Here is a 112,605-nt window from a genome sequence, read left to right on the forward strand (position 1 = left end):
GACATGGTGATGGTAAACAAGTGTTGAAAGTTTCAAAGCTTTATCTTTAAAGACTTTGTCAAAATATGAACTGGTACGAAAAACTTAACCATGATTTCTAAGTAATAAGGGGCCATAATTCAGCCAAAATCCTTGATGGAGTTCTGTGCTCTTGCCTATAACTGGCCATGATGATAGTAAACAAGTGTTGAAAGTTTCAAAGCTTTATCTCAAAAGACTTTGTCAAAATGTGGACTTGTACGAAAAACTTAACCAAAGTGTGACGCCGACGCCGACGCCGACGCCGACGCCGTGGTGAGTAGGATAGCTCTACTTATTCTTCGAATAGTCGAGCTAAAAACCGTCAAGCGGATCTTCACTGCCTCGCATAAACCTCTCTGATGCATTCCGTTTGATACCCTTCAATCCAAAATGATGCCACTAGGACTAATAAAAGAAGTATGTTTTGCAATTTTTAGAACGCTGAGTGGTGGACGTTATGTAAACGTGTACCCAGGTTGCATTAGAACAACTACATAATGTAAATGTAACCTAGTTCTAAATAAAGCATTAACCTAACAGTGGGTCCCCTAAAAACCAAACCTCTACACCATAAGCTAATTTACATACAATTAAATAAATAATTGCAATTGTTTTAACCTTCATATATTTATTTTTGACAGAGTACTGGACATAAACCATCTCGAACTTCTTTTTACAATATGACATGTTGTATTTTTGCTAACTCCATTTATTTATATGAAGTGTTATGTATATTGTGTGGCTTTGTGTTAATATTTTCAAAGAGCACATATACATAGATTGTGCAAATAATGAGATGACAAACAGAAACGCTTTTATTCTTCGAAGGTTTAGCCCAAACTACGCACATGCCTTTCATCTATACTGACAAGAAATCAGGCAATAGTAACATGATAAATACAGACCAGACCTTTTATAGGTGAACTAAAATAATATTTCTATTAAATTCTTAGTGACTTAAAGACAATAAGCATTGAATAATCTGTATATAATTTGAGGGCCATTTCAGATAAAAATTACCCGAACAAAGGCATTTAGAGAGACTTTAAGAATGTAAAAACATAAGCAAACATGTATTAAATGTTTATTTGAATATACAGCATAGTATACTTGTGTGAATTAAAACGCAACATCTATAGATTTAACAGAACTTATTTGTCATATATTTGCATATTGAATAAAAGTGCCATGGAGATTATTTTCCTGCATTACAAGAAGCGTGTCCGCCGCCCGCAGTCGGGAAATTCGTGCTGACGAATATAGACTCCAGTCCATTTTAGAAATTAAGCAGGGTTAGGATTAAGGGCAGTTGGTATCGAGGTCAGCAACTCATAACTGTTAATGTTTGAAAAGGTACGCCGTGAAATTTAGTATACACATACAAAGAAAGGTGACAGCGGTTATGAGTCAAGTAGCAAAAATAGATGCAACCACATTGAATCAGATTCAATAAATAGCCATATATGAAGACTGAAATATTTACCATGTATGAGTGTTGCGTTTTAATTTACTTTAGCATACATCGTTATAAACAAGAAACACGTAAAGCTTTATAACAATATAACATTTTAACATAAATATAATTTGAAGGACCAACCAATTATAGAAATCAATAACAATATCGCAGATTTTTTAAAATAAATTATACATTGATAATGATAAAACAAATTTAAGCACTATTATTAAACAGCATGTATAATTCACTAAAAATATATACAGCGACCCTATTATCCGACTAAATACTATCTGTAATAAAATATAAACAATGCATACTCATTTTTTCAAACTCGGCAGTTTGGTATGCGACTTTTACAGGGCCTCCATAATAATGTATAAAAATTCTTTGTGTTTACATAATAGAGGGGTTGAGATTACAATAACCCATAATATACGTGCTGTCATAATGGCCCTACGTATTATCAAGAGGCCGGTATCAGAAACCATTACAAGGCCATTGTGTAGACAGGTATTCACTAGCAAATTCTATTACATGATTACTTTTTAAGTGCCAACATTGTAGAAATTACACGTTAAGAAATCAGACTGGGCAATGCGGGTAAAATCCTGAAGAATCCAGTATAGCCAGTATTGTCAATATTGCCTGCTAATTACCTACTAAACAATGTGAATACTTGTATAACAATGCATTGGCTGGAATGACCGTATCAGGGACTATTAATAAATAGACATACGTTTTATCATACCCGGTAATAAGCGCCAGTCTAAATTACTCGATTGGGCGATCTGCTCATCACTACCCTTAAACAGTTATTGTTTTATCATTTACATCTTATTGGTGTCAAAGTCAGTTATTATGACAATTCATTTATTTATTAAAATATATATGAGCCGTGCCATGAGAAAACCAACATAGTGGTTTGCGACCAGCATGGATCCAGACCAGCCTGCGCATCCGCGCAGTCTGGTCAGGATCCATGCTGTCCGCTTTTAAAAGCCTACTACAATTAGAGAAACCATGCTGGTCGCAAACCCACTATGTTGGTTTTCTCATGGCACGGCTCATATTATGTATCCCTCAACCTCTCTTTATAGTCCAAACAGTCGTCTGATATATATACTATTCTACACTCTAGTCTAAACATTTCTTTCTCAAACATGATCAACTTTAGAATCCTTCTCACGCAACATATTACTTTACCATAAACGTTCATTGTAGATATTATGTATTGTATTCACAAATGAACCGCGCCATGCGAAAACCAACGAAGTGGCTTTGTGACCTGCATGGATCCAGGCCAGTATGCGCATCCACTCAGTCTGGTCAGGATCCATACTGTTCGCTAACGGTTTTTCTAATTGCAATAGTCTTTGAAAGAGAACAGCATGGATCCTGACCCGAGTGCGTGGATGCGCAGGCTAGTCTGGATCCATGATGGTCGCAAGCCACTTTGTTGGTTTTCTCATGGCACGGCTCATTAATAAAAAATAAACATCTTTGCGGAACAAACATTACTACAACATTAATATTCTAATTTTATACGACCTATATTATAAAAATATCAAATCAATTAACAAAGTTATGAAAAATACATACACCAATAAAAAGAAAACACAAGCAATTGAATAACATTTTTCATTACATGGTATAAGAAAAGAACTTTTTACGGAGTAACATTTATAATTCCCCATAATACGCCAGTGTCGTCAAAAATGCGTTCATTATCTCTCACTTATATTTGGATAAAATAAACAATCCTTATTCCAATGACATTGGTAACTCCACGTTCAACATTTAATAACATTAAGTACATTACTGTTGGAATCATAATATCTATGTGTTTCGTAATATCATCATATCTGTTTGAATCTCAATATGTCCACTATAGTAGCATCTTGATTATTAGAAAAACATTATATGTATTGCGGCAATAATATTACATGTTTTAAAGTAACATCATACATTGCAGCAGTAATATTGCATGTTTTGGATTAACAGCATACATTTCAGCTGTAATATTGCATGTTTTGGAGTAACAGCATACATTTCAGCTGTAATATTGCATGTTTTGATGTAACAGCATACATTTCAGCTGTAATATTGCATGTTTTGATGTAACAGTATACATTGCGGCAGTAATATTGCATGTTTTGATGTAACATCATACATTGCGACAGTAATATTGCATGTTTTGGAGTAACAGCATACATTTTAGCTGTAATATTGCATGTTTTGATGTAACAGCATATATTTCAGCTGTAATATTGCATGTTTTGATGTAATAGCATACATTGCGGCTGTAATATTGCATGTTTTGGAGTAACATCATACATTTCAGCTGTAATATCGCATGTTTTGATGTAACAGCATACATTCCGGCAATAATATTGCATGTTTTGGTGTAACAGCATACATTGCGGCAATAATATTGCATGTTTTGGTGTAACAGTATACATTTCAGCTCTAATATCGCATGTTTTGATGTAACATCATACATTGCAACAGTAATATCACATGTTTTGAAGTAACATCATACATTGCGACAGTCGTATCACATGTTTTGAAGTAACATCATACATTGCGACAGTAGTATCACATGTTTTGAAGTAACATCATACATGTATCTATTAAACAGTTTAATCTATTGCATTCTCATATCGTTTGTAACAGTAACATTATATCTATCTATATCGGATTAAAATAACATTTATATTTAAATCTTTTGGAATGTCATTATATCTTTTGTAGCAATAACATTTATATCTGTTATATATATATTACAACAGTTACATTGTGTAATAAGCAGAACACTTACCAGTCAGATGCTTGAGTTAAGAGGGTTTATGTGTTTTATAACCTCGATTCTTGTAGTTCTTCACAAATATCAGTATTTAAGAAAACGTAGTTTACCCTGTTCATCCAACAAGTCCAGATCAAATAACATTTTGTTTTAGAACATTTCCTTTAACATTTGCGATACTAATGTGAACAGTCCCGATACATCAAGCGTAAGAACAATTAGAACCTTAAAGTTTGTGCCACAGTGCCACATGCGTACGACAATATAGTACACTGAGTATGTCTAAACTCAATTACGTGAAACAGACAACAAATATATAGAAACAATTACATTAGACTAGTTCCTAGACTATGATATATCTTTTTTACATTTTTATGATGAATATAGTGAACTGACCCAGTCTATATACTCTGTCCAATATCATAGTGATAATTTTAACATCATTCCTCTGTGAAAATCTCTAAAATAGACTGGCTTTTGTCTGTATGAAATTGAATTCGACATAAAGGGGCAAAAAGGTAGAAATTCATTCATTACAAGTCTAGTGGCTAGTCTACTATTACATATACACAAATAATAACAATATCTATACAATATTTCTATCACAGCGTCTTCATTCACAGCTTATTCTGTCTAAAATGAATTATGGTATATCTATGTGTGCCCTTTCTGCAAATGCCGGTCCCACTCGGATGTGAAAAAGGGAGGGATTTGCGTAGGGTTAGCACCCCTGCCACGTGAAACATAACGGCTACAGAAAACAACACCATAGACACACTATCTACAACGGATAATCGGATTCGACCCAGGGGAGAGCATAATGACGTGGCAAACTCAATCGTCGAAACTACTCTCTCCGCGGACAGTATCAACGACTTAGAAGACACAGGTGATGTACTAGACAGCTCAGATTGCCAGTGAGATGCGGACCCTTTACAACGAGCTAAAGACCATCTCTATGTCGAGGAAAGAGGCTAAGGCAGCTGCCCAAGACCGATAAAGATGGCGTCAAGTGGTGAAGGTCCTACCCTCCCACCCCCGTGGGTCAAAGGGGATTAAGTAAGTAGAAAGTAAGTGTGAGTGCCCTTTTTGGTGTGAAGACGAAAACAAATATACAGTAAATATCAAATACAAAAATTATATATCAATTTTTATACATAAATTATATCAATTTCTATACATAATTGATATCACAGCGTCTTCATTCAAGCTTATTCTACCTAGTAATATTCTACCTGATAATAAATTATGGCACAACAGTGAAAGACCTTCGTGACAGAAACTAAATACGTAAAACAATTGTAGTTAAATCTATATTGATAAAGAAACAAAGCAACAGTAAAGATAAAAAAATCAGCACGGAATGTGCGAATTCCTTGTTTTGTCTCAAAAATAAGCACAAGGTCTTATACATTTTATTTCACTGTGATATAGACCATATCTTTATTCACAACTGTGAGAAGTTTACTTAAGATCTACATTGTATAATTATGTAGTAACATTTCTATTCGCACGATTGTTAACAAAATGTTATTATCTGAGAGACGCCCAATATGAAAACTTGCGCAAGGAACAGTCTAGCAAAAATTTATATACCGAAGTTTCTAATTACATACTAAAATTTTGGAAATCAGGGTTAAACCGATTATAGTTTGTACTTAAAAAGGACCTGACCGTGAAGAAGTACCTGAAAATGAGCCGCGTCATGAGAAAACCAACATAGTGCCTTTGCGACCAGCATGGATCCAGACCAGCCTGCGCATCCACGCAGTCTGGTCAGGATCCATGCTGTTCGCTAACAGTTTCTCTTATTGCAATAGACTTTGAAGTGAACAGCATGGATCCTGATCAGATTGCGCGGAAGCGCAGGCTAGTCTGGATCCATGCTGGTCGCAAAGGCACTATGTTGATTTTCTAATGGCGCGGCTGAACTGGTGATTTGGGCACGTATTGTTGAGAACAGTGTCTACAAGATAGCCGAAATATTTAGATCAGAGAGTTCAAGATATCGCGTACGTGTCACATAAGGTGTCGAATCATCAGATCATGTAACATATTTTACCTAACCATCCTTACATTCCTATAGTTTGTCAATGATATAACATCAATAAATTCCTAACCTTTCATGGAAAGATTGTTTGGATTGTACTAATGCAAATGTACTAATTGACTGTTAACTACAGTTTGTATTGATATCTTAAATCGTCTTACAAAGAAAAGCAAGATGACTCCGTTCCTCTGTTTAATAAGGCTATAAACCAAGCACTCTGCAATATCCGTGAAATTTCGTTTCATCCTTAATCAATCTGGCATTATTCAACAGTAAATATTGTTCAAAGCATAAGTTACTTTCCGTAAAAATAGGAAAGCATCAAATTCGCACGAGGAAAGAAAGTTAATGCCGGTTATTATAAGGGTTCACTATTATAGTGACTCAAAAAGTGACATGCTTCAATCTAGGCAAGGTTATACTGGAGCATTTTATAGCTTCTTGGTTAACCTTTGCTCATATTATACAAGACAGACATCAGTAGATAGAAACAAATCACATTATGAACATTATCATTGTACATCGAAATATTTCTCCTTGCATTACTGCCTACTGTCGTGATATTTGGGGCCGTAGTTGATGCAGTCGTAGTGCTTCCGGTTGGTGTGGATGCAGACGTTCTCGATGAAGAAGTACTCACACTTGTGGTGCTCGTAGAGCTACTGGTAGATGTTGAAGTTGTACTTGTTGTACTGGTCGTTGAAGAACTGGTAGAAGAAGAGGTAGTGGTAGTTTGAGACCCGTACGTAAAGCTGTTGTAGTATTCTCCAAGGGTTGTTAGTGTTGAGGAGGTAGGTTCCAGAAGACTTATAGCAGAAGTTACAAATTCGTTATCTCCCGCCGTTGAGCGGTGCACAAACCATGCGTATCTAAGAAAACAAATATTCGTTAAACTAATTTGTACTCTACGTTTATCCTACAGTTAAAGCTGCTCGCCCTCAGTTTGGTCGAAAAAAATTAATTTCTCAAAAGCAACATTTTTATAACAAGAATATAAAATGAAAAGGTATAATCAACAAAATAAGCGAAAATCTACGTAGCGTTTTGAGAAAATGGCTGATGAAAACAAGTTTACGGATTCACAGCACTATATGGCTATACTGAAAAATAATAAACCGTTTGCAACGCTTTACTTTTTCCTACATAACCATATAGTGCGGTGAATCCGTAAACCCTTGTGCGGGCGAGCAGCTTTAAATATTATATCAGGGAGAGTGGGTTTTTCGTATTTATTTTGTCATATTGTAAAGTCATAGTATATTCTTGATACTTAGTAATTCTAATCAAATAAAGAGACTGCAGACAAGAAAAAAAAAGAAACTGCATATAAAGTATTGAAGCTATAAGATTTTGAGACTGCATATCAAAACAAGAGGGTCATGATGACCCTGGATCGCTCACCAGAGTAATTTGAGCTACATGTTTCAAATGTCAAACTGATGATTTTTAGAAATTTTTTGGAAGATTTTCCGATGTACAATCAAGTAACCCCTGGGGCGGGGCCAATTTTACCACGGGGGTCATGATTTGAATAAAGTTTGTAGAAGTCTACTAGGCAATGTTACATATCAAATATCTAAGATCTAGGCCTTCTAGTTTATTTTAAGCAAATTTATGAAGATTTCCCTATGTACAATCAAGTAACCCCTGGGGCTGGGTCAATTTGACCCTGGGGGTCATGATTTGAATAACTTTGTAGAGGTCCACTAGGCAATGCTACATGTCAAATATCTAAGCTCTAGGCCTTCTGGTTTATTTTTAGAAAATTTTGAAGATTTTTCTATGTAGAATCAAGTTACCCCATGGGGCGGGGCCAATTTGACCCCAGGGGTCATGATTTGACCAAATTTTGTAGAAGTCCACTAGGCAATGCCACATGTCAAATATCTAAGATCTAGGCCTTCCGGTTTATTTTTAGCAAATTTTTGAAGATTTTCCTATGTTAAATCAAGTGACCCCGGGGGTCATGATTTGAACAAATTTTGTAGAGGTCCACTAGGCAATGCTACATGTGAAATATCTAAGCTCTAGGCCTTCTGGTTTATTTTTAGAAAATTTTGAAGATTTTTCTATGTACAAACAGGTAACCCGATGGGGCGGGGTCAATTTTGACCCAAGGTCATGATTTGAACAAATTGTGTAAAGCAACTAGCATGTCCAATCTTGAGTAAGAGGTATATTTAAGACCTCGAGTTCTTGTTAATTTTCACAAATTTTTGAAAAATTTTACCTAGTTCAATAACAAGTGACAAACTGGGTTGTTCAACTTTACCTTAGTCATTTGCAAACTTTGAACAGTCCCGATACATCAACGTAAAAAATTAAACCTTATGGCCACAGTTATTTTAGAACAATTTAAAGATCACTAGTAATTCAAATCAATACTGTGAAGCAGAACAAATATTGAAACATCATATTAGATATTCTACTATATATATTTTTATACAATTTATGATGAAATAGTGAACTGACCAAAGTCTAATACTCGTCCATATCATGTGTATTTTAAACAGTATTCTCTGTGAAACTCAAGTAACGCTTGGGCGTAGGAATTGACCCAGGGGTCAGTAAATTCATTCATTAGTTTGTGGTAGTCTACTATCAATCATAATACATATCAAATATCTAGCTCTAGCGCCATCAGCTTATTTTTAAAATGTTTGAAGATTTTGCCTATTGCAAATGCAGTACCCCTGGGTAAAGGGGAATTTGCCGTAGGGTATGCAACCATGAGTGAGTAACTATCAATGCTACATGAAAACAACACATAGACACTTACTTTACAAGGATAAATATTGAAGGAAGCATAATGATGTCAAACTCAATGTGAACTCCTCTGGGGGACGTATCAAGATTAAAAACCAGGTCATGTTTGAACAGCTAATTTGCGTGAGTATCGGACCACTTACAACGATCTAACCTCTGCTTCTGTCGAGAAGAGTCTTAAGATTCCAGAAATAAAGGATGGCGTCAAGTGGGGTCACCTATTCCCCGTGGTAAAGATTTAACTAAAGTTGGTAGGGAGTGCTATTTGATGGAATCGAACATATACATAAATATCATACAATTAGCATTCATTTTTAACAAAATTTTCAATTTTTACTCTTATGTGTCCATTGCAAGCTTATTCTACATGAATAATATCATTCCTTGAATAATTTATGTACAAGTGAAACCTGGTACAAACTATCGAAGATTGTAGTAAATGTCTAATTGTTTAGAACAAAGCAAATTAAAGTAAAATAACGACGGAAGTAACGGATCTGTTTGTCCTAAAAATAGCACACTGACATTTTATTTCACTGGTGAGTAAAATATATGTATCACCTGTAAAGACTAGACTACATTCAAATTATTAGTAACATTCTATTACCAAATGTAACAAAAATTTTACTTTGAGAAACGTCAATATAAAACCTTGGCGCAAACAGTTATGCAAATTCCATGCATACGAATGTTTATTACAACACCGAAAATGACGTCAACGATTATATTTGTATAGAAAATGAACGTAAGAAACTCTGAAACCTCATGAAAAACGAATAGTGCCTATTTGTCGTAGATGTCAGAGTCACCGCGCATGTCCACGCAGTCTGGATGATGCCGCGTGACTGCTATGTTTTTTTTTGTTGTATGCTTTGGATTTGTGATTGTGATTGCGTGTAGCCATAGGGATCATTGTCAGGCACTTTTACGAATTCAATGCGGGCTCAGTACTGGCAATTGTCAGCATTTATCTACAGAAAAATATTTAGTCAGTAATCAAAATCCCACAGGTCCATAAGGAACAAAGGTCATGATAATTTTGACCAATCAATCGCTTACAATCCTTTTTGTTGTTGTATATAAATTCAACCTTTCATGAAAGATCTGTTTGTGTATAATGCAAATCCAATGACTGTAATAATGTGATTGATCTTAAAAATCGCCTACAAAGACAATATAGAGACTACGTTCGTCTTTAATAAGCAAATAAACAACATCTGAATATCGTAAATTTCTTTCAATTAATAATTGAGACTATTCAACAGTAAATAGTATAGCATAATTCTTCTAAAGAATAATAGCATCAATTCGCACAGAATAGAGAATTACATGCCAGGTTATTATAAGGGTACCATACATAAGGACAAAATAAGACCTTACAATCAGCAAGTTATACTGGAGCATTTTAATAGTACTAGGTTAACCTTAGCCAATATATACAAGACAACACAGACAGAAAATATCACATTAACATATACATATGGACATACGAAATATATCTCATTACTCAAGTACTGTGTGATATTGGCCGTAAGTTATATCAGTATGCTTCCTTTCGTGTGACAGATTTGAGAGACATTACTCACTACATGTATAGCTCTTAGCTACAGTAAGATAAGTGTACTTATTTACGGTCGGAAGAATGGAGTACAAAGTACATTTGAGACCTACTAAGACAGATATAGAACCAAATTAATTCAAAGTACAGAAGATTATAGAGACTTACAATCAGTACGACTAGAGCCACATACCAGGATAGTAAGAACACACATATTCGTAAATAATTACTCTACAGTTTATACCCTTTAGTCGATAAATAGACATTCTCAAAAGATTTGTAACCATATAAAGACGAATAATGCCTTAAAAACCAAAACAGAAATAGAGCAATTGAAATCTGTACAAAATAAGGATTCACAGCAATGGACTGAAAAAATTACAAAAACCATTGAAGCTTTACTTCAAGTACAAACATATGCGAACCTACACAACATCATAGAGACTTACTAAATACAGTTATAAACTTAGCATCACAGTTACAATCTCTAGATGATTTTGACACACCGAAATGACGACATGAACCTTACATCCGGGAAGAAATAGAGAAATGTAACTAAACAGAAAAGAGACTTTATCATATCAAGGGCAGGAAGGACCCCGTCAAAAGATATAGCGTACTTATTTTTTTCGTTGTAGTTAATGGAGTACATTCTACAAGAATTACGTTATAGGCAGCAGCTTTTCATCCACGACAAGATATATGAGCTTACATAAGTACAAAATACAGGTCCTACGACAAGGTACACGATATTTATGGAAACTTCATCAAATCGCCTCACAAGGATCAATTATGGTGTTCTCTGAAGATAAACCTATACATCCAAGTAACAGATATCGAGTTACATCAGATGACTATAGAACATAACAATGGCAAGACAATAGAGACCTACAGTAAGTACAAATATAGAGACCTTACATCAAGTACATATATAGAGACATTACATCAAGGACAGAAATAGAGACCTTACATCAAGTACAGATATAGAGACATTACATCAAGTACAGATATAGAGACATTACACCAAGTACAGAAATAGAGACCTTACATCAAGTACAGATATAGAGACATTACACCAAGGACAGAAATAGAGACCTTACATCAAGTACAGATATAGAGACCTTACATCAAGTACAGATATAGAGACCTTACATCAAGTACAGATATAGAGACCTTACATCAAGTACAGATATAGAGACATTACATCAAGTACAGATATAGAGACCTTACATCAAGTACAGATATAGAGACCTTACATCAAGTACAGATATAGAGACATTACATCAAGTACAGAAATAGAGACCTTACATCAAGTACAGATATAGAGACATTACAACAAGTACAGATATAGAGACCTTACACCAAGGACAGAAATAGAGACCTTACATCAAGTACAGATGTAGAGACTTTATATCAAGGACAGAAATAGAGACCTTACATCAAGTACAGATATAGAGACATTACATCAAGTACAGATATAGAGACCTTACATCAAGTACAGAAACTAAATATCAGTTATATCGAACAAATCAAGAGTTCATATATTGTTTAAAGAATAGACACTACAAAACATGCACATCAGATCCAGTTTGTAGACTGCACATAAAGTACAGAAAATGCATATAGAAAATTTACCTGATGATTTCATACTGTATATCAAATATAGAGGTACAGAGAAAGCACATCAAGTGTAGATACTGTTAGTATGGAGATTACACATTAAGTATAAAACGTGCATCAAATATACAGATTGCATAATTATCATGTGTAGAAACTGCACATAAAGCGTAGAGAATTCACGTCAAGTATACTCGTAGATACAACTGTAAATTGAATACCGAAACTAAAGATAATGCATGAAGAATGCACATAAAGCATAGAGACTGCTACCGAGTGTAGAGAATGTACATGAAGGAAAGATACTGTACATGAAATACAGAAACTTGACACAGAATGTGCAGACTGAACATTTAGTATAGAGACTTTACAAAAGAAATAAATGCTACTGCATACAAAATATAGTGACTGTATATAAAGTATAGAGACTGCACATCAAATATAAAAATTACATAATCAGTATAGAGGTCGTTCATAAAGTAAGGAGATAGAGATTACACATAATGCATTATGGTAATGATTGCACTTCAAGTATAGGGACTATACATAAAAGATATGTAGAGAATGAACGTAAAACATAGTAACGGCACATCAAGAATCGGACTGTTCATTGAATATAGAAACTACACATAAAATATTGTTAAGCTTACTTATGATAAATTTAAAGTTACACTTGTGTTTTTTCCACGTTGAATTTATTAAACTTGTTGAATGAAATAGCAAAAATGCTCGTCAGAGCCCCACATTTTACTATTTTATTCAGCTCGCTTAATAGATTCAATACGGAAAGACACTCATGTAATATCCTTTATATAAAGTAATTATGCAGTTTGCCAATCCAGATACACATCCTATAAGGAGACAGTACGTTTAGTGAACAGACTTCATATCAAGTACAGAGATGGAACAACACGTATGGAGATTGCTTATTAAGCATAGAAATTCACATTAAATATAAAGACTACTTAAGAGTAGCAGCAAAACAAGTACATTGCTTTACTTAACCCATACCCTGCTAAATTTCTATAATGAAAGTTTCATTTCATTTTTGAAAGATCCATTAACTGTTAAAAGGGGTGCTTACCATAAAGATACTGACTGTATGGCGAACAATAAAGATCATAATCAGTCTGCACGGCTATCGCAAAAGCAGAATAAATCGTGTCAAGCATGATAAGGGTTAACAATCCCCGAAAAGGTTCACATCAACTTTATATGAGTCGCGCCATGGGAAAACCAACATAGTGGGTTTGCAACCAGCATGGATCCAGACCAGCCTGCGCATCCGCACAATCCATGCTGTTCGCTAACAGTTTCTCTAATTGCAATAGGCTTTGAAAGCGAACAACATGGATCCTGACCAGACTGCGCGGATCTGCTCTGGATCCATGCTAGTCACAAACTCGCTATGTTGGTTTTCTCACGGCGCGGCTCAATTATATCTCAATAATAATACATATAACGATTTCGGTTTAGGTACTGTTTTAATTAAGGACGTTAGATGATAGTATTTCAACGAAATTAATCATTGAATGTACATTGTAATACACTCTGCAGTACTAACCTAAAAACATGATCTGCTTCTTCAAGTATCGGCAACACCGCCTCCATAAATGATTTCTGCTCATAAGGGTCAGTACTGTAGGGACAAGCAAACTCCGTCAGCCATATTTTCAACTGGAATTCGTCATAAAGTTCCTGGAGTAATCTTCCTACCTTAGGAGCTTTGCAGGTGTAAATGTGGGTTGCGATATAATCCACACGGCAAGTTTTTGGTTGTATTCCGTTAACTGTTTCATTTACGCAAAGGAGGCTGAAAAAATCTTGAAACCAGGCTATTTCTGTTTCGCCAATGCAATTAGTTTCTCCACCGCCGCACTGAGCAGCTGCGGGACTAACAATCTTTCTGTTGCCTGCATTTTGTTCCACAATTGGCCAAGCATCAACAGCCTGTTTTGGCGTTAAGTTGGCTTGTTTCCTGTGATTTGGCTCATTAAAAGCCAAATAAAAATCTTCTGAGTGGTCAGGTTCACGGACGCGCGGGTTCCAGTTAGGATTGTACCCCCAAATCATTGAAACATATTTGTCAACGACATCGCTGCCCAAAGAATTAATATCACAGCCGCTATTCGCTTCAATCTTATCAAAATTGGCTCCCCAGTCGTACCTGTGGAAACAACAATTGTTTATGGAGACAATGATTACATATTTACAATCTGGATTTTTAATATCAATGTAAATCTAATAAAAAAAATTAGAAATATTAAAACATATTTCGAATGAGATAATGAAAATATTAATAGGACATCTATTTTTCTGATGAAATAATAGTAATGGGCTATTCAAAACTTATGTTCTGCAAAACAATCGCTTGAAAAGCATGTTTTAAGGAAGTTCATATAACTATCACCTTATTTTAGACGTAAAATAATGGACTTTTAAAACAACCAAAACATTAGATACAACGTGAATTGACATTGATTATTATTAACCAACTCCGTATTCTATAAGTTCCTATTATCAGTCAAATATTTGAGCCGCGCAATGAGAGAATCAACATAGTGGGTTTGCGACCAGCATGGATCCAGACCAGCCTACGCATCCGCGCAGTTTGTTCAGGATCCATGCTGTTCGCTAACGGTTTATTTAACTGCAGTAGGCTTTAAAAGCGAACAGCATGGATCCGCGCAGTCTGGTCAGGATCCATGCTGGTCGCAAACCCACTGTGTTGATTTCCTCATGGTGCGGCTCATTTAAGGTTTAAGTATAAAAGGATACATCTTAAGGAGGTAGGTTACCTTGTTACCAGGGTAAATTCAAATTAGTTGAATCGCAGCATTTTTTTTTTTTGTATTCCGTGTAATTTAATGTTTTTACCTGTACAATTTCAATTTCGTTTTTCTCTGTCCCTTCAATTACATTTATATATATAAACCTATTTTCTTTTTGAAAGTTCGAAAGATGTTTTAAATCTCATAAAAGCTAAAACACAACTGATCTTAGAGCTTGCAATTACAAACAAGAAGTATCTTTAAAAAAGATACACGACCGCATTAGCCAATGTGCACTTTAAGCGACGAAACGTGCATACACTCTGCACTTTTACGATCGGGTATTTTTACAGCAAAAAAATACAGTTTTTAAAGTAAAATTTTCATGCTTTTTGATGTAGAACATATCTTACAGAACAAAATATTATTTCAATCATAATCTAGGAAACTTTGACAAAAAATAAGACTAAAAAGGAGGGACCGAAAAGTGGGGGAAGAAATAACCAATTTGAAATTGTCAAAGGATACCAAATGACCAAAGTGGGGACGAGTTGATTGAAGGACGAGTTGACTAGGGGACGAGCTGACTATGAATCATTTACGAGAGACCATTCCATATCAGAATGTTTGGAGTCGAACTCTGCCGCAGTTTCACTATCAAGTGAATTCTTGTAACTGATTATACTGTCTAACAATGCGGCTCAGAGTACCTGCACACTCCTTAAGAAAATACTATTTATTCTATGCGAAACCATGCGGAATTTTTTATCCACCAATCAAAATGTACAGTTTTAATCAGCTGTTAAATGGCCTTCATCCCAGATATTTACAAGAAGTAAAGATTAAATATTTTACACATGATCTCTGTTTGACCAAGACTTATATGTATAGTATACCTCTAAGGGTTACCCCTACACCAAAAAGCATTTGATATGTAGAATTCCCCGCTAAAAAATGTTATAAACTTTTGAGGACTGGATAGCAGTTTCAATACCTTTTTAGGGTGTTAGGGTAGTTTTGCACGTTCGGATATTTTTTTACATACAGAACTTGATTAAACCCTGATTTTTTTCAAACCTTCAAAATATACTTAGAACATTCGGCAAATAAAAAAGACATGGTTTCTTGAACGATTATTTGCTAGACTGATTTGAAAATTTTTGACCTCATACAAGTTTCCATAATGGGAGTGCAAGGGAAAATCACATTTTTGATAACATATCTGCGAATAAATTTTTTTCTGTAATATAGATTTTTAATAAACTTCTCAAACTCGTAAATTAACATATGGCCTGTAATATAGTGAAACAATGTACAAGTCCGTACGCTAGATTTTGAGATTTTTCCCAATGATTAAAGGAAGCCGCGCATTTCAAGCTATTTGAGTCCTTTTTTTCTGGAATTATTTAATGGGTCAGATGTTTTAATATCATACTTTAACTTTAGATAGATACTTACGTTGTCGTTGAAATAAATTTACACACAGGTTGCCATTAGTTTATATAGAGAATATTAGGTTACTGTCTGATAAATTTAAATTTATTAGGCGAGTTGAAGAAAATATATTAGGCAAGGCTGTGCCGAGCCTTATATTTTTTCGTAGACGAGCCTAATAAATTTAAATCTTTCAGATAGTATCTAATATTCTATTTAAATATCCTACCTGTTCAGAAAATAGGGAAAAAAGTAACTGGAAAGAGTAACAGCGTGCAGACCTGACGTCATATATGACGTTTGCAAGTGCAATTCTATTTGTGGATATAATTGAAAAATTGCAATAACTTTTTGTTTCTGGATAAAAACTTTTGATATTACCACTTATTTTCTTAGTAAAAACATTTTCAATACAATGATAAAGGTTTCTATGAAAAAATCGAAAAAAATGTGTTTTCAAAATTTCCGACTGAAGTGCTGTAAAAGTGAAAAATAGGAATAACATCTTTGTTTCTGGATAAATAGAGAATATTAGGTTACTGTCTGATAAATTTAAATTTATTAGGCGAGTTGAAGAAAATTTATTAGGCGAGGCTGTGCCGAGCCTTATATTTTTTCGTAGACGAGCCTAATAAATTTAAATTTTTCAGACAGTAATCTAATATTCTATTTATCCTACCTGTTCAGAAAATAGAGAAAAGTCGTTGAAAAGAGCGACAGCGTGCAGACTTGACGTCATATACGACGTTTGCATGTGCAATTCTATTTGTGGATAAAATTGAAAAATCGCAATAACTTTTTTGTTTCTGGATAAAAACCTTTGATATTACAACTTATTTTCTTAGTTAGAACATTTCCAATACAATGATAACGGTTTCTATGAAAAATTCAGAAAAAAGTTGTTTTCAAATTTTCCGACTGAAGTGCTGTAAAAATGAAAAATAGCAATAACATTTTTGTTTCTGGATAAAAACCTATAATTTGACCACTCATTTTCTAAGTTCAAGCATTTTCAATACAATGGTGACGGTTTCAATGCAAAATTTGATAAAATATGTGATTTCAAAAATTCCCGCAAAAGTGATATCTTGACACTGACTAGATAAAGCAAAGTTTATTAGGCAGGCCGATTTTATGCTATATCTTGTATGAGGGTAGGATAAAAACCTATAATTTGACCACTCATTTTCTAAGTTCAAGCATTTCCAATACAATGGTGGCAGTTTCAATGCAAAATTTTGATAAAATATGTGATTTCAAAAATTCCCGCAAAAGTGGTATCTTGACACTGACTAGATAAAGCAAAGTTTATTAGGCAGGCCGATTTTGTGCTATATCTTGTTTGAGGGTAGGATAAAAAATGATATTTAGTTCCGTACGCCGAATCTAGGGTTTATCTTACGTTTTCCGGATAAATGACGTTACGCCATTACTTACGGCCATTGCAAATGATCTTCTTTTAAATCTTATTAATTTAACGCAGTTCTTCAAAGAAGTCAATAACTGTAGTTACATACCACCAGTGCATGTTGTCCATAGCATCAAAATCATTACATAGAAAATTTCGTGGGCCAACGCCAATGCCTTTCTTTATGGAGCACTGCACGCCAGATAGTAGCAGGACAAGAAACAATAGCTGCGAAACCATTTCATCCATGACTAAAACTGAAAAATGTAGAAGTTCAGTAAGATAGTTGCATCCCGAAACACTGCTTAACTTAAAAGAAAATAAAAGTTTGAAGTGTCTAATATACTTTATCAAAATATATTCAAGCTCATAAATTAAGTGAGAGGCGGTTCGAATTGATAGTATTTTTTGCAAAATCCCTTGCCGACCTTCTTTAAGGACGAGAGAATGATGTATATTCGATCTTATCCGAAATCACGGTAGATGACCTGCATTTTACATTGGTATCAATAATATTTTACAGAGTTATTAAGACAACATTCCTGTTATAACACGCTTACACAAGAGCGCTTCTATGTTTGTTTTCTTCTTCTTTAGATTAAAGGCATATCAGAATTGAAAAAAAAATGAATAAAGAAAATCGTGTTTTACTTAAATTAATACACTCAAAATTGGTTAAAGGTCGCCAGAATTATCCATTCAAAATTATTCATCGGACATATAACCACTTTTTCGGGTATTAATAACGTTGAAGCACGAGTTTTCTATACAGTATTTCTTAGATAAAGGTTACAAACCCGAAAACATTCCGTGAACATAAGACCGTTCAAAGTTCAGTATTATATCATTTCAACAACATTATCTGTTTCATTCAGTCATCATAAAAACGTGTGCCGTCTTAAATAAAAAGCCACATTAAAATTTAAAATATCATTAATTTTCTTTAAAGTGTGAAGACTATTTTACTATGAAAGTAAAGCCACTCGCGGTTCAAATATCAAGTGCACGCATTTGTAAAACGACGAAACACTATTTATAGAAATTCATAACTTTATCTACTATTCCGTAAACAATACGTAAATGTTTATATCTAAATACGAATAATGTGTTAAATTTAAACATCCTGTTATATAACTCAACTCTACATATAATGACATGATATCCCCACCACCTCTCCCCTTCCCCCTCCGCCCCTCCAAAAAAAATGGTGACTAACTTATTGGCCCGAGAGACCGGATGCCTTACTCACTTACATTATCAATGTATTATTTATATTGCTATGCCCGTCACATTAATACACAATTTACTAACTTAATTACTAATAATAACTGTACTGGTATTCGAAATGCTATTTATAATACAATATATTTATTTGTTGATTTACGCTTAGTCATAGGGGAAAAAGCTGAATAAAAAATCAAAACAAACACATTACTGCGTATTTAGGGCGTACAAGGAGAATAAAATGTATGAAGAGTCAGAGGTATTCACCCATATAGAGGTATAGTAACGTAACACTGAGCTGTCTTATACACCCGAACTGAGGTATAGTAAGCTCTATAAATATATCAAACACTTTTTGCAGTACATGTTCAAATAATATAACGCATTTATTTTAGGGGGTTTCCGAAATTATATTTAATTTCATAATAAGTAAAACATTCAAACTAAATGTCAAACTTAACTTATGCAAAACAACTGAGACGCTTTAAATAAAATCAAAAAGAACTTAACTTAATTGATTAATTGGATGGTCCATTTCAGATTGTTCAACCCAGAACTCAGAAAAAAAGTTGTTTCTGAGAGATTGTCTACCCAATATACAGGCAGAGATTTTCTACCACATATTCAATGAAATTAAAATACAGAATGACTAATCCTTAACCTTTAGCCTGCTGGCGGCAAAGGATCCTGCCTTTGTGACCGGTGCAGACCAAAATCTATGTTTCCTCGCTATCACTTATTTAATGACATATATGAGCCGCGCCATGAGAAAACCAACATAGTGGGTTTGCGACCAGCATGGATCCAGACCAGCCTGCGCATCCGCGCAGTCTGGTCAGGATCCATGCTGTTCGCTTTCAAAGTCTATCGCTATTAAAGAAACTGTTAGCGAACAGCATGGATCCTGACCAGACTGCGCGGATGCGCAGGCTGGTCTGGATCCATGCTGGTCGCAAACCCACTATGTTGGTTTTCTTATGGCACGGCTCAATTATATTTTTAAACTATTTCATGAATTGTGTACTTCATATTACAGTGTCAACCGGCATTTTCCACTTAACCCTTACCTTGCTGAACACGACTGGTTTTGGCCTTTGCGACAAGTGTATTCTGATCATGATCTGCACTGTTCGCTATTCAGCCAGTATCTTTTTTGGTAAGCACCCCTTTTAACAGTTAATGATGCTATCCAAATTGGAAGACGGACAAGTTTATCATAGAAATTTAGCAGGGTAAGGATTAAAAGAATCATGATGTATAACATTATATTTATATGTTTTACTAGTAGTTGAAACTTATAGTACAGTGTTACTTACCGAATGTATTCCATGTAAGAGAATGCGTTTCGATCACTGGCTAACTTTTAACCATTATAATATACAATGGATGCACAGCATATCCAAATATCCATTCATCTGTCATTAATATTGACATATATCATAAATAATAGCAACGACTACAAATATTAGAAAAAAAATACGTATGGAAATTAAAAGTATCTTATGGTTTGTCTTCCATCCAAACGTTTGTTTATCCAAAAGTTAAGAATTTCACGTTGTTTTCGTTTTAATAAGTTTAACTAACCATGTGTATACAATACCTACATTTGTACTTCAGTAGCAAATGGATGTGTGTGTGTTTACAATTTAGTAATATGTCGTTATGAAAACCCTGTTAAACGTGATGATTTTCTGATAAAAATCAACGTAGTCAATATTTATCACTAATTTTTCTTTTTGAGAAATTAAGTTTGATCTTTTAAAAAGAAACATGAATCGAATATCAAACTCTTTTTAATTAGCTCCCAAATAACCTATTTTCAACTTGCAGTTTGTCCGTTGTTAATATGTTATTGGACTCTTTTCTTGTTGTTGTTAGATTTAGGACACATTTACATATTAAATTTTATTCTTTATATTTCCAAAATTAATTATTCATAAATGTCTGTGCCTTTCAATAACTTTTACTTTAAAATGCTGAGATGGTCTGATAGGCCTGACAGCGACATAAAATACTTTTTTTTGTGAAACACAGACGCTTTGATGTATTCTCTCAGTCTCATTTAAAAATGGAACATAGATCATTATGCTAAGTTATTTGACTAGGTAGGTTAACTTGTATTCTAATAAAATAATGATGATGAGGTTTCTGTCACTATTATTGAAATAAAGTTGATTAGGTTTCTGTCAATATTGTTGTAAATGATTAATGCAAAAACTTGAATAAAAGGAAAATGATTTTTTTTTTATTTTCAGTCATTTCACTTTTATTAAACGTCCAATATAAACAGATGAATTCTTCTTTTATTTCGCAAAGACTGGGAGTTAATTAAAAGAGATAATTAGGCATTTTCACGTGTGCTTGCACTTGAATATCCAGATAGGAAGTACAGCTAAAAATTTACACCACTACTCAACGTTATTATAGAAATCTGTGGAAGTGGCGGACTTCGGGTAATAAGTTGTTAACATATTTAGTATGCAATATTCAACTAAAATAAAAGGGCACATATTAATTCGAAAAACACATAAAAATAAATTATTGTATAAAATCATTTATGATTATGTTTAAAGAAAATGTAAATAAAAAATCACATAGTCAGATTACTCATTATTCTGCGTTTCCAAATGATCTTTTTACAGGTTTTATTAACTATCACAACAACAATCTTTAAAGACCTGCTCCAGTCCTACCTTTAACCTTAAATTGTCACTGAAAAAGCATGAAAATCCTGACTATGAACAGTGACGCCTGTCAAAATAGACTCAATTTTTATAAAATTCTATACAAAATACCAGCGGTTTTGCTAGCTAAAGTGTGGCGCGTGGCCGTTAGCTGTTAGCTACTGCAATCATGGGTTGCATACACACAATAGAATTTGAATAGCCGCGAAGCAGGGCTTTAAGCGCTGTGTGGCGACCGGTACTTAAAATCAGTGTTGTTATATTTTCTGGTCCTTTGGGATCATAAGTCCAGTTAATATCTATGTAATAGAATCCCGCATAAGCCGGTGCTAGGGGGCATGAGAGGTGCTGCACTTTCCATTACCTCTCATGAACAGACGCAATCAAACCGAGTCTGTTGTTATTTTGCTTGGTTGCATTATATTCTTCCAAAGGAACTTTTGATACTATTTATAGATTTAATTTTTCTTAAATGCATAGACACTTTAATGAATAAATAAACGTTTTGTTAATGACGCTTTTCAGTTTTCATATTATCCATAAAAATTACTTACAACGCAAAATGTGAAGTAGATTTATATGATCTTTACCTGACAGTGTAATCTGGGCAAAGGCTTATGATTTAATCAGATAAACAAAAGACTGTCTTTCGTACGAAATTTAATACAACGCATTATACATTAAGTGCTTCGTAAAATCACGATGTTCAGGAGAAGTTGCCAAAATATCACACAGTTTGATAAAAACAAAGTTTATAACTCCACTGAAAATTACTGAACCGGAACATGCCGACATTATGTTCCACCAGGTGGCGTCGGAGCAGTTGCGCAGACAAGGTAAATCGCGACAAATCATGGACCATAACTGAACATCACTAAATCAGAGCATGCAAATGATGTGCACAGTTAGGCTTGGCACTGATCTGTCCTGTAAGGTTTGGCGAAAATCCGGCCATAAGTACAAGAGGGCGGTCAAATCATCATTAAATCTGAGGGTCATTACTCCATTAAAATCATTAAAGTAGAACATGCACAACGAGATTTGGAAATGACAACTTTTGTGAAGTTTGGCGTAAATCTGCCAGGTAGTGCTGGAGGAAATGGATAGACACAATTCGAGACAGACAGAAATACTGACAGATAGGCAGCATTAAATTGAAATGTCTCCCCACACTATACGTGGGAGACATAATTACTTATCACAACAAAGAGACATGTAGTAGCCGTACTTGTACTCTGTGTCGTTATATGTTCTGGTTCTTTCAGATCTTGTATCCATTCAAACTTTCTGTATATCATAGCTGCTAGGGGCGCGGGGCGCGTTGCTGCGTCCTAAACTTCCAAATGATCGATTTTCCTATACTTTTTATAAGAAAGACCTGTCATTTAACTATAGCATAGAAAACGATATGTTCAAGCATCATTTCTTTTCTATTTGTAAGAAAACTGCTTGAAATGGACAATGATCTACATCACTACATTTTGATAGTTTACCAAAATCTTCGTAGAAAGAAAACAATATAATATAATACGATTTCCGTAAATGTACTCATGTAGACAAACCAAAGACGAAAAAATGCCTTAGGTCGTACAGATTATGTTATGTTTATGTGTATGTGAAAACCTGTCAAAAATGTTATCATAAACGTGCATTTGTACATTTCCATACAATTCATAAGCACATCAGTTTACCAGATCTGCTGTTATGTTGTACATATCATAACCATTTATATATAAATCTGGTATAATAATAGTTTACTTCATCAAACCGAGTTTGCTTCCAAATTATCCTGTCACAGAGTTTGGTTATATTTCACAAGAACTACAGTAACTTTAAACAGTAGCGGTCGTAAATTGTCCTTTAACCCCCCCCCCCCCCCCCCCCCACACACACCCTTCTCCCCTTAACATGGACTCAGTGTTATATGTTATAGTTTTGTTCTTAATGATTATAGATTCCGTCCAATTTCTGTAAGAAGAGTTTCATATTTCATTACCTCTGATGATCCATCAAATGAATCTTATGTTAGAATCTTTAGCATAATATTCTTGCTAGAAAATAACGTAATTGTTTCTCGTGTAAGTACAGAATATTCATATTTAAAATGTTATAAACCGTGTTATTAACTGAGACCGAAACAATGTTTTTTCTATGAATTTAAAGCTTAATGAAAACAAGTCAATAATTGATTAAAAAATAAAACGTAAGGGTAGATTTCCCGGAAGCACAGAGCACCCAAAACACAGCAAGAGAGCCATGCATCGTAAAGTAGACCTACAACAAAAAGAAACTATCAGGTAAAGGCTGCTTGTCAAATCATTATGTAAGTCATCTTCATTACTTTAAAGGAAAACATTTACATCAAACTTATTTTCAAATGTTTTATCCTAGTATATATCAGTTGTTAAATCAAAGTGTTAACTTATCCTCTTATGTTTTTTTTATAATCTGTTGTCATTATTTAAACCAAAACACATTGTTGACACAGATATAATAAGATTGTAATTGACATTTCCTGTTGACCAATATACAGATCATAAACATTATAACTACGGAAACTACAGTGAATCATAAATGCAGTATTTTCACGAGTGGCGTGGTAATATGTTTTTTTTCACAGCTGGTAGATATTTTTATCTTATATGTAAGAACATTTTTCTTATTTTAGAAAATAATATTTTCGGTATTTTTCACCGTGAACACCAGATGCAGTTTTTTCATTCGTGTAAAAATACCAGATATGTATTTCTCTCTAATATTTAATTCTCTCAAGGGGAGGGTGCGGTCATGACTGTTTGTTACAATAAGACTGTTATTACTGTCATTATTAATATTGTTATAATAATAATTATTATTCTTATGTTCAACGCCATTGAATATATTATTGTATAAAAATAGGCGTTTAATCAAATTATTCTGTTTCAGTAATATTCAAATAATTTATAGTTTTATATGACAATAAATACAAGACTAATTAATCGGTTACAGAAGTTATAGCAGCAACAAAACTACAAAATATAAAAGTTTAACGTGTTACCTAAAAAGGAAAATATGTTCAAGCTGTGTGTTCATCAAATAAATCGTTTTTAATTTTGTACTTCATCCTTGACTACTGAGTTAACGGCACTGGAACATTCACGCCTCCGTAGAAACAAAATTTAATGCCAAGTTTACATTTTGCCTTTGATAAAGTGTTTATTCGAATGGCTGTATCATTGTCATAAATGTATATTTGACCAATCAGAAAATTCGGCCACAAAGCGTTTAATTTTTAAACGAGGTACTGAGTCACTGCAAAAATATCAAAAGTAATTTAAAGTTTTTTTTATAATCTTACAAAATTTCATCTTTTGATTTACAATTCGTACAACCAAAGAAGTAAAAATACACAGAATGGCAACTGGCTGTAATCTCGCGTGATCTCGTGTCAGAGCGTGAATCGGCGTTATCTTAGTAAAGACAAACATCGGCGAGCACGGAGTTACAATTTGTACATTTAAAACTACATTTAAAATACATGTTAGCTTCTAAAACAACATTAGTTTAATGTGAAATAGTCTTAAGGCACAAAGTACACGTTTCTTGCCATCAAAAGAAGCGTGGTCATACGGTGATAATTATTTTACCGATGAATAATTGCTTTCGCATACAAAATGGCGCGTGGGGAAAGCGCCACTTCCGGTAAACGAGCTCTCATTCCGTTATCACGGGATGTTGGCGAGATTTGCTCTATATGCCTTTCAAGTTGCCGATCTATTTATTTTTATAGCTCTTTGGTACAACTGAGGCTTTTTATCAGTTAACCTTATGTCATGACCACTGGAATGTAGTGAAACCAAAGAAATTGAGCGTTGTTATTCCCTAATTTTGTTTCACGGGCGAAAAGATGGTAAAAACGTGAAAGATGATTATATGCTAATGATTCCCCTGATTCTATATGAAAATTTACTGTAAACCTGTAGTCCATTTTAGCTATGTTCATATATATTAAAAAGTCATTGGCCTCCCGATTTTTCAATAGTTTTATTGAGATTTTCAATGATTAACTGCTACTGTTTGCTTTTATATTGTAGATACTTGTTAATTTGTTGGTTCAGTTGTGTTATTTACTCGTAATATAGTTTCGTATTAAATTTCATTATCTGAAAGGCAATGTATTTCGACTGAATGGTTTTATTTTTTTATGCCCCCGAAAGTGGGCATATTAAAATCACACTTTCCGTCCGTCCGTGCGTGCGTGCGTCCGTGTAAATTCTTGTCCGGGCTGTAACTTTGCATTTTGAAATAACTTCGCATAAATGTTCACCATAATGAGACAACGTGTCATGCGCAAGACCTAGACCCCATACTCCAAGGTCAAGGACACACTTAGATGTCAAAGGTTAACAGGGTCTGTTTCGTGTCCGGTCCATAACTCTGCCATTCATGAAGGGATTTTAAAATAACTTGGCATAAATGTTTACCATAATGAGACAATGTGTTATGCACAAGACCCAGATCCCTAGCTCCAAGGTCAAGGTCACACTTAGAAGTCAAAGGTTAATAGGGTGTGTTTCATGTCCGGTTCATAACTCTGCCATTTATCAAGGGATTTTGAAATTACTTCGCATAAAGGTTCACCATAATGAGACGACGTGTCATGCGCAAGATCCAGAATCCTAGCTCTAAGGTCAAGGTCATACTTGGAGGTTAAAGTTTAACAGGGTCTGTTTCTTGTCCGGTCCATAACTCTGCCATCGATGAAGGGATTTTAAAATTACTTGGCATAAATATTCCCTACATTGAGATGACATGTCATGTCGAGAACCACAAATTGCTACATATTTTTCATAACCTACCCATATCAATATCAAAAGGCTATAGCCTGAACCTCTTTAAAAAGTTAACACTTTTCTTCTAAAATATTTTCATTACAGATAGTCCTGATTTATATCTGAGAAAATAAATATGTGTGTTCAGTTCTTTCTCGTAACGCCTATTGCTATTTTACGCAGTCCACATCTCTTACAGAGGAAATCAGGCAGGACTTCCGGATTACGTTACATGCAAAAATATACAGGCCATTTCCAAAATAGCTCGAGAATACATGTATGTCGAGAACACATGACGTTGGGAACTTTTTTATTTATCTGGTCACAAAATGATTTATACCTAAACTATTCTGGCATATGACAACTGTAGCATTCTTGGGCACGCTTCGGGGGCATTTGTCGCTAATAGTGACAGCTCTTGTAAAATACATGTACTATATATGTAATACATTGCTGAGACTTAATAAAGACTTAAGCTAGCTAATAGATATTGTGTATTTGAGGAAATGTTTGTTAAACCAAAATTGTAGAACATACTTATATTAATTGAGGACAAAATGTACAATCAGTAACGGATGGTTGTTTGACATTTTTATATATCATTTAAAACCATTTGATAGCAAAAAGTGCATTATAACAAAATTTGTGACACTAATAATAATAATAGTAGATAAGAAAATAATTAGAAATTTATTATGAAGCTAAATTGCGTTAATGATGTATGCAACGTAAAGACCACGAAGGTCTGCATGTGCTGTCAAAATGTTATAGACATCCATATAAATGAAAGAATTTAGTGATACATTTATCAATAGATTTGTTATAAAATAAAGTAATTTAGAATTTTAAAAAAGTCCTGTCTTAAGAAATGTAACGTACCGACCGAATACTTTGACGTTTTTATTCAATTAAATAAACACAATGTCTCACCATGCCATACTTATGTACAAAATAACTTATTCTAATAGATTTCAATTTACGTTCAAATTTCAATGAGAATGCATAACAAATATCAACAATATAATATGACTGCAGGAGACCATTTTATTGTTATTGTGATTTAACGCATAAAATGATTATTTGAAAAGCAAGGAATAAATATACTTTTTTTTCTACGTGTTTAATTAGGTGTAATTGACGTATCAAATACTTGACAAATATAAATTCATTTAAACACACAACAAATGAAACTCGTTTCTTTTCTTTCCATTTTTTTTATGGAAAGCGAAATATTTATGGCTGAAAAGAAAATCTACATGTCTGAAAAGCCATTTACAACTTTTCTGTTTATGTATATTTATCATCAAGTGTTTTACTTAGCTGCAATTTTGTCTGCTATCGTGATGTCATTATGGTTACGTGCAGGTTACTTTTATGATATTTTTAAATCTCTGATGCCGTCGTTCATTAATTAATGTCGTATCCTTGTACATTCTAATACATACCATATATAGCTCGATAAAATATGTACATAGTCATTCGGATTGAATTATAGGAGACAGTCGCTAATACAATGTCAATACAACGTACGTAAAACGCTAATCTTTAAACAATTGTTATAGAGATCTTGAAATAAGATATTATGTATACAAATTATATATGATAAAGAACCGCTAACGCACAAATTATATTTATTCCTTAAAAACAAGTATCACCGTCTTAGGTTAAAATGAATGTGTAAATATTTGCGTATTCTTGGGTACACTATATAGCATGATTCATATTAAAATAATTGCTTTCTCTTAAATAAAAGTCAAAAATCTATAAAACTATTCACTCTTGTTGATATAGTACAATTTCTAACATACAATGCTAAAATATATGGTATGCTCAATTAAAGTGGTGTATATATTACCTTTATTTTAGTGATAAATTAAACATATTGACCATTCTAGTGAGGCGCAAATTTACGCATTTCATAACCGCACGGCCGCACCCTACCCTTTGACGTGGCTTTTAATTTACAAGGTATCATTATGTAAACTGATAATGTTATTTATGTTATAGAATACTGCATACAATCAGCATGATATGCGAGGCGTTGCAAGAAAAGTGTAACTTTTATAGGCAGTGTAGAAAGTATCTAATAATACATACAAACACTTACTGTAGGAGAGAGATGATTTATTTTATTAAAGTGTAAGTTTCCTGTTTTAGATGGAGATGTAGCATAAGACTCTTAAAGTGACTAACCCAAACATTTTTGGTGAAAAATATTTTCTCACAAAAATCTATAAAAAAAACAATGAGCACTCTGAAAATGACTAGTAGTACAAACTTATTGACATAAGAGTTTTGCAAAATATTCTTATAAATAACAAAAATAGTGTGCAGAAGGTAGTAAACCGTTGCAACTCTTTTGAAATAATGCAGAAAATTTACAGTTTTCTTGCATTTTTACCAATATGTAATTTTTATTTTCACCCACTTTATCATTTTTCATTTTCATATATACATGCTATGCTAAACTTGGTGGAAATGAACAAGTTGAAAAATTTCACACAAACTGTGGAGAGTAGCTTTAAGATTTGCTAGTGCTTGAAGTCATGACGAATATTTCAATGGATATCAATGGACATTTAATTGCAATTAAGACACTTTACTTTCGTTAATTTATGGAGATTTTACTGACAATCTTCGTAACATTCTAGGAAGGTCAATGGTGACAGTTTTTTCTGTAACGTTGACAACATAAATTACGCATAGTGTCATTTCGATTAGAAACATAAAGAAATGTGACTGGTTTACGATCGAAGACAATTACCAATTTTCAATATATATATAGTACCCATTTGCCGAACTGCGCATTTTAGGATGAAACGAGCTACTATATATCCCGTTTGGTATCATGGTTCTCTTTGTATACCTAGGGGTAGGGTATAACATTCCTTTTTGGTCTTGTGCCAGATATTAAGCAAAAAAAAAAGTGTTTGTAAATCTATATTAAGAGTAAGCCTAAAAAAAACAAACATTTATACAAATTTAGCTGTCAACATTATCATAACTTCATAGTGATTATTTTTACTTTGGTTTATTTTGCAATTTTAAAGGCAACTGCCTTTGTGCGTGATAAAGAATGAAACATATTTTGCTGGAATATTCTGGTAGATATTGATGACTATTTGATATTTTTGAGGCGCTTTGTAACAAATACAGCATATCTGCAAGTTCAACAAATTTAGAATAAAATTAGGATTGCAATCTTTAGATTACCATATTCCTTCTTTCTGTGCCAAAAGTTTTATTGTACACGGTCAAATAAAAAATAGCAGAAAATTAGTTATGTACAGAAAGCATTCCGGAATGAACAATCATTCATTTACATTAATTGTGAATATGGGTTCATTTTGTAATATGCCTAATGTATGAAACATAATACTAAAAAAAAGTTAAAAAATCATCGCTTTTTTGTTCATAAATGGGAAGGGGACTTAACAAGGCGGTAAAAAGTCTCAAAGTCAGTAAAAATGTCATACCTTAGCTAGGAGCTAGTTTACGTCTGGAATAACTCCTTCTTTTATTTTGATTTGTAAACTTATGATTTCATTTTATCACGATATATATCACGTCCCGAAATTTTCACATACAGTCCTTACAATACACAATGTCTCTAATTGTTTGAAATAAACAACATTTTGTCTTCAAGTCAATTTCACGCTTGCAAGGCCTTGTTACTTACCATATTCACTGAGGAAAAATAAAATGATTAAAAAATGTTAATTTTACACAACATGCCAATGTCACATTGAAATACTATGAATTTGTGAATTTTAAAAATCACGAATCAATATGATACCTATTTCAATTTAAATTATATCAGATCCACTTCAAAATATTTATGTTCCAATCTGTTAAGTTGCAGCATTAAAACACAGTCTTTATGATAAAAGTAATTACATCACATTTAGCATAAATTGAATTTATTCCTGTTTGTATACATAAAACGTAAGTTGAAATATGTGTAGCAAATTAAACAATGCTATTAGTAAATCCTATTTTGGCTAAGTTTCTTCATGCTTGACTTATCTTAAAAATGTAAATTAGTAAATATTGGCTCCAAATCTGACGAACGCAGAAACGCCTTTTTTCATATCATGTTGCTACCGTTTTTATCCTGGTGTAAGTTCTTGTAAGAATTCTACCAAAATAAGTCTTTTCAGATGATAGTACATAATAATATAATATTGACAATGCTATTCGGGTTCGTTTTATATCGAAGAATCTTTTTTCACATCTTTGAAAACATAACCATATTGATACTTTACGCTGTTCAAGCTTACTGATGTATACATTTAAATTCACTGCGTTTTTATAATGTAGAATGTTTAAAACCATAGAAACTGAGGAACAGAATTAAAGTTAGTCAAACCAAAGTATGATAAACTGGATTTATAAGTTGCCCAGTTTCAGGGTATATAGGATTGCGCTTTTCTATCCACACTGTCGCGTCAACATGGTTATATTTCTATACATTCAGTAACTCAACCACCCATTAAAAGATATTTATATTACTTGGTACAAATATTCCCCATAAAAAGGCGACGTGTCAGCACCAAGACCCCTAGCTCAAGGTCAAGGTCTGACCTTATGGTCAAATATCAACATCAGGTCTGTAACAACTATCCATCAATGTTGATCCAAGTGTTCCTGGTAAGGAATAATTGTGCGTAACCTCTGGCTTGAAGGTCAGTGTAACGTTGGAGGTAAAATATCTTCGGTTACTTTCCTTGTCCAGTCTGTTTCTTATTTGAACATGCATGATGTTGGAAACACTGCATAAATAGTTCCCCAACAAGCTTATGTGTAATATGGATCCCATCAGAAATGGATATTATCTTCAGAATTACTTTCCAGTAAAATATCATTAAGTATTTCATAACATTTATTTTCTTATTTCACCAATAATTTAAAAATGAACTACAATCATATGTCAAACCCAATTAACAACTGTCTAATTTAGATATGCACATTTTATTTAACATTATACATATAAAGCATATAAAGCGCAATACTCTACATCCCTCATTGACAAATATCAGATCATTAGGTTATGCTGCGATGAAGACAATTATTTACCTTTCAGTAGTATGAGACTTTGTACTGCATAGTAAATACTTCTTTTGTTTGTTTGAATATAATTCTACATAGAGAAAAGTCGGAAGAGGAAGGAAAAGCTCAACGAAATCAAATAATTTCAAGAGATAGTTATCGTATTGCAAACGTTAACGCAAAGTTGTTACAACCAAAAAAAAGTAGTATTTTTCTGTCCTTTATTACCATGAATATATGGAAATTTTGATTAAAGTTTTATATTTGACGTAAGCTGATTATGTACGGCTAAAATCCTAAATCATTTCTATTCTGTCTATGTTGGTCGTTTTCATCAGCGTAGTAGATTCAAAACAGTTGTTTAGATGAAATCACGTAACTGTTGCCAAGCGAATCCTTTCTTTCCTTTATATATATGAAATAAGTATGTAAATGTTTATCTACCTTTTATTAATATCATCACTTTCATACCAACAATAGCAATAATGACAAAAAAATTAAATAGAAATTTTAAATAAACGTTACCTTGTAATATTATGTCACTCAATCCAAACGGCCGCTCATCGCACAACTGCAGTTTATTATTTCAAAAATGCTCGAAATAATGACGAGTTTATTTCAATTTATGTACCAAACTAGATCTACACATGTCAAAATGATTAGGGAATGCATTAAATTACGAACCAATAGAAAACGGGGACATGTTACGATGAATAATTTATAAATTGTCGCAATTATATGATGTTTCTGCATACTAAAAAATAAATGATAAAATGTCGACTAAAGAACAAAGTAGGAATCCTTCGAGAGTTGTTTAAAAGAATTTCTCCTAAAATTTATTTCCATCATGACTGGTCGTCCTGACACAGACGGCGTAACATAAGTCACAAAATTACTTAAACCCATTCTACTAGCGTTCTTACAGATTAATTATATATCATAACAGTGGCATTTATCAAATTGTCGAGAAGTTTTTGGAATCGGTGTTGTTATTTCTTCTGAATCAAGTCCATTCAGTGTAACTTTATTATTGAGTCTGCTTAAACCGGTACAAAGGGATTTGAAAAGTACTGTACTTTTCATTACTTCGCTTGCATGAACATATAATAAAAACAGAATCTGATTAATTTGGGATGCGTTCCGATTATACGTTTTAACTGAACATCATAACACCACACACTTTAAATGGACAATTTCTGTTGAAATGCACATATCTATAACAACGTGACACTTTTAAACATATGTGGTGTTCTATCGAACGAATGCTGCGTCTTAAGGAAACAATAGATTTCAAAGGAGGTGGAAAACACTCGCAAATCAAACACTCTTGAAGTAAAGAATTTATAAATGAATATAGTGCTGCAGAAAAAAGTCTCGTTAATTAGGTTAAAAGGTCTCCCCGTACATTCAATCAGAGCTGTTATATTTGATCTTCTCAGATCGTTCAGCACGACTTTCATGTCGTGTTGTTGGTACAGTTTAGTTTCTCAGCTTGAACATTTCAGCCAGGGTGGTTCCAATCATATGGGAAAATTAGACCCATCGCGAAAATCGCCACAAAAGCCGATAATAAGTTTGGCCAGGTAAATCTGCTGTCGAGACTGTTCGGTAGTTTTCGGTCTGCTCCGTATTTTAAGCCGATGTCTAACAAGTAATCCCTTCTTCGCCAATGTACCGTTACACAATATTGCCAAGTCTAATTTAATTGATTGCAAATAAATTGGAACTGATCGGAACCTAAATGGTATTTGGTGGATTAATCAGAATACCTTTATAACGGTATTCTCAACAAACACATTATCATAAAACCGAAAAATCACTTTGCAAAAATAAATTTCTACAATTTTATAATCAGATGGAAGCTCGCTTTTATAATACTTTGTTGGTTGATCATGATTATGAAATAAAGGTTTTAAATAGTTTTTTTGTGTAATCAAATAACTGCACAATTATTTTTATGTCGTGAATTATTTTAAAGTCAGATATCGAACAAGCAATTAGTGTCGAGCCAGCTCGAAAATCGTGCTTCAAATTTTGAAAATCAAAGTCAAATTTTCAATCTGAATATTGAGCAGGTATTGAATTAAGAGCCAGTTTAAAGTTTTCTTTGAAATGCCGATTGACTAGAAATTCATGCTAGCTCAAAATATTTAGTTTAGTTTAAACTTATTTGTTTTAGCTCGATTGTGATGAAAGTTTCAAGCTTATTGTAACCACTCTCGAGTTAACTTCCTGGACAAACCAGTACTGATGTCATATGAGAAGTCATTATCGTGACTCCAATGGGGCTCGAACCCACGACCCCTGGGTTGAACGGCCGACACATTATCCACTAGACCACTACTCCCCTCAAAATATTTGAATTTCGATCTTCCTGCATTTTAAATTCTGCCTCAAAATTCGATGGTTTCTTTTGATTTGAATTTCTTTTTTTCCGAGATGGTGCCAAATTCAATCTAAGCAAAATTCAACGTCATCCTTTCGAAAATTTGAATTTCGATATTCTACTTCTAACTTGCCCAAAATATGCCGCCTCAAATTTCAACGTTTGAAACTTTTAACGGTCTTTTTTCTTCTTACACTCTCGAAATTTAATTCAAGCTCGAAATCAGTTCCTTAAGATTTCCATTTTCAACAGTCTCGATGCTAAATGCTGGCTCGAATAAAACACTGAACATTTCAGTTTCGAGTTTCGAGCAAGATCCAAATTCAATGCAAACTCGAAATTATTCTTTTTGAAATTTTAAATTTCGATTCTCAAGCTGTTTAAATTTGACTATTGGCTGTAATCAAAATCATATTATGGAGCGTCCACTAATTTATAAATCCGTACACGTGTGCAGTTTAGCGGGTGAGACGAAATCAGTCTTTACTTAAGGAGCTTAAATTCCGTAAGAATTGACGGAAATATACGAGAATGGTCGAGTCTTTCCGGTAACAACAAAAAACCTATACTCATCTGCAAAATGCTTAAAAAGACCATTTTATTCTTCAACTAGAAAACTGAAGTTAATATGAAACAATAGGTAAATGAATATAGATTACTACGTCGTTTGCAATGGTCTTCAAGGGCAAATAAGAATATATTTATTCTTTGTTAAACAGAAGAAATTTCAGCAAAATATCCATATTTTACTATATATCTAATTGTAGATAGACAGACATAAAGTATATGCAAAAAAGACCATTTTCTGTTTAATCGATTTTGAAAATAAAATATTCATAAGAAAGACAATTTATTGAATATTATCACATCGTTTGCAAAGCTAAAATACCTATAATACTTTTCCCATAAATTTGAATAAAGTAAAGGGCTCCTTCTTTGCGCTATATAAAATATTTTCACTCGTGCGAAAAATCGACGCCATATGACTCCCGCTTTCATAGCTTTTGGTATTGTATAATCACCCCTTGGATATAGTGCTTGCTTTTTAATTTTGTCTTTTGGCAGTTCCAGTGATATGCAGGCTCCATAACTTTAGATCCCCTTTCTAAATTACAGTTTGTTTAGTTTTGATCATTGTTTTCTCGTTTAGGGCAAACTCATTATTTTAACCGGGGGCCATACGCCGCTTTTCATGGAATTACATGCAAGTGTATCATTGAAGGTTTCATGTGCACTGCCGTATGAACACATCTGCGGATGTCTTTAATTTATTTTTGTACTTGCAGCATGTGTAAATGTTGAGTTCTGCTCAACCCGGGGCTAGAGGGCGTGGACGGTAGCATGCGTTTCCACTACCGTCTATGAACAGGCTCAATCAAACCAAGCCTGCAACATTTTCGATTTTGAGAGTTTCCACTTTTTCTATTTTATGTTAAACGTCAGTCATTAAATTAATAAGAATCTTGATATTAAACGAAAAATTAGCCACCAATAAAACATTTATAAAATCATTTATAATAAAAACAGGCTTTTAAAAAGAAAGATGAAATGAAATTATTGAAATTATCAATAAATAAAACTCTATTTCAGTAAAGAGAGCCATGGTTTCATAGTTTATATGAAATATATCTTTTCTGTATCATCTAGTTAAGTGTGAATTAAATGGAATTCTTTAAATTAAATTAAATCAAATTTTAGCATTAAAAACGATTAATGCATTTTCTTTTTTTCTTCTTAAGTGAACTTATTATTAGTGAATTTGTACAAGGTAATTATATTTACTTATTTACAACATATGAAATATATATGACAGTACTTAAATACGATCAATCACTTGTCATTTTATTTGACATATAAATGGAAATTTGAACCTTTGTTAACAAATCAATTGGATTTTGAATATGGAGTTTTTGGCATAAAAATGCCTTTGTCCGTCAAATTCAAAATTCCTTACTTTGAAATCAATAAAATAGACTAAGAAGCTCCATGTATATATAAATATAAGGCAATAAAACACCAATCGGATCTTTTGCTTATCGAACCATTAAATTAAGTCTTAAGTAGCCATACTAACTGATAAGCAAATCATGCGTTTCTTTTCAGTCATAAAAAATATTGGTCTCCTGCCGCTACAATTTTATACATTATGAATGAATATTTTCTACAGATCAAACTACCAGACAAAACAGGCAGCTCACTACTTGACCATCCGACTTAGTACAATAAAACTGATAAGAGAGAGTTTCAAATAAGCTTTCAGCTTCCTACTCAATCCTGTATGCTTTATATATATATATATATATACATGTTGTAAATGAATTGTGATTAATAAACTATTGTTTAAACCAAGACTGATAAGTACTTGACCGTTCGACAGACAATGCATACACCAATGTTTAATGACTTCATTGTCGTCTTGATAGTATTATATCCGGATTTATGCTAGTTTTTTTGTTTGTTCTTTGACACGGTTATGTGTCATCTATATGTGTACATGCCTAGGAAAATACTTCACACAAGTAAGTGCACATTTCACCAAGAACATGTATGGTACATCTTCAAATATTTTGTTTTCTAATTTGTAAATACAATTCTGATAATCTGAGACCTGAAGCATTTATTTTAAACACAACATTCTGTCGTTAGAAAACTTAGCTACATTTAATTGTTAAAAATGCAGTGTTAGGAAGAGCACAATATACTTCAGGGATGCAATCACTGAACGTTAAACAATGCCGTTGAATCTTTTTAAGATTATCAGCATATAATATTATAGATTCGGGTTCAGCTAAATAAATCTAATTTTGAAACCTTATTGATGGCTTGCTCATTTTTACCCTTTGATCTTTGTTAACAAACAGACCATGGGACAACTAAAGTCAAACGCCACAAAGTAAATACAGTAAAAATCCAAAATAATCTACTTGATGATCAGATTATTGTATTATTCAAAAATGTGTTACGTAATATGCTCTTTTGATTAGTTTTTACTAATTTATTTTAGCTCGATTGTGACGAAAGCTTCAAGCTTTTCTGAACCAATCTCGAGTCCGCTTCCTGAAAAAACGAGTACTAGTGTCAAATGAAAGGGTGTGGTCGTGACCCAAGTGGGGCTTGAACCCACGATCCCTGGATTTAGCGGCCGATTTATGTATAATTTATCAATCGGTTTGATATTCGACTGATTGCATTTGCTATGGTGAAAAGTATAAAAATTCACGGAAAATAAATTCTATTACACTGCAACAGAGCATGGTTACATATAAATTCGTTTAATATTTTTACATAAAATTCCATTCAAAGCAGTATTATATGCGCAGGAAAGTTCCTATGGTATGTTTTATTGAAAAAAAAATATAAGTGAATTTTGCAAACTTAAACCAACCACTGGCCCTTTCATCTAAATCTGAAACGTTTGAGGTAGACGCAGTTTGTTAGTGACAAGCGGAAATAATTAAAAATGTATTACAGAACAAATGACGGTTAGCACATCTCCCTACATCAAACCACTTTATGCGCAATTTTTACCATGCTCAAACAGCAAATATGGTTATTGGGGAATTTTATAATGCATCTATTTTGGCCCATATTTAGTAAATTACATAATTTGCATGGCGATAAGAAACGCACTTAATTTATTAATACCAGACGATATGAAATTGTGCAGACATTTATAAGTGCTTGGCTCAGACTTATTTGCACCGATTGCTATACAGTCAATCAGATAATAATATGTTTTAGTCAGATGCACTAAATACATTTGATTATACTTTGAGTTTAATTTATACAGATATGCATTATTAACTGTGTGCGCATACATGGACGAACGAAAATAAAAGCACGTGAATAGAGGTTGTAATGCGATTCAGATTGAAAAAGAGTTAAAGCAGCATGCCTCCAGATTTGGCTAAAAGATAATATTTCTTTCAAATTGAAGTTTTGGTCATATTATGAACATTAGAATATGAATTTTTTGTTTCTAAAAATCTTAAAAATTCCAAATCGAGAAAAAAAGATGACCGCATCAGGAATCGAATCCCGGACCGCCGCGGCAATAAAGACATTTTCCCGTCGTCGTAGCCAATAGCGCTATAGCTGAAGTAGTGAATAATGACTTCAAAATATAGACATTTATAATCGAGACAGTTTACCTGGAGTAAAAGCGTGACAAAGGCTTTTCTATTTTCATCGTAAAAAGTAGAAAAACAGCAAATTCTCATGTGTTTCCGTAACAAAAAGTTTGTCAGTAATTAAGTTTTAAAGCCTTCTTATGAAATATACCATTTATTTCAAGATATCTAAAAATAATTTTTTTTGTTGTCGAACGATCTGGAGGCATGCCGGCTTTAAAGATATAATACATTCATATTTGCGTAGTTATACAGAACTTGTTTTTGTTGTATAATTCGTCTTCTCCGTGCGCAATTTTCGTCAGCATGACGAAAATAAAAACGTTGAAAATTCTGGAGAAGATTTGGATTCTACACCTAATTACGGTGATAAGGAATTCGCACAAGTGCTAAAACGTTTGGAAACTCGTTTCGATTGTCTGCAGTTAGACACTGATAACCGATTTCAGCGCTTACACGAGGCTAATCAACCGCCATTTAAAAGTAGTTCGTTTCCGGTGTGATCTATTACATCAACAGGTCCTGGAGCTATTCCTAAACAACCCTCTCTCAGCATATCATTTGAGTCATACAAGGCCCGTAAATCTCCTAGTCCTGACTTGGTGAACTATCCTGCTGAACTGTCGTCAATAGCCAACAGGTAACTACTTAAAGATCAGAGGGATACAGGTTTCAGATTTAGAGGACCGGGAGGTTTTCGGGGCAATGGAAAGGGTCGCCAGAGTTATGATTATTTCAATTCGTATTAACCATGAGGCATAAACTCACAAAAATATCATAATTTGGAAAAATCACCGCTAACCATGAAGTTTTAAAGTGGATAAGTGAAGGTGTAGTGAATCTGTTTCTTCATTCTATTTTGAAAATTATTTCATCTCAACGGAAATCAAAACTTAATTATTAGATGGCAAAATTGTAAAATGTGATTCAAAGCCTAGAGGGGTTTCAGAAAAAGCAGGCAAATTTCGGTTGGTAACAGAATTGAGTTTTTTAAATTCGAAATGCCATACAAAAAAATCAAGAATGAGGATTTCATGGTCACTGCAGGTCTTAAAAATGGATTTTTCCATCCTGTACATGTCGACAATCAGGATTATTTAGGTTTTAAAATTCGGCAGTGAATATTATAAATGACATTACCGTTCGGACATTCATGTAGCCCTTTATTCTTTGCACGAACTTTTCGTCCTATAATTGACTATTTACGTTCATTGAATATTCGAGTAATAGTCGTTCATGTAGATGATTTCATAGTGCTTGCTCCCAAAGACCTGATAGAAAACACAAAAACATTGTTTCGAGTACGCTAGAATCGTTAGAATTCACCATTAACTATAAAAAAAAATCATCACTTGAACCGCCACGGAAGAAAGAGTACCTTGGTTACATTATTGACAATTCTAATAATAGAACAGTTATTTCTATCGTTGGCCAAAATAAAATTAAATAGGGATACAATACTTTCCAGTACCTTCGTTAACATAAAACAAACATGCATAAGTGAGGGAAAGTTATCAAGCATTTTATATCTCTTATTTATGGTTTCTGACTATGCAAATAGCAATTGATATTTCTAAATTCCATTTTGTTACTTTCAATAATCGCTTATATGTCCTGTAGTACCGAAACCTGCTTTTAGTACGTGAAATTGAAAGTATAGTATATCTTCACGTCAAACATGTCTAGATTGAACAATCAATACAATTTGACCGCAATTTGTATGTTTTCGTTTAATTATGAAGTATTAATTATTTTTTCACAGAAGCGCTAATCGTATCCGTCTCTCGGTTTCTTACGGCCCGACGCCATGACATCCTGAAATAGATGTCTGCTCAGGATCCAACGTTCACTGTGCTTTTTTATATTATTGCTAGTGTCGTGGACGGCGGCTAGTGTTTTCGTAATATTTCCCATATCGAAATCTTTGAATGCCAATTTTAACTATTTCAATATTGAAAACAACATTATTTGACCACTTACATGCAGAACACATTTTTTTCTGCAACGAAATTTTATTGTTCTGTGGCAAGTAGCTTGAATTTTCAGTACTATTGTGTGTCAGGTTGATGATACTTCAAACTATTAACTTTAAATGTAAACCCAGCATTTAAGGTCATTTTTTTAAAAATAAAAATGGCTGCTAATATGTTGATGTAATTTCAGCTCTGCATACACAGTAAGTTAGGCATAACGGAAATTCCTCATAGATATAAAGTGAACATAGAACGTCTTTGAAAAGTAAAACGTGAAAGCGAATGTTACGCTATAAAGCATTAACGTTTCAAAACTCATGTTTGGAGTATCGTCGACACAATTTAAGTTATGTGCGATTTTAAAGCTTTCGATGGTGAATATATTGATTATAATGTGCATGGCTGTCTTTTATTTTTGCTATGAACATAAAATATGATGTTAAATCCTATTTTCAATATTTTTTTCTCAAATATTTGCCACATATTTGAATACTGACTATCATAGTTGAAAATATTATCGAATCCATAGTTTATAATTCCTCCCTTCATGGTTATAATTGTATAAGGTAATGTACGATATTGAAAGCAGTGCTTTTCTAATAATATAATAATGCGTATTATTACATACTCGTTTCTATTCCCCGTTAAGTTACACTGGTACCGGAAACGTCAATATTTTTCCATAACACTGACGCCTGAATTTCATATCGGGTGCGTGACGTAATTCAGTGTGTATTGTTGCACTATTTATTTCTGTTAAGTTCAATTTTGTCAATCCTATTCAGGCTGTTGAACATATATATGGTATTTACATAATATTTATACGGGTAGATGAGTATGTAATAAAAAGGTTATTATCTTTGCATCGGGAAATATGCATTCGTTCTTCAGAGGTACAAAGCTAATAACCTATAAATATCTAAATGGACTGCTGCTTTATGTGTTTTTAACATGAAATTATAAACCTTATGGAGCTTTAATTGCTTTATTGACTGACTCAAATCGCTTTTTAAGGTGAGACCAGTTAACTCTTTGATACACAAAATAACAAGAAAAATAATTGTTTATCTATAATCATAATTATATCTTCTTTCGTCAATAAAAAAAATAACGTAGAAAATGTAATATGAAATAACATATTACTATATTAGCTCGTGCTTTCGCTTATCCAAAAGTTTCATTTCTCTAAATACACGAAATACTAACCAGTTTATTTCAACTTATACATCCAAAGATAATAGGTAAAGAAGATATCTCGGAAGCACAGAGCACCACAAACACAACCTCAGAGCCATGCATTTGCAAAGTTGGCCCGCAACAAAAAGAAGCTGTAACGGAAAAATATTACAGACAGGTTGCTTCAAAAATCCAACAAGTACATTTTAATTTTATGCAAAATATAGGTAGAGAGGGAGGAAGGGGTAAGGGGTAGAAAGGGGGTGGGGGAGGGGGTTGAAAGGGAAAGTAGAACAAGGATGAATATACAAAGGGAATGCTATGTTCCTTTATCATAGTTACACTACAACGTAAATCACAAAAGCGCACATTCATGTACCAAAGATAAACACACACAACCACACCCAACTAACTGAGATAGACAGACAAGTAAAATATAACATCACTGTAGGACACCGCCCAAGAAACACAGACGCACAAGCACACAAACGCACACATATAAGCAGGAAAAAACAACAATCGGGCACCGCCTTAGGATTCCGGAAACAAACTATTTACAGTTTCAACAATCCAAACGACTCTTTAAAGTATTTATTTCATAACTAAGAGGAAACTAGGACATGTTATGCTGCATAATTATAACATTTCGGAACCTTATTTAAGTTCTGCCAGTTCTGCCAGTTAAGACATAGAAGATAAAGTCAAATCAAGTTTAATGTAACACCTGTATCCTGAAAAAAGAATGTGAAAGTCCTGAGAGGCACTTAAATTAGTTTTTAAAGTTACAGTTGGGCAGTGTTAATGTAAGTGACGTCATTTAGCTACGGTAAAACGGCGTCAGCCTTTGATCTGTAGTATCTGTACCATATTCCTTTCCTAAATCAAATTAGCCTTAAAAAGAAATGTACAATTATGTGAATACTTATTGTTCAAAGCATACAATTTTACATACATTTTGATACCAGACAGTTTTTATTAGCTTTTGATGACATTGAAAGTGAAGTGATATATTGATATGTACTGTGGAGGTCAAGGTTTAAGTTCCAAAATGGAACATTTGGTTTCAAAGGAAACGTTATGGACGTATTTATCAGTTAAATGTCAAATTCTTTTAACTGTCTATAATAGATATTTACACGTACATGTATTTGTAAATTAGATAATATATTTTACAGGACTATTCCTACATTTGTTTTCGTAACTATGCAAAACGGTAGAGTAGGTGTGATGCGATGTGCTTAGGTCCACTTTAAAATAACAATATCCGAATGTTGACAAAAGTTACATAACGGCAAAGGCAAGGTCAGGTAGGGATTTGGAAAGAAAACCATGTTATTTCTTATATATTCAAATGTTTATTCTAACACGATCCGCAGCAATTGCTATATAAACATATAGCGAAATCGCCTATACATGAATCTACGATAAAATATGATTGGCTGTTACATTTCACCCCCTTATGATTGTAACATAAGAGATTCTACTTCAGTTCTATTACATACGAATTATTTCAGGGCCAAACGGTTGAAAACAGCATTTCAAAAACATAAATATAAAAAAAAGTCATACTGACCTATGTGTAGGTCCGTAAAACACGCTCTGATCTGTACGAGCGAATTCAATTAGCTTAATTATGATTCAGCGGTGACGTCATAAATGTATGACATAAAGTATGACGTCATAATGTTGTGACGTCATATAAAAGTTAATCTCGTCACACGTAATACAGGGTCAACTCGCTTATTTTGATGATTCTGTTCATAATTAGTTTGCGAGCTGTTAGATTACTAAATTACAAATATATATACGTTCCATAAGCTATGCAACACTTTCTAACCATAGGGGGTAAATTGTAACAGCATATGACCCGAATGACGTATTACGCTGAAAATGTAGTACGTACTGTAAATTGCGAATTATTTGCATTGTTAGAATCGAAATAATAAATATGTTCCAATAATTTTATCAATTAATAAAACATGGGCAGTCGTTTGGATGCGAATAATTAAATCACTCGTGCTGCGCACTCGTGATTTAATTATTACGCATCCAAACTCCTGCCCATATTTTATTAACTGATAAAATATAGGAACAGATTTATTATTTCTTAAATAAAACATGCCTTTCAAATGGTCGAACAAAATATATGACATCATTAGTATAAAAATAAAATAAATACTTCAGAATAAGAGATGTTTTTGAGAAAAGCGCATGCCTCCCACAACTGCTTTGTTTCTCAGGATGGATCCAATCATGGCCTAGATGATTGGCTCCTATCAGTAATTCAAGGGCCATAATTCAAAAGTGCTTGGACGGATTTGGCTAGATATCGAACTTGGCCGAGATCCTATGGTCAAACACATTTTGTTTATGTTTTGTGAAGATCGGATGAGAAATGTTCAACTTAGAGTGCGGACAAGGTTTGTGACTGACAGACAGACAGACACACACACACACACACATACACAGACTGGAGTAAATCAATGTGTGGTGGGAGATATAATAATCTTTTTTCTAGTCAATGCTGAGCGATTTAGGATTTGTTTGATATAAAATTAAAATAATACATGTCCGTCTAGAAATGTAAGTACGTTGCGATTTGTTCTAAAAAAATTCCTATACAATTTATGTCAATAAAATGTACACTAAGATATATCTATTAACTTACCCTTTACCCGGGCAGTAAATAATATTTTGATACCAACTGGGTATACTTAAAAATATTTCAATAATCAAACAATACTTATTTTATATCACATTAAAGAAACATAATGATTTGTTTATGCTATTTACATTTCATCTCTTAACAGAAATACATTTGCTTAAATACATCTATTTTCCTGTCGATTGCATCGACATATCTGTTTATGTTTTAAAACTTCAAAGACTGTAACCGAGTGATATACGTCACAGTGAATGTCAGTAATATCGTAGATTATTTTTAAATGTATTTTAAATGATACCAATAAAACACGTGAATAAAAGGTATACATTTGTATTATAATATGAAAATAAAAAGAACACTGAGAAATCAAATTTGTTTGATGACTAAAGTTTTCTTAACATTGTTATTGTATTTATATAACGTTTAATGACTTGAAGCTTCGAAAAAATGTATTTTTGTACACAAAAGACCATTCCGTGTGATTTTATAATTCCTTTTAAACAGTTTCTCAAATGTAGCTTTAAACGAATTCCTCTGCTGAACTTTAGGTTTCAAAAAGCGCTAAAAGGTTTAAATGATAGCAATTTGAATGTTGACGCATGTAAAGTTATTGTTAATTTATTCTTTACAATAATTGTATATCGAAAACTTGAATATTTACTACATACGGACATGATTCGTTAGGTTAGAATGCATAATTTTTAATTACGGCATCGAATTTCATTTTTATAATTTTTCAAATAATTCGTTGTATTTGAATCAATGGGGTCTGGCAGCGATCCTGTTGCAGCCCGCTCGCTTAGCTCCGTGGGGCGAGCACTGATATGTGGATCGTGGGATGTCGTAAAATCGATCCTGTTCGTGACGATTTTACAAACGACATTGTTTCAGAATGTATAATGAATAATAAAAGAAGTAGAAAAGAGGATTATGAATCTCTCAAACCCTAGGCTTGCTCAAACTTTTACCTACCGCAATCAACAATCACGGCGGTTTAATCACACATTAAATTCAGTAATGGATCAAAAATATTTTTCGCCATGATCAAGAAAAGCAATCATTCGATCACTAATCGCTTGTATTTTACTGACACAAAAAGTTCGGAACATACTTCAATAAGAGCTTTCAACAGGTGTATCATAGATGTTTTTAATACATATTTTAACAGTGAGCAGTCACTGCATCTGGAAGATAAAGGTAGAAAATTAAAGATCAAAGTGATAATAGAATAGTCCGGATACCCGTATAATTATCAGCAGTTCGAATTCATGGATAAATGACTACCAGACACTGTCTGAACAGTAGTTTTAACATCCATGGATGGATTAATGACGACCAGATACCTTCTGAATAGTGATCATGACATTTATAATCCATACAAGCTTCAAAATAAAAGGGAATTTGTTGACAGAATTTGTTACGTCAACTTTACTTTTGACGTGTGTTTATAATCAGCAAATTATCAGTTTTTCCACTTAGCGACAAGATATATTTCATTTTCATTTTAACTAAGATGAAGTTCAAAGTTAAGAGGGTTCTTCGGATTTTCGAGCGTTTTCTAATCAAAACTATGAAACGTTAATTTGGATATCATTTTGACAAACACTAAATGTAATTTGTTCAGATCAGAAATTTTGAAGACTTAAATTAAAAACACTTCTAAAACGCCCCAGTGGTGTTTTTGCCACTGACCGTCCCAAGGCGGTGCCCCACTGTATTCCTTTATTTGTTCGTTTTATCCTCGCGTGCTTACTTTGTATGTTGGTTGTGTGCACATTTGCGTGCTGTGAGTTTCGTTTCTAGGAGGTTGCGTTTTTTGATAAACGTTGCATTCCCTGTTTAATAGTTATCCTTGTTTAATTTTACTGCGGGGATGTAGTTTATAAACTTCGGACAATGAAACATAGGGCTTAATTTAAACACATATTTGTAAAAAGCGTTAAAATGTTTATTAAAAGAGGATACAATGCAAAAATCGTTAAGCACTGTGCATGTTTGGTGAGTGACCCCTCAAAGTTAGTCGATTTCAGACATGTTGTTGGGTACATTAGTGCATTTATACATTAGATTGGCCTTATTTATATGTTTTACTTCATGTACTCTAGTATTTTGTCACTGATATTTGGGGAGATATTTTAGTTACACTGTCTTGTCTACCTTGCTGAAAATAGGGTTAGTGCGGGGTTGACAGGCCCTAAACGCGTTTAAACTCCCAGTTTCCTTTATAAATGTTACTGACCATTTCAAGGCGGTGCCCCTATCTTCAACTTGTTGTTTGTTGGTCTCTATTTAACGATTACTTGTGATAAAATCTTTTACATGACTTGTTGTTCCTTCTCAAGGGAATGAACACTTATGGTGAACATGTCACACTTGAATGAGCAGTTAATGGATACAATGGTATCATCAAAGGCACCCGAATTCCAGTCGGGCGCCGCCATCTTGGACACATGCATATTCATTACAAATAGCCTCTTTGCGTCTTTGTGTTTTCGCATCTTTAAGTCAATATTTAGTGAAATACAACTACGTAATAACAGACCTACAAAAAACAATAATATAGTTTAAATCATATAACTCCTAAATCTAACATCATACATGGCATAATGTAGAATCGGGAATAATAAAATGAATATGCATTATCTAAAATTAGACTCCCGCCCAAAAATATCGTCTGCTATTCTTCTTCTTGGTTGCATTCTTTGCTTCCAAAGGATCTATTTACAGATTTTATTTTATATTGACGTTAAGTATCACCATCAAAACATACTGTACTTATAAAGTAATTCGAGTTTTGTTCGAGTTTTGCACGCTATGCACCGTCACCGTATTACAACATTTCAATTACTTCCCTTGTTTTTATCCAGAACTGTATAATGCATTTTTTTCACTTTACTGAGCTATAAAATGTTTCGAACTTTGTAATTTCATGCGTTTTGATAAGTTGTTTTGTAAGATTAAAGCTGTGAACTATTGTACGCATTTTTCAAACCCATCAGATTGTTAGTGCCGACTTATATATAACCCCTTTTTCTTCTAGCGTGAATTATGGTCCCAGACGGCCATATTTTGTTCTGGAGCTGGAAGTATTAATCGTGCGATGCAATTAACGGCGTTTGGCAGCACTTTGCTATGTGAAACATTAAATATTTACAAACATACGGCCAAATTCCGATCTGTGTCACTAGGGAAGGTTTCGACAGTGGATTCCCGAAATTTGATCGAATGATGGTCTTTATTATTTATTGTCCGCTGATAATATTTAGGTAGAATCGCTTATCTAAAGGTGTTTATTGTGCATATGTTACCTGTTGAGAAGGGAAGATTTAATAATATTCCCAGAGAATTAAGATATTGTCGTCTCTTGGAATCTTTTAGGTGATGAATTTCACTATCTTTTTAATTGTAGTTAGGCTATTTGTCTAATGCAAGAAAGAAGTATATTGACAAGTTTTATTTTGAACATCCAAATGCTGTAAGAATAGTAATTGTAAAGACACACTGTTGAAATTGTCAATATTTTGTAAAAAGATCATGTTAGCCGGTAAATGATCTACATTCTAATTGTTTTGCCGGACTGTGTTGAGTTTTCCATCTTTTAGTTGGGCAGGGTTTGTTTTTATGCTTTGGGAAGGGACGTGATGTCTGTTGTAAATTTTGATAGGTCAGCTTGGAAGAGGATGGAATACTCAACATTTTCTGGTCAAAATATTGGATGTCTTATCCTCAATATTATAAAAACTTTAATAGTTGTCTTGCCATCTGATATATGCTACATTGTGTTATTTGTCATGCATGTCACATGCCCTTATGGCCCTGAATAATATCAATAAACTTGAAACTTGAAGCATGTGAAATAACTTTAAATATTTCTAAATAGATAAGAATGCACGTTAACTAACAAAACACATTTTTCATAATTGTTTTTTAAACATCTGTAACAGGATGCTAAAAACAGATCCCTTAAAAGAATATTTAATATGCGCTAGAAGGAACATTTTGTTAAGCTAAATAATCTCATCCTTACTGATGAAAATAACTTTTACTTGCTCTTCATTATTAGCCATTTCTTAAACATACGAATCACGTGTATGTATTTCGCCATCAGAACTTTTCGCAGTGACAAACCTGGATTGAATATAAAACAATCTTGCATGTCCAAAGCGATTGCTTGTATCTGTCATAAATGAGTTTTAATGTTGTTTCCTTCATGGGTCAGTTGTTAACGCTGTCAGTCTATATATTAACCTCTATTTACATCAGATGCAAGGCAGTCCTGCACGGCCTTTCTGTCGCTACACAATCAGGACAAAACTTATTTTGGAACAGCATCAATGTAAGATTTTAAAATAAACTAATCTTAAATGCAACTTTGATACGGAATTCCGTACCAGAGTTTACTCTACGTATCTAAACAGACAATGACGATTAACGTTACCACTCTCTTGTCAAATCTTAGCAAAGGTCATTCACCAAGTCCAGGGATAGGAACCACAATATTTAGACTGCTGGGCTTTGTTAAGTATTTATTGTTCTGAACAAATATGTTTTACCGTTTCTGAAAAATTTAAGTTGACCACATTAAAAATATCGTTAAATTACCTTGAGGTTTCATTTAAAGCTTCAATAATGTCAAGTGGGGTCTCATTCGACCATGAAACACAGGTGGCTGACAGACGTATTTAATTAACCATTGCATCAAAGGCTTAGTTTTTGTATCATCCAGTGCATGTTCAAAGAAAGCTAATTATGCTACACACATTTTTAGATTTTTGTGAACATTTTGCAACATTGGAAAAAAGTAACAAAATCTTAATAATGAACGTACGAAAAAGGAAAAGATACGATTTTCAATCATGATTTTAATTTGAGACAAGTTTATAATTATCTGCTTAATTTTACGGTTGGTAGACGGCAATTAATGATAACAACACGGCCTCACAGGTTTGAAAATTTAGTCAACAATATTTGATTATGTAAAATGATAATTAATCAAAATATTGCACACATTTAGTCTGATATTCATATTTTTTACATGAAAGTTGTAGCGGTGGTAAAAATTGGAGGAAAGTATTTAAAACACATTGTTGTAAACAATAAACGTTTTAGTTAGAGGGATGCTGCATTGTAGAAAATTGTTAAAATTCCCTCTCTTACCTGTGATATAGACAGAGTAACAACATACGAGAACTATGCATTTATCAATTATTTAGATTTTCTAGTACGTGTAAAACTTTTAATAACCTTTTGATTGTAATTTAAAGACATTCTGAGGAAATGCATATTTAAACACTTCTTTTATAGGGATGTGTTTGACAGCTGCACATGATTTTTGAACGAATCTTACAGAACATATGGGATATTATTATTTACAGTTGTTATCACATTGTAAACTTAAATTTCAAGCAATAAAGTTTAGATCTGACAATTTTGTAACATTGTTTCAGTAATGTTACAGTGGGCAAATTACTTGACTAATATGTTCTTGGATTCTATACCCGTTCCTTACATAAAACATTAATTGATATTCAAACTACAAAATCAGCATGAGGTTTTATCATTTAATGTTTCCTTAGATGAAAGGGAACAAAAAGTCTCACATTTATACCTGCACGGAAGTAGTTAACATTTAGAATTTTCCTCCTTTCCTTCTGCTTGTTCATTTTTATTAAATTTTATAGAAAGGATAGAAAGCAAGCAAGCAATATAAGATCCGAATGAATCCGTTCATGACAAGGTAAATTATTTGTAACATCCCCTACGTCTACACTAACTCCAAGCGCCGATTTTATGTGAATTTTTTAATCCATACTGTGTGAAATATTTGATCCCAAAAAAATAATCAAATAACCAGCACGTAACCCGTACTTGGACTCTGTGTCAGTATTTCTTCTTATTTGGAAACCTAAAGTCCTCTCAACATATAGGCTTCTCAACATATAATTTTTGCTTCGTTTGTTTCTAGAACGTGAGAGGTGTCATATCTCTCCTAAACATATTCAATCAAATAGACTTCCCGTAGTCTTTTTTTGTACTTGTAGCATGTGTAAATGTTGAGTTCTGCTAAACCCGGCTTCAGAGACTGTCGTTAATGAACAGGCTGCTCAATCAAACCGAGCCTACAACATTTCCATTTTTCTCGTGTTACGACCTGTGGAGTTTCCACTTTTTCTATTTTATTATCAAAGCGCGGCATTGTTTGTGCCGTCTGACGGCCATAAAAGGTATCCCGTACATTCAACCAGGCTTGTTATATTTCGATCTTTTCAGATCGTTCGGCCCGACTTTGATTATGTCGTGTTATTGATAGTGTTTAGTTTGTCAGCTTGAACATTTCGGCCTGGGTTAGAGGGCGTGGACGGTAGCGTGCATTTCCACTACCGTCCATGAACAGGCTCAATCAAACCAAGCCTTCAACATTTTCATTTCTGCACAGTTAAGCGGCCTATGGAGTATCCACTTATATTCTATTTGATTGTGTTTTATTCCCCCAAGAGAATTTTTTATAGACAATTGTGTATGGCTTCTATGTACATAAGTAGAAAAAATGACTTGTACATACATTAGTCAGAGGGACATTACTTCCATGAAATATTGCTCTGTCAACGTTGATTATGAAGAGGTATGAATACAAATAATGCGGTGACCAGAGAAAAACTACCTTAAATAACAAACCAAGGGTCCGTTAAAAATATTAAGTGGCACAGTCATGGAATAGAGGTTCCATTTTAAAATACCAGCAATTACAATATGACGTGTATGATAGCTTTGTCGCTTATTTAATTTAGTCTGGTAAATAAATGTGATATTTGTTTTAGACCCGGTATTGGATTGTATAGTAAATGTTTAATGGTATTCTGTTAGGGAATATGTTGTTATTGAAGAATCTGAATGATGCCCGGCTGGCATCATTGAGCATTTTGAGAAATTCAAGATGGCGTCCAAGATGGCCGCCAAAATCAGAAAAAAATGTATCAGTGGTGCAAGAAATAACTTACCAATTGCTATTTGCTGATTGACTTTACTTTAAATGTTTCAAACATATTTATATATCTTTATTTATTGAATTAGTCAATCTGAGATGCCATCTAGGACGGCTGGAATTCAAAATGGCGGCTAAAATGGCCACCACAATTGCCTTTTTGGCGTATTGTATTAACAAATCAAGTATGGTAATCAAATTTGTTGATGTTAGTGTTGCAATATGTAATAATTATTTAGTTGAAATATAATTTTATTCATTTGATTATTTAACTGATCCAAAATGGCTTCCAAGATGGCCACCAAACTTTAAAGACGTTGGAAACAATGCTGAATATTGGTCTTTCATCATTGGTCTGTTAGTTTATATAAAGTCAATCATCAAAAACATTTTAAACACAAGTTTTAAATTATTTTGCTTATTTTACAAAGAATATGGTATGGATTATGTACAATATGGCTGCTATTATTAAGTAACATGAAAAGTAAAATCAAAAAGCGTGTTTGTATTCATAAAGGTATGTTAAAATGCGCATTGAAATGAAAATGCCAGAATGATTATGTGAATTTCTTTTCACTTAACTGCTTAACGCACGTTCTTTGGATCCGCATTGACATGTACAAAACATCGTATATGGAAGTCGAGCCTGATTACAGCTGCACCATTATGTTAAACACGGGTTGTCACTCGAGCACCAGCATTTTATTATCTTCAGTACTTCCCGTGGTGCCAAAGCTTCACTGGGTGCTACTGATACAGGAACCAGTGTCTTCATTACATCATTCCTATGCCAAAAATATTCACATGGGTCCATATTTGATGTGAAGAGCATGCTTCCATGTACAGGCGTGTAAATGTTTTATTTTTTCAACAAATGCTTCTTTTGTTTGTGCCATTGAAGCCAGTACTGGCAGAGTTTTGCTTGACTTGCCAACTTTGGCTGCCCATAGCCTTTTTCGCGTTACGGACATGTCGTTTGAAGTTTACTGGCCATAAGAGGCTGATACAAACCTTTTTGATTCAATTATTATAATGTTATTGATGTCAGCTGTTATATCACCCAAGGATTGTAAGGGATAACCAGCTTGCAACATCTTGATCACCTTTGATTTGTCAGTGCCATAGTAGCCTGCCACAGTGTCACACCCAGAGTCAGCATGGACCGCCAGTAAATCTCACGCAATTCCATAATGTTTCTGTGCCGTGTCTGTTGTATGTCAATAACAACTCTTTCTCTCACAGGAGATCCCATAATCAAAAGTATAGGTATTTCTAACACCACATAATAGCGATTTAAAAGATATTATATTTTTTATAGGGAATACTTATGTATCTATTATATTACATAAGATAATGAAAAAATATATCAGTTTGTCAAGAAAATTTGATTTTAAACTTATCTGAATAAAAGGCTCTTCGTGGGCATAAGTATAATACAAATAAAAAATGCATTTTTGAAATACAATAAACACCATTCAATAAATATTTACTATACAGAAATATATATTAAACACCTAAAAAAAATTTAGATATACGTATAATACATATAATTATGATGTTACAATCCAATGTCATGAATTTGATGTTGTATCGGCTCACTGGGGACATGGCTGTCCGACTTAAGAATGTGTAACTAGGTGTAACTAAAACCAAACAACGACTGATATGATACATTTGCTCAGAGCTATGCAACGATTCATACTTCCATCAGCTCTGTATAAACACTCATAAGTTGACTGTCACTGGCGAAGGAGATGTTCCATCTCAAATGCACGAGGAAATTGTTATTGATCAAGTTGATTTGAAAACTGAAAATGAAGAAGAAGATATAATATTGATTCAACAAATGTTTGACGCTGTTCACAAAGAATACACTGGTGTTGCAAAACTATCAGATGGCACAGATGTGTTTGTACTGTTGGTATACTATTATGTGGTATTAGAACTACTTGTGATTATGGGATCTCCTGTGAGAGAAAGAGTTGTTATTGACATACAACAGACACGGCACAGAAACATTATGGAATTGCGCGAGATTCACTGGCGGTCCATGCTGACTCTGGGTGTGACACTGTGGCAGGCTACTATGGCATTGACAAATCAAAGGTGATCAAGATGTTGCAAGCTGGTTATCTCTTAAAATCCTTGGGTGATATAACAACTAACATCAATGACATTATAACGATTGAATCAAAAAGGTTTGTATCAGCCTCTTATGGCCAGCAAACTTCAAACGGCATGTCTGTAACACGACAAATGCTATGGGCAGCCAAAGTTGGCAAGTCCAACAAAACCCTGCCAGTACTGACTTCGTTGGCACCTAAAAAAGAAGCATTTGTTGAAAACATAAAACATGCGCATTTACAGGCCTGTCATGGAATCATGCTCTTCATGCAGGCACACCAAATATGGACCCATGTGAATATGGTTGACCTAGGAAAAAGGTAATGAAGACACTGGTTCCTGTATCAGTAGCACCCACTGTAGCTTTGACACCATACGAAGTACTGAAGATAATAAAATGCTGGTGCTCGAGTGACAATCCATGTTAAACAAAATGGTGCAGCTATAATCAGGCTCGACTTCCATATACGATGTTTTGTACATTTCGACAGGACAATGCTGATCAATGCAACAATGAACTTGCGTTAGTTGGTTATGTATGGTGGCTGATTTCTGCCATTTCTCGTTTTCGCCCCGCGACCCCGCCGAGCGAAAATACGAGAATTTAAAAGTTAAAATGGCGGGGGCACGGGGCGAAAACTCGCTATTAAGCGGGGGCGCGGAGCGAAAACACGATAATTAGCGGGGTCGCGGGGCGAGAGTTAGTAACTGGTATGTCGGGGGCGCGTGGCGAAAACACGATAATTAGCGCTGCTTAAACGTCGAGTTTTCGCACCGCGCCCCCGACATTCCAGTTACTAAATCTCGCCCCTCGACCCCGCTAATTATCGTGTTTTCGCTCCGCGCCCCTGCTAAATAGCGAGTTTTTGCCCCGCGACCCCGCCGAGCGAAAACACGAAAATTAACAAGATAAAATGGCGGGAGCGCGGGGCGAAAACTCGCTATTTAGCGGGGGGGCAAAGCGAAAACACGATAATTAGCGGGGCGCAGGGCAAGATTTAGTAACTGGAATGTCGGGGCGCGGTACGAAAACTCGACGTTTTAAGCAGCGCTAATTATCATGTTTTCGTCTCGCACCCCCGACATACCAGTTACTAAATCTCGCCCCGCGACCCCGCTAAACAGCGAATTTTCGCTCCGCGCCCACGCTTAATAGCGAGTTTTCGCCCTGCGCCCCCGCCATTTTAACTTGTTAATTCTCGTATTTTCGCTCGGCGGGGTCGCGGGGCGAAAACGCGAAATGGCAGAAATCAGCCACCATTGTTATGTAAAAAGAACTTCACATAATTATTCTGGCATTTCATTTCAATGCACATTTTAACATGGCTTTATGAATACAAACACGATGTTTGATTTTACATTTAATGTTACTTAATAAGCCATATTGTACAACGTATTCTTTGTGAAATAAGCAAATATAAATAAAAACATGTATTTAGAATTTTCTTGATGATTGATTTTATATATACTAACAGACCAATGAAATAAGATCAATATTTCAGCATTGTTACCAACTTCTTTCAAATTTGGCGGCCATCTTGGAAGCCATTTAGGATCAGCTAAATAGTCAAATGATTAAAGTTGTTATTTCATTTAAATAGCTATTACATATTACAACACTTATATCAACAAATATGATTACCAACTCGGTAAGTTAATACAATACGACAAAAAGGCAATTGTGGCGGCCTTTTTAGCCGCCATTTTGAATTCCAGCCGACCTAGATGGCATCTCAGATAGACTAAATCAATAGATAAAGATATATAAATATGTTTAAAATATTTAAAGAACAATCAATCAGTAAATAGCAATTTGTAAGTTATTTCTTGCACCATCGATATATTTTTTCTGATTTTGGTGGCCATTTTGGACGCCATCTTGAATTTCTCAAAATGCTCAATGATGCCAGCTGGGCATCATTCAGATTCTTCAATAACAACATATTCCCTAACAGAATACCATTAAACATTTACTATACAATCCAATGCCAGGTCATTTTTAGGATTGACATGACTAATTTAAATACATATTATTCATAACCTTAAAGACTGAATTAGCTGAAAATTCGTGATACACTTATTAGAGACTTGCAGTAAACATTTTTAATTATTAAACTATATAGGCCACTTTTCAAGGAATATGTCTTATTCTGACAGCACTAAACATAATGATATATTTATTAACGTATTCGTGGTAACCTAGATATACCGGGAGTAAATCTGTAATTAATCTATGACGAATAGTTACTGTTTTTATTTTTTATCTTTGTCTAATTTCATATACCTATCCCGCGTGTCAGTAAATGGGAATTGAACAGTCTATAGATAATGCTTCTTTATGTATTCATTGTGTTATTTGCCAATGATGTCGTCTGGTGAACTTAACCTAGAAAATGGTTAATATTGCTATTGTAAGTGATTCTGTGCAAGCTAATACTTTATAAAATTCAATATAAATTTTAGCTGTGGTTGAACCTTAAAACGTTTGGCGTATATTAGAACCGATTTTGTCAAATGATATTTATTTGTTATATTACAATATTAAAATTTTATCACGACTAATTATATTCGACATATCAAAGAAAAATTGTGGCACTTTATTAAAAAATCAAATTTGTTTTTTCACATTAAAGTTTTTGGCATAACGAACAAATAAGCTGTTGCATGTTCATTATACTTGGTCGATCGAAAAGAGAGGTTACATTAAATTCAATGCATGATTTATCCAGCTCTTTGAAAAACGACTTATTTTATTCGTTCTTGTCCAGAACATGAAACCTTGGAGGATAAAGAATATCTTCATTTAAAAATAGTCATAACCGCATAAAATATACAAAATGTACAGACTTTTTAATATTTTCCACATAAATTCCATGAAAAATGGTATACTTGTAAACTGATTTCTACATGTGTAAGTTGTGCTTAATCATGAACATATTTGCGTCACAGTTACTATCACCTGTCGTTAAACAGAAAGATAATACATTCTTAATACTACAGTTTATTTTTAAATATCAGCCATCAAAGACGAAAACAAAAACTGGTTCGGCAAGTAGAAAGAAAACAAGAAAAAATCAAAATTTCTACACATTTTAGCGTGTCTCCTGTTAGCGTGTCTCCTACCACGTTAAGTATGGTGGTTGGGACCACACATTGAATTTTAATCTATATCAAACGGCATGATTATATGTAATTTATAAGGTGGTAAAAACTTTAATCGATTTCAAAACAATTTGAACAGACTTCGATACGTGATTGGTTTAGACTTCTTTAACTATTTGTTCGCCGACATGTGGTAAAATATCAAACTCAATTAAAATTTGTTTTTTAGAGTATGGAACATTTAACAAGCAATATTAATTTTGTTATGACTTTCATGCTTTATAATGAAATTCGCTGGTTTGTAAATACTCGGTATTTATGTGCATTTGTGTGACTTTTAAAACTTTTATTACGGTCGTAAAATAAATAATGGTATCATATAAATTTAACCGGTTATTGTTGAAATTTTAATTTATTTTAAACAAGATGTTATTCTTAGCGTGTAAGAATTTTCATAAATGATTATTTAGAATTAACTTTATTTAATTTATTTTGAAATAATAATCTTTTTAATCAAGTTTAAAGTTTTAGAGTTAAAAACACTTTTCATTCATAACATAATTCAACACATCAAATGGGTTGAAACTAACACCGGGGACTCTCATCTTCAGTAACAATAATTGCTTAGAAAATATAATACGAACTTTTATATTACCTAGTTATCTTTTTATGTTTTTCAATTACAAATACGGCTTTATCCAAAAGCTGCTGTACTTTGCATTTAATTTAAAAATGTCCGAAATAAAATGTGTTTCCTTAACATAACCCCTGAACTACGGACAGTTTCAACAATTCAAATTATTAATTTTGAAAGCAGTTGGAAACAGGGACATGTAATGCTGAATAATTCATCACTTCGGAACTCAATCAATTTCTGTCTGTTAATACAAATGGGAAAAAAAATTACAATGATATAGGCTGTTTGATATAAATTTCATTAAACACCTGCGTCCTTTGAGAATTAATGTTGGAAAAAGATTGTACCAAAACTGCTAAGGTGGTCGCTTAAGTTATAGCCAAGGGTAGTGACAACAAAAATGATATACAGATGGCGTTACACTTTAATCTTTGAGCAAGTAAGCATGATATAATTTGCACGAGTATATCAATACTTATTGTTGAAATTCAATAAATTTACATACATTTTCATACCAGATATTTATTTATTGGCTCTGATTACACGGAGTGTGAAGTTATGCATATGAATATGTCATCGAAGCTCACTTAAATTTGATTATCTCATGTACGAGCATGTTCCATTACATGAACTATATTTTTTAAGCTGGAAATTGCCTGCTTAATTTGTATCAAATCAAAAAATGCTGTTGTTGTCTTGTATTTTATTACATTTTTCTTGCAAAATTATACTGCTCCGGTTCGTTACCTAAGACTATTATATCCCTTGTCCCGATATAGTTCCGACCTCAAACATTTGCAGAGCATTTTGTCCGCGAATGAAAATAATTCTATTACTAGACTATAAGTTTTTATGCTTATCTTGTTCCAACTATAAAGTATGTATGCACACACGAGTATCTAATTTACAAAATTAGATTGATCAAAGTAAACCTAGTCAATCATTTACGATAAATCATACATCCATGCACAAATATATGATTGTGCATGAGGAGACAACATGCATTTGCAGAGCCAACCATGATACAAATAAATATCTGACAGTCGTTCCTCTTTAATGATTAATTTGAAAATGAAATAGATAATGACAGAGATGAATTATTTCCACAATGACTTCCGACCAAAATGATCAACATGACTTCGTCTATCGGAGCGAAAAATAAGTCTTACTGGTACTACTATAATATGAAATAATTTTCTTATCTCAATAATTCAAAATCAAAATGATATACAAATACGCGTATCACTAACCGAGCATATCTGATAATTTGTAAATATGCAAATTCCATTTTTGAGTTAGTATTCCTTATTTCTTTCAATTAAGAACGAAAACAGAAAATAGCTTTTGACGTTGTGTAACGGTCAGTTAATAATTTCTACTGAATCGCACATTTGGATATTACCATGTATATAATCTATATTCAACATAATTATTATTATAATTATTTTTATTATTATACCAGATTTATATAGCGCCCTTTTCTAATCAATTTCACGTTCAAAGGCGCTTTACTTAGTTCAAATGCAGCCACACAGGGCGCATAATTCATCCTCTACTAGTACAGACACAGAGCTATCTGACCAGAGGAACAGAGTGAGACAAAGCCCCAACGACAGAAAGATCAGAAATCAGATACAGGTTTGTGCGGCTAACTTAGCCTAGCTCGTTGCGAATAGACAGCCTGGTTCTTTAAGGTGCCCAGTGTGTAGCACTGATACACGCAAGGATTGCCTGGGTTCCTGACCAGTACACCTCTAGTTGGGTGGGAATCACTTAAAAACGTTTCTGAAAATTTCCGTGTAGCTGCCGGGGATCGAACCCCCGACCTCAGGATTGGAAGGCCAGTGTGCAAACCACTGAGCTATCCGTCCACCACATAAATCTTGACAATGCTGTAAAACACGTATCTACCCATTGACACCAATGTGCAGCTATGCCCAGACACTCATATTTTGTATTGACATTAACAAAATAATAATTTGAATTTATATTTTAGCAGATTCTGAAGACTTTTGCAAGATTATATTTTCACATTTTTTATTCTTCTCTGATATATTGTGATTAGTTAATACACGTCTCAGTGACAGTAAGTCATATCGTAATACTACGAAGGAAGATTGTGGTGTGTTTTTAAATCACACTAAAATTATTCAGTCGGTAGTAAATTGTCATATTCCTTATCAGATAAATAAACTGTGAATATATATATGGAAACGAACGACGACAAACTATAGAAGGTCTTTAAAGGCGTTTTGTCTTATTATTGTGACGTCATAGTCACTCTTTGTAACTAACATAGGCAAACAGAAGAAAGAATCAAATTGGAAGTTTTGTATTATTTGTTTTAAGAGTTTCCAAAGTCTGAATTTTTAAGATGTTCCCTACTCAACGGCTACTACGCTGATATGAAAAGCAATTTCAGAAAGACGCAAGTTTTTAACATGTTTGCATTTTAATGGAGCTGATGTAGACAACACGTATATTCATTTGTTGACATTCTGGAAGTTGCGAAACTCGTATGTTTCTCTTAACCTGTCACTTTACACATTGAACAGTGTATACAAGTATTTGCAAATATTACAATAAATCTTGCCCCATGTGGTTCTGGGACGATCTGTGTATGAAAAGAATTGGAACCACTGCCTTACCCTTGCATGATCGTAAGAGGCGACTAATAGGGTCTTATCACTTAGTTTTGCAGTAACTCTGTGATTCCAGCAGGTATGCAAATTTTGATTCCATACCTCATGTTTTTATTTCGATGTAAATGAGATGTGGAATCAAAATTTGTAGTCCTGTTTGGTGCCATATAATCTATACTGTGTTGGTGCGCCGTAAAACCCAAATTAATAAATAAATAAATACAATTAATCTAAATCTTTATCACTTCCATGTTTAATATCTCATCACGTACATGAAATTTACCCTTACTAAGTGAATCTCTTACAATGTTATGGTAACTAACAATGCAAAAACAACAGAAGGTATAGCAGTATGGTTTTGTTATATTTTCTTGTCCTTTGGGATCATGGAGTCCATTCAATATATATGTAATAGAGTTCCGCTTAAGCCGGCGCTAGGGAGCGTGAGAGATGTTGCACATTTCATTACCTCTCATTAACAGACTCATTTAAACCGAGTTTCCTATTATTCTGCTTGGTTGCATTCTATGCTACCAATTGATCTTTTCTTAGATTTTACTATCACATGCGAAAATAGATGTTGCAGAAGTCAGAGCTTGTGTGAAAGACCTTTCATCGTCAGACTCAACAGAACGAAGATAATATAAACATCAAGACAGGTTTTTGGACAATGTAATGAATGATACAAAATCAGAATTTTGGATGATTACTATCTGAATCTCCTTTTAACATGTAGTCAACAAACACGGCTGTCAAAGAAAACTTTTAATTAAATTGTATAGTTCATTAAAAGGCTTAGTTCTGCGTATTATGCATATCACGATCAATGAAGTAATATTACTCATACTGTATAATCATTTTAAAGGGCTAATTTCTTTAAAGTGGACGGTTAGCTCAGTGGTTTGCACACTGGCCTTCCAATCCTGAGGTCGGGGGTTCGATCCCCGGCAGCTACTCGGGAAACTCAGAAACGCTTTTCAGTGTTTCCCACCCAACTAGAGGTGTACTGGTCAGGAACCCAGGCAATCCTTGAATGTATCAGTGCTATACACTGGGCACCTTAAAGAACCAGGCTGTCTATTCGAAACGAGCTAGGCTAAGTAAGCCGGACAAGCCTGTATCTGATTTCTGATCTCTCTGTCGTTGGGGCTTTGTCTCACTCTGTCCTTCTGGTCAGATCGCTCTGTGTCTGTACTAGTAGAGGATGAATTATGCGCCCTGTGTGGCTGCATTTGAACTATGTAAAGCGCCTTTGAACGTGAAATTGATCATGAAAAGGGCACTATATAAATCTGGTATAATAAAATAAAACAAAATAAAAATAATTTCTAGGATTTTCTGGGTGCATTAATCCTTGAAAAATAATTCCGAAGAAAAAACAAGCATTCAATTGATCTTCAAATGTTGAAATTCACGAATTTATATCACTGCGAAGTAGCCGTTCGGACAAAATATTTATATTTCATGCCAGCAAATTAAATGATTCCACCATATCTGATGAATGTTATTGAATCCAAAACTTTAGAAATGAATCCAATTATGTGACCGGTGTGACTTAAGAGTACTTATTATTACCTTATCAACATTGATCATCTGGGCGCATAAGCACAAAGGTCTGAATCTGAAAGACGAAAGTAAGAAACGAAACAATGGCCTATAAAAGTGATGAGACTATCGTTTTAAAGATATTTGTAGAGATACGTGTAATGTAAATTAATGGATAAACGACGAAGAGAAACTAGGTAAATAGTTGTTGAAACCCAAGTAAGTAGTGGGAAAATTTATAAAGGCATCTATTGAAAGAGAAATATCATGTTAACTTATTAACTGGTTGACGTAGTTTAATAGCCATTAAATTATATCAGTGAGGCCTCATTTCACCGTCTACCACACACGAAATGTTACAAAATAGTTTTCATATAATTCAATATCATATAAAAGTTGCCTTGCGGATTATATTCAGTTATATCGAAAAATGTCTATTTGTATGTACCATCTAATAACAAATGTAAATGAAGAGCAGTCGGAGTACACCAACGCTAGACTATTTCACAGCCTTGTCAGTTGAATGACTAAGTAAAAATAGTGGCACAATTTTGTAAAATGCAAAACAGAGTTATGGAACCTGTACAATGCATGTCAGCTCAGCACAGCGGACAAGTGTGTGAAGTTTCAATCCATGTCCATCGGTGGGTTCTGAGCTACCAGTTTACATACAAAACTGAACCAAAAACTGCTAGGTCGAAAAAAAGGGCATAATTTTGTAAAAGTAGCTTCCGAATAGTTGAGCTAAAATGCAATTCAGACCTACATAACTGATCAAACTTTCATTTGCAGAAAGCATATACAGACAAATACCTCTTTCCTATTATCATATTATTGACGTTGTTAATTTAGCAGCAAAACGTTTTAGATGTAGCTTTGAGAAGACTTGCCACCTTTTTAAATGCTGTTCTCGTTGTCACTAATGTAAGATCGCATGTAACTTACAGTACGTATACACAACTTTTGTTGAGTTAAATGCTATAATATAAATGACAAAGACTAATGAGTTTGTGGATGGAGCAAGTGCCAGTTATAATACTGGTACGCACAAAGAAATAAGAATCGCCGATAACTTTCGGCTTTTTAGTGGAACGTTTGAATAAGAAATTATTATCGACACTAGAGCATGTTAATGTTATTGATTGTTCTCAGATCTTTTAATTTGTCTCGTGTCGCGTTGTACTAATCCACCAAAAATGTTTGACAGTGACGTCATTTTGTCAACAAACTATAAATAAGCATGGTATATCCTCAACGGATGCATACTTATAATAGATACATAATTATATGTCCTTATCAATTGAGATATTCCAAGTAAGGTATGACCCAGTGGATGTGTTGGCTGCTTGTCACGCAGGCGATGCTAGTTCGAAACTGGTGGCAGACGAGGTTTTATTTCTTGTAGCAAAAATAATAATGGAAAGACTTATTACATTTGCTTTCCTTTTTCTTTGGAAAAATGTTGTTTTTCATATGTTTTTGTTGTAAAAAAATGTTGAGCGGGAGAAAAGATCCGCTGAACTCCGTACCTTTGAACAATAAACACAAGTAAAGGTAAATGATCAGTTGTTCAAGTTTCGAACAATTTATTACTGTTCCTGCGCGCCTCTAAATCAATGGCGTTTTTTTTTTGTTGTTGTAATTTAAGGATGTAGGAACGAATTTTTTCTAACTTTAAGAATTTTTGTGTACTCTATGAGCTTGAAGAACATCAGTTTCCAGGACAAACAAGAGAAGAAAACACACAGGTCACTGAACTCGTTTTAATTTTATAGGGCATTTTCTTCACCAACTGTTTACGCATTTCTGAAATTTTGTAAAATTTAAAAATGTTGGTACTTTATAAAACATATAATATCCCACTTAATGTCATAGGGATATCAGGTCTTACAGATTAATATGAATATAAGGTGATGTCAGTATCATATAAGCATAAATGTCACTAACAAATCTTTTTCATTTTACATGTTGACATAATTACCCTACCCACTTTATTTTCAAAGGAAATAACGTATTTAGATCTACAAAAATAATTCTGACGTTAAGATTTTCGAAATATTTTGCAGCTTTAATGACACACAAAAATGCTTCAAAATGGAAAGAAAAAAAGTTGGGCTCATCGTGCATCTAAGAGATTCAGAAAAACCTGTTAAAACTGGTGAGTTTTGATATTTTTTGTTCTTTTGTTTTAACAAATATTTTCTAGATTATACAAAGTGTTATCTTAAACAGTTTTTATTTCAATTATAGCTTATCATTATATGTATCAGTCAGAAAAATATCAAAACCAAACCTGATCTACTTTAAGAGATAACTGAAATTACCTACCCGTACCCCAGTGTAAATCTTACGTCAATTTTAGGCAAATGCCAGCCAAAAATAAGGGTGAAATTGTTTGTTTGCAAAACGTAGATTCTATTTAGTGAAATGGTACATTATTAGCCATATTTTAATTATTTAGCATTAATTTTTGGCAAAACTATTGTTAGAAAGCAATATTCGAAGGAACATTTTTCAATATGGCAGATATCCTTAAAAAAACGCTGAGCCTCGTAGATCCTTAAAATGGATTTATTTAGTAATTGAGTGCAATAATTTTGTTACATTTTGTAAAGGATTACATGGATTTTAAGAACATTTTATCTACTATATGCACTTTTACTCAACGAATGTAGAATCACGCTATTATGATTTGAAAACAACAGACATTTACTTGTATTTATATTATAAACATAAATATATATTTTTACAAACTTGTTTTAAAATAACAGTTTTGATGCTTACATCAAGTTCTCTGTGTTTAAAAAAGAAATTTTGATGTTGAACTTGGGGCATGTCCCTTTTACATTATGTTTGTCACACGGGCGTAATGAAAGTCATTTAATCTAATCTTGTAATAAGCCGCTGGCAGTAAAAATACATTTGGTATAAAATTGTATACTATTCCAGATAATAAATAAATCAGCTTTCTTGAACTACTTTCCTGCACCAATAATCTGCGTCTATTCAGTCTGTTTTTGTCATATTCTTCTTTTAACTGATTTATGATAAACGGGAATATACACATTTCTTAAAATTGTTTAATTCTTATTTTAATTTTGGTAAAGAATCTTGTTTTATCAAAAGTAGACAGAATGTAAAAATGCAACAGTATTTGCTACCTAATGTGAGCGTGAATAAAATCAAATAAAAATCTTTTCAATCGAGTGGTTTTGAAAATTGCACTAATGTAAGTCTTTATATCTGAACTGCGGAAAAATTGTTTGACTTGACTGTGCCAAATTAAGATAAAATTAAGAAAAATAAAATTTAGACTTCTTCAACTTATATTACTTTAGACGTTTTATAACAACATTTTGGGGGTTTTAACAAACGCATTGAGATAAAAATCTTAAACCGGCAATTATTACTTTTTTGTAACACTAGAATAAATGTGTCAAAATACACTTTCCGTCTTTCATATAACTGCCATCCATTTTTGAACAAGAGTGCGTCTTAGGGGCCACTGTAGCCGAGTGGTTTAGGTCGCTGATTTTGAATCACTTGCCCTTCACCTATGTGAATTCGAGCCTTACTCAAAGCGTTGGATTATTAGTGTGAGGAATTCATCCAAGTGGCTTACGTTAGTTCGATCGGTCTACCTGGGTGCCCGCTCCTGATGAAATAATGTACGGAGGGGTACTCGGAAAAAGTTGAAAAGTCGCTAATGACCTATGATTAAGTTGGCGTGACGTTAAACCCATAAAAAATGCGTCTTAAATCAAGTCTGATCTGGTTACTATCTCAAACCAAAATCATTCCTACATGTATCTGTATTTACATTTTTATGGTTGACATTACGTGTTACATTTCAACTATTTCGTGACTAGCGTTTTGTACCTTGTTAAAGTATCTTCTAAAATTTCGGATCTTTAGCATTTGATCACACACATACGAAATAAAAATGTGTTAAAATTAAAGTATCTATAATAACGCAGGACTTTCCAAATATTCCCTTTTCAACTCTTTAACCTGTTTTTTAAAACAAGTACACTGTAAACAGCTTTGTTTACAACGTCTTCATTTATATGAATCAAAAAGACTGTTTACCTGGGAAGGTGTGTTATGTAACCTAATTAACAGTACAAATTGAAATAAGTAACATATTTTTTATTCAAGTAGTTTTCCTAAAAGACACCATCTTTTGTTCCAGATTGGAACTAATCTTTGCTAGGCATACTACATTGTATTACAGACAAACAAAAAGCAAAAAAAAAAAAATACAATAAAGCATATCAAAAAAACATTACCTCTGAACTCGTATCCTATATCCACATATAACACTATATTACTTCAACCGTCACGCGGAAGATGTTAGATATAGTTTCATTCACAACAGAAAAAAAACTTGTAAACTTGAACAATCACTACTACTGTTGAATGCATTTTATCACAAAATAGACTATATTGGGATATGATACGGTGAATGATTTAATATAAACTTTTGAAGTAAAATGTTTTTTCTACCTATTCTGATATGTAATAAAGAGTCAATTAATATCAAAATGTCAATGAAAAGATGTTCTTTTGAATCATAAGAATTATTAGGATGTTTCTGGCGTTATTTAAGATATCTATCTTAATTCAAATAAAGGTAATTACAAAGTAAATTCCACAGGGCAGTATACTGTAATTTTATCTGTTGTACCTTCATTTGAATTAATATAGATGTCTTAAATAACGTCAGAAACATCCTAATAATTCTCAAGATTCAAAAGAACATCTTTTCATTAAACGTTTAGTATTAATTGACTACTCTTTATTACATATCAGAATAGACAGGAAAACAATAATTACAAAATGATGTTGGATCGATTCTTTGACTCTTATAACCAGAAACTTTACAACGCCGAGTCCAGTGCATGTACAAATAGGGTAAAGGACTATATCTGTAAAAGATTATCAGTTCCTTATCAGAAGATCATCTGAAACAAAAACAATGCAACAAAACAAAGTAATAGGAATATGTTGTTTTATTGCTTCTGTTTCACATTTTCACTAATTTTAACTTTATACAATGCTGGTGTTACTGCCAGATTACCTGACATTGATCCGATAATACATAAACGAATTTGCACGTGCTTCCACAGAGTGTGTGTCACTTTGATAGACAAGAGCATCACTTGAAGGTCCTCCTACATCACACCGAACTGACTTGGCATATAATACTTATTCGTTAGTCTTGTGTATTAGTCTTAATATTACATGTTCAATGTCAACCAACTTTCTGTGATATTTTAATATAAATGTAAAAGGCATGTGCTATGTAAATCTAATACAACGTGTGCAATGCTTAATTGAATAATTAATTTGCATTTCCAATGTCATATGATCTATTCAAAAGACCACAATAGAAATAAGAATGCTTTATGTCTTTTTTGTGTTATACTTGGTATTGATTATGTGTCATCTACAATTGCACTTTAATTTTCACATTTATTATGTTGACATTGAATTTGTATTTGTTTTATATTATATTGTCTATTTTACTACAATAAAGTCTATCTATCTGACTTTGAACATGTATTTGCACTGCATAGAGTGTAACTATCAAAACTATATACATGTATTGAATGGTGTGCCAGTCAATAGCCAAACCTATTTGTAGAAATAGAACCTAAACATTTCAAAGACAAAAACTCACGAAATAAAGTCTAGAGAATAATTACTAAGTTCTTCAAAAAATAAAAATGATTTACAAATATGACTTTTATGAAAGTTCTGTTTGTAACAATAATTGAAGGTTTGATGTTTCGCAAAGAATGACATGTACATTGTAAGAAATTAACTTTTAACAGGAAGCATTAAGTATTATCTTCGAGCGAAGACATTACAGTAAGTATCCAAGTATCCTTTGCACATATACCATTGAGTAGAAAACGAAAATGGTTTTAAACTTAATGTCATTTCTTTACAACAAAACCAAATAGGAAATACATTTAACTGTATGTGAATGAATTACTTTCATCTATGTTTTAGATGTATTTGTTAGGTGTGATACTATACGAAATCAACTTATAACAGTCCTATAATGAAATGAAGCGTTAATTATCAGACACAATTGTGCTGTAATACATGATAGGTTGGGTTGATTAAGGTATATTTTACTATGCCTACTGTTTGCCCCTGGTCTGACCCATTATATTGCATGACATCAGGAGTAACTTTTCATATCTTGTTTTTTTCTACATGTTTTACGATAGCCCAGCAAGATAAAGTTTTAAATTATAGACTATTTATAGCACAAATGTGTAATAATTATTATTATATATCGTTGGTCACAATGCAAAACATTGAATATCTATTTCCATGTTTGCTTTCATGTGTGTTTTGAACAACATCTGTCTGTTTTAAAACGCTATTCCCGTATGCCATTTTTTTAATTCAAATTAAATTAAATTACAAATAGGTTTTCTTAACATACGTCAGGCTTAGACGATTTCATGACTAAACGTGGTTTAAAATTTTTTTGATGATTGACACCGAATGAAACCATATCTAAGATTTTATGGATGATAACTTCATAATTACATTCACTGCGGTCGTAACCAGAGTCTCCGAATAGGAGCTAACGCAAAAAGGAAACGACATACCAGATATTAAGAGCAGAACAGAACAGTCATTTATTGATATAACTTGAAAATGTACAGTTCATCGTTATAATAACAAAATATACTAAAACATGCAAAGCAATGCGAGAGTGAACAAAACAAAAGAACATTCAGTTAAAATTCATTCAATATTGTTTGCAGTGTGACTTGCCGTGAGAATCAAAGATATATATGACTGTAATGTTTTCTAAATAAAGTTCCCTCAGGGATACTCTTCCTTCAGTGAATGTACAATGTAAGATACTATACGAAGGATTCAATGTACACAGTCATTCAATGTAAAAAGCGTGCGAAACAATACTGTCTGCCACTTAATGTCTTGTAGTAGTTTTACATAGTTCATCATCACGTTAAACGGAATATGATCATTCAACGCGGCTATAGTTTTTAGATTTTATGCGAAATCATTCAGTTTGGTTTTAATATGTCTAAAGAATTCATAAAAACTTTCATTTTCTTATATGTAGAATACCAAATATTATAGAGTATTTCTTTACGTTATGTTAAACCAAAATCAATTTCCCTTTTTATGATAATTTATTTTTCACAATATAAGAAAAGAACTTATGTAATCAGATCATACATCGGCTTGTTTTCACAAATTCGTCTATTCGTCTTAACTGATGACCAAAAAGACCTCACGAGACGGAAAACGTTATTGACTTGAAATAAAACGCGTTATATAAAGGAAATTTCTATGTTTTGAATCGGTTAATTCTTCTGTAAGACCTCGATTTACGTTACATCGTCATGACGGAAACTCTACTTCGTTTTCCAACTATTTATTCACTGTTAGCATGGTGGACTATTTCATCAAAAGAGCCATCTTCATATTTTTTGCAATATAAGCAGCAGCTGTAAAACTACACCCAATGAGAATATGATATCACTTATAAATTGCTACTCCCAATTTGTTTTCTATCATAGGATATCTTTTAATTGCACTAATTATGTTAACGTATTCCCTTGGATAAAACAGGAAGATTGGCGCAGCGATTACAAATTACACCTATGTACAAAACCTAATGACCATTGCTACAGATTGTTTGGCTGATGTTTTCGGTCAATAATGTGACGTCTCCATCCTTAAGAATAAGAAGTGGTCATGCATGGACTTCGACCATAACACGTGTCAGGAATCACTTATATTTGAGCGTGTAAAGGTTTGAATATTGAGATTTATATGATGACAATAACGCATTTTCCATTTGTGTTTGATTTAATTTCATTTCACATATATCTTCCACTATCTTTTGAGCAGTGGATTATTGATGAAAAAAATGCATAGGATGTATGTCTTTTTGTGCCTGTTTCTTTTTTTTTTTTTTTTATTTTCTCGTGTAAATTATCAGCAGTAAAATACATTCTCTTTCTTGGATGAAACTTGTTTGAAAATTAGTAAAGGCTTATTTTATGATAAAAATAGCCCATGGATTTCATGGGCATAGAAGAGGTCTTTTACTGACTTTACCTTCCCAAGTATGAAAAGGTATTTCAGACTAAATATTGCATTTCAAAAAAAAAAAAAAAAAAAAAAACACATCAGATTTAGGTACTACGCTATCAAGTTCTCAACAGAAAGCATATTAGATACAGCACCACCCGTGCAAATCTTTATAGCTTTCACCGTTCACCGTCTGTAATTTTGATAAACCCAAGTCATTATCTCACATTTCCTGTATGATCCATTCCTTGTTTTTAATTATTGATACCTGTATTACTGATACTGCATCGAATAACATTGAGCGGAGCGGACAAAAAACTTGGACTCGCTTTCCGGCATGCTTTTGCAGCCAATCAGCGCTTTTTTAACAGTATGAACTATGATTATGCATTAATAATTATGTGATGTCTGCAACAAAATAATCATAATCTTTTTTTATATATTAAAACGACGAAGTCTAAACAACTAGTATGACATTGAAAGTATAAATGTGCATTAACTAGACTGTTATGAATAGAAAGACGCAATAAATATTGCATTAAACTGAAACTAAAAGCGTTAATTCAGTTTTTGCCCGCCATTACTACGGAGAAATTCATATTCGTCTATTTTTGTTTTCAGTTTTTGTTCAATAAACAAACCATAAAATATATCAGTTATGTATTCGTACAGAAAGTTCAATAATGTGTTTCCTGACTTTTTCCCCACTTCATTCAAGTCAAATGTTCTTTAAATGTTAACATATCGTGGCAGACACCGTCTTCTAATTTTCATGAAATTAACATACAGGTGCAATTTCGGTTTTGAAAATAAGAAAAAGTTATATGAGCCGCGCCATGGGAAAACCAACATAGTGGGTATGCGACCAGCATGGATCCAGACCAGCCTGCGCATCCGCGCAGTCTGGTCAGGATCCATGCTGTCCGCTAACAGTTTCTCCAATTCCAATAGGCTTTAAAAGCGAACAGCATGGAGCCTGACCAGACTGCGCGGTTGCGCAGGCTGGTCTGGATCCATGCTGGTCGCAAACCCACTATGTTGGTTTTCTCATGGCACGGCTCATATGTAAATTTTCTGATAGCTTTTGTGTTAAAATTTCGGAAATACCGTGTATTAAATCGTCTTTGTCGTTGAACATATGTCTATAATGTTAACTTTTGTATTCTGTAGCCCTCAGAATAATTTTAAATATAACAATGAAACAAAGTGTAAGGTCGTTCGCATTATCATGCAGTTGTTTCTTCACTCACTTTTTAAACCTCCAAGACGCTTCAAAATATATATAGTATTATTATCTAATGATTACAGAAAGTTGTTACCTGTAAATTTATATATCCTCTCGTCTTAATTTGTTTTATCATTTAGTTGTATATGTTTTATCACTTATTTGAAGTCCAAATATTTGTAATTTTGTCAAGTTGGAAGTGAAGCTTATAAAGTACTAAATCAAAATCAAAAAGAATATAAATGGGTTCCCTCCTTTGATAAACGAAGCATGGGCTATAACACGAAGCTGTTGAAACTATAAAAGACTACTGGGTACCTAATCAATAATTCAGCAGTCTCCTCTTACACTGGTAATAAATAAGAAAACATTAGTATATACTGTTGAGCAATACAATAGTTATGCCGATGACAGGAGAGACACTTGCTATTGTAGCAAAAAAATAAAGATATTTATAAGAACCAAATCCAAATTGAAAAATGTTAACGATAACTTCCACAAAAAATAGCGTGTGTGCGTGTGAGTGTGTGCATGCGTACATGCATGCGTGCGGGTGGTCAGGTTTATAATAGTACAGACTTAATACATTATATTGCTACGCACTGTATAAATGTGTACAGTTCTTAATAAACCGACTGTTTTTTAACAAACGACTGTTGTACATGTACATGACATTCAATTGTGAATGTATATTTCTAACGTTAGTTTATTCATTTAGTCAAAATTAATTTTCAACTGAGAATTTTCTACATTAAAAGTTAGTATTTAAATCATGAGATATCTTTAAAGAAATCAACTGAGAAATCAATGTTAACTTCAGCTGGATATTTTTTGTAAATACTCTAGTCGAAAAGCGGCTTTATTTTACTCTCACAACGTCAAACATTTGAAACTAGTTTTAACGTATTTGCGAGTGACGCAACCACAAGGAAAAGTATTATAGTATGAAGTGTTAACGAGTCAGAATAATTGTACTTGCGAACAATGGATAATTGTGACTCACGTGTATAAAACAACGAAAAACCAAGAGATCACAGAGTGATCTTGGCGCCCACCAATGTGCCATTTTTGAGTGTTCCAAATTTCAAGACTTATTGACTAGCTCAAGGTCAAATTTCATTTCCGTACACAACACTGTGCATGTGGTCCAAATTCGAAAGCTGTAGCTTGAGAAATGTGAAAGTATGTCACTAGATCAATTTCAAGGACAAAGTTCTTTGTACACAAAACTATGCATGTGCATCAAGTTTGAAGGCTGTAGTTTGAGAAATTTGAAAGTAGGTCACTAGGTCAATCTTAAGGTCAAAGTTTATTTCGGTAAACAAAACTATGCAAGTGGTCTAAATTTGAAGGCTGTAGCTTGAGAAATGTGAAAGTAGGTCACTAGGTCAAAATCAAGATCAAATTACACTTCAGAACACAAATCTATGCATGTGGTCCAAATTTAAAGCCTGTACCTTCAAAAATGTGAAAATAGGTCACTAGGTCAATGTCAAGGTCAAAGTTTGTTTCGGTACACAATCCTATGCATGTGGTCTAAATTTGAAGCCTGTAGCTACAGAAATGTGAAAGCAGGTCACTAGGTCAATCTTAAGGTCAAAGTTCATTTCGGTACACAAAACTATGCAAGTGGTCCAAATTTGAAGGCTGTAGCTCGAGAAATGTGACGGCAGGTCACTAGGTCACAATCAAGGTCAAATTTTATTTCGGAACACAGAACTATGCATGTGGTCCAAATTTGAAGCCTGTACCTTCAAAAATGTGAAAGAAGGTCACCAGGTCAATGTAAAGGTCAAAGTTTGTTTCGGTACACAAAACTTTGCATTAGGTCTACATTTGAAGGCTGTAGCTACAGAAATGTGAAAGTAGGTCACTAGGTCAAAATCAAAGTCAAATTTCATTTCGGAACACGAAACTATGCATGTGGTCCAAATTTGAAGCCTGTACCTTCAGAAAATGTGAAAGTAGGTCACCAGGTCAATGTCAAGGTCAGATGTTTTTTCAGTGCACAAAACTATGCATGTGGTCCAAATTTGAAGGCTGTAGCTACAGAAATGTGAAAGTAGGTCACTAGGTCAAAATCAAAGTCAACTCATGTCAAGGTTCATCTTGCCACTCAAAACCATACATGTGGTCCAAATTTAAATGGTGTAGGTTATTGACAAGAAGATTTTCCCTATATAAGTCTATATGAACCATGTGACCCCCAGGGCGGGGCCATATTTGACCCTAGAGAGATAATTTGAACAAAGTTGGTAGAGAACCACTAGATGATGTTACATTACAAATGCCAAAGCCCTGGGCTTTGTGGTTTGGACAAGAAGATTTTCAAAGTCTTTCCCTATATAAATCTATGATAACCATGTGACCCCCGGGACGGGGCCATATTTGACTCTAGGGGGGTAATTTGAACAATCTTTGTAGAAGACCACTAGATAATGTCACATACAAAATATCAAAGCCCTAGGCCCTGTGGTTTTGAACAAGAGGTTTTTAAAAGTGTTTCCCTATATAAGTCTTTATAAGATCTAAAAAGTAGATCCCTCGGAAGCAACGAGAACAAGGCAAACAGTGAAAATTGCAGACTCGGTTTGATTGAGTCTGCCCATGAGCAGTAATGGAAAATGCAACACTGCCCACGCCCCCTAGCACCGGCTCAAGCAGTATTCAATCTTCAATCTAAATGATTGAATCAATGCTCCCGAAGGACCAGAAAATATAACAAACTGAGATGAAGTCTGGCGACTTTTCGGCCGCCACACACACTTAACACCCGCTGTTGTGAAGTAAATAAAATCTAAAGTGATCCCTCGAAGCATTAACTCTATGTTGAACCAGTCTGATTTTCAGGGACAAACTAGGGTACCAATATCATTCTGACAAGTTGGTCAAAATCCCTGTAGTTTCTGAGGGATGCGCAACGAGAATTTTAACGGACGACGGAAGGACGGACGGAGACGGACACGGACGCAGAGTGATTTGAATAGCCCACCATCTGATGATGGTAGGCTAATAAAAAAGTTATCGTTATTAAAAATAAAAGACAAAAATAGTCTATACTTTTGATTGAACAATAATTAAACACAATAAAAACAGTAAGAATTTTTACTTCTATTTGATTATTTGATGTGCTTTAAATATTAAAACTTATGTCGCGGGTAAGATGGATATACGAGGTAACTGTTAAGGACGAACGAGGTTACGGTACGCAACAGACCCGAGTGCCGATAGTCATTTGAATGATGATTCTTTCCACCATTCTGAACGACCTTTGAAATTTAGATGGCCGAAAATTAAAGAAAGCTCATGACGTTATAACAAATAAAGGGGACAGCACGTAATTAGTATTTTGATAAATAGTGTTTGAATCAAATATACTTAGAACAATAGGAACATCAAGGTATGAATTTTGTTTTATTAACAATTCTATATTGACTGTATTTACGCGAAGTCATCTTAAAAAATCACTATACATTTATCTATATATATATAACTTCTGTTATGTTTACACAAGAAAAATGTTTGGTATTTTCACTTTCTGAAGCGACAAAATTTGGGCAAAATTGAAATGATGTTAACTGAAACGCGTTGGTGCTTATAGCTGTTGTAATTGGGCTGCATTTTGTTTAAACTTAGACTGAACGCAAAAAAAACATAATTAACTATCTTGTAGAAAATGGTGCAGGGTTTTGCTTTAATTACGTTTACGCTAGGATTTTTTTTCTTATGTAAATAGTATTACAACTGGAAAAATGTTATCAAAACTTTGAATTTAGATTTTATACTCAATTAAACGACAGTTTTTCATAAAATTAATATCTATTCACCTCATATGGCATTGAAACACGACATGCAATATTATAAATATGAGATGTCATTAATTAATGCCTTTATTACGCCATAAGATCACTGTTACTATAGCAGCCTGCTAGTGATTTCTTAATGATATAAGTAAGTAGCTCGATCTGGGAAGCTGTATTTGGCCCGAGTGAATTTTGCCGGATCGGATCTCAAGAGGCGCGCAAGCGCCGAGTGTGATCCGACCTTGCAAAATCCACGATAGCCGAATACAAACTCCCAGATCTAGCTACTAAATGACCCTTTTATTATATGCCTCTACCTTGTTTGCTTGTTGTTTTGTTATTAAACGAAATTTTCAGTGTTTATCGATATTAAAATGGAAGTAAATGAAGTTTTTTATGTATGCTATTTATAGAACTGTGTCAGTTTATGCATATTAATCAAAATAGTCCGGCAGGTATAATACGGATGGTACAGTATGGAATTTAAAATGTACAATACTGATTTTTTTTTCTGTCTGTTCATATTTAATTGTAAAATACAATATTGCGATTTTTTACAGAATTTATACAGGTATGTAAGTAAACAGATATATGATAATTCAATGCAACGTTGGAAACGAATTTAGTTAAACTGATATCAGAAAACTGACAATGAATTGTCAAAAACTAACATCTTAGTGGAGGGAAGTTAATAAATTATGTACGTGTTCCAGTAACAGAGTTTGTGCTTTGCGTGTTCAATAGAATCTCTACCCGTAAAACATTTTATCATTATTTCGTGAACTAACACCATAATAATTACTTTCTCATAAAAATCCCTTTAATCTAATTGAACATGTGGCAATTTAACCTCGACCAAGCGACAAGGAAAGAACAATGATCCATGCCATTGTTCGGGGAATCAACATGAATTCAAATAGAACAAGAAATATCTTTAAAAATGATGGTCGGCGAATTGTTATAACGAAAGAAGTTTATGAATTTTTGGTCGGCGAATTGTAATAAGGCAAGAAGTTTATGAATTTTCCATCTAACATTCATCTTTCATCTAACATTTTTCAAATTGCAAAACTAAACACCGCACTTTAACAATTTAAATATTTCTCTTTTAATTTTTCGCAAAGGTTTCGTAGGGTTGCAATTTTGTTTCGTTTATCCTTAGACGAATAATTACAGCAGTAGTTTGATGAAGATTCATGAAGCGGTTCATGAGAAGAGGTCATTAAACGTGTTTATATTTTTAGCTAAATTGGTCCCTATCCCCATGTGTAACAAAATAGCAGGAGACCTTACGATATTGTTACACATCGTGTTTGATAAAAATCCATTAAAATTTTAGTGGTTAATGCGAAGAAAGGCATATCTACTTTTAGCTATAGTGGTCCCTAATAGGGCCCAAGTTCCTATATAAATAAATTTGGAAGAGGACCTTATAATGATGCTCCAGACCAAGTATGACAAAGATCCACCAAGCTGTTCATGAGACGCTGTATAAAGGCATTTCTAGTTTTAGCTCTAGCAGCCCCTAAAAGGGGTCAAATGTCCCAGCTGAACAAAGTTGGCTGCGGGCCTAATAAAGATACTACAAATCAAGTTTGATTAGAATACATGAGAAAAAATCAATTAAAGTATTTTTTTATTGATTATTTTTATTTATTTCTAAAATAGGCCAACTGATCCCGCTTTAACAAATGCATATTCGCTATTCATGAATCTCTGGACAATGACGTCACACCTATAAAAAAGTGAAGGTCAAGCAAAACATACAAATGTAATTATTTCAATATTTCTGTTTCATAAGCAAAGTTTGACCGTAGTCATACCGGTATCACATAGATAAACTGTATGCAGCGTACCTTCATTTCAGCGTAATGAGATTCAGTCATTATATAGCATATACATAATAAAACAAATTTCAACTGAGTTTAATATTTGCATACCATACTAAAGAAAAATATTTATATATAATAAATCAGTTAAATAGTTTATAACAAATATATCAAAGCAAACTCATTTTAATATGCAATCTGAATAAGTCACAAAAGCAAGAAGCCTTTTTATATACAGACGACAGTTGTAACAAGGAAAATCTTTTAAAAAGCACTTCTCTACATAAAAGACTCTTATCACACCCTTATTCATGTGATACGCAGACCGTATTCAGCTCTTTCTTTAATTTGATATATGTTGGTATTTGAACAGGTTTTTATCATATTTATTAAACTTACTTATCATTTTGAGATATATCAATATTCTTGCTAAATATACTGAGCCAAAGTTAGCTTTAAAACTGTGAACAGCGTCGTTTAGGATAAACGCTTTGTTTACATTTCACTCAGCGTAGCACAATCAACAGAGTGAAAGAGATTGACACTCTCGTCCAATCAGGCAGAGTGTTGCATAAATCTTCCATTTTGATAAATTGTCTATAATGCGTTATCAAGTAGTTTGATTTGCAAACTGAAGTCATGTGGCATAGGTAACGAATTCGTTCTAAACGGCGTTCGCCGAAAAAAGACAAAACGTTTGTTACACTATTCTGCATAATTCTGTTATCAAAATCGCAAACGACCTTTGCAGAAATTTAAAATAAGTAAAGCCTAGAACTTTCGACTTTTCTACGTTTTGTGAAAAATGTTTAACTGATGTTAGGGGCTTGAGGTTTATCGCAATTTTTTACCTGTCGTGATCAGACATGGATACACCATGCCACTCTACTTTTTTGTACTAAATGTAATATGAAACAAGTTGAAACAGGGTATCATTTTTTATTAGTGTGTCCATTTTATAATAATTTGAGAAAAACATGTTTACCTAGATATTATTGTTCTTGGCCTAATATAAATAAATTTAAAACAATAATGAAATCTACACAGAGAAATGTGATTGTTAATTTAGCAAGTTTATATACATGGCGACTCAAAAAAGAAATGGAATTAGTTAACTTTATATTTGATTTTCTGTCTATGTGTGTTGAATTTATGTCATAGAGATATGTTATCATGAAAATTGTTTATACTACACTTTTCTGTTCTTATAATATTGTACATAAATGTATAAACCGCCACACAGTAATTTGGCGATGGACATATGTATGTTTATGCCAATAAAATATTTGACTTGACTTGATTTTTTTTTCATAGTTGTTTCCTATGCTTACAAATGATGTTCTATAATAACAATGAGTATACAATGTAATAATAAAGACTTTATTTAAGGAGGAAGCACAATTGGTCATGAACCAATCCTCCCTGTGGTCCTACAACTCTAGGAAATTTTATTTAATATTGCGGGCATCGAGATTTGTTACGTACCACTATGTTTGTCCTGTACTACAACGGAATTTAATGAAAGTACTCTTTAATTATTTTCAAGTATTTCAAATATTTTTGTGCTTACAATATTGCTGATAGGAAATAATGTTCTATAAGCCTCAGTTATCAAAACATGACTTTTATTCTCAACGATATGACGAGAATTTAGTACTTCTTGAACTTTTCTTTTATCTGAGTTTTCAGTAACACAACATAAATGTTTGCATTATGTACTATCACTTAAATTTGTTTTGCGGACTATGGCTGCTTGTACGTATGCTGCTCGATAATATCGCAGTATAGATGCAGTAAGTTTAAATGCTCAAATAGTTAATTCTAGAATGTTTATACTTTTTGACTGTGAAAATAATAATAACAAAAATGATATTTATCAACTAGACCAAAGTCGACTCTTTTTGTAATGCTTGCGTATTACACACAATTGTTTGTAAAATAAAATTACCATATTCTACTAACTTTCTCTTTAGATAGCATTGCAATATCCTCAGATAAACATAAAGAATAAACTAAACAGTGTGGAGCTTTCAAATATTTATTATTTTCTAAAAGCATTTTTCCCATATAAAGTAAACATGACATAGACATGTATGAAGATGGCTTTTCAACAAATGAATATGAAAGACATAATACCTTTATTGAATCTGCTTCTTTGTCTGCCGATATTATGAAAGACAGCAAGGCAAAGCTGACAGCATGACATCTCTGGCTTATTTTGAATGTACCCATTACTCGCATAATAGGCATCGCAGGAAACAAATGCCACGAAACCAGTGAAATATCATTTCGTTTTTCACTTCTTCAATCAGCATCATATCCGCTTTATCTACATATTCTCTCTCTCTCAAATCCAGGTACACAACAGATAGATATTAACTTTCCTTTTTCTCTATGTATTCGTAAAATATATTCGTAATCAAAGCGATTTTATTTTATGAGTGTTAAAATTAGTGTATTAAATTAAAAGTTGAGAAAGCAACCGAGCATATTGTCGAGATGTCCACCTAAATTAAAATGATTGATGAAGTGGAGGTGACAATATCGTCATGGAAACATAATCACAGCGCCGATTCAATGCTTTATAATTTGATCAGGATGATAAAACCCAAACTTTCTAATGTCATTACTAGGAGGTAAAATAAATTTACAAGTGCATTGTTCCAATTATTATAGAAAAAAATAAGAATATAAATATATCAGTTTATTTAAATTAGTTATTTAGAAAAAAGTTTATTTGAGATGCCAACGCACAAAATATTAAGCACAGTGTGGGAAAAATGTCAACATAATTTGAAATTCAAATATATCAACATAATTTGAAATCAAAATATAGAGATTTGGCCTTTAATCAAATTAACAGAACATTATTACATATGAAAATATCAAAATTTAAAAAAAAAAATGAATCCGTCAAGTTCAGACTACACTTTGATCTTTAAGATATTTTTTGTTTCTTGAACGAATCATTGAAAAGAAATACTTGTTCTGCATAAAAGAGAAATGATTACGTGGTAGACCTTGATTGTTCTTTTGCAGATTAAAATTGCCCAATCCAAGTTATTAACTCGTCAATTATTACAATTTTACAGTTATTTATGATATAATATATAGCGCGTAATACTTTAATGGGGATAGAACCTACGAAGTGAAATTTAATTTATATTGTTCTTATTAAAACTGTCACTCGTTGTGATATGTACTCAGTTTACAATAAAGATTACGGTACAATGCAAAAACACTTTCGTTTGATTGTTCAGTCACTGTGATAAAACTATTCCCATATTTAATATGTTTAGATTTACTTGATCAGGTTTGCTGATATAGCTACTTTTTTACTTGTATCTGCGAGCTCCTGGGCCTATGAAATATTCTTTTTTATATGAAAGAAAGTAAACAAATTGATAACATTATTCGAAATGTTAAGTAACTAATGCAACCGTTTAAAACGAAAAAAGATAAATCAGACGAGGCGGTGCTACAGGTTATTATGGACTGTTGTTTTTTTTTTTTTGCTATTCATCTGAATGTGAATTTGAAGATTTAGTGCTATTTCAATGACTATTTATCAGTAACATTGTATATAAAATGATTAGAATTGCATTCGAATTTACAGTATCGTTGTTACTATACTATAATTGAAAAACATTGTGTAATTTATTAAATTTTATCTTCTTTGTAATATACCATATTAGCGTACAATTTTACGATCGTGTTTCAGTTGGTTTGTATTTTTCTTAATCGACACGACGAAACACGTCATGAGAAATATGGATAGAATGAAGAAACAGAGCATCTAAAATTGGGAGGAAAAAGCAATTTAGCAATACATTTTTACAATTACTAAGTTATGTCCCTTCTTAGTTTTCATTTATTTAGGGGGCGAAGCAGGGAGATGGCGTTCAATGTGGCACGGCATATTTGTAATTTCATAGGTTTCAATAATCTTTTATTTGCAAGCCTTTCTTTCTTAAATTATGGTCTTTTTATAATTATAAATAAGCGTATTAATAACACTATTATATACTCAGGTCAATTATTTATGTAATTATATGAGCCGCGCCATGAGAAAACCAACATAGTGGCTTTGCGACCAGCATGGATCCAGACCAGCCTGCACATCCGCGCAGTCTGGTCAGGATCCATGCTGTTCGCTAACAGTTTCTCCAATTCCAATAGGCTTTAAAAGCGAACAGTATGGATCCTGACCAGAGTTCCGCGCAGGCTGGTCTGGATCCATGCTGGTCGCAAAGCCACTATGTTGGTTTTCTCATGGCGCGGCTCATTTATGTAGTGGAACTTTATTATCAGGTATTCTCCGTAAACTTCAGTTCGTATTATTCTTACACTAATAAGATACATTTGTATGGTTTAGATTGTATATTTCGGCCAATTAGGAAGTAGCATTGTATCTTCTGAAGGAACACCAGCATGTAATTGTTTAACCACTGTCTATTTTAGTATTTTTCGAATGTTTTTGGGGATTGCGTATTCTTTCTGTGAAAGCAAAGCCTTAGAATGGGTATTGCACAGAATAAAAAATATTACAAAGAAATCTTTAATAGTGTCCATTTTATGGCGAAAAATATATTTCTCCCTTGGTAATTCTGACTCATTGGCACCATACCAGAAAGAAAAAAAAACACTGTACATGTTATACCCTACCCCTGGGCATACTATACGAACAATAGTCATGGACAGGAAAATGGCAGAGACATTTTACATCTTTTGTTGTTTCGCCAACGTAACAGAATAAAAATCTTGGATAAACTCCCCTAATGAAGTTCCCGCCTAGATAACAAAATTATTCTGATTGGTACTGATTTGTAAAATGTATGTCAATCGTAGTTTAACTACACGTGTACGCTAGAATGTGTGTATGCAACATAATTGCGCAATGTAAATTGAATAAACAATTCAATACAAAATAATTTCTAAGATGGCTTTCTCTCATCATTTCAACTAAGGTTATTTTACAGTCTGGTTTTGTTTGCTTACATTTCGCATAGTAACATGCACACACGACCGTGCTGTCTAGACAGGTACTTCACTAGGGAAGTTCATCCAAGTTTTTTTTCTGTAACGTTGACGGAAACATAAAATATGCAGAGTGTCTCTTTGATATGAAATATTGAAACAATGTGACTGGTGCACGATGGAAGATAAATTTCTACTTATCCAATATGCATTGTGCCTATTTACAAAACTGTGAGAAATGCGCGATTGAAATGGGTTAGTCCATTTTCCCGTTCATGACCATGGTTATTATAATATTCCTAGAGGTAGTGTATAACATGTAGAGTAGCATTTTCTTTCTGGACTGATGCAGTTTCCTGACCCATACAATTCTTAATATGTTTAAAAGGCAAACCAATTAGGTCTAACTTTCTGGTGTCCGAAACGACTAATATTTACAACCAAAATTATTGTTCTTACTTCAGGTTCTTAAATAATTAACGTTTTTCTGTAATTAACAAAGCCGCTACCCTTTATGTTCTTGAAAATAATTTATTATGAAAAAAACTGAATAATGATAATAATACAATTGTTAACGAGATGATTTGTCCATTATGCCAATCTGAAACCCCATTGGTTTAGAGAAATATGATATACGAATCAACGATAGTTCAACGAATATGACTAATAATATTTTAGTTAAAAAATAAAAATGAATTTACATCAGAACAAAATTTATCATACATCCGTGCCAAAAAAAAGTAAATCTACTAATCTCAACGTTATAAGCAGTCGCTTTATCTTGGCATAATCAACCGTTACAATTCAAGCAATATTGAAATAGCGTAAACTCGATGTTTCTTATCATTCAAAGGGATGTTGACTGAAAATTTTCTGAATAAACAGCGAACAGTGCTGACCATGATCAGCAGGTTGATCTTGATCTGCACCTGGTCGCAAAGGCAGAATCAATTGCCGTCAACTGGTCGCAAAGGCAGAATCAATTGCCGTCAGCTGGTCGCAAAGGCAGAATCAGTTGGCTCATTGTCACCTTAGAAACGGACGTTTATTTGCTTAATGGTACCTTATATTGAGCATAAATTACCGTCATACAGAAATGATAAAACAGAGCTTTGATTTTATTACATTTGCTCAGGGTAACTATCTTTTAATATAATAATAAAAAAAAAACACAACAACTAGCAAATGTAATATTTTTTATCAATATCTTTTTAAAGATTTTACATGTATCAAGAATAATTTTTCATGAAATATTATTTATTTAAGACAACATTTACTCAGTTAGGGCATTGAAATGCATTATGCAACAATGCATAGCAACATACAATATGACCAATTGACTGAAATGGGTTTATTATCCACAAGCTTCTAATTTCTTATTGCAACCAAACTAAACAGAGATACAATCATTCAGTACAGGACTACGTTGGAAACGGCATTATTACAACAGGAAAACATACCATAACCTTAATGAACGGAAATTATCAAATATTCACGGGTTCGTGTGCGACATATGTAACTGTTGGGATATTGCGTGCTTTGTAGAGTATGACCGTAAAACATTTACCCAGTACACCGTTAATTAACAACCAGATTATGATCTCATAACACATATTTTGGCATGTCAGCAAAGAAAATTGGTCAAAGGAGCAGCATTTTACTGCTTGCCTTGAAAATGAAAATATCGACAGTTTCAAGAATCAGTAGCTTTATTTGGTATCTGCAGTATTTTGTACAATCAAAAGGCAATAGTATTGATACAATGGAACAAAATAGTTACGTATTCAGACAGCATTATTCCTAGACCACTGATATTCGAACGACCCTCTCACAATGTTTTAAATATGGTCACAGAACCCTCAATTAAACCTTCCAGCCTATACAAAAAAAATCAGTTTTGTTTCAAATGCCATGAGCATCGATTTACGTCATTCATAATCTATTTTTGACCATTTGAAGACAAATACTCTGTTTATGTAACATATTGTCATTGTATTTAAGGGTCTAAGGTGTTATTTTTTGTTGTTGTTTTTTTTGGAGGGGGGGGGGGGGCTATGTAAGGTATCATTTTGAAACTATTTGCATGTAGATACCAACTTCCTGTTCAACATCATTTATTTTTGTTTCCTCCTTTTTCAGTGTTCTATCTTATATCGAAGTTCACATCAGTAATGTTTTATATGTTTGTGTAACAAATGCTGCATCAAAATGAAAACTCGTAATGAAGATAAAGTTTGAAGAGTTATTGGAAAAACATGTGTCTATTACATTTATAATTTAAATGTCAATCAAATTAGAAAATTCAGACAAAAACAAGCTTCGTCTTAATAAATACACCTTTTGAGACGCTTAGCATTTAAATATAATGATGATGCTGAAACTGTCACGTCATTATGAGAACTGAAATAAACACACTTTCTTGTGAAAAAAAGAAAACATTTTACTTTTAAACAACTCGTACATAAAATGAAAAAAAAAAAAATAAAAAAATAAAACAACAAATTATACTTTTTAAACAAAAATGTTCACATTATGTTAACGATGTCTTCATAGCTATGAATGCACTCACCTCGAAATTGTCATTGACGTTACTCTTTAGAAAGAAACAAAATGTGGTAACAGTATTATGCAGAAGTTCTTTCATTTATTCATAAACTTCACTATGCACACGGGCAAATACAAAGTATAACATATTATTGAAAATTTCTTGTTTTTTAACTTTTAAGTGATTTTGCTTTTGCGACCAGTGCAGACCAAGATCATTCTGCACATCCGTGCAGTCTGACCATGGTGTGCACTGTTCGCTATTCCATTAGTAAATGTTCCTTGAACACCCCTTCAAATAATAAATGGTACTGTCCAAATTTTCAATTCTATTAAAAAGCATTCTTTTAAACGCTAAATTTGCTTATTCAAACTTCAATTTATTAAAAATATCGGCCTGCTAAGATTTGCTACATTGCTTGCATTGGATATGTCAACTGAATACCAATTTAAAATAATATAAACATTCGCTGTAAATCATCGGTTTTTAATTTTTTTTTAATAAAAGCGATAAAAACATTGCTACAATTTGATTAAACTTCAATTTCTACATAAAATCATAATATACTGACACGGAAGTAAAGGTAGATGATAATATCGACTGGTTTAGCTACTATTAATTATGTTCGTGACGGCGAGCACAAGCGTCGGTAAATTGAAAACGAAAAGGAAAATACGCCTTGATTTGTATCCTGTAATACAGTCAACATCAAGCGGTTATGTTGTGCTGGCTTCAACGCAATCTTTTACATCTTGTAATATTGGCCAGACGGGATAATTTTATGGTTCATTTACTATTCAGTTTAATGTGAATTTTGTAGATCTACGAACATGGAATTTTGTATCAATTATGCCGTTTGATAGTTTTGATATAATATACATGTACATGCATCTTGTGGTAAAACCTGGCAAAGATATTTTGTTTTTTTGTGAATATCGTCGTCATTTCATACTTTTGCTTGACTTAGAGAGCATCTTATTACGCAACTGTTCTGGAAGTTTAAAAGTAATCAGAACAATTTTGATTAAGTTATAAGCAAAAACATATTGCATGTTTTTCCCAACCCGGAACACAGTTGTTGTAAAAACAAATGCATATTTTATATTTTGCCGTGATATTTCTGTCATCAAGATGTTGTAAATATATATCTCAACATTTATACTAAGTTTGAGGCCATAACAGTATATAGTTTTAGAGAAATCTCTGAAAAGTTCCCATTGCTCACATTTTTCTACATAAGTTCTTGTGTGGCTAAAGCTGACAAAAGCAAATGATTTGTTAAAAATGTTTAGAGATATTTTTCAGGACTGAATTTTTACTATTATATTAAGGATTTTATGTTTAATTTATTGGTTATACTGAATTTTGTTAAAACAATGAATCCTTGTTCACTTGTAATCCTTTAAAAATGGTTCTTAGATGTAAAGACCTAATTTTGGCGGCCATATTGAATATTTTTGGGTAAATTTGTGTGTCAATTCTTTGACACCTATTTTAAGTACTCACAAATTATTTGTAGTTTGAAGTATACTTACAAGATGTAAATGTAGTTTTTTATTATGTAAATGGTATTTGATAACATTCATTCTATTTCTTGCATTTGGCGAGAAAAGTTTTGCCTATTTGGGAAAATGTCATTGACCAATCAGATTGCAGCATTTTTGGTGCTTCACTATAAATTTGGGCTTATCAGTTATTTCTTGGCTTTTCTAGTTTACACTTTGGACTTAACGTTTCTTCTTGGATTGAAAGTCATTGAAAATTTAGTGCCAATTTTTGGAATTTAGGACTTTACTTTTAGTGGAGAATAAATTAGAATTTTGGAGTTTCATGATCAATTTATTTGCTTAAAAGTATACTTAAAGTTATGTGCCTTTTTTAAATAGTTGTGGAATTTTCTGACTATTTTTCTGAGTTTATAAGGAATCCTGGCTTTTCCTTGAAACAACTGAGCCAATGGTGTCGGTCACCATGAACATTTTATCCAAGTACGCCCCAGGGACCTGGGTTTAACACAATATCAGTACTCATTGAATGTAACTATATTCTGTACAATATAACAAACAATATTAACATTTTTTTCATAGTGACATATTTTCTTTACAAAATTTTTGACGCATGTTTTATGAGGGATGTTCTACCATTTTTGGTAATAGACATGAAGAAAGTAACGTCACGAGAAATAGAAAAAAGGTGAAGAAAAAGAGAAAATCGGACAGAAAATTATGGAGAAAGAACTTTACCTTTAAGGAAAATGTTCTATACCCGAAGAGTGTAAATTTAATTTAAATAGTACCAGTAACCTTAATCAGTAAAAAAGTGGAAAAAATATAAATAAAGTTTCAGCTTGATAGAATTAATTTTCAAGGTTTTTGGGCTTTTTCAGTAACTTATGTTAGTGCGTCAAATAGCCTCCAAAATAGCTGCCGCGACATAATTTATCACCTGGCCCACTTTTCTTGATGCTGCTTATTTGTGCCGTTTATTATCATTTTTCACTCTAAACTGAACACAAATTACACACATTTACTGTAAAATATACCAAGTCTCTCTTCTGATACATTGAAATTAGCAATTTTTAGGCTGTTGATTTGCACTTTAAAAACACTACACCCGAAACAGTGAAAATGTGATATTTTTAGTTTTTCTACAATTTTACTGCAAAATTGCACTAAATGTGTTATTTTCTATCATAATCTAACCAAACTAGTCAATTTATATATGAGCCGCGCCATGGGAAAACCAACATAGTGGGTTTGCGACCAGCATGGATCCAGACCAGCCTGCGCATCCGCGCAGTCTGGCCAGGATCCATGCTGTTCGCTTTCAAAGTCTATTGAAATTAGAGAAACTGTTAGCGAACAGCATGGATCCTGACCAGACTGCGCGGATGCGCAGGCTGGTCTGGATCCATGCTGGTCGCAAACCCACTGTTGGTTTTCTCATGGCACGGCTCATATTTTTACCTCAGCTCTACTTAAGGTCACAATCTACGTATTCAGTTTCTTCTTTATCTAAAAGCAATTAAATCTTGAGACCTCATTTTCAGTACCTTAGAGCATTTCAATGATATGAAAGCCATGCATAGCCAGTTAGTATAACATGTCTACTTTCCAAAAGTTAAAAAAAATAATATTGAGATATCTTATTACATATAAGAAAAATAATCTGTTTAGAAAAACAACATCCTCTGAAAATGCTCTCATGATATTCGATATTTAACGATTACGCGTATGTAGACGTATGCAGATATTTTCTCAATAAATAAAGTTTAAAGTAAAACCTAGAAATTCACACTGAATGTGGTATAGATGTTTTTTCAATACAATAAGCAATAAAACTAAGCCAAACGTAAAATTGCCACATCGTTATATGCCTTAGAATTCCATCTTTCATCCATAATATCGAACAACATTTTGGACTACTTCACATGCAACACTGAGTAGTCACTTTCTGTTCGGTGTTAACAGTCCCAGATGATAATGAGTACAAAATACGATGTTAATTAATGATGTTTAAATAAAATTTGGACCCGGAGATGACTTACTATAGTTCTAGGACCCTTTTGACCACTTCTGAACTTAGTGTATTGCACGCCATAATCTTTCGATATACACCCACTATAAATAGAATTTAATCAAGTGTGACACATTTATGACCAAGACAAGAGTATGCAATACTTTACAACTCCTTTGAACCTTCTGACATTGAACTGTAGACTGAAGTGAAAACTGCTTAGTATTGCATTCCTTGTTGTGAGTAGTACTTTTTCAAGTATAGATATAGTAAGAATAATCTTACACATTATAGCAAACAAAAGATGTCCAAAATAGTGCAGTATTTTAGGACACATTGTGATATCTACTTGGACCAAGAAAAAATAAATAAATTCAGTCTAGATGAAGTGTAACAAAGCTATGCCCAGAGTAAAGATGTACAATATTCTATCAATTTTCTGAGTCCTCTAGGTCTTGACCATGAGACTAAAATGATAGACTCTGACATCCAAAAAAGGAACAAATCGATTACTACAGAAATAGAAACTGTTCGATAAATAAATATTTGAAATTCCCTGATATGGACTTGACATTTTATGTCATGGACATGTATTTTATTCTCCCACTGGCCTCGTGGCCAAATAACCAGTAAACCGAAAACTCAGGAGTTACTGTAACCAATCTAAATGATAAGGACTTATTAGTCCCTTGCCATGTTTTTTTTTTTCATAATTACATATTAATCATGTATGTGTATTCCCCTAAAGAAAAATATATCGTGATCAATGAAGGAAAAACAGTCATGACATACTTATTTACATTAAGGGCATGAAAATGGTAAGCACAACAACAGATCCAAATAAATGCCATCGGCAAAACAATGTCATTCGTTACACTAGTTATTGCGCTCTGACATGAAAATAAAGTGACCTATTTTGGATTATCAATTAACGCGAGGATATCACGCAGGAAGATATAATATGTCTTCAATTTTACCAAACTGGCATTACTTGCATTTATTTGTTATGAGTGAACGTGATTTTCTACTGCATAATCACCAAGCTCTAGTTTGTTGTTAAAATTTCTTGCAGATCGCCTTAAAAGATTTAGATCCTTCAACAGCATTAAAAAGTACATAATATTTCAGAAACCTGGTTTATACATAAAGTACGTTTTGGCATGCATTATTCGCTCATATTCAGGGCTAACTATTTAAATATTGATACATCTAAAATATTTGGTTGCTACTATTGCAGAAATCATAGATAAATATTTTAAGGCTGTATATAGCATTTCCGGGACTGTTATGTTTATTGGTCTGTAATTTTATTTTTGTTTAACATTATTTTAGTTATTTATGAAAACCATATTACTGTCTCTAACGCCAGATGTACAGATTTCTTCTGCGTATGCAGTCTTCTTATAGTGTAATCTGAAGTGGAAATATTTTCAATGATTTGCCCTAAAGGGAATGGTAGCATTATTCAAATGCTCTTAATCGTTTTATAGAGCCTCTTAAATCATTTAAGACAGTGAAAGAGTTTTAACAAAAAAAATCTTAAAATTACATAGTTATGAACAACACTTAATTATATGATTGAAATGGTAGCCATATTGTTTCCGAGGCAATATAAAACAAATATATTATTTACTTTAAAGAATATTTAAATACTTATTTTACCTGCATTCAAATGATTTTGAAAATAAAATAGTTTCACTAATTATACCAACTGAATCAAAAGAAATTAGCATATTTTACATTTTAAATTCAGGAAGTATATAAATGAAGGATATTTGCTAAATAAATATTTCAGCAGTTTGGAAATGACGTAATCAACACTGAAATGACTGCAATGTTGTGTTAGATACTGTCTTATTATTCCAATTGTCCCATTATGATTAGGTATTCCCTCCATTTTGAGATACGAATAACATATTATCCTGTCACTTGCAGTATTTTCGACCCGATATCAGGGTGCCGTATATCTTTCTTGATATACTGTCAGTTGACACGTGACCAGTGATATACGGTCAGTTGATCATGTGACCTTATAATCGCTATTGTTGTCATAAGAAATTTTGCATTGAAACCATCACCATTGTGTTGGAAATGTCCGAACTAAGAAAATGAGTGGTCAGATAATGAGTTTTTATTCAAAAACGAAGACGTTATTGCGATTTTTCAATTGTAACCACATTTCTGTGTCGGTGATGACGTCATTACGAATATGACGTCATTAAAACGGTTGTCGCACACTAATTTTTGTAAAATAAATTGCCAAATATCGGAAAATGAAGTAATGGCAAGATAAATAGAATAATAGGTTAGTGCCTAAGATGGAGAAAGTATATCTGGCTCGGCTCCGGACGTTATCAGGTTCGCCTTCGGCTCACTCGATAACCTCCTCCAACTCGCCAGATAACTTTCTCCATCTACGGCACTAACCTATTATTCTCTATTTATATTCCAGCAAAATATATAAATAAGACATTGGAAGCCCCAAAGAAGCCTAACATAGGTTTATGGCTGTAGTTATTGCGCTGTAAGAAAATGTTCCCTATGTTTGACCAACAGTACGTCCATTTCGCTTGAAAGTTTTGAAACGTTTAAGATAATTATGAACATGCCGGAATATCCCTTTAACTGTGATTCATTCCGAAATTTCGTGGAGAAAATAAACTAAAAATCATTGAAAAATAATGGGTTACTTTTTTCTCGGAAGACCGCTTCGTTACTGATTTACAGCAGCAACCAGTTAGTGACTATGATTATAAATCATTCGTGCGCGTTACATTGTGTTATCGCAACCATTGAACAGTAAGGTATAAATGACGTAAAAATGCTCAAATACATAATAATTCAAAGTACACCTGTATGATAATGCGAATACCGATTATTCACAATCAAACATCAAATTTGAACCACAAATTCAATTAAATGAAATAATTAGAAAATAAAAAAATATATAAAACATTTAAAAGAAGAAAATTGGAAAAGGATTCAATTAGTTTTCCTCATTTAGTGTCTCATGAAATATTTAATTATTTTTATTTATGTTTGTTTGAAGCAGATACACTTATAAAACGCCTTTTTGAGCACAAAACCATTACAGCGAAAAAAAGTGTTGTAAATCAAAATGTAACAGCAAAAACATGTCAAGAGCTGCACAATACCTTTATTCAAGTTGCAAATTTTCCTAGGGTGCTCATTAAATATACAGATGCCATGCTATTATATTATTTTGTACCGACTGAGCTCGTGATATAGACTGTTATTATAACATGCACCCGTGGAGAATCGGTATTCAATTGATTATTGTTATTATCATACAGGTGTACTTAAAATTATTATACTTGCAATTAGATTGCAGAGGAAAGTACGTGCCGATTGAAGTTATGCGAGAGGCGTTCAAAATGTAACGTTAATTCATTATTCATCGATCCTGTGTTACACTAATGCACACATTAAAATTCAGATGAATACTAGGAACAGTAGCTTGAGGATGGGTGATTAACAGGATGGTAAGCTAGTAGTTCCTTGTGCCAATAACAAGAGAGGCACTGAAACCTTAATATGTGTATAAGATATTTGATAATGTGATATTGGTTTAAACGTTTTCATTTCTAATATGGAAAACGTCTTCCGACGTCCTTCTCTTAACTCTTTTTTGTACTATTTTTGGTACGTCGGGCTGGCACATGTTAATGTGATAAGCATTTTTGGCTGAGCTACATATTAGAAATAATTTCATGATTTTCAGTGACTTGTCGAGATATTCACAGTAAAAATATCAAGTATATTTTTCACTGGTAAGAAAGTATAAAATGGGTAATTTAGTATCAAAAGAAAAAAGATAATAGGTAAGGGTAGATTTCTCGGAAGCACAGAACACCAAAAACACAGCTCAGAGCCACGCATTTGCCAACAACAAAAAGAAGCTGTAATGGAAAAATATTTCAGACGGGTTGCTTCAAACATCCAATTAGTACATATCAATTCATGCTAAAAATTGATGGAGGGGAAGGAAATAGTAAAGGGCGGAATAGGGACGGAGGGGGGAGGGGGAGGAACCCGAAGGGGAAAGTTGAACAAGGATGAATATACAAGGGAAGGCCATGTTCTTTAGAAACAGTTGCACTACAACGTAAACCACAATAGCCCAGACACTCATGTACCAAAGATAAACATACAACTACGATCAACTGAATAACATAGAAAAACGAACAAGCAACACATAAGAAAACAGTAGGGCACCGTTATAGACTCACAAGCATACAAACGCACCCACACAAGTAGGGAAAAAAACAATCTAGTAACGTCTTAGGATTCGGCTGGCAAAACAAAGGGGAACCACGAAAACCTACTTAACGTAAAGGGGGAGGGGATGCAAAAAGTAGCGTAAATGCAAGGGAAAGGAGCGGGCAATAAGGGGAGTGAGGCGGAGGAAAAACGCTTAAAACAAACAAGAAAACATACGCAACAGACAACACAAGACAGAAAAACAACCAGTTGAAAATAGGGGCACCGCCTTAGAACGGTCAGTAACCTATATAAAGGAAACTGGGGGTTTAAACGCGTTTAGGACATGCCAACCTCGCACTTACCCTATTTTCAACAAGTTAAACAACACAATGTAAATAAAATCCCCGCTGAGAAAGGCTCTAACATTAGTGCAAAAATAACAGATAAATAAAACAAAACATAAAATTAAGGTAAATTTAAGGTATATTTACACCAATGTACTCAACAACTTGTCTGAAGTCAGAGCACCAAGAGCCTAACTTTTAAGGGCACGACTAAGAAAACTGTAAGACAAAAATCAACTCCCTCCGTCCGTTGTATGTAGGATTTAGGAGAAAAGCATCATGGAGCCTTACACTTTATTAGTCATCGCACCATCAAATAGGAGAGCGTAGCAATTAACTGTAGATGGATCAATCACTAAACATGCACTGTGCTTCACGATTTTCGCATCGTATCCTCTTTTGATAAACTGTTTAACCAATTTTACAAATATTTGTACATGTAAGGTCAAATATCTTTCACTCACGAACATCATATCTTACATTTTTGCTAATGGCTATGTCACCTGCGGAAATATTGAATCTAATGTCCAATGAACTAACAATGAAACAAACAAATATCCTATATATCAAATCTATTTATTCGAGAACTTTTTCTAAAACAAGCAAGTTACAAATCTTTATAAGGACAAAACAGTCCACCAGCGGTTGATTTAAGACTATCAAACATTTCAACGTTGCATCACTATTGATAACATTAGATTACCTGCACAACACTCCTATGACGATCAAACGATGTGACGCTCGTAGTTGAGACATAGTTCTTGGTAATGCTTCTCCTTTAGGGTCAAGATATTTAATAGAATGGAAGAACAAGTGCTGAAAACGCATTTGATCTGTATATTTACTGCATCTGAAATATATACACTTTCACACAATAGCCCTTAATTTCAAAAATAATTATTTTTATTTAGATTTCTTTAAAATAACCACAAATACCGATTGTTAATGTTACTTTTTATTACGATAATGTGTGATTACAATAATCACACTCATAAACCATAACCCTAAGTATTCGAGCTCTAAGTTTGGCAATATTTCAGTTCAGCCAAACAAAAATTACGAGGGTCCTGCAAAAAGTTCTGTCACTGGGTTTGGATTCTTAAGTGCTATGTTTTATCAAAATTATTTTTATTACAAACCTTCAACGTACTCCCCTTTTACCGAAACACAAATTTTTGTTACCTTTTACCAAATTGTGAAAAGCAGATAAATAGACACTGATAAATGGCTGTGCCAAGAGAATTTCTGCACTAATATTTCTTTCCAAAAAGCATTTTCTTAAATCTTGGAAATAAAAAAGTCACAAGGCGAATGGTGTACAACTTCCACCTTTTCAGAAGCCCCCCAAAAGACTTATCAACCTCGCACTTGTGAGAGGAGGCGTTGTCGTGTATAAGATGGGCTCCTGACCATCCTTTGCATGGACACTTTTTATTGTAAAACGTTTTCACTTTCTTCAGTACAGAGTTCTTGTAGGATCGTCCAGTGACTGTGACCAAATGGACAAGGCACTTGAACGACTGGCCCACTAGAATTGAAGAAAATTGCGTACAAAATCTTTTTCGAACTTATGGTTCTCTTGGTAATACAGGGGCGTTTTTTATCTTTTCGCTTCTATTGCTTATTATAAGTCCTTCTCTGTGGCTCAAACCCAGGTTTCGTCACTTGTTAGCAAGTTAAAAATAACCCGACTATCACAGCCTCTGTTTGTTTCATAAAGTTCCTTAGCACATTTAAGGCGTCGTTTCTTTTGCTCCTCAGTGAGCAAATGAGGTATCCACCTAGCGCAAACCTTTTGTATGCCCAAAGGTTTTTTCAGAATTGTTTGCACACTCCCGTCTGATATGTCAATACAACTGGCTATATCTTTCACCGACAATTGCGCATCCTTATCGACCACAGCTGTTACTTGGTAACACAGTTTTTAGGCCTACCAGAACGGATGTTATCTTCGACAGATAATATCACAGCTTTAAAAGATTTTCACTCATCTAAAACCGTGTGCGCATTGAAATGACCTTAGGTCCATATATACCACACAATTCATCAAATATCTACTTTTGAATCTATATCAAACCTAATGCGGCATTTAATTTAGCTGTTAATTTCAGTCTTTTCGTCTATTTTACAATGTGACAAGTGAATTGGTCAGCGTATATGACTGCATGTATTTCAATTTAAAATCCACATATCTGTACATAACAAACTAACCAAATAGTAGAATTCATTTAACTTGAAGTATTTGAATAGTAATTTGCACAAAATAAACGGGCATCGTTAGCTATTGGACACAAAATACAAGTGCAATGAAGCATTTATAAAAGTATCTGGGATAAAACTACGGAAGTCCATTAGTGACATAACTTTTTGTAGGACCCTCGTATCAACAATTAAGATAAAGAAATACAAAATGTACTGGTTGAACCTGAGTAACTTACATCGATGACAGAGCAGTTTTTAAGAGGACTGTTGGGGAGTACATGTAATTAGAAATTTACTGGAATACACTGTACAACCGGTAATAAATTATTAACGCTTCCGTGTTTGGGTTTGCGTAACATTGTTTCTAATCTAAGATGACAATTAACAAAAACAAAATGGATCAGCTATATACTCTTCACTGGTAGTTTAGATGTTTGTTTTTATTTACGAAAGTGTTTTTTTTTTTCAAACATTAGTGTTGTTTGTTTCGGCATTGTTTATTTGTTTCGAAGGACTATTTGAAATTTGTTTAAATTAAGACTACGCGAATATGGCAGTGTTCCCGCTGTCAAGCATGATTTTTCTGCAGCAGAAAATCTCAAAGTAAAGGGGAATGATAACTTCAAATGCAGTCTAAACAATGTTTGCGTTGTTGCAGTGTCTTTGCTCTTATTGTTTACGTATGTTGGCATTTTTAGGACATGCATTTATTTTTTAAGATTAAATTATCTCGAGCGCACGACATCTTATCTCGAGCGCACCACAATACCTCTATTAAAGTATCTGACAGACCACGGTATTAAAACTGAATTATGATAATGTTGCATTCTAGGGCAATAAACTCGAAAACTGTTCTTTACATCTAGTTCATACAATAACAAATAAAATTCAGAATATTATAATTTTTAAATAGAGCTACTCGCCCTTTCCATGAACTGGATCCAGACCCTTTTGTACTATGCACAAAGACATTAATGATGATCATTCAAGTGCAGACGAAACAGGACCATCATCCTTGAAATCTTGAGGTTTACTGTGGTCAGTAAAATACGCTCACAAATGTTTACAACGAATATTATCTACCGGTACCAAATCAGATTTTTACAATTATTCTCATAAAATATCCTTCTATCACTCTCAGATATATTGATTCCATCATGAAACCATTCCACCATATTTCCCTGTTTTATTTCATTTTATTCTTATTTTTTTAGTTTATGTTTGACGAAATACATGTCCAAATCTTATAATAATCGATTACAGTTACACTCTGAAATAAAGTGATGATTTAGAAATATTTGCATGTTTGAAACACGAACAAATATTTCCTTTAAAATCTGAAGGTGTTTTCTAAAGAAAAGTGAAAGGATAGCGGAATCAGAAATTCTACCTTGAAATTCTCTTTCATTCCTAGGCTTTTACAGACTGAATGCTTTTGATCTTATCTCAAGGGCAAATTGTTTCTTGTCTTTGAAAGCGATCTGATTGATAGTCTAGATAAGTCATTCTTATTTTAATAGAAGCTAATGTGTACGATAAATGAGCCGCACCATGAGAAAACCAACATAGTGCATATGCGACCTGCATGAATCCAGATCAGCATGCGCATCCGCGCAATCTGATCAGGATCCACGCTGTTCGCTAACGGTTGCGGAAGTGCTGGCATGTCTGGATCCATGCTGATCGCAGATGCACTGTTTTGGTTTACTTATGGTATGGCTCAAATGGGAATTCAATCAGGTTAGCATTTAGACAGTGCTTGATTTAAAACATAAAATATATCACTTTTACGAAAAGAAATATCTTCTAAACGGCCCTATGTAGAGACCGTACCATATTTCTTCGCATACTTTGATTTTTCAAACTAAAGTGATTTTTACAAGTGCACCGGTTACGATAAAAATGTAAACAACGGACTCTGTCTATGAAACTTTGAAATGAATGAATGACAGTCGATCTCAGTCACAATACTGATTGACAGTGAATGCTAATGACTCCATGTGTTGCAGAAAGGTATTTAGTTTGTAACTGTAATTTCCCATCAATTGAAATCCTCTCAAAACTGGTAAAATAATTACTTATATTTGGACAAATCTCATCGTCTTTGCCGTTCGGCAGCTGCAAAAAGGGCAAATATAAAAGATTCAGTGTAAGTAATATTTCACTGGTACTGCCAGTTAGTAAGTTCATAGTCTGAACAACACGTCAGAGAAATTTGGGCAGATTTGACCAGTTATGACGTTGGCAGCATTAGATTATATTTTTTCTTTACACAAAAATTGCCGTTAGGTAACAAAGCGAATACGCCGATAATCCGGAGTTCACCGATTATTGTTCCAGTTCACGCAATGTAATCCAGCAATTAAACTGCATAGCTATTAGCTACTGCTGTTATAGGGAAGTGGTAGAGTGTCTGCCTTAGGGGTGAGAGTCCCAGTTAGAGCTTAACTCTATTTAGATTCTGCTAAAGCATAGTTTTGCTGTTAATAGACTGTTCCAGATGTTCTAAATTTTTAGCACACAGTATCATGGATCAGTATTTAGCAATCCAGATCAAAGTTGAATGTTAAATCAAATGCACCCAATTAGAAAATATTGACTATATTATGTCCCTTTGATGTTTATGCTCTCCATGTTCAAGAAGAGTTACATTTCCTTGATCACAAAATTTTCGTTATCATGAAAATATTAAATGCTCATAACTCCGCACTTCTGGTTAAAATATTGTCTATATTTCTGTTTTTGAGAAAATTATGGACATTTCTCTTCATTTCAAAGCTTTTTAACTTCAAACCTATGATTTGAAAAACTTAGGTACTATCTCTACCCTATGTAGATAAATTTTATCAATGCACTGATATATTAAATATACTATGCTAAGTATTTACGAAACGCATTTTAAAATTTACGATGTATGAACAAATGAAAATAGCTTTGCAGAACATTGTGATTTCCTTTAATTCTCGAGCAATTGTCAACTATTTCTGCAGAGACAATTATTGATCAGATAATTTACTCTTATCGCATATCTACGTAAAAATAAATGCTCTCTGCAAAATGAAATTTTGGAGAACCGTTTGAATCGTTTGTATTCCGCTTTGAGACTTTTTTATAATCTGTTGTCATATGTATTTGGAACATGGTAATTGTGTATTCAGAAATAGTTCATTCGTGTAGCAATATAATCTAAAAGGAATATTGAGATAAAGAAGCGAATACAGAAAATTGATTTAAGCTATATCGTATAGTTTCTTTGTCGGAAGAGTTAATACTCAAGTTTTGTATTTTATGTTCCTTCTGTTAGACTAGTCTCCCCTTCCGAAAACTTGAATCGTAACGGATCATTTTAACAACAGTCATATTTAAAACGTATCATCAGCCCCGCCTACTGTCCTTAATAAGGGAATCTTAAGGAAGCACCATTTCTCGTTTTATTCGTTTGTAAGCCGACATCTCTGATAATGTGTATTGTCAGTTTTGCAAATTGCCAAATATTGTGAGAATGAAGTATGTTTATTCGAGAACAATCATTCCTTTAATTCCTTAACTAAACTGTATGAAAGTCAGCATCAAGAATATCTTATTCTAATATGATCCGCACCTATTACTCGACATTCTATGATAAGTTACATTTTACCACCTACATATGTGATCTGCCCTCTATTTTATTATGTAAGAACTACTCAAGAGCCAACGGTAGTAAAAACATCTAAAAACTAATCACATATTTATAATAAAACGAGATATTAACTATTTTGCGAGGCCTTGAACACGTTTGGATACCAAATGCGACCTGGGGCCGTATTCATAAAGCATCTTAAATATAAGTTTTGACTTAGGTTTAAGATTTTACTTAAGTTTGTGGTGATTTAAAGTGTGAAGTAAAACTTAAGTCCTAGTCATAAAACAGCTAAAACTTAAGATACGTAAGAAATGACTTAAGTCATAAAATAAAAAAGCGTGGTGAGTACGATTAAAGAGTTGTTTTCAGATAAAAGCACTTTAAACATAATTGTGCATGTTGTATCTGTCTGAAATTAATGTTGTTTTTTTTTCAATGTTTTCGTCCACAATAAAAAACAATAATTACTTATTAAGTTGTTTTATGAACAACAAATATATTTAAGTAAAATAAATTTCTAACCTAAGTAATACTTAAGTAAATAATCAATTTCTTATACTTATACTTAAGATGCTTTATGAATACGGCCCCTGGTCAGATATGATTCAACAGAGACGACATAAAGTAGGAAGACAGAACAGTGTGACGTCATACACAAATTCAGACAACTAAAATCTGATCATTTATATATTTATTTGATAATTCTAGTTATAAATTGTTTGCGAGTTGTAAGATTACTAATATGATTTTTTCTTAGCTTCTTTCTTTACGCAAACCAACATATGCACGACATGTTCACCTGAGTAAATGAATATCGGAAGTGTTTAAACGTGATAATAAAAACAAATATTAAATGCTTAGAAATAAGCAACAAACATTTGAACACTAATATCAGGTGTTTCAAAGAACACAGTTGTTCATCACACTAATATACTAAGCTCATACGGAGTTAAGTTTCATATGTATGAAAACGTGATTCATATTCAGTATTAATGACCAAGAGAATGTTAAATCTGTCTATTTCATGTTTGAAATCAGCAAACAAAATAATTAGGCTGGAAATGCCATGTAATTTTGTGTGACGTATAAATTATTTTACAAATTATATAAAATAACATTTAGTTTGAATAATAATGAGTTTTGTCATCAAAATACTAATTGTAAATATTCATCTTTTACACGTGTTTCAGCCTAGCTTCCAGGCAGGATTCATATTTTAATGCAATAAAATAAACATTTTAACTATGAATATGTGAGCCTCTTATTATTTTTATCTGACGGCTGGTTCATATCGGTATCGGTTGAGATTCTCTTATGTAATGTTATCCCTTGTAAATATTATAAACAGCTTTGTTTAGAGCTACGAGCAATACACATGTTTGTACAGGAACTGCTTGCAAAACTTACTTCCCCTGTAATCTGTCGAAGCTAACACAGGTGTAAATGTTATAGCACTGCAGCCAGTCTACTATTTAGTTTGTAACACATATAATTAGCACATGCTAGTTATCGTTATTGTACCGCTTTGCAGACCGAGTAAAGCAAGATTTTCGTTTGCGTTCTTTAGTGTCATGTTACCGTCTCAGCAGGAATCAGCAATCATCAGTCTTTGAACTTTCTTACTGACATGCTCCAGCTCCTACAGCTGTTGGAAGCATTAAGACACATTCCTTCGTATATAAAGGTAAATTGTAACATTTAAAACTTACTAAATGATTGTGTATATGTAGACGCAATATGTACGTAGTCTGAAATGAGCAACTTTTGAGCAGATTCGGGTGATGTTTATTTTAGATATTTTAGTAAAACTGCTGCTGAACAAACATCCACGTGGTCAATATAATAATATCTACAGAAACACATATCATTTTAGCACTGCTGATATATATATTTATTGTTGTCTTTGTACTTAGCATGGTGGTGTTGTCATACTTGCTTAGTGTTGAAATAGTGTAGCTCTTACTCATAGTGGTAGTATTGTATACGGTACTGGCAGTCGTGGAGTTATAATCGCTTGTAGACTTAGTCGTGGTATTATACATTGTCGTGTTATAACTGCTCGTAGTTGTAGTCGTAGTATTATTAACAGTGCTTCCAGTGGTACTGGTAGAAGTGTCAGTACTAGTGAAATTGTTATAGAACTGCCCAAGGACCGTCAGGCTGGAGGAGTCAGGTTCAAGTAAACTAGCAGCCATGGGGATAAACGTAGTAGCTGTGTTTTCTGTAACTCGAGATACATACCAGGCGTATCTGTAAAGAGAATATCCACGTTTACTCATTCTTAGGTAATACAGGTATGATCAATTAAGTTAATCAAATAATTCGATATTTTAACATAGTACATTATTCTTGGCATATTTTATGATAAATTGTTGAATATTGTTCTGCACACATTTCGTTAATTTATATATACTCCTGCATATTATTTATTTCTATTTTTGCATTAAAAATTTGTAAGTTGATATTGAACGTTCTTTTAATTAAAGTATTAGGCCAATGCGGTGATTTTCTTTTCAACAAGGTATTTGAAATACAGTGTACTAGTATGTAGCTCTTATGCTATATTTGAACATTATAAGTATTTGTCTAATCAGAATCATTTATGTCAAATGAGTACATCTGGAATCTTAACCAAGAAGAGATTATTTGAAAAGCGCTGAAGGCAACCAAGCAAAATATTAGTATGTCGGTCTGAGTATTTGCATGAGAAATCGTGAAATGTGCAACATCGCACACACACCCTATAACCGGCTTAAGCTGAACTATGAAACCATAGACGAGAAAATATAATAACCCAAGAGTTCAAGAATGAGAGTCAAGATATATGCAACATCGCACACGCTTAAGCTGAACTATGATCCCAAAGACGAGAAAATATAGTAAACCCAAGAGTTCAAGAACGCACGGAGGTCTTAATGTAAGTAATGTTATAATTTAAAAGCCTTTGTATCACTGCAATATATATGTTTTTCTTTCTTTATATATAGAAAGTTTAGTGGTTTCAACAAGAGGAACTATTTCATTACAAGCCTATTGAAAATTTAAACAGTACAAATTTTCATTTAACAGGTTTTTGAATGTAAGATTTTTAATAGTATTGTGCTGTGTATGCTTCTAATGAACACAGATTTACCTGAAGATGTATGGTGCTTCTTCAAGCTTCGGCAACACCTCCTTCATGTACTTCAGCTGTCGCAGTGGATTTGTCTTTCTAGGACACGCAAACTCCGTTAGCCAGATCGTTAGATTATACAATTTGTACAAACCTTCTAAGAACGCCATTGTTTTATCAGCATTACAGCTATATACATGAGTAGCTAAGTAGTCCACTCTACAGTCATTACAGCTTTTAAAGAACTGATCAAACCATTCTTTTGTGTCACCATTGCAACCGGATGCACATGGAGCGGCTGCTGGGCTCACAACTGGTCTTCCGTCAGCAAGCGCTTCAACCTCTCTCCAGTACTTAGCAGCATCTTCCGGCTTAATATTTGATTGAGCTTTGTGATTCGGCTCGTTGAAACCCAAAAGAAACTCCGCCTGATCGTAAATATAATATCTCGAAAAATAGTGCCCATATCCCCATGTCATTGGTACGTGGGTATCTGCGTGTTGGCTAACGTTGACACATCCACTATAGTTTCGTATTTTATCTATATTGGCACCCCAGTTATACCTGAAAGAATACATGAACAGCACCTTTGAAATGTTCGTATGGTATTTAAATAACCTGAAATTGTAATTTTAGCTGTGTCATAATTAATTATTCAACTTATAAGGTACATGTTATAGCTCATCGCCTTCAGAAGCGCGGAAAACTCATTTTTGTAGTCAAAATGCTCGATTAACAATATCACTTCTTTTTTCAAAATTAATTTACTTCATTTTTGAAATAGGGTAAGGTATAAAACTGTACATAATGCATATACCAGATTTATGTTTAATTAATTTTAAAAAAAAGTTTCAACGAAAATATTTACAATAAGGGAAACTGATATGTTATGTCTAAATGAATATTTTTTAGAATTCATCAGTTAGAGTGTGCATCATCATAAGATATTTGTTAAGACTCTAAATTATTATTACTAAGGTGTGAACAATGAAGAGAATCACTTACCACCACGCTACGTTGTTCAATGCTTTGAAATCATCACAGAGAAAGGCTTTTGGAGCAATGGCAACTCCCTTTTTAACTGATCCTTGCACAATATCGGTACCATAAAACAAGACGAATGTTATCTGTATATTCCAAATAAAGTTTCCCATTCTCTGTATGAAATTATGAACACATTCACATCAGAATTCTGTACGTATGTTTAAGCGATTAATTAGTTAGACAGCTTTTTGTAACATATATTTCAGTGAATTTATTACAGTACTCTACAGAAACTACTTATCACAACTTAGACTTGCTAATGTATTACTGCTATGATTATTGTCCTCGCAATATTTTTTTTAGATTAAGTTAGACTTTATGAAATAAACTTATGTTTCCGATGCCAAAGTACAATGTATTGCATGACGTTATGTGAAGTCTTTAATGTTTTATTTATTTTGGAAAACCCCAAACTTAATATGAAGAGGCTGGTGATACAATTTAAACACGCTATCGCGAAGTCGCTTATATCAAAGTTCCAGCTATCTCGAAGACATTTTCAGTTCCCTTCTCGAAACACGTGCACAAAATATCATTTGAAGTAGAAGTAAAACGAATTTCAACTTATTCTAATTGTAGTATGCAAAAGTTGAATACATTAATACTTAGATAGTTCATTTTATATAGACATATTATATAAATATTCCTGAGAGGGTTATATCAAAAATGTTCACTACGAGATATATGAATAAAGACTGAGAAAAAATGATCTAAAATATTTGATCTTCAGTGTGAACACGACCTTTCCGGTAGGGGTCTGTGGCTGTTGTGCATGATACGAAAACTCAATATAAGGAACCCTTCCTGGATGGCAAAGTTATTGTGCAGACACGTCACAAACTCTGTTAATCTTTGAGCCCCAAGGAAAATGACTAATAATCGTTTTCGTTCCTTCGCAAATTTTAGCTGAATCTAGATGGATTTAAAACCCAACCGTCTTTATGCAGCTAGGAAAATCGATCCGAGCTTTCATTTATTTGGCCAAACTATAATCCGTTCCTGAGAATCCTTTGACCTGTAAACATAAATAAACAGTTGATTATGAATGCCTTTCAACTTCGTCAGCCTATTTTATTCAGAAAAACGTGCCACAGTACGAAACTGGCCCATGCTATTTAAAGGTACTCGTATGATGTATATTGGGCCAAGAAACCGCGTACAACATTTATGTTTTGTGTCACCACATCACAAAATGACACTTGAAATTAATATTTGCGCATTTGCTCTCATGTCATTTTCCCGCCGCCCAGAACGGACATATTTAATACAAATATGCTCATCAGCAGAATAACGATGAATTTTATGATGCTTTTGTGCTTTTGTTATAAGTCTCTGTTCTTGCTACAAAATTCGCTCGTTTATAAAAGCAATACATGAATATCTACTTTAACACATGTGACTTTTCAAAAATGGGCGGAGACAGTTTAATGTTTAAAATTGTTTGACTCCGAAGTTCGACTTTTTAAAACATTTTGACCTCTGATTATTAGAATATTTTTAACGTAAGCCACAACAAAACAATACGGTCACTCGTTTGGTCCGAGAGCTCACGGACTTTTATTGCAACAATTGAGGCCAAAAGAAGTTTATACATTTTTGGAAACAATATTTCATATCCTCCATGAAAACCCATTTCTTAAGTGTCAAAGCCGTGCCTATCTATATTTTGTTCACTTATGTTTGTGATAGGGGAGGTAAAACTCACTTGTAAACATTTAGGGGGTAGGGTAAAGTTTACGTCTACCAGTTTTTTTCACTGTTTAATTACAGTAGCTATATGATTGTCAGTAAATGTATATATGTCAACCAATGTCAGCAAAAAGAAATTCATCAAAAAGGAATGATGGGCAAACTTGATATTTAAGGTCAAAGGTCAAATGTATGTACAAATCACAAAAATTGGCATATTTGAAATTCATTTTTATTCTTAAAAATTAGTTTGTTATCATAAGTCACTCAGCTTTATATATGTAATGTGTATATATCAGTCAAAGTCAGAAATGCAAATCTTATTGCAAAACGTCAAGGTCAACCCTGATAATTGAAGGTCAAAGTTCATTTTCATGCAAAATTATGAAAAATGTTACATTTACTTTTTCTAACGTTTTTAATATGTATTCACATTGTTAGTCACTGAAGTTAATTCCTTTTAATGTCTGTATGTCAGGCAAAGTCAGCAGTACAAAGGTAACCCTAAAACTGCCAAGGGTAAAGCTTTTATCAAAGGTCAAAGGTCATTTTTTTGTGAAAAATTGCATGAATAGTTTCCTGTTTGAAATATAACAGCTTTTTCTGATCATTATTTGTAATTGCTCGTAATTTATTTTAATGTATATATGTCCGACAATGTCAGTAATAAAGATATCGTCTAAAATCAGACAAGTTCAAATGTGATATTAAGGGTCAAAGGTCATTTTCAAATAAAAGAATGAAAAAATAGCTCTTTAAATTTTCTTCTTGTTAATGATATTTTGTTGATATTAATCAACAATATCAGTTCATTTTAATGTATGAAATGTAGGAGATGTCTGGTATGCATATATTATTTCAAAACATTCACGGTGAACCATAATTTTAAAGGTCAAAGGTAAAAAAATGAGTAAAATGTTGCAAAAATATCACCAATTTGTAATAATTTTTGTTGTTTAAAAGTATTTGTTTTGTCATTTTAGTAATTGATCGTTGTTTATTTTACTTAATATATGTCAGACAATGTCATGGAAGAGAAAATAAGTCAAGGTCAAACCTGGTATTGGAGGTCAGGGGTCACTTTTGTATAAAAAATCACAACCTTTACCAAATACTCATTACTTTGATCAAAAATAACTTGTTGTTATAATTCACTGTTAGCAATTTACTTTAAGATATACATGTCAAGCAAGGTCAGCAATATAGGTCTTATCATTATAAGTCAAAGGCAAACCTATTATCAAAGGTCAAAGGTCAAATTTGTGTAAGAATTCGCAAAATAACAAGAATTTTGCAATGATTTTTGGTTGCGGGTTTATCCCGCTACCGAAGTTAAAAGTGTATTTCTGACAATCAAAGCATCTTTATCTTATTCCGAATCACATCCAAAAGATGTTCATGTGCTGCACAAAATAGTCCCATTCATGAACAGTGCGGATGAATTATCAATGAACAAGCAGTTCTTATTCAACCTGTATCCACTCACACTAACCATTTAGATAATATAAGATCTATCAATGATAAGGTATTCCAGCCCATGGGTACATCACAAGCTGAGTCAGGCAGAGTTCATCTAAGGTATGAGGCACATTAAATTTGTATTTGTTTCTCATTCAGTTATATTCATTGACTGGCATTTAAACAGAAACTAAATCTACCAAAAACCCGCAACCATCAGACATTTCAAGGCTTTGATTCTTTATTGCGTAGGTTATTTCTGTCACTACTAGTAAAACTGATTAGTATTCATTTTAAAGTATATACCACTGACAATATCACTGTTGAAATAATAATGAAAAAAAAAAAGGTCAAGGTCAAACCTGACATTAAAGGTCAAATGTCATTTTCATGTAAAAATTCAAAATACAGCATTTTTAATTTCTTCTTCGCTACAAATTATCTTGTCATTTTATTCATTGAAAATAGTTCTGTCTTATGTTTATTTGTAAATCAATGTCAGCAATGCAGATCTAATTTCAAAAAGAGTGATTGGTAAAGCTTATATCAAAGGTAAAAGGTGAAATTCGCGTGAAAGATCGCAAAAAATAGCATTTTTGCAATACTTTTCATTGTTTAAAGGTATTTTGTCATTATCAATATCTTATGGTCATTCCTTGAGGTTTCATACATGTATATATATGGATCAATATCAACAATGGAGATATTATAAGACATGGATCTAGATCAGCCCTGATGGTAAAGTTTAAAATTCATTTTCGGGTAATAAATTCAAAAGATAGCACTGTTATTTTGTTTCTTTGTTCAAACATATCTTGTTGTAACTTGATGTTAATTCATTTTAATGTTAGCCTTTACTTACTTACTTCCTTACTGCCTTCCATCTTCTTATGGCCGTTTTATAGTTTATGATTAGATGCGGGAATGAACTGCACCGTATTCTGCAGGTCGCTTATATCTCTCCATGGCTTGGTCTCAAATGGGATGTCTGTTGGCCAAACTTTCTGGCGTGCTTCTTCCAGATAGGAACAGCTCTGAAGAATGTGAAACGGTGTTTGTTCCTCTGATCCGCACTGACATTTAGCTTTCTCTGCAACTCCCAGCTTCTTCATATGTTTTCTCAGGCCACAGTCTTCAGTGCGCAGACACAAGACAGTTAATTGGCTGTTAAGCTTGTGTAGACAGTCCTGATTTGGCAGGTAACCTCCATTTATGTTCTTCCAGTCTGACGCAAAGCTGTCCTTCCACAGAGTCTGAGCTTCTGTGTATAAAGTTGGAGGGTGGGACTGTATTTGCCTGGTTGCTGTCTTTGCAAGTTTGTGCGCAGCTTCATTTCCAGCTATGCCCACATGTGCAGGAATCTATCGAAATGCTATATTGTTGTTCTCAGGCAGGAGATTGATGTTTTTCAACAGCTGTCTGATTAAGTTGTCTGACGAACCTGCTGAGAGAGTCTGAAGAGCTGATTTGAGGTCTGTTAAGAATATATTGTCCCTTTTCTCCTCGCTCATACTGTTTGAGTGTCGCCGATGTGAGGGCTTGCATCTGGATCTGTAGTTGGAGCATATCTTGCCGACTGTATGAGAGAGTATGAAGGAGGAGCTGTCTGAAATTTGATGTAGGCACCACCCCAAGCTTTCTGAACTGCCTTTTCCACTGATCCTTTGGTATATTCTTGGATCCAAGAGTGTGCTGGATAGCGATTATTGATCATTTCTAGCGTAAGCGATTGTTGGTAAGCCTGATGTTGCTTTCCCTTTTCCTCTACTCCTGGCACCTCCAATCTGATCTTGGGAGCACATTGTCTGGGAACCCATTCATTAAGCTCGAGCGGCTCTGCCTCTGTGTCCAGTGCTGCTGCTTTCCCTTTTTGCAGTTTTTCTGACGATGTGGTTAAGACTCTGTCTTTTCAGTCTGTTCTTGGTTCTGCTCTCGAATTTTGAGTGGAGTGGGTGGGATGGTAGTCTCTTTGCCTTCTCTGCATGGGCAAAAGCTTTGTACTCTCGTCTTGTCTGTAATGGTTCAGGGTTGGCTGTCTTTTCGATTTATTTTATTTGAGTTGTTTTCCTTGCCCCGGGATGATCCTCAGACCTGAAATTTAACCTTGCCCAGTTTATCTTTACTGGTTTTGGAAGCAGGTACCAATGAGGTTGATGCGTACTCTGCTATGTACCGTACGTTGCCTGTGTAGACTTACAGAGGATCTTTGCATTTACTCCCCAACTTGTTCCAGCCAGTTTTTTTTTTTTCATAATGGCGAGTTTTTTTGAAGGTCCTCTCCTTTGACCTTTTATGTCAGATTTGACCTTGACTAATTTTTTATTATTATTTCAAGAATGATATCATCTGTTATATATACTTTAAAATGAATAATAATTAGTTAATAGTTTTTAAATACCCTCAAAAAATAACGAAAAATCATTGCAAAAATACTAGTTTTTTGGCTAATTTTCACGCAGATTTGACCTTTGACCTTTGATAATAGGTTTGGCTTCGCCTTATCTGGATAAGACCTACATTCCTGACCTTGCTTGATATGTATACATTAAAATAAATTGCTAACAGAAAATTCTAACAAGGCTATTACTTTTTAACAAAGTAATGAGTAAGTATGCTACATTTTGATGTTTTACACAAAAATGACCCCTGACCTTTAATACCAGGTTCGACTTTGACTTATTTTCTCTTCCATGACATCGTCTGACATATATACAGTAAAATGAACAACGATCAGTTACTAACATGACAAAACAAATACTTTTAAACAATAAAAATTATTACAAACAGGTGATATTATTGCACATTTTATTCACTTTTTTGACCTTTGACCTTTGAAATTATGGTTGTCCTTGAATGTTTTGAAATAATATATCAGATATCACCTACTTTTTATACATAAAAATGAACTGATATTGTTGATTAATATCGACAAAATATCATAAACAAGAAGAAAAGTTAAAGAGCTATTTTTCCATTCTTTTACTTGAAAATGACCTTTGACCCTTAATATCACATTTGAACTTGTCTAATTTTAGACCATATCTTTATTACTGACATTGTCGGACAAATATACATTAAAATAAATTACGAGCAATTACAAATAATGATCAAAAATAGCTGTTATATTTCAAACAGGAAACTATTCATGCAATTTTTCACAAAACATTGACCTTTGACCTTTGATAAAAGCTTTACCCTTGGCAGATTTACGGTTACCATTGCACTGCTGACTTTGCCTGACATACAGACATTAAAAGGAATTAACCTCAGTGACTAACAATGTGAATACATATTAAAAACGTTAGAAAAAGTAAACGTAACATTTTTCATAATTTTGCATGAAAATGAACTTTGACCTTCAGTTATCAGGGTTGACCTTGACGTTTTGCAATAAGATTTACATTTCTGACTTTGACTGATATATACACATTACATATATAAAGCTGAGTGACTTATGATAACAAACTAATTTTTAAGAATAAAAATAAATTTCAAATATGACAATTTTTGTGATTTGTACATAAGTTTGACCTTTGACCTTAAATATCAAGTTGGCCCTTCATTCCTTTTTGATGAATTTCTTTTTGCTGACATTGGTTGACATATATACATTTACTGACAATCATATAGCTACTGTAATTAAACAGTGAAAAAACTGGTAGACGTAAACTTTACCCTACCCCCTAAATTTTTACAAGTGAGTTTTACCTCCCCTATCACAAACATAAGTGAACAAAATATAGATAGGCACGGCTTTGACACTTAAGAAATGGGTTTTCATGGAGGATATGAAATATTGTTTCCAAAAATGTATAAACTTCTTTTGGCCTCAATTGTTGCAATAAAAGCCCGTGAGCTCTCGGACCAGTTGCAAAGGGATTCGTAATTTATAAAGTACCGCGTAAGAACATTTGTTCAGTGTAAATGGTATAAGTACATATGTTTAGTTCATTGTTAAATGACCTTTTTTGTTTCCTATAAATTAGAACATGAACCTTTCTCCAAAGGGATGATAAACAGTTACTGTAACAATTTACTGTTTTTAAGTATGATTGCCAGCACTGGATTCTTACTATTTTCCAAACAAATTAAATGTGCAAAAGCTGATATAATATGCTTTTCATATAAAACGCTGTCTAATAAATTTAGATATTTATCTTTAATTTATTTCAGCAATAGCCTGCATACAGAAACTTATCAATATTTAAACTTTTAGATAAAGTTTCTGCACGACTAATCCAATTAGTACGCCCGATGATGATTACGATTAATGGTGTATCTTAACATGGATTTTCAATGTAAGTGCATTAAGTTTCACTCTTTCCCACGTTCCAGATACTGTATTAATCTTGATATGAATGTTAATTTGTTTACTGAAGCTTTTATGCTTATATATATATATATATATATATATATATATATATATATATATATATATATATATATATATATATGACAGGTACGTTTGGGTAAGAAATCAAATATAACACCCAACGTGAATATTAAGGATGTCTGTCTGAATATTCAAAATGAACTTTTGACTTGTGATCACGAAATGTATGAAAAAGAGAGGTGGTAAGCAAGTTAAATTAACTTAAAATAGAAGTCATTCTTTACATATGAGAAGAGTTTATTTAAGTTATTATGTCAGTTTTACGAATGTAGGGCAGACTATAGATATATATTTAAGTACATTTCATGTGCATTTAATATAGATATATATTTAAGTACATTTCATGTGCATTTAACAGTATATTTCTATCTCCTTAGGTTTAAGGATTATAACTGAGCCACACCTTGAGAAAACCAACATAGTGCGTTTGCGACCAGCATGGATCCAGACCAGCCTGCGCATCCGCGCAGTCAGATCTGGATTCATACTGTTCGCTTTCAACCCTATTGCAATTAGAGAAACCGTTAGCGAACAGTATGATCGCTAACGCACTATGTTTGTTTTTCTCGTGGTGCGGCTCATATTTGTTGTGAAATATGTATCATGTTTGATCCTAAACTGAAACTAGCTTGATTTGACAGCATACTGTCCTAAAAACTAATCGTCTTAAATCAACAATAATTCAAGGGAATGTACGAGGTATATGACAGCGTACAATGTCCCACAAACATACGAATTTCTTACGTTTGTTTTGAAAGTATGATACTTTATACTTCAATTTGTTTTTGTCTGTGTTACGTTTAAATGCACGACGACACAGTGTAGGTCATTTAGCGACATTTTAAGGCTTTTATGGCGGAGGACGATACCAGGTGGCCATCCAGACATTGTTTCATCAAGAGCGGGCACCTTTGTGGAGCCAACAACCTTCCATATGTCAGCTGGATGGCTTCTTCACGTGAACAGTTCTGAGCCTAAACGATGTTTCGAGCCCACAGTGAAGAACAAGATATGAAAAGTCTTTGAAATGAACCATTCGTTCACAACAAATGTCCCTAAAATATTTTAGATATAAAGATTCCTGATGTCTTGATATGACTTTGATAAGCCTAAGCATTAATAAAGTCAACATAAAGTTGCATTTGAATAGCTTGCGTTATACTTTCAGACAGACCACAAAGGTTGTAAAACAGCAATATTGTCAACATCCAGTTTTACAACTGCAACATATAAACAGTTGGATAATGCAAATATCAGTTCCTCCGGTTTTGTTCGGAGCATTCTGGATGTGTTCCATGGATAGGTGTTTCAAAAACTTAGCACGCTCGTTCACCATAATAAGACACAATTCAAGCGAAATGCCCAGATCCCTTGCTTGCACGTCAATTTCACACACTCGACAAGTAAGACTCAAATCCATAGGTCAAAGGTCATGGAAGCACTAAAGTATTTTAAATAATTTTCTTGTCCTGTCTTAATTTATCTATACCTCAATTTGACAGAAACATTCATTTATCCGATGCAAGTCTTAGTCAGATCAAAGGTCAATGTCACACTTGCGGAACATTATCAAAGTAACGTTACGTTGCTTGCTGGACAGTCACATTTTACCTAACACAGTGGCAACATTCGTGTCTTTGTATGCAGTTAAAGTTTATGATAAATGATCACTTAATATTGTGTACTAGTTTCACTCAAAATAAACATTTTAATGTTTAAATATAAATTTAACAACCAAAGAATCAAAGTTTGAAGTTAGAAAAATATATATATATGTATGTAAATAAATGTTTACTCACCTCATCAAAGAAGAACACAAGGAAACAATATCACCACTTTAATATGAAAACCTGAACTATTACATAGCTTGGTTTCGTACGTGATTATCATAATCAAACGATATATTAATATGATTTATATTTAGATTTGAGCAAAACTATTGATAATATTTCATACTGAACAGGATTCATCCGACGGGCGTGTAATGTTTTTATCATTTATGAGATGTCTCATTCTATAAAAGGTATTGAATCACTCACATTATGTCTAACAAATACTGAATGCAATGACTAGTAAACAATTGTTCAGTTTGTATCAGTATGCAAGTTTTTTAGTGTAATCTTTTCTAAACGGGAAAAGACTTTGTTTCTATCGGGCTACTTTATCATACGGTCATTTTCTTAAATATTTTAATAAATGAATTTTAATGATTGAAATTATTAATTTAATCACTTCTTTACACGGGTCAGCCACAAATGTTTTAAAATGGTTTATAGTCATCGGCAAGCAGCTTCTTAACTTATGTCACATGTTTGAGTTAAAAAGTTATTTCAAGTTTTTAGGTCATTTCCGTCTTTAAAAATTAGTGTGTATGCGTGCGTGCGTTCGGGTATAGCGTCTATTTTCAAACTTTATCAGTCATATAAACGACGGTGTGAATACAATGCCCAAATTTATAGAGCTGCTTCCCGTAGACACGTGACATTATATCCAATCCAGTCAAATTATACTGACATCGGGCTGACCTGTCTTAGTACTATACTCTTTATGCGGCAGCCACTTGTAAATATTTTCACGTCTTTGGTATGACGCTGCCAGACATCGACCCCCACCATATCCCACTCGAAGTGGGTGCTGTACCATTAGGCTACCGAGGCGGTTCTGTAACAATCAGTAGGTTAGATCTTGGAAATATAATGATTTATTTACTGTAAACTAAATCATTGTGCATGACAGAATACATTCTGATCAACTATCAGTAGCATGCATCTGCAGAAAGCTTACATCTCATCATCACGGTTTTCACGACCACATCCTGATCTGTAATTAATTAAATAATATATGGATTGAAAGTAGCAAGTTTGTCAAAGGCAACATTCTATGAGATAGTTTATACGTAGTAGATAATAGCATGATGAAGGAAAACGGATCAGTACGATTAATTGAGCGGCAAATATATGTCAGTTTGTACTGCTGTTCAGATTTTGACCAGTCTTCCATTGTTTTTGTCATGTTTAATGACCCATATTACAACCAATCAATGTCAAAAATCGGACAAAAATATTTGTTAAAAGTGTAAATTTTATCCCGCTTTTCATAGATATATTGTACTTAAAGATGTTTTTATCTTTAAGACATACTTTATTCTTATCTGTTGGTTTACCTTAAAACCACCATTTTACTGATTTTACGAACCGATAATTAAATGCTCAAACGAGTAACCGGTGAACAGTATGCATCCTTCATTAAAAAGACGCACGAAAATGGAAGATGTGTTAAAAAGAGTTTTGGAAATTCATTGAAATACCTATATATTTACTCGGTTTAGTGCATTTGCATTTAATCCACAACAGTTTACTGTAGTTTTATTGATTTAAATAGAATTGGACGAACAACAGCTTTTGTGAAATTTTCAGTTACAGTAGACTACAAAATAAAGTGAAAAATAGTATTTCTCTTTGCTGTATCTGGCAACTGTCCATTTAAACAGTCATGCTAGAAATTATCAATACTA

The 112,605-nt window shown here is 33.4% G+C and overlaps 2 protein-coding genes across 6 annotated transcripts; both read right to left on the bottom strand.

The window, feature by feature from the left end:
• Nucleotides 1-1,089: 1,089 nt before the first annotated feature.
• LOC123533148 (uncharacterized) lies at nt 1,090-78,349 on the bottom strand. 5 transcript variants are annotated; one of them, XM_053519326.1, is made up of 4 exons: nt 78,102-78,349; nt 17,994-18,141; nt 13,836-14,438; nt 1,090-7,199 (listed from the first exon to the last, which is right to left on the bottom strand). In XM_053519326.1, the coding sequence occupies exons 1-4, from the start codon at nt 78,169-78,171 to the stop codon at nt 6,776-6,778; spliced, it is 1,245 nt and encodes a 414-aa protein (XP_053375301.1). In that variant the 5' UTR covers nt 78,172-78,349; the 3' UTR covers nt 1,090-6,775. The 5 variants fall into 5 exon arrangements, with proteins under 5 accessions (XP_053375301.1, XP_053375303.1, XP_053375304.1 ...); XM_053519328.1 differs by lacking the exon at nt 78,102-78,349 and adding an exon at nt 65,304-65,419; XM_053519329.1 differs by lacking the exon at nt 78,102-78,349 and adding an exon at nt 32,178-32,259.
• Nucleotides 78,350-98,074: 19,725 nt separating this feature from the next.
• Nucleotides 98,075-111,022, bottom strand: LOC123535200 (uncharacterized). The gene is made up of 5 exons (XM_045317762.2): nt 110,891-111,022; nt 102,294-102,566; nt 101,513-101,664; nt 100,529-101,071; nt 98,075-99,645 (listed from the first exon to the last, which is right to left on the bottom strand). The coding sequence occupies exons 3-5, from the start codon at nt 101,659-101,661 to the stop codon at nt 99,195-99,197; spliced, it is 1,143 nt and encodes a 380-aa protein (XP_045173697.2). The 5' UTR covers nt 101,662-101,664; nt 102,294-102,566; nt 110,891-111,022; the 3' UTR covers nt 98,075-99,194.
• Between the last annotated feature and the right edge of the window lie 1,583 nt (nt 111,023-112,605).

The sequence above is a fragment of the Mercenaria mercenaria genome, chromosome 12 (assembly GCF_021730395.1).
Source record: "Mercenaria mercenaria strain notata chromosome 12, MADL_Memer_1, whole genome shotgun sequence".
In the NCBI taxonomy this organism is placed as follows: Eukaryota; Metazoa; Mollusca; class Bivalvia; order Venerida; family Veneridae; genus Mercenaria; species Mercenaria mercenaria.

What these genes read in the sequence shown, in the direction of transcription:
- LOC123535200 (XM_045317762.2), bottom strand. Translation starts at nt 101,661, where the DNA reads ATGGGAAACTTTATTTGGAATATACAGATAACATTCGTCTTGTTTTAT. An exon ending in TTGAACAACGTAGCGTGGTG is followed by an intron (nt 101,072 to 101,512) that starts GTAAGTGATTCT and finishes GTATTCTTTCAG; the next exon opens with GTATAACTGGGGTGCCAATA. An exon ending in GAAGCACCATACATCTTCAG is followed by an intron (nt 99,646 to 100,528) that starts GTAAATCTGTGT and finishes TTCTCTTTACAG; the next exon opens with ATACGCCTGGTATGTATCTC.
- LOC123533148 (XM_053519326.1), bottom strand. Translation starts at nt 78,171, where the DNA reads ATGTCATGCTGTCAGCTTTGCCTTGCTGTCTTTCATAATATCGGCAGA. An exon ending in AAGAAGCAGATTCAATAAAG is followed by an intron (nt 18,142 to 78,101) that starts GTATTATGTCTT and finishes TACATTTTTCAG; the next exon opens with TTTTAGTCATGGATGAAATG. An exon ending in GAAGCAGATCATGTTTTTAG is followed by an intron (nt 7,200 to 13,835) that starts GTTAGTACTGCA and finishes TTGTTTTCTTAG; the next exon opens with ATACGCATGGTTTGTGCACC.